This window comes from Crotalus tigris, unplaced genomic scaffold (assembly GCF_016545835.1).
Source record: "Crotalus tigris isolate CLP2741 ecotype Arizona unplaced genomic scaffold, ASM1654583v1 scf7180000018856.1329670, whole genome shotgun sequence".
Taxonomy (NCBI): Eukaryota; Metazoa; Chordata; class Lepidosauria; order Squamata; family Viperidae; genus Crotalus; species Crotalus tigris.
Window position 1 is genome coordinate 616,323 of NW_024097237.1, and position 144,179 is coordinate 760,501.

The window sequence follows — 144,179 nt, forward strand, 5'->3', positions numbered from 1 at the left end:
AGTTACTCAATTTCTATGGACGCCCATCCAAATCAATGACTCTGGGTCGCTTACAATTCTCAAAATATATAAACAATAAAAAGCACTTTAAAAACAGTAAAAACAATTAAAACAGAATTTATTTTATTTAAAGACCCCAAATAAACTTGATTTTGTCAAAAAAAATACGAGAAGCCCCAAAAATTCAGTAAAGAGAAAATTGGAGATTTATCATCCATTTCATTTAATACATACTGTTTTGCTTTATTAAAATCTGCAGGCAGGTACTGCTAGTATCAGTCAAAATAGGAGATAATATGATTAAAGCAATCTTTTTCTGGGAATCAAAACACACACAATCCATGTCTTCTGAAGGCAAGAAGATTAACTTTCCAATAGGTTCTATATTTTCTTAATATTTTGTTGTGATTCCAAACTCAAAACATCTATCAAAATATACATTTGAATGCAAAATTAGATGGGAGATGCTTTTATAATTGCAGATGACTGCAGAGAAAGACAAAACAAACAGATGGCTGAATAATTGACCACAAATAGAGTTTCAGTTTTCACGATCTTCTCATAAAACTGATTTGTCATTTATTTACTAAGATATTATTCTCAGTCACTGTGAATCACTTCTACCTTCTGAATCGTTATGTGATAGATGGTGATTATAAAATTTCTCCATATAAGATTTTCAAATAAAAACATGCTAATATCTGTTACTACTGAAACCAGAGATTAAGATCCAGTGATCTGTTTCCTTTAAAAATATAATCACAAAAAGCAGTTAAAGCTGTGAGAAAAAATTGTTTGAATTTTCTGGTCATATGCAATAGATCAGAAATATTTTAGATTGTTAATACATATTTGAGATTATCAAAAATAAGCAGCAATTTCTCTCATTTCATCAATAAATCAATTCAAAGTGAATAGTAAAATGAAGGTTTCTGTAAGAAATATAGTTGCAAATCTGTTTCCAGGTTAATTGTGAAAACCCTAATAATGCCTTGAGGGAATTGAGATTAATTTAGTCTCAATGTGATATATTTATATTTCAATATTCAGTACTCAGATTTATTCTGCTTAATGTTAAACTATTAGATTAGGGCAGTTTATTTACATTGTTTTATTTGATGCTGCATGGATTTTTTTCTGAATATGTATTTATTGACACTGTCTAATTAACAATATTATGCTTTTTAAATTATTTTTATTGCTAGTTTTGTCAAGAGCTTTGTTGCATAATATAATACAAATAAGCCATTGATGGAAAAAGGGTGAATTTAATTAAATAATTATTAAATAGTATACTGAAGTATTTTTTAAAAAATTATATAATACTTATGTGGCTGGGGAGATATCTTGATTATATAATATAGATGCTTGTGTAAAGAAAGAAACAAAGTCCAGAATAATTGAGAAAAAGAAGAAATAAGATGAGTACGCTATCAAGACAAATAAGAGGCAGGATGTAACCTGCTTCATATATCTAGTATACATTCCATTACTAACCAAGCATATTTAGAAATGGTAACTTGCACATGTGAATAATCAGCAATTACAGATAGAATATTATTCATACATGTTTCATACATACATGTCCAATAGATTCAGTTCACATAATTATCTCAATTAAAATGTGATATAACCAAGTGAAAGAGTTTCAACTTGCATTCTTCTGAACATATTTCTAAGTCTTCTTCAGCTTGTGAATGCTGTTTTATTATATTTTCTGAGGAAGGTGTAAAGAAGACTCTGACTATAGAATACAGCAATGTGAAAACAGCATTCCTTAAAGTTTGCTCAAAGAAGCAGATTGGTAGTGATCTCATTTAGCTTACTATGAGTGAAAGTAGCACTAATATATCAATAAAATAGTACCACCACGTGGAAATTTGCAGACTCATAACAATTTTATGCTGTATTTTTCATAGAAAACATTTTGGAGATGAGAGATTTAAAGCTTTAAAGAGAACTGTCACACTTCTATAAGAAATAATCTATAAAGTCAAGCCAATTTGAATTCAAAATAAATTCAGAGGGAAAACAATCCGTTTATATCAAAATAATATAAGATAAAGGAGTGAGGGGTGGGAGAAGCAACTGGATTTCAGCAAACAACTACGAAAGGGGAAAAAATCAATTTAAGAGGATGTGTCTGCCGTTGTCTTACCAGGTTTTTAATTATGTGTTTGTTTGCCATGGTGGCCTAATTTAGTCAAGTAGATGAGGCAACATTAAAAGCTAGTAGGAGAGGTAAGTAATCCCTTGGGCGGCCAGCTTGTGCATATAGTTTAAAAGGTACATGCACAGTAGCAGAAAGCTCCAGCAAATTTGAGATGGGGGCCTGCATGATGAACAGCAAAAAGCTAGCAAATCAAATTTTTCACAATTAGTTGAACAACAACTGTGACAGGTTTGGCGCTTAGCATTTTCATTTGTGCACTCAAATTTGGTTATCTGTCCTCTTTTATGCAAATGTGATGTGACAGGAGAAGCTGAGAGCACTCAAGCAGGCCGATCACTCACAACAGGAGCTGGAGTCATACAGCTGAGAAGCTTGGATTAAATGGACTGAGAGCTGATGGAGAAGTGACAAGAAACAGTCCTGGAAATCTTATGAACTCATTTAAAACTTCTTCTTCTTTAAAAAAAAAAGAAGAAGAAGAAGATATATAACTTACAGTTACAATCTTTCACATTCGTACATCAAAAACACAAAGGTAAGAAACAAGTGAAAATCAGTTCAAGTGTGTTCTTCATTAAACTCAGTACATTGTATTAAAAATTATAATAATGAGTTACGCTTTGCTTTAAGAATGGCATTATGTATCAATGTTTAAAGAAACAGATGAATGAAAGAGAAAGGTTGCAAACAAAGAAAAACGTGTTAACTCAAAATTTACTATACTGTAACTTGCAGAGCAATTCACCTTAAGATTTAAAACTTTCCTCTATGTATACACAAATAGAATTTGCCAAATAAATCTCAACAGCACTCAAGAGAACACAATTGCTGCAAGTTCCAATTAAGCTGGGAATTATGCTTCCAATCTAAAACCTCTCTACTCAGAAATTTAGCTAAGAACTGCAATGTTATATATTTGTAAAAATTTTACTTAGAAAAGCTGGTGTAATTTTGTTTGAAAACTATAGGCTTATTACTTGTATTCTTTTATTTAATAAAAAAATTCTCTTTGGGAATGCGGAAAAAAGTCTATTTATAAGTATCAATTTACATGACCCTTCTGTGACCTTCTGTGACCAAGTCAAATGGGTTCTAAAGCAAGGAAGTGAGTTTGAGATGGTGCAATTTTACTGGGCAGATACATCTTCAAAAATGGGTGAACAATCATGCCTTTTTCACCAGCTTTGGGAATTCTAGCTGCATCCTGAATCTAACCCAAGACTGCTCTCTGATTCATTGTCAAGATATTGACTTGAATTCCAACAACCATTTTTGTCTTCATTCTCTTTTCAAACATTTTGGTTTGTTGTTCATCAACTCTTGAGAACTTCTGGAGAACAAGACAGTTGTTTTTAACGCCACAATTCAAAACTTTGCACACAGTTTTCTGACCCTGAGCTTGCCTTAAGAGTAATTACAAAATCCAAATTAGGACAACATAACCAAGTTTGGATTTAATTTAATGTTGTTTTTAATAATCCATTGGAAAACAATGTTTGCTATGATAACTTATATAATACCAATGAAGTCTTTCTCTCTTTCTCCAACTGTGGGTGTTGGATTTGTTTGCATATGTCACAAACATTACCAGAAGAGCGGCTTTATAAAATAATATAAAATTAATTTAAACATTTCTGTACTTAAAATTGTTGAGCCATTTCTAGGACTATAAAAATGATACAAATTCCATTTGCTTGCCTCTATAGTGATCCCGACAACTATTCATGCCAGTGAGACCTAGAAGGCATCAGCGAGTATTAACAAAGAACTTGATATCTTCCAACAAAGATGCCTTTGTTGAATCCTAAAGATTCGTTATTTTGACCATGAAGAAGTGCTCCAAAAGAGTTTTTCCTGCAAATTATATAGCATAGTCACATGCAGGAGACTCCAGCTTGCAGGTCGTATACTCCATATGGAGAATTTAATTCCCAAGATGACAGTGAGATGGATGCCCCTGATGCCAAATGACCAAGAGGGTTATACGTTTGAAATGTATGGCGAAGAATATTATAGACAACTTGAGGCATTTGAAACATCACATGGGAAGATGCTGATGTAGTTGCTCCAAACTGAAATTGCTGCCCGATATGCTACATAGCATGGGAGGATCTAATGCATATGCTAAAATTTTTAGGACAGACTCGAGCAGTGTGCGCAGAAAACAAGCAGTCTGTATTATACTTGAGAAATCAACAGTATGACAACTGAAAGACACTGTGGTCTTACTCTTGCTACTGTGAACCTTTTCTTCTTAACTTAAATTTTTCGTTACTGGATATTAAATAATAGATGACCAGTAACCATCTATTAGTAACCATAACTGGAAAAGTAAAGGAAACCAATGGAAATTTTCAGATGAGATGTATTCAGTGATTTTGATAGCCAATTAAGGATCTGAAGCACTGTTTCCATATCTAAGCGAAACAAGGGACAGAGCAATTTTAGGAGCTGGAGAACAGAACAGAAAAGAATAACAAGAGTTGGAAGGGACCTTGGAGGTCTTCTAGTCCAACCGTCTGCTTGAGCAGGAGACCCTATACCATTCCAGATAAGTGGCTGTCCAGTCTCTTCTTAAAAGCCTTCAGTGATGCAACACCCACAGTTTCTGAAGGCAACCTGTCCCACTAGTTAATTGTTCTCACTGTTAGGAAATTTCTTGGTACTGGGTTGCTTCTCTCCTTGGTTAATATGCTTCTTGTTCTGCCTTCTGATGCTTTGGGAAATAGGTTGATCCTCTCTTCTTTATGGCAGCCCCTCAAATATTGGAACACTGCTCTCATGTCACCCCTGGTCTCTCTCTTCACAAAATTAGACATACCCAATTTCTGCAACTGTTTTTCATTTGCTTTAGCCTCCAGCCCCCCTAATCATCTTTTTTTCTCTCTTTTCTACACTCTTTCCAGAGATTCAACATCTTCTTTATAATATGGTGACCAAAACTGAATGCAGTATTCTAAGAGTGATCTTACTAAGGTTTTATAAAGCGGTACTTAACGTGATCTTGATTGTGTCTCTCTGTCAATGCAACCTAGGATTATTGGCAGAAATGAAAATAGGAGGATGCTTGAATCTGCCCATCTTAATTTTTTTAATTACATAAAATATTGTTCTATTGAATGCTTATTAAGTATTCAAAATAATTTGAAGACATAATAGCCCATAAAGCTGGATCAGTAATTTTCCTTCATTGCAACAATCAAACCAAACTACAAATTAAAGTTCTGATGCTTGCTATTTCTTTCACTGGGAGAAAAAGGAGCATGTTTTAATGCATCCCCAAGGAAAATCCAAGACACATTAGAAACAAATATTAAACACACAAAACAACAAATTATTGCATATTTACGGTTATTTTTAGATACTCTGATTAATCTATGTTCTTCTTTAATGAATCTGGGGAAGTTTTCTGCATCTCTGACTTTTTCTCTTATTTTCTACCACAGATACAATTTTTTTTCCCAGTACTGAGATGATAATTTGTCTCATGAGAATGAATGGACAACTTTGCTTTCAGCTAAAGGTTAATTTCTTCTTCTTATAGTAAATGTGCTTTGCAGGACCAGATTAAGTGACAGCTTATCTTTCAGCATCCTGGTTATCAATGGATGCTGATGATAAGAGGAAGAAAAGAAAAAGAACATCTTGAACATCCATAGAGTTTTGGAATGTGCTGAGGGAAAAAAAGTGTTTTTTAGTTGATTAGTAAGGAATAAAAATGTCACCAGTCAAAGATTGTGTTTTAAGAGTTCAAACTTGTCTACAGTGAAGAGGCGGCTGGTGGGTTAAATGGTATTGGTGTCTCCCTCTTACTGGGACAGTTTGAAAGGGGACAGAAGCGGAGTCTCTTATAGATAATTTACTGTAGTCATAACTGGGAGGTGGGAATTCTAGGAACATGGAGAAATGAAGAAAAAAGTCCTGAAGAGGATAACAGAGAAATAAATTGTACAAACTACACGGGGCCATTTATCTTACTATTAGGCAGCAACTGGTAGGCAAAGTCACAGCATTAGAAAGGAGAAGAGAACAGGGAAGGAGGAAAAGAATTACAAGCACAAGCAAATTATTGTGCTGTTAGCAGACGCCTGCTAGTGTGTCAAATTGGAGTTCTCCAATTGCTCCAGTATAAATGTCTAGATATATTGTTTCTCAAATGCAACAGGAATTTGGATATTGAATTGGAACTGGCTGGAAAGAGAGAGAGAGAGAGATGGAGAGAAAATATATCCCAAATAAATACTTGCTTCACTAGGCAAAATTGCTTGTACTGGCCTTATTCTACTTGATCAAGCTAACATTTAGAAATGTACACCTACACCTACACATATAAAATACCCATACAAAATTAATAAGTCTGAAGCAGGAGAAGGCTGCAATTTGGAGATTACATGTCCAAAATCCTGCTACGTCTCACTTTGGGAGAAATGAGTGAAGATCATTGTAACCTCAAATTATCTTAAAGGAAAGCAATGACTAAAGAGTAACAAGTTTAAAGATAAAAATGGAAAAGGTAGTATGATTCTGTACACTAGAGATGGCAACATATATCTTAAAAGATATGTCCTATTTATAAAAACCTGTCATATTAAAAAAATAAGTTTGGTTCAGCACTTTGGTCACTGCCAAACAAGAAAATGCCAGGGATTGATGGAATATCTTAGAATATGGAAAAATTAAAGAAGAATCAGTGAAAGTTCCAACTAAACTTAATTTACACCAGCAAATAATGTTGGAAGTTTGCACACCCATCTTAGCAATACACTATCCCTGGTTCATATCGTGCCATCATTGTTCATTATCAATGATCTTGTTCAAGATCAATCACATTTTTTTCACATGCAATTTCAAGAGAAATAATTGTAATGTATTGGTTGTACTGTTCCTTGCTCTAGCCAGTAATATACTGTATATACATTATATACTCGAAATAGTTTTCCTTTATTTTAAATTGAAACCTACAGCAGAGATTTCTACTTTTTTTAAGAAAGGAAAAGAATAAACTGGAAGTGGAAATATTGAGAAAACAAATAGAATAATGAAGCAAAAATTAGGAAGTATATACAAGACAAGAACTATCCTCAAAATTAATCAAGATATTTTTGTATGAGATTTTAATTATTTAATTAAATAAATTATATTTCAACCTTATCGTCTAAATATGAAAATGTTCTGTTAAAGCTGGATGTTGAAAGCATCAAAAATTCTACAATAACAAGTAGAAAATTTTATAACATTTTTAAAAATATATTTTTATATTAAAATAAAAAATATTTAAAGAGCATTACAATATAAAGAACTAATCTTCATTGCCAAATGTTGGTTAGTAAGGAATTTCTTATGGTTATTTAGAATTAAAAATGCAGATTGTTAAAGAGAATGGTAAGGATAAATAAATCTTTTTAACTAGAAGATAGGTAACCATATTAGTCTATTGCAACCAAACAACAAAACATCTGAGGGTAAATTTAGCCAGTAAATACATGGACTATCATATATCATTTTGCAGATTGGACAACAATACTTTTGATTGTTTAAATCTGAGTCATTTCTCCTCAAAACATGAAAATGCTCATTTTCTGTTTTTCTTATTTTCATTTCAATGACTGCATCACAATTTGATCGTTCTGGGTAGCTCCTATTTTCTAAATGTTAATATGAACATCCAAAAATAGGGAAGAAGTGTCCATTTGGTTTATGTGAAAAAAGCAGGAAAAATATTGGAAGCAGCTGCTAAATAGAAAGTCAGGTTTATTGTAATAGGGAGATTATGAATAATAAAACTGTAACAATTGTATTTTTTTTAAAGAAGGAAAGTAGTTGTGGGCTCTCTCCAGAATGAAATGCTTTTCTACAACTCACTGAAGTGTTCTGAACTTCTTTCATTAACATGCATGTATATCAATGTACACGATATAATACAGGTGAAGCTTGCATTTGCTGTGGGGTATTAGTATGAGTTCCATTAATGATTTCGTGATTATGATCTTAAGCAATGATGGATCCCTGAGAGGAATATACTGGCTTAGATAAAAACAGTTTTTAAATGAGTTCTTTGTAGGAATAAATACAGTGTTTTGCTTAGCAAAACATAAACATTCAATTGTTAAGATTGCAAAGGTCTGATGATAAACTGATACATAAAAGAAAATGAAATTAGTTTTAGTTATGTAGACAGTGCCCTCTAGCCTCCAACGTGCAGAATTTATTTAAAAAAAACACACAGCATTTATAAAGTGTAGGCTTTTTATTTCATTCTCCAATATATGACTAAAAATAATTACTTTTGTTATAACAGAAAGGCTTTTTTTCCTAATTATAAAAGTCATAGAACGATGAAAATTATTGAAATTAAACCTTTTTATCTGCTTTTCTATTTTTGTATAACCTCCATAAAAGGTTATACTAGGTGGTGATTAAAACTTTCATTTAGGAAAAATATTGTTTAATATCAAAAGTCTACTAGATTCATTAATATGACTTCATCATTCAAGTATATTTGAGTTGTTTTTGAAATTGTTTATCATTTGAAAGAGAACTGAAGATGTCAGTTTAAATCAAAAGATTAAGATCTTTCCATTTACTTGTCAATAACATTTAGCAATATTTCTCAGTACAGTGTAAAACCAAGAGAAAAATCATCAATCAATAGTAAAACTCTCAGATTGTAACTGTGCAACAATGCCATACTTTTTTCATATTAGCCTCAACTCTGTAAACAATATACTTATCGTTCTTACACACTTAACCTCAAAATAGACTGGGAGTAAATAATTTTTCTTATGCCTGCAACCCATAAATAGACCAAGAGTAGATAACCCTTCATCTTATATTTGCATTTTTAAAACATTTTGAATATTCTACTAGCTACACAAAATTCTGGCGGCAAGTTAAAAATATAAAAACATCTCTTTAAAAAACTGCTTCAGCAATACAAAAATATATAGTGTTAGATCAATTCCACGCATTTCATTCAATGCATGCATTTTTATATCAAGCTAGTAAAATACAATACAAGATATGCTAGGCTTTAAATTTTATAAAACAACTTCTAATAACTTTATAACTTTACCATTTTCTGGACAAAGATAGTTGCATCTTTTGTGTGTTGAACAAGAATTGGGTAAATTGAAAGAAAAAACACAATAAAAAGTATTAGAATTAAAACAAGCAACTCCTAGTAAGGTATATTAGCATTAAATAAGCAAAATGAAAAATGTAGTTTCCAAGATTCAAAAGAAAAAAAGCAAATTGCCAACAAACACCTTTTCTAATAAACTATAATTGAACTTGATTACTCGTTTTTCTCATCTCTAAAGATGGATCAGAAACCACCTGATTCAAAATGAGAGAGAGAGAGAGAGAGAGAGAGAGAGAGAGAGAGAGAGAGAGAGAGAGGTATATCACTTTATTTTTATTTGTCTGCATGTGTACATATATATGTGTATATCTTTAGGATCTTTCTTCCTCCAATTTAAAAATAAATTAATATCTCTCTCAACATTCATTTTCTTCTTCAAACTATGAAGCATTGCATAGCCCTTATCAGTTGATCAGACTCAGTGCTGTTTTTATTATTGTTGTTGTTGTTGTTAATAATATTACTATTATTCCTCAACCAATAATCATTCGTTCAGCAATAGTTCAAAGTTTTGGTTAATGAGGGTACCAGAGATTCAATTAATGAGGTATGGGAAACATTTCTGAAGTGGATCAAAAAAAAAAAAAAAATCCAATCAGGTTTCACAACTTTTAATAAATTGCTATTTTTAAGGGTGCATATTTGTTTTCATTTGGATGTTAACTTGGCTATCACGAACCTCAGAAGAAAAGGCATTAGAAACATTCTATAAAGCTATTTTATTTCCTGCTCAGTTTTTTTTTTTATGGAATTATTCATTTGTATGGTTATGGCAAAACATCAAACCAAAATTCAGAAATGTATCCAATGCTCTGCTTTGCATCTATTTAAAACAACCAGAGAACAGTCTTTCTAAATAGAGCAAAAGTTATGGGATCAAACAGAGCTAACTGGCCGTATAGAAGGTATCAATGGAGTAGAATATTAGCAAAAAAAACCCGTATAAATAATATTACGACCTTTTGGGAAAGTAACAATTATTAACAAATATTAATGTCAATTGATAATTGACAAGGAATCTTATCGTCTTTCCCTTACTCTTTCATTTCATCCTATTCAGGAACTCCGATTATTTATACTCATATTGGAGAATTCAAGGTTAGGCCTCAATTTTACAATCTATCAATTTACATAGACAACATACCAATTTATCTATTTATACTAATAAACTAGACCTAAATCATACTTATTATAGGCCCATCATAGCAGGTTGCAGAATCAAGCCAATTTTGAATGCTCTTGAAAAAGCCAAGTTAAGTCGTATCCAGTTAACATACACAGTAGGTAGAAGACTATCAAGAAATCCTAGGTCTGTTAGAAAATTAGGGGAAATTAAGAAAAAAATCTGGCTTAAAGCTGCATTAGCACATAAACATCAGAAGCTACAGGTGTTGCTCTTTACCTGTTTCTCTACAGTAGACTTACCTGAAGATTATTGGCTCTGCTTCTACTGCATTTCCTCATTTGTAACTGTGATGCTATAACATTCTATACTCAAACATGGGAAAACTCTAATTTTTTTTTTAAAAAAAATAATGAATGGTTTGAATACCAATACATTTAGAAACTACTTGCTGTGCAAAAAATAGGAGTGGCCATTTTCTTGATTCTCTGTTTGTTCTGCAGTGAAGAGTGCAACCTCTGAAGTAAACAGAAGCTTGTAGAACATAAGAATCAGCATTAATTCCAAGCAATTTATCATGGAAAAAGAAACCCCCATCCTTTCCCCAAAGCAAAAAGTCTTTTTGGGATCAACGTTCCCTCCCAAAACAATTGTAATTATTAATCCAACCCTATATAAATTAATGCTGGCATTATAAATGCCGTGATACTACTCAGCAGTATACAGGATAATTTTTTTTTTAACGAATGCAGTCTCCTATAAGACGGTTATGTGAAATAGTCAGATGCCAACTTATTTTCGCAGAGATCATGCTACACATTTTTCATTGTTTGGATCTAGAACTGCTACAATCTGATTGATCACAGAAGGCTAAACAATGAAAAGAAAGAAAGCTTTGAGTTATGAAATGGGGATTCATCCACTACTCATGCTCTTTGGTTTAGTAGTTCCTAAGAGACCGAACTGAAAGAAAATCATAAAAAATAAAATTTTCTATCCCGTCGTCAAGGATCTTGAAAAATCATGAAATGTCTTTCAGCAAACACCTTTAACCTACTTTGGGATTTAAATCTGATTTTGAGGCATCAGCAATTTGCAATTTCCTGCATGATTTTGAGAATAGTCCTCTAGAAGGATAATGAAGGAAGGAAAAGGGATGAGAAACTTCTATTGGGATCTAAACCAACGATCCACAAAAAGAAATTATGAAATGAACAAATCACCTATGATGCTTGAGCTCTTTTCAAGGCAATGCTGAACATGTGTCATTTGCCCTAGACGTAAATCATCACAATAAATTGTCAAGAAATACTGCTTAGCACCACTGCTCTTTCAAAGTAATCCATTTTCCCCACAAAATATATACAATTATACGTACCTGATTAAAAATGAAGCCTACCTTGATTCAGGTTTCTTTCCAGAAGCAAGGCATTAGATGGCCATCTACTTGTTTAGAAATTTAAAAATATTGTTTGCAGTGTTGAAGCAAATACTTGGTTCAGCACTTCTTAGATAATGCAGCCTAAATTATCCATGGTAATATTGACTACTGATTTTCCCAACATTGCTTAGGGAAGATTCAAATTGTGGGAAATTTTTGCAGTTGAATCTTTCTAGTACTTCTATGCTGAAAGTACCTGAAGAACAAAAAATATCTTATATTGCTGTCTCATTTATTTCAATGTTGTTTGCAATAAAAGGCAACAAATATGGCATCTAAAAGCATTCAGAATTTTAAGAAATAAACAGAGTCATTTCAAGTCCAAGTAGTCATTTATCATGGGTTTTTTTTTCACCTTAGTTATCGGCAATCTATGGATCAGATTCTATTAAAAATCAGTTAAGAGATTCTAGAACCTACTTCTGTTAAGAATGATGTACTGTACTTCAGTCTGCGCTGTAAATCTTGAAATACTGAAGATTACATGGCGTCGTTTTTTTTCCTTTTGCCTAAAAGAAAACAGAAATACATTCTCTTGTAATGCAACAATGTATTCTATGAAATACATGTTTTTGTAATTAGTTATTAATTATGAGCCAACTTTTTTTTAAAGCAGAGGCAGAGGCAATATTCTTAAATCTTAAATTGATGTTCAGACCTGTACTTGTTTAGCTTCAGCAAGGCCACTATATTACAGCACTTTGAAATTCTGATCTCTGGATATACAAAATACTATTCTAGGACAACATTTGATGGCTTGGAATCTAGGTAAAATAATTTAAGGAAATTAATGGAAGTATGTTTTATTCCTTCCAATTGAGTTACTTGTGATCTTTAGAAAAAGTGCTATTGTAAACCAGGAAATGTTCCTGGACTACAGGAAGAGGAAATTGCAACAGAAAAACAGGGTTCTTCAACAAATTTCTATAATCTGTTTTAGGGTCCAATTCAATATTAAATGCTATAATCCCTCCTACTCCTGTATTTTACTCTATATAATTTGGCACCTTCTGAGAAAAAGGTTAAAAAAGGGACAGGAAGTGGCAAGTTTTAAAAAAAGACCAAATAACAAAAAAATCTCAAGTTACTTATCAGGCTCATTATAATATAAAGTACAAATCAAAAAGGCTTAGTAAAGAGCGAAGGAAAGCAACTTCCTGCTTAAACAAATACAACATTTAACAGAATTAGGACACATTTCGCTACTTGGTCTAAACTATACACCGTTTTGATAGAAAACTCTATTTGGATTCTTTGAACTGTTTTCAGTGATTAATAACCAATAAAATACATACCAGTTTTGTAACTCATTTTGTTATGTATCTTTAAGCTCAAGTCTTCACACGAGAAAGTTCTCGATTCCCTGGGCGTTAGAAGATTTGCTTCAATGCAGGAACTCCATCTGACGTTAGGTTGCCAGTTTAGCAGTTTAAAGTGTGTTTCCAAAGATTTTAGCGCACTGTATATGTGTGTGTGTGTGTGTGTGTGTGTGTGTAAACTGAGCATATGGCTTCAATGCCTTGTTTTCGATATTGTTTTATTCATTATAAAGTGAAAAAAATGACAGTGATTCAGCTCTTTTCTTGACAATTGGGGGGTTGGGATTGCCACTTGGAATGGTCTCGTTTTTTTTTTAATCTTTTTAAATTTTTTTCTCCATTATCATGGGCCATGGGTATAATTTCATTATTGCTTTTTTCTTTTTTTCCCAAGACCATTCCATTTCTTTATTTTTTTTTAACATCTTAAGGTGATAAAGAGATATATGCAAAGCAGTCATACACTGTTATCGTTAAAACTCATACGTAAAATACGTTCACAAATCCAACAAAAGGCTAGTACATAGTAAAGCCTAAGCATACTACTATGCAATATTATGAATACATAACTTCAGTTTAGTACTGTTATCTATCATTTCTGAAAACATTCACAAAGATCTTAAATGCAAATGTTCATTCCATACTTGGAATGAAACAAACAAACAAAGAATATTCTATATGTTATAACAACACCTGGTCATTTTGATGTATGACCAATTATTTTAAATTACAAAGAATCCAAATAATTCTGTAATGTTTCCATAGAATAAAAACATTGCATATGTTCCTAATATGATGTCTGTAGCAATCATTTACTGAAATGTAAATGCAACCTGAACATCAATCAATCAATCAAAATACAGGATCAATCAGCTGCTTGTTTCTTATTTGAAATCCATCTCTTTTCATCCAATTGTCTTGTAGTACAAATATTCAAAAGTTCATTAGGAAATGTTAATGCAATGAGGCTAAATCTCTAGCGCTGTCTCTGATCAGTTGAATCATCTTCTCCACGAACGAGATTCATTGTCATCATCATCTTCATCATCGTCTTGAAGCAAAGAGTCATCTACCAAGGATTCTTCCTGAAACTAAAAGAAATATTTAATAAGACTCTGCTGGAAGAAATACATCCATTAGAATCTGAGATCATGCAAATCTGCACCTTGAAAGGATTGGCTAACACAGGATGAAAACCTCTCCCTTTCCCCTCAGCTCAGGAATTCTGGGAGTTGAAGTCCACGAGTCATAAAAGAGCCAAGGTTGCCTACCCCTGGGCTAACACAACAATTTTTTAAAAAAAATCATCATCCATCATTAGTATAGGTTGCCACTGACTTATAATAGTCCATTAAGTCTATTAAGAAGTTACAAGGACACTGAAAAAATGACCATTTTTCACACTTATAACCATTTTCCACTTATGACCGTTGCAGCATCCCCAGGGTCACATGTTGAAAATTCAGACACTTGGCAACTGACTCATATTTATGATGGTTGTAGTGTTCCCCAGGGGTCTTCTGACAAGCAAGGTCAATGGGGAAGTCAGATGCAATTAACAACCGTGTTACTAACAACTACAGTGATTCACTTAACAGCGGTGACAAGAAAGGTTGTAAAATGGGGCAAAACTCATTTAACAACTGTCTCACTTAGCAACACAAAATTTGGACTCAATTGTGCTCACAAGTCAAGGGCTACCTGTATTTACTTCATTCAATATAAAGATACCGAGCTGGAAAAGGATCTTTGAAAACCAAAGAATATTTGGTGGGAGTTCAATTATTTCTGTCATGCCCTTATGCTGGGGTAAGTGGAATAATGAAATGTGAAGAAGAATTCCGTTGCTAGCACTGAATTTACCCAAATGACCAAATTATTTAGGTTTTCGCAGGCAAATGTTTGATATCTAAAATATGATGCAAAATAGAAGGGCACATCAGGCAAAATATATACAAGCATATGTAAAGCTTCAAGACTACTCTACCTACTGCTTTACCTGTAATTTTAGTTAGTAAATCCCAGGTCTTCCCTTGTATATGAATCATGACCTGATGTTTTAAATGACTAGCAAACAACCCAAGGTTTATTTATGGGTTGTTTAGCAAACGGTTAGATATATTTAGATTTCTGTTAAGGAAGCAAAAAGCATAAAACCTGCCTTAAATCCCAGCATTGTCTATAAGCATAGCCAATGGCTGTATTAGTCATCATGTGTCTTTAATTTACTTCAAACTTACGTTAACAATCCTGGCTTGTTCAGAAAACCCAGTTAATATTTATCATAATTCCAACTTAATATGTAAGAAACCATAGTTGGACAAGGGATTAAAACTTCCAATTTCTTCTGTATGGTGCACCAAAGAACGAAACTTGGTTATAGAACTAAATTATATAAATCCAATGAGGTCTCACCTGTGTTTATTTATCTGTAGCATAAAGCAATATAGCATTCCTAAACTACTATTTTTTTTTTCTTTTTAGAATACAGAATAGCAGATTTGGATGGGAACTTGGAAGGTCTTCTACTCCAACCGTCTGCTCAAACAGAAGACCCAATACTATTCCAGACAAATGGAATAGTAAAATCTCTTAAAAACCTCCAGTGATGGAACACCATAACTTCTGGAGCCATTCCACTGGTTAATTATTCTCACTGTTAGGAATTTCTGCTTAGCTCTTTGATGTCTCCTTGATAAGTTTCTATCATGTCACTCTAGTTCTCCTCTTCCTTAGGCTGGTCATACCCAGTTCCTGCAATCGTTCATGTTTTAGCCTCCAGTCCCCTAATCATCTTTGCTCCTCTTCTTTGCACCCTTTTTGCACTCTTTTTTGTATCATGGTGACTATTTGCAAGTGTGGTATATGGAAACATGAATGAGAAATGGGGAAAACAATTCCCCACATTTATATCTTCCTATTCATATTGCTGCATCTCTTTGAACGTCACGCTGCCTAATAATCTCTTTGTTTTATTACTATACATTTGAGATACAAAGATTGATCTATGAAAATAAATTCACACTCTATGGCATGGGTGTCAAGCTCGCCACATCACGTGACATGTCGTGATGTGTAGCAACTTTTTTTGCATTGCTGGAGCTGGGGTGGACGCAGCCTCTGCATGATGCAATCAGTTTGACACCCTTGCTCTATGGAAAAGGCAGAAAAAAACCTAAATTGACTGAGAACTGCATTTTGTATGGTATGTTAATGCACCAAAATTTCCTGTATCAGAAAAAAAATTGAGAAAAAATATTTAAATAAATACATGTCGAGTTTCTGCAATTCATTTGAAATACTCTAGTTTGGAAATAGTTCATTTTAAAGAAAAAAATTACAAAAGTAATTTCCCAGAGATGAAATATGCATCTTTTAGAAGGTGCTTATACACAGGCCAGAGATTAAGACCATAAATAATAAAATAAATGACCTGACAACGGAACAGCAACTCTGATAAAATTTATGGTGAAGTCAGTGTAATTTCTGCACTCATAATTTATCCTACAACTGATATTTCTAGGATCTGACTGTTACATATATTTTAATAGCTCGTATGTATCTTTATTGGCAGTAGGGGTGAATTTTTATCTTTGTAAAAACTTGCAATAAAACTATGCTAAATGCTTGAAGAAACTTTGATTGGAAATTATTATGTGAATTTATTGAAAAGAAAAAAATACTATTTTCACACAACTTGTTAACTAGACTGTAAGGAACCACAATGCAGGTAGTCTTTGACTTAGGACAGTTCATTTAACGACTGTTCAAAGTTACAACGGTACTGAAAAATGTGACTTAGGACCGTTTTTCACAGTTATGACCTTTGCAGCACACCCGTGGTCATGTAATCAAAATTTGGATGCTTGGCAATTGGTTCATACTTATGACCGTTGCAACGTCCGGGGTCATGTGATCACCTTTTGTGACTTTCTCACAAGCAAAATCAATGGGAAATCCAGATTCATTTAGCAACCAGGTTGCTAACTTATCAACTGCAGTGATTCACTTAACAACTGTGGCGAGAAAGATCGTAACATGGGGCAAAACTCACTTAACAAATGTCCCACTTAACAACAGAAATTGTGGTTGTAAGTTGGGGACCCCCTGTATATATACATAGCGTTAAGAATATGCAGGACAGAGGTTTGATTATTAATGTGAAGTCGTTAACGTCAATAAATGCTATGTACACACCACCATGAACAATTCTTGTAGTAAGGTCGTACTACAATTTTAAAAAGTATGTTCACGTTATACAAAGACAAATATCATGCATTTCAGAGACTTCAATTTTGTTCTGTTATCTATCATTTCTGAAAACAAGTGTCTGGAGTTACAATGGCCACCGAGACTGCTTGGGATTGCGGTCTCTAAGTCAGACATGTCAAACACAAGGCCTGGGGGCTGGATGCGGCCCACGACGTGGTTTCATATGGCCCGCGAAGCCATCCTGGAAACAGTGAGGGAATGGCCCCCGCTGCCTTAGCCCCGGCCGCCCGGGAGCCAATGTACAATTTTGTGGTGGCCATCTATGCTGAAACGCATTCAGTCTTAGCTCCACAAGGTCGTCTAGAAACAGCAAGGGACTGGCCCGCCGCATTGGCCCCGCTCCCTTGGCGCACACTGGGGAGGTGTCACCCTTTGTGAGGAATGAAGAAATGCACTATCACCTGGAAGTGGCCAGCAAATGGCCCTCGCCTACTTCACATATCCGGCTTGATGGGCTCCGGGGGAGGGGTTTCAGCAGGCTCTTCCAGTGGACCATGCCTTGGCGCTTGCCCTGGTCCCACCCCCTTCTGCCAGAGACCCTCAGATCTGTCTCACTCCTGCCCAGGCACCCACAGGCACCCTTGATGCGAACGATGTAGAGCTGGCCGTGCCCACCCAGTGGGTCACACCCACCCAGTAGGCCATGCCCACCCTGGCCACACCTACCCAGCCCCCTGAGGACAACCGCAATGCTGATGCGGCCCTCAATGAAACTGAGTTTGACATCCCTGCTCTAAGTGACAAGGTCATGTAACATCGCACCTTATGACAGCATCTCTTAGTGGTGAAAATTCCAGTCCAAATTGTGGTTTTGTATGGCGAGCGCTACCTGTATAACGCCATGTTTTCATCGTTTCCTATATCTATTTGTTATCAAGATAGCATTTCCTTTAAGAGATCCTGCATTCTTAAATGTCAAATGGTGAGCGCCTCTCTTAAATTAATCAGTCGTATGCCTTCCCCAAAAATTTATTATTGAGAAAAGAGGTAGGCTGTCCCAGAACAAACGAAGTGATAAAAGTTCATTCTTCTTTATCTTCTTGTACACTTACTTCTTCTTCATCTGGCTCAGTCTCTTCTGTTTCCACGGCTGACATATTTGTTACTGGCTTGTTCCATGCTAACTTCAGGTCTTGCCCTTTAAATCGAGATCCGTGGATAGCGGCCTAGAGGCAAAAACATTTTTTAAAAAATACACATGCCTGCAGGAACAGCTCACAAATATCCCTATATGCCTAAAAGACTTCATTTAGCACACTACGCAGCAAGGCATTTTAAACAAAGTGAAATATCAAGAGCCCTATGATACCTCACAGGGTGATGTTGTTCCAAGGAAAAATAGTAAAAAAGCCAAGAGAGCAAATGCAGTTCTTTGGCATACTTCTACTTAACTTTGTGATTTCTATTTCTAGCTTTTAATAGAATAAAATAAGCCCGTCTCTGATTACAGAGATTCATCAAATGCAACATAGGCTTAATGTTCCATTAAATAATTTCAGCGTTTATAATCAAGCATATGAAAGTATTTACATTTTTACAACCCTCCCTTATCTTGCAATGCTGTATGTGTTAAAAAAAGAACTTCAAATTAAAGTTCTCAGACTTGCATCGTACAATATTAGACAGCCAACTGTTACTGAATAATTTCCTTATTTGTGTTTTTCTCCAAAATACCGATATTTATTAATATCAATGACTGCAATCCAAAACATGGCATCTTGATAACACAATGGGTTGATAAATAAATAAAAAATAAGCTTCATGAATCTAATTTATCTTGCAGTAAAACATTCTATTTTCGGCAAAAGCCTGGCAACTGAATTGTTAAAAAAAAAAAATAAACCTATGGGATATTCATGCCTTCAACTATCAGATACATTAAGTGCTTGCTTTGGAAATAGTACCTCCAAATTAAAGTAACATGAACTAGCATAAATCAGTGTTAGCATCATTCTGAAATAATAACTGCCATGGTCAAAAAAAGATTTATGGTATAATCTGAAAGTACAGCATAATGTGAAATGTGGAAACAATTACATGTCCAATGACATCTGAACATGAATTGTGTGATATTAAAGTCCCTAGGCATAAATTTTAAATCTGTACATATAAATTTATGATAAATTTTAAAAGATACCACAAACCTATTAAAATGCAACTCGGAAGACTTTTTTGTACATGGTCTTGTCACAACATCACAAAGTGGGATTTTAAAAACTGAGTACATATGACATTTGAGCTTTAAAAAAACATGGTAATCTCTGAAAAAAATTACAGCAACATAAAAATGTAACATTTCATGACTCGGGAATCATCCCAAATGTATGTGATCATAAAATTCAACCTTTTTTTCATTCAAGGCAGTAAAATGTTCGCTATCGTTCCTTCAAAGAAATCGTATGAAGCTGAAACCTATTGAGAAATGAATTTCTATCATCTTGTTTTTCCATAGATTCAAATCCAGAATCATAAGGCTGGAAGGAACCTTGGAAATTTTCCAGTCCAACCTCCCAAGATAGGAGTCCTCATACAATCCGAGACAAATGGTTGCCCAATCTTTTCTTGAAAACCTCCAGTGATGGAACATCCACAACTCCAAGAGACAAGCAGTTCCACTGCTTAATAATTCACAATATCAGGAAATTCCTTATTTCCAGGCTGGATCTCCCTCTGACAAGCTTCTACCCATTGCTTCTTGTCCTACCCTCAGGTGCTATGGAGAATAAGTCAACACCCTTTCCCCTATGACAGCCCTTTTAAGTATTGGAAGAGTAATATCAACTGTCTTCTCAGTCTTTGTTAAGCTAAATATACTTGTTCCTTTAACTGTTCATCATATTACGTGAAGTATTAATACCACTTTACAATGCCTTGGTAAGGCCACACTTGGAATACTGCATCCAGTTTTGGTCACCACGATGTAAAGAAGATGTTGAGACTCTAGAAAGAGTACAGAGAAGAGCAACAAAGATGATTAGGGGACTGGAGGCTAAAACATATAAGGAACGGTTGCTAGAATTGGGTATGTCTAGTTTAACGAAGAGAAGGACAAGGGGGGACATGATAGCAGTATTCCAATATCTCAGGGGCTGCCACAAAGAAGAAGGAGTCAAGCTATTTTCCAAGGCGCCTGAAGGCAGGACAAGAAGCAACAGATGGAAACTAATCAAGGAGAGAAGCAAGAAACTTCCTGACAGTGAGAACAATTAATCAGTGGAACAACCTGCCTCCAGAAGCAGTAAATGCTCCAACACTGGAAGTTTTTAAGAAGAGACTGGACAGCCATTTGTCCGAAATGGTGTAGGGTTTCCTGCTTGAGCAGGGGGTTGGACTAGATGACCTCCAAGGTCCCTTCCAACTTTACTATTATTATTATACAATTTACCCTCTAGACTCCTTACAATTTTCATTGCTCTTCTCTGCACATTTTCTAGGGCCTTAGCACCTTTTTGGTATCATGGAAATGGAGAGAATATTCCAAATGTGGCCTCACTAGTGTGGTATAGTGTGGTACTACAACTTCACTTGATCTTGATAGTATCCCTCTCCTGATACAGCCCAGGGCTGTGTTGGCAGCTGCAGCACACTGCTAACTCATATTTAAGCAATGGTCTACCAATACACCTAGATCTCTCATAGGCAATATTGTTGCACCAGGTGCTGCCTATCTTATACCTATTCATCTGGTTTTTCGGGTCTAGGTGCAAGATTTTACTTTACCTTCAAATTATATTTTCAAAAAATATACTGTACAGTATTCAGTTTATTGACAAGTAGAGGCTGTATATATTGACAAGTAGAATTGTATATATTGTATTTATACATATTATCTTTCATTTTTAATCGTGTCCATAGGATTATATCTGAGGCATAATAAACTTGCACACGTTCAACATTTGAGCAAACTGTGACTTGGCACTAGTAAAAAAATTATTAAATTCATATGAACATATGCTGTGCTTTTATAGCTCCAACTTTAGGGCACAAATCTTTCTAAGTTAAATTTTTCCCCCAAAATATTTTTAATTTTTTGAAGATAAGTAATTAAATACAATTAAAATCAATAACATTTTAATATATTCTAATTTTAGAATATTCACAAATGGTGAAGAATGCAACAAAAATATCTGACATAACTTGACTTAGAACTATTAAGTTTCATATTGAATATTCCTGATTCTTGATTTTCAATTAAAATAAAAAAAAATGAAAGATATTCTTCATAGATGTTGTTTCCCTCTGCCATTGCTCTAGGAAACAGCTAAATGAATGCTAGAAATATATTCAGAAAATATTCTTAGCCAACATTCATTATACCCTCTTTTCTGGTATCACAGATTATGATGCAAACTCTGAGGTTGTTTCCCAGAAATACTGTGTTATTTGATTTATTGTATTTAATTAAATAATTTAAGCTAGAATAATAGAACACATATTGCAAGTACAACTGCCCAAAATGAAGACTTTAATTTTATCCCTCCCTCCAGCGCTTAGTATAAAACACCCATGATAATTGAGATAAAGCAGATATATTTGCAGAACTCTCTTGAAAAGTTATAACTGTCCTAAAACTGAAAAGGATAGGAGTTAATAAGATTTTGGGAGATTGCAATGCTCCAAAGACAGGACATTTGAAAATACTTTACTTTCAAATATAAATATAAGAAAAAAAAGAGGGGGGTATATACTTACTGCTTCTGCTTCTGCTCGTGTCTTGAAAGTAATCACTGCATGGAGAGAAGAATCGTCTATCTGGTAGTCTTCAATTTCACCATATTGCTTTGAAGAGGAAAAAAATTCAATTCTAGGCAACATATTTATTCCCTGCTAACTTTAAGCAGCATTTAGATACAGTTTTAATAGTTTGCACTGGCAATGACTCCCAAATATAAAACTGTAGAACTGTGCTTTAAAAATAGTATTAAAATGGTCTGAAAGGAAACTGAACATCAGAGAAGTTTAAGCATTTTTTTTTAAAAAAAAAAACTGACAAGATAACGTTATCTGATGTTCATTATCTACCTATTTGGGTAATGAAATTTCTGAAAGCAAGCAACCAAGCTCAGAGAGCACCAAAAGCTCAACCCTAAAGTATATATACACTCTTTTATCAGAATAATCAAACAAGCAAGATGCAAGGTCCACTTCTCAGATTTATGACGTCATGATGTATGTATCAAAGCCACAGACTTTCATATCATGGAGTATGAATCTGCTCCAATCCAATCCTTTATTACAAATCAGTAACCCAGATGTTTCCTTATTTTCACCCCTTCCTTCACTGTTGACAACCATGCAAACCTGCCAATTTCTATCCTGTCTTGCACTTTCTCCACACCTGCAGGAAAATACTGCAACAGTTGTCTGATCTAAGGAACATCTGAAGAAGTTCAACCAATTTTTAACTTGGCCTGAGTATTTCATCAGTCACAATGAAAATGTCAGAGAGGTAAGAAGACACCTACCCATCCACCCACACCCAAACCAACCCGCAGACAAAATTAAAAATAGCAGAACAATCAGACAGGTACATACCGCAAAATGAGGGAGGAGATCTTCCCTGTCATTCTCTGTAAAAGCTGAGATTTCAAGGGCCCGAGGACGATGATCCACCACTGCGTGAACAGAAAGACTTCTTCCTCGACCCCGGCTTCGAACTCCCCTCCCTCTTCCACGAGATACACCTCGACCTCGTGTGTGCATCCCTCTCCCACGGCCAGTGGAAAGAATCCCTCGCTTAGCTGCCTGGCGATAATAAAAAAAAGATTCATAGAGACCCAAGTGCGATATATGCTCTATCTGCATTTTCAACTTTAGAACAATGCTCTGCACTGTATAATTTGTAACGATACATGTAGCAGTATCTTCTTTGAACTGTTCTTACAGAAAGATGCCGCAAAGCTGGCTCGTGAAATTAAAGCAATTGAAGTGACTCCGTTTGCTGGGTGACTTTAGGTCACTCATTCTCTCTCGGCTGAACTTTCCAGAGGTTGCTTGATGTGAGAAAAATTAGAGAAGGGAAGGCTAATTATGCCACACTGGAGGAAAAGGAGGATTCAAATCTACGCTTTGTCATTAATAGTTTAGTTCCTCGATGATAACGTTAAGTTTTCTTAAAAGAAAATGAAACTAAAGCAAACATATTCAAAATACCCATGCCCAAATATATATGCCATAGGCTGAGCCAAAATTCAACTGAACGAACTGAAAGGTATGTCTCTATGTATGTGTTAGGTTTTTTTTTAACACTTGCCTGCTGCACAAGTTAATGATTCCCTTTATAAATCACATCAAGCTACATTTAACATTTAACAAAGAACTATTACTGTTAATATATTAGTAGTAAGAAAAAGGGGCGGTGAGTCGTTAAAGGCAAGGGAAATAGGTTAGAGACATTTCAATACTTTTAGTTCTAAACACCAATAGCGCCATCTATGGGTACATTGTAAAAATACCTGCTGTTGATAGTAACTTAGGTTAAAGACAAAATTGCTGAAAGACAAGTGAACAGAAATATCTACATTCAAGACCACCGTTAAAAACAATTTTAAGATGATTTCCGTTTAAAACAATTTTTGCATTATGTGGACAAGAAGTGAAACATCTGCACTGTTAACCATCAGTGGTGAAATATATTTACTTCAAGTTGCAATTCTGTATACTTTCTCCTTAATTCAGTAACTTCTTCTCCAGCCTGCATTTTCTTATATAGGTCCAACTCTGTATCCAGTAGTTCTTTCTGCATCTAAAAAGTTACGAAAGCAATTTAGTTTGCATTTTCTAACTCGTGTAGAAATACCAGATCTACTAGATCTCATGGGGTGTAACAAGGATGCTAGATAGAAAAGGAAGATCCCAACAGAGATTACACACATTAGCAGAACACTAATCATAATTTGCTTTTTAATCAGTTTTACATGAACTACTTTTATTTTTCCAGATTAATTTTCAGCATAAAATCGTAAGTCAGAAACTGGAAAAAATAAAATTAGTTCATTTAAAACTGGTTAAAAAGCAAATTATGGCAATCTTATGATACAAAACTATTCAATAATCTATCAAGTTATAAAGCCCTCGACCAGTATGGGAAAAACTAGTGGACTAAAACCCCATTCAAATATTTGCACTGAAAAAAGGGGGGATATTTTTTCCATTGTTTTTCTGAAGGCAAGAAGAAATTGTAAACAGTCACAAATATATTCATGCAATCATAGATATTAAAAACAAAACTAATTAAATAACAAAAAGAGATAAAAGAGTTCTGAAGAGAATAAAATGGGAGCCAGTTTGGTCTAGAGCAGGAGTAGGCAACCTTGGCTCTTTTATGACTCGTGGACGTCAACTCCCAGAATTCCTGAGCCAGCCATGCTGAGGGAAAGGGAGTAGTTTCCAAGCTGAGCCTTGCCGGCTCAGGAATTCTGGGGGTTGAAGTCCACGAGTCATAAAAGAGCCAAGGTTGCCTCCCCCTGGTCTAGTGATTAAGGCACCAGGATAGAAAGAAAGAGACTGTGAGTTCAAGTCCCGTCTTAGCTGTAAAAACCAGCTGGGTGACTTTGGGACTCTTTCTCTCTCAGTCCAACCCGCCTCACTGAGTTGTTGTTGTGAGGAAAATCAAAGAAGGAAGGTATGTTGGATATGTTCACCACCTTGAGTTATTTGTAAAAATAATAAAGGCTGGATACAAATAACTAAATTTAAAAAAAAATTTAAAAAATCTGTATACCTGTGTCCTTGTTTTCAAGTTTTTTACCGGCGTGCTTGTTGAGGAAACTCCTTTTAATTCATCCTTTAACTTGGTGATACTGTTGGTTAATGTCTCCAGAGTTTTCATGATTTCAGCTTTGTCTTCTAACTTCATATTTTTATTTTTCTCCAGTTTTGAAATCAGCATCTAGTGGAATTATCATTTTAGTAACAGGAATACTTTCCCACACACAAAACATAGAAAGATATTTATTCTAATACCAATGTGCTGTAAGTTTTTCACACTGAAACCCTGTATCCAATTATGTGTTTCAATTTTTAAAAATGTGTAAAATTCACACTGATCAACAATAAAAAGAGAGAGAAAAATCCATTTACTACCAAGATCTATTTTACTGGTTTACTTTCTTAAAAAAAAAATCTGTTTGAAAAATTCATTCACAAGAAACAAAATGAAACAAAAATTCTTCCAAACTTATAAAGCTTATTTTTATTTATTTATTTATTACTGAATATAGGTAGTCCTTGGACAACTGCTTCATCAATGACATTTTGCAGTTACGACAGAGATGAAAAATAACTTTGCAACTAAAGCCCACATTTACAATCCTCGTGATAACTTTCTCTCATGTATTTGTCAATACAATCTCCAATGTTCTCCTGTATCTGACCTATTTTTCTTTTCTTTTTCCTTCACAGATAGGAGAGATTTGCCTAAATAAGCTAGCTCTTCTTGAGTTGCTTTTCTCTTCAGCACAGTGTGTCCCTAAAAAGCGGTAAGTGCAAGTTAACAGACTTGATTCTAGGACGTTGGTTATTAGAATCATCCAGCTGGGCTGCTGCCTGACACTGACAAGACTCTAATCAATTTTATACTGAAGGCTTTTTTGCCTTTTCGGCAGTTGGTGGTTTGTAGCTACTAGCATGCTAGGCAAAGAACTGGCACTAATGCATTACTTTAGATCTGTATTTCCCATTGTATGCCTGCTTACTCTCTTGTAATCCCTTCTTCTCCAATACATGTAAATATAAAGATCACATTTTTTTGCTAATAAACGCAGTGTTGGGGTAAGCATTCCAAAGGGCAGGAGAGTGAGGGGAAAGGGCTATAAGATTCGCCCTTTTATCCTGCTTCCTTGTGTCAAGTTCCAGAAATCTTTCATACTGTTTGGGCTCACTCAGTTGTTTGGGGCTGTATCCTTCTAACGCTGTGAAGCAAAGGAAAGCTGAAGTAAAATAGTAAGCATATGATTTTTCACTTAGTAACTGCTTTGCTTGATGATTGAGTTGCCATCCCAATTACAGTTGCTAAAGAGGGACTGATTCTATTTGTTCTCTATTTTCCCATTTAACTGCTTTTATAATAGATTTTTTTCTACATAAATCTACCCTTTTATCTTAAAGCTTCATATTTGACTATTATCGTTCTATTACCTTTTGTGTTTCAATATGTTTTTCCAGGATCTCTTGTTTTTTCTTCCTCACATCTTGCTGAAGTTTTAATGCCTCCTAAAAATATAAAAATCCCAGTGTCTCAATACTTATAAAAACTAAAATGCTTCCAACTATGTATGTATGTGTGTGAATATCCATGTATATGTGTGTGTGCATATGTATAGGTACACATGCACACACATATAAAGTTAAAATTGTAATTCATTAAAGATTTTTTTAATTTAAAAGAATCTTTATACATGGAAAAAGGCCCAAAGCAGCCTATTATATTTTCACTAAATTAATACACATTATAATTATCTAACAATCGCCATATCCGAAGAAAGCATCTGTGTTAGACATTCTCTTCTGGCCACTGTATGGAATATTTGTTCAACTTATATGCAAAAACACATTCATTTAAAGTTGTCATCGGAGGAATATACACATATAATCACACGAGGAAAAAAACAAACAGAAAGCTGTGTGTGTGTGTGTGTGTGTGTGTGTGTGTGTGTGTGTGTGTGTGTGTAAGGAAAAAATAAACAGCAAGCAACACCAGGATTTTTATTCTATGTGATAACTGAAACCAGTTTGTAAATTATTTGTAGCCATGATTGCATGCTGCCATTAGAAGACCACACAAATACACACATATATATATATAAAGTTTCACATAAATATATTTCAAATAAGCATATATTTATATAAAAGGAAAGTCACAGGAAGAAAATATTCAAGTGCTCCCAATCTCCTAATCATAGTTAAAGATTATGCTCCAATAAGAAAAATGTCCTTTACCCACAATCACATTAAATATACCTGTTTTTTCTTCTGTGCTTCACTGGAATCTATCGGAGCAGTATTAACAACAGGCAAAGTTTTCTGAGCTGCCTTCAAAGCAGCTGGATTATACACTGTTTTTGTCAAGCCGGTAGAAGTAGACAACACCTGTAGTGGAAAAATATTACTTTAGCATCTAATGAAGTAAAAATTCTCAAATAAAACTCATGTTACATAGACTCATTTAAGTGGTTTTTTTTTTTTTTTTTTTTTTTGCAATAAGACAAAAGAGATTGCTACTACCTTCTAGGATATTTGGGATCACTCTACAGTCCAGGAGTTTCTTAATGGTCTTCCATCTTAATACAGACTAGAACTGCCTTCTTAAAATTGATTGATATGATTGATGATTTATCACTATTGCTTGTGTGTACGCAAAGCTTATACACCAGAGACAAATTCCTTGTATGTCCACCCACATTTGGCCAATAAAGAATTCAATTCAATTCAATTCTGCATTCTATATTCTATTCTATTCTATTGCCATGGTCTCAATATACATTGAGAAGTCAAAGGGTGTTTACTATAATTACTATTTTGAATTCAAAAATTGTAAGACTGGGAATTAAAGGCAGTTTAACTGTCTTTAGGATAATTTTAAAACTGTAAAATCAGCAGTTACAGAGTGCTATGGAGTCAAGATAGATATGATCTTCATAGATTCAGAACATCTGCTATCCTCAACATAAAAAAAATGGAAATTTAGAAAAAAGGGGTTGTCTTATTTATTTATCAAATGTACATAGATACACATCTCACCAATTTTCCTTACAGCTCCTTCCGCATTATAATACACAAATAAGAAAGAGCTAATGAATTTTGTACATTAAAAGCTATATTGAAATTATGAATTGTGGCTTGTTAAGGGAGTTAAAAGAAGTTTTCAAAATAATCTGTAAGACTTTCAAGATCCTAAACGCCTGCTTTGATTAGGCTTTGGTTTATTTGTCCTATGCTAATTCTCTCTTACCTGCTTCTTTTTTCCCAAAAGCCTTTTGACATTTTATCCAACTTAAATTATCCTGGATCACTATTTGCATATTGGACTCATCAAGAAAAAAACAATCTAAACTTACGAATAAAAGGCAGCAAGTTTTTAATTTGTCATTTATAACTAACTATACACCCACACTGTTCAGTATCTACAATAGTAGTAACTGTGAGAGGGATCTCACAATAGTAGTAACTGTGAGAGGGATCTCGGTGTCCTAGTGGACAATCACTTAAATATGAGCCAGCAGTGTGCTGCAGCTGCCAAAAAAGCCAACACAGTGCTGGGCTGCATTAACAGAGGGATAGAATCAAGATCACGTGAAGTATTAATACCACTTTACAATGCCTTGGTAAGGCCACACTTGGAATACTGCATCCAGTTTGGTCACCATGATGTAAAAAAGATGTTGAGACTCTAGAAAGAGTACAGAGAAGAGCAACAAAGATGATTAGGGGACTGGAGGCTAAAACATATAAGGAACGGTTGCTGGAATTGGGTATGTCTAGTTTAATGAAGAGAAGGATGAGGGGGGACATGATAGCCGTGTTCCAATATCCCAGGGGCTGCCACAAAGAAGAGGGAATCAAGCTATTCTCCAAGGCACCTGAAGGCAGGACAAGAAGCAACGGATGGAAACTGATCAAGGAGAGAAGCAACTTAGAACTAAGGAGAAACTTCCTGACAGTTAGAACAATTAACCAATGGAACAACCTGCCTCCAGAAACGGTGAATGCTCCAACACTGGAAGTTTTTAAGAAGAGACTGGACATCCATTTGTCCAAAATCGTGTAGGGTTCCTGCCTGAGCAGGGGGTTGGACATCTTCCAACTTATTATCATCATCATCATCATCATTATCTCCCCTATTATCCAATATGCAAATCCCACTGGGTAAAATAAAACTGTACCGAGTAGGAGTATCATCTCAATACTGAAAGTGACATAACCCCAGATGCCAAGCAAAGAGCCGGAACCATTAAAGCAAAATATAGCATAGCCTAGCAGACATCATCCGGGTGCTTTGGGCTAGAACTCCCATAATGTCTTCCTACCAGCAGTGCTGACAGAGGCTTATTAAAATGTTAATCCAATGAGCTGCTCTTGCCAAAAGCTTTAGGAATGTGACAATACACTACAGCAATTGCCTGCCACTAACATTACCACACTAATGTCAAGCAATTTTCTTTGCTCTGCACTAACAAATGCTGCACCAAATCTAGTACTGTTAACCATGCAAATCCATGCCTAAACAGCAACAATTTAGGTTTCACTGACGATGCCTATGTGAAAACAAGCATAGTTAGTAGCATTTCAACTGCCTTCATTTCAAGAGCTGTTATGGTTTTTTAAAAAACTGACAACTATTTTGCAGTTGTAATGTGTGAGCATCCGCTTTGAAGGTGACTCAGGTTAATTAGATAACAGTTTGCTGAGCATTATGGTTTTCTTACCTTTTCTGTAGTTGGAGTTGGTGGTTTAGGCACAAACCCAAGTCTATCCTTTACAGATAGTTTGGTTACATTCTAGGTGAAGAGAAAAAGGATCTATTTAACGTTTGCAATCTGTGTTTTTATATAAATTTTGTCTCACTTCTAAGGTAGCTATCTAAACCCCAACCAATTCTACAAGATAAATAGAAGACCGTAGAAGAGTTTTGCAAAATACAGGTAGTCCTCGACTTACAGAAGTTCATTTAGTGACCATATGAAGTTACAACGGCACTGAAAAAGGTGACTTATGACTGTTTTTCACACTTACGACCGTTTCAGCATCCTTGTGGTCACGTGGTCAAAATTCAGAGGCTTGGCAACTGACTCATGTTTATGACGGTTGTAGTGTCCCGAAGGTCATGTGATCACCTTCTGCATCCTTCTTACACAGTCAATGAGGAAACTAGATCCACTTAACAACTTAACAATTGCAGTGATTCACTTAACCACGGTGGCAAGAAAATTGGGCAACATTCACTTAACAACTGTCTTGCTTAGCGACAGAAATTTTGAGCCCAATTGTGGTCGTAAAGTCGAGGACTACCTGCACCTTATTCCCTTTGACTACAGGATTTGGGGGCATAATTTCAAAATGTCTGTTGGACCAAATACCAACTTGGGAAAAAAAAAATCGGCTGCAAGCCGATTTAAAAACTAGTGAGCATACTACGTAATAAATAATGGGACAAGGCCTATTTGGACATACCTTTTCCATGTAGAAAAGAGGAGATGAGCAAAAAGCAGTGGTTCATTAAGTCTCAAGACTGCTGCTCAAAGCAAAGTTTTGGAAGTCTATCATCTCACAAGAGCTTTGGCAATACTGAATGCAATATTTTATGCCTTTTAACGTCAATAAATATGATATACCAAAAGATCTTGTTTCGGCTAAGGTGCTAAGGTTTATAGACTGCTCTCTTTTATGATATGGCATATCCCAAACTGAAATGTTTTTAAGTGTCTTTTACATTTCCAACTTTCTGGATTGGCCTTCCCCTGCCACAAATTCATGTAACATACTAATGAAGTGGTTTTAATTAGGGTCTCATTGAGTTTGTAAGCCATTACACTGTTTTTTTTTGTAATGGGAAACAATGTAATAATACCTTTTAATAGATAATTTTTTAAAAAATGTTACCTATTACAACCTATTACCTATTACAACCTTCTTCAGAGGCAGAAGAATTAATTTACTTTTAAACATTCTTGGCTATTAATTAGAAAGAACTGTAGTGAATCTGTAATGTGGCCTTATAAATTCAAAGGTGGCATTTTACTAAACATGCAAATTAAAGGTGAAAACCATTTCAAAAGGTTCCATTGATCATTTATATTGAATGTCTGCCTCTGACAAAAAAGAAACCATGGTTTGGCTTTAGAGACTAAGAAAGTTCAGAAAAATGACCTGAGTCGCAGTCACCTGAACGGCTTCTGTGCTGGCACCCTGGGCTTCAGCAGGTTCAATGTTACTGGTAGGAACTGGACCTAATCGTTCCTTGACTGACTGCTTCACAGCTGGCAAAACGGGCTGCTGGGTTAAAGGCTGTATTACCTTAAAAAGAAATACAATCTTCGTAATAGTTCATAAATATTTCAGTTCAGAGTATGCCTGCCTTCTAGACATTTTACCATTATTCCTTTTTTTCATGATGCTTTCTAATCTGAATACTATTTTGGCATAATGATAGTTTCAGTAAGATTGATAAGGCCATAGTCCCGAAACTACCAGATTATTTACATCTAAAAACAAGCTACTTGAACAGTTTAAGAATAAGTGTTCTTTAAGCTTTCCTATTTATGCTAACAATTTTTGTATGAATTTATTAATATCCTCAGATTATCTTTCCAATAAGTAATTATATAATTCTACGTAACACTTCAGAGAGGGGTCAGGTGATAAGTGTTGCAGATTACCATAAAAAACATACTCAGAGCTTAAAAGTACTATTTTTAGAGCCACGCATGCTTAAAAATGTATTCTACCGAGGTAGTTGAACTTCATGAAACATCTTTCTAACATTCATTAAATAAAGCAATCCCATCATCTTTTTCAGGCTCATATATAAGCCTGCAGGGGTGGGGAATACTTTAATAGCAAAGATGTTTTCGGTATAAGACTGGAAGAACTCTGAATTACTTTTGGAATGTGCACAGTATTATTTTTTAAAATGAAACTAGGAAGATAAAGAACATCTTACAAAGAGAAGAATCAAGTACTATCAGCTCTGACTCACTCATTTCCGTTCAGCAAAAAAACCAAATACGTCAAATGAAAGGTTTAACTGATCTATATTGATATAAGCAAAATAATTAAAATAAAAAGATCTTGATTTCTTAGTACTGATTTGGAAAATTCAAGATTCAAACTTCTTCCTTAAACCCCCGCTAAAGTAGATATTTAGCTTAAAAGAGCCTCCAAATTAACCAAATTTTATTCTTTACCTTCTGCACTGAAGTTGTAATTGGGGGAGTACTGCCTTCTCTATGCCAATAGACTTTGATAAATCGGTTATTTAAGACTGCTTCTGTACTCGATATGGCTTTTTTAGCCTCCTCGTGGGTAGCAAACTGGATGAGGGCACCTTCTGGATCTCCTTGGTAGGCAACCTATGATTTTCAAGGAAAGGCAAACACAAATGTAGAGGAATGCAGAGTCTTCTCAAAGCAGCATAAGACTCTTTAGGAACGTCATTCAGAAAAAAAATAAACAACAACCCAGTCCTGAAAATTAGAAAGAGACTCAGGATTATCCCACCTTGATTCTGTTTGGAATAAGGTGTGGCAAAAGGAATTCTGTTATTAATTCCTATAGCAATAAAGGAGAGTTCCAGCAGTTGTTGCATTGCCTATTTCCTGACCAGGCCTATCTCAAAGGATTGACATAGAACTATAATCATATCTGTGGAAAATGATAACCTACACCAGGGGTAGGCAACCTTGGCTCTTTTATGACTCGTGGACTTCAATTCCCAGAATTCCGAGCCAGCCATGCTGAGGGGAAAGGGAGAGGTTTCCATGCTTAGCCATGCTGGCTCAGGAATTCTGGGAGTTGAAATCCAAGAGTCATAAAAGAGCCAAGGTTGCCTACGCCTGACCTCCAAGGTCCCTTCCAACTCTATCATCATCATCATTTATTATTATTATTATTATTATCGATCATCGCACAGTCAGCCAGATGTTCAGACTACATTTGGCATTTTGTCTACCTATCGAATCCTTACCCAGGACCTGGGATAGGCAGATGTGGATGTTTGATGGTATTACAGATATCGTCGCAGGATGGAAGCAGTTCCTAATAAGGCCGCCTTTTGCAATTGACTAATAGCGAATTTGTCAATGCCAATGGTGTTCAAGTGGTGCTCCAGTTGTTTTGGGATTGCACCCAAGGAGCCTATGACTATTGGTACTACCCTTGCTTGCTTTTGCCACAGTCTTTCTATTTCTATTTGTAGGTCTTTGTATTTTGTTATCTTCTCCAGTTCTTTCTCGTCTATTCTGCTGTCTCCAGGCACTGCCACGTCCACTATCCAGACTTTTTTGTCTTTCTTATCGACAATTGTTAAGTCTGGGGTGTTATGTTGCAGGTGCTTGTCTGTTTGAATTCTGAAGTCCCAGAGCAGTTTAATTTTATCATTTTCTATGACTTTCTCTATTTTATGATCCCACCAGTTTTTGCTTACAGGCAAATGATATTTTTTGCAGATCTTCCAATGCACCATTGTTGCTACTTTGTCATGCTGCTGCTTGTAGTCAGTCTGTGCAATCTTCTTGCAGCAGCTTACCAGGTGGTCCACTGTTTCTTCAGCTTCTTTGCATAGGCGGCACTTACTGTCTGTTGCTGTCTTCTCAATTTTGACTTTATATGCATTTGTCCTTAAGGCTTGGTCTTGTGCAGCCAGAATTAGTCCCTCGGTCTCTTTCTTCAATTTTCCTGCTCTTAGCCATTGCCAGGTCTTGTTATTATCTGCTTTCCCAGCTATTTTTTAATGTATTGGCCATGTAGTGCTTTGTCTTCCCATGCCTCTATTCTGTTCTTCATTTGGTCTTTCTTGTAGGCCAGTTTGGTCTCTCCAGTAGTTAGTAAGCCTTCCTGATATACTAATTTCAGTGCATCTTCATCATTGTTCTTCAGATATTCTTCCAAAGCCATTTTTAATTCTTCAACCATCTGATGTACTTGTAGCATTCCACGCCCACCTATTTGCCTTGGTAGATAAAGTCTATCAATGTCACTGCGTGGATGAAGGGCATGATTCATTGTCATTATTTTTCTGGTCTGCCTATCCATTGCTTTTAGTTCTGCTTGAGTCCAGTCCACTATTCCAGCTGTGTACCTAATGACTGGGATTGCCCAGGTGTTGATTGCCTTTATGGTATTTCCTCCATTGAGTTTGGATTTTAAGATCTTCTTCACTCTCTTGATGTATTCACCTCTAATCTTTTTCTTGACTTCAGTGTGCTTGATGTTGTCAGCTTGAAGGATACCCAAGTATTTGTAGTACTCTTCCTCATCCAGACTCTTAATGTTATTTTCGTGGGGCATCTTGATTCCTTCAGTTTTCACTATTTTTCCTTGTTTGATAGTAAGTGTGGCACATTTGTCCAAGCCAAACTCCATTACAATATCTTGGCTATATATACGGACAGTGTTGAGCAGCGATTCTATTTCAGATGATGTTTTTCCATACAGCTTCAGATCATCCATATAAAGGAGGTGGAATAGTCTGGCAAATGTTTTTGATGTTTGATAGCCATGTCCTGAGTTATTCAGTATTGTTGACAGAGGAAACAGTGCAATAACAAATAGTAATGGTGATAATGAATCTCCTTGAAATATTCCTCTCTTGATATTAACCTCTCCCAGCCTCTCACCATTGATCTGCAACTGTGTCTTCCATTGTGCTTATTATTATTATTATTATTATTATTATTATTATTATTATTATTATTATTATTATTATTTTCATTAGACGTGAACCTCAGTCAATTGAACATTCAAATTGATTGGTGGCTATTATTATTATGGATCATTGCACAGTCAGCCAGATGTTCAGACTGGATTTGGCATTTTGTCTACCTATCGAATCCTTACCCAGGACCTGGGATAGGCAGATGTGGATGTTTGATGGTATTACAGATATCGTCGCAGGATGGAAGCAGTTCCTAATAAAGCCGCCTTTTGCAATTGACTAATAGCGAATTTGTCAATGCCAATTGTATTCAAGTGGTGCTCCAGTTGTTTTGGGATTGCACCCAAGGAGCCTATGACTATTGGTACTACCCTTGCTTGCTTTTGCCACAGTCTTTCTATTTCTATTTGTAGGTCTTTGTATTTTGTTATCTTCTCCAGTTCTTTCTCATCTATTCTGCTGTTTCCAGGCACTGCCACGTCCACTATCCAGACTTTTTTGTCTTTCTTATCGACAATTGTTAAGTCTGGGGTGTTATGTTGCAGGTGCTTGTCTGTTTGAATTCTGAAGTCCCAGAGCAGTTTAATTTTATCATTTTCTATGACTTTCTCTATTTTATGATCCCACCAGTTTTTGCTTACAGGCAAATGATATTTTTTGCAGATCTTCCAATGCACCATTGTTGCTGCTGCTGCTATTATTATTATTATTTGAGAAATAGTATCTGTGCCACTTTACAAACATAGAGATAGGCAATTTAATGCCTTTCAAATGTTTGGAATTCAAATTCCCATTAATCCCATGCAATTGTAGCGACAATTGCAAAGAAATGTGGAATACATAGGCCAAAATACCTGGAAGGAACAATGTTGCTTATTCTTGCCTTAAAGCAGGGATAGGCAACCTTGGCTCTTTTATGACTCATGGAGTTCAACTCCCAGAGTTCCTGAGCCAGCATGGCTCAGCTTGGAAACCTCTCCCTTTCCCCTCAGCATGGCTGGCTCAGGAATTCTGGGAGTTGAAGTCCACGAGTCATAAAAGAGCCAAGGTTGCCTACACCTGCCTTAGGGTAACTCCATGCCAATATTTAACTTGTGATTAAAGCTCTCTGTTTAAACAGATGATACATCCATGCTAAATTTTCAGGGCATCGTCATGATCCCTGTTCCGACTGGCAGATAATTTCTAATATATTATTTTAATTATACAGTAAAAGGTTTACAATATTGCCTACCTGCAAATTCACTAAATTTCCAAATTTGCTGAAGTGTTCATTTAGTTTGCTAATATTATTAAGTTCTGGAGGAACTCTCCTCAGTTCAAGTTTTGTGTTTTCATTCCCAAATTGCATCTTCTTCTGGAAAGCCGGACTGTTTGTTCTATTAAAATTTTGTCTGGGGAAAAAAAAAAAGAATCAAACGCTTCAAGTTACTAATAGAAATCAATTCACAAGGGAATAGTTAAAATCCTGAATTAAATGATAATCTAAAACTAAATTTCAGGAAGCATCTATTTTTAACACTGTTGTGGAACAAGAAAATCTTCAATATTACCAGTATTGGCAGCTACCCAAGTAGGGAAAACCAAAGATCAATTCATCATTACATGCCAACCTCTATAATATATGCCTATATATCATATATTCATGATCGTAAATGAGTAACATTCCTCTAGATTCCCATATTTTCCTCTACAGAAACCTGTACAGTGCTTCTTTAAAAATCTTGTTAAAGATTTAACCTTGTAATATATTAATGTATATTGCAAATTGAATAACTAATATTAATTCCACATGCAATGAGGAAGTTGTTGACATGTATATTAAAACTGGATAGAAACTAATCAAGGATAGAAGCAACTAGAACAGAAGTCATCCTGGAAACAGTGAGGGAACAGCCCCCTCTGTCTTGGCCCTGGCCCAGGCCAGCCGGGAGCCAATGTACAATTTTGTGGTGGCCATCTATGCTGAAACACATTCAGTCTTAGCTCCATAAGCCCCCCTCCACCACATGGCCTGAGAGGAACAGTGAGGCTCCTCCAGTAGACCATGCCTCGGCACTTGCCCTGGTCCCACCCTCTTCTGTCAGGGACCCTCAGATTTATCCACTCCTGCCCAGGCCCCCACAGGCACCCTTGACACGAACGGTGTAGAGCTGGCCCCACCCACCTAGTAGGCCACATCCATTCCATCCACGCCCACCAGTAGGCTGCACCCACCCGGCCCCGAGGGCAACCGCAATGCTGATACAGCCCTCAATGAACTGTTCAGTCATTATTTAGCTTCCTCTACAGGGGTGTCAAACTCAATTTCATTGAGGGCCGTATCAGCATTGCGGTTGCCCTATAAAACTTGTGGGTGCTCCCAACACTGGAGGTTTTCAAGAAGAGATTGGACAACCATTTGTCTGAAATGGTGTAGGGTTTCCTACTTGAGGAGGGGGTTGGACTAGAATACCTCCAAGGTTCCTTCCAAGTCTGTTATTGTTAAAACTGTTCCTAATTTGGAAAGCAGTATTTTTACATGCTTTCATGCAACGGAAATGCCTATATTACTCAAGTGATGCTTACATGGTAATGTGATTATCTTTTAATACAGGTATACAGACAAGTGTTCTTACAGGGCCCATATAAAAATAATTCAAAGTGTCGCTTATTTGATCTGAATCTACAGTGTCCACAGTATCCATCAAAAAAAAGGCCAAGATAATGGTTGCAAAGCCTGGCTGTTTTACACGAACACATATTAGAAACACATACAAAAGGGTAGATTTTGATTACGTTGTTGCTGCAGCTATTTTCACCTTTTTTTGACCGTCAAACTTTAAATCAGGCATAGACAATATCTAAATTCCATTTTTAAATCAAACTATGTGGGAAAGAGATTAAGAGGAAAGATCAACAGAGCTAACAACTGCTTACTTGTCAAACCAATTCTTCTTTGCTGCAAGTCCATCACCTGCACCAATAGTTCTCTTCCGGGATTCTGAATCCACTACAATCCTCATACTGTTTTTATTGGGAGGTTTTTCTGGAGGAAGAAAAGAGTACACAGATTAATTTTTAAAGGGTGTTTGTGCATTTTATAGTTGAGTTTTCTCTCCCAATTACCATCAACCGACTTACTACATTTTCGCAGTATATTAAAATGCAGGACTTCTTTAGATCCAGGTTCCTTTGATTCGGTGTTGGTCCAAGATATACTAAAACCTCATGCTTCAAAAGGAAATGCAAGTAACCCCAAAGGACAACTGCAGACTACACTGCTTAGAAAATATAATTTCTTTTCAACTGTAGATGTTTAGCAAATGACTTGCGACCTGAAGCCCAAAAGAGGAATTTCTTTGGGAAAAGGGCATCTCATAAAGAAGTAGCGAAGAGTTAATATAAGATCAGGAGAGTCTCCCAGGGCATAACATTCTGTCTGAATTATTTGAAATGCATGGGCATTTCCTTTCCTTCCCCCCCCCCTTTGAATCTTGATTTAGACTCACCAAAGAAATTGAAACAAGTTTCTGCTAATCTCTTTTTCACACTTATCCTAATCCCCATGTATTCCTGATCATCAAGCAAGAAAAGACAAATAGCTTCCCACTTCTGGGAAGAACTGCAGCTAAAAAATTCTAACTTATCAGTAGCAGCATTAGCTTTTGGGAATAGCCATCCAGTGGAAATTAGATTTAGGAAAGTGTTAAAAACTAGGTTCCTTCATCAAGTATTTCTAACTTAAGTGGTCATCAATGCACACACATGATTTAACATGTTGGCATATGTTTCTGATCCATTATGTTTGCTTTTCTCTTCTATTGGACAATAGGTGTTTTTAATTGGATTTATTGTAGCTATTTTAATCGTTTTCTAGACAGCCTGAAAACTCTTGGGAGTAGCACAGTTAAGTTGTAATAATTTACAGAGAAGAGCAACAAAGATGATTAGGGAACTGGAGGCTAAAGCATATAAGGAAAGGCTGCTGGAATTGGGTATGTCTAGTTTAACGAAGAGAAGGACAAGGGGGGACATGATTGCAGTATTCCAATATCTCAGGGGCTGCCACAAAGAAGAAGGAGTCAAGCTATTTTCCAAGGCGCCTGAAGGCAGGACAAGAAGCAACAGATGGAAACTAATCAAGGAGAGAAGCAACCTAGAACTAAGAAGAAACTTCCTGACAGCTAGAACAATTAACCAGTGGAACAACCTGCCTCCAGAAGTGGTGAATGCTCCAACACTGAAAGTTTTTAAGAAGAGACTGGACAGCCATTTGTCTGAAATGGTATAGGGTTTCCTGCCTGAGCAGGGGGTTGGACTAGATGACCTTCAAGGTCCCTTCCAACATCATCATCATCATCATCATCATCATCATTATTATGTAACACAGAGAAAAAATGCCTAGCAGGTGGGTATTCATGAAACCACTGTGCCTGTTAGTCTGAATTTGTTTTAAACAAGGCAAAAAATATCTATTATTTCAAATGTTTTATGATAAAGTGACGAGAAATGGGGAAAAAATATTAAATAATAAGACCTGAATTAAACCTAAGGCAAACACATTACTTTTTACCCACTCTTACAGCTAATTACAAATCGGTGGTGCGTTGTATCATTTCCCCCCACTGTTCAATTGATTGGGAGCTTCCAACACCAACTGATTAAAAAGGTACACGCTTCCAATAGAGTAGAGGATAAATGGATTATTATTTTTTTATTAACTCTTTACGCCTTGCAAACATATGCTTGACTGGGAAAAATATAATTATAAGGAGGAGGATGGCAGCACTAGAAAATGTCCACTGCAAACTTCCGTTCCTACCATGATTCCCAATGCATTTGGTAGGAGGTACAAGCCTTGAATAGAATAAATCATATGATACTACCCATTTACATTTTAAAGCAAGACATTTTTCAAATTACCTCTTGGTGGCAGGTCCATATCACCTGAGGTAAGTCCTATCAAATTTGGTCTTTGGGCATGGACTCTGTGTCTATACATGGGTCTTGAAGTGCTGGTTATACTTGGTGCTTCAGGATTGTAACCATCTGTGTCGTATGTTTCTGGCAAAAATATATATATTATCTAATTATACAAGTATAGAGAAATTTAAACCATATACTACAGGAATGCAAATCAACCTTTAAATGATTCATATCAACAATGTGAGTTAGAGGGGGAAACGTTATTTCTCACATAGGCAAAAGTAGCTGGATTTCTAAGCTGAATAATTCTGAATTAAACTGAATTAATTTTGAAAGAGTGAATTATGATCCTACTAAACAGAAGTATGGTAAAAGCTGTGCGCAAATCAACTTTTCAAACCTCAATCATAGATATAAGTTTAATATAATTCATACTGAATCAAATCAGAATTAGAATTCAAAATAACGTTTTTTAAACCCCCCAAATTTTTGAAAACATTTGTTGTTTAAATTTTGTAATATATATAATAAACTCATTTGGGAGCTTTCTTAATTTCAAAAGCTTCTGACCTTTTGAGGGAAAAATACATTTAATGCTCCAATAAGTCTGGAATTCTTTTGATTTTGTGTTTGACTATAAAACTACATCCCACACACAGCCTTATTAAAAACATAAAGTGCGCACTATTTTGGCTAGCTAGAATTATCCTTTTTGCCACTCACAAATGCCTTTTTTTTTTTTAAGTAAACTATCTGATGGCATTCAATGAAGGTACAACAATCAGTCCCAAACGTTTTACCTCCCTCCATAAATTGGGATCAAATAACAGGGAAAACATTGTGGAAGAGAGGGACCACTGAGGAAGTCCCATCCAATGAGGGCGGAATACTCCTCACATGACTTTGTTTTTTCCCAATATTCTAATACTCCACTACACATCATGTGTAGAAATAACTTTTCTCCTTTTATTGGTAAAAAAAATATACATCCAGTACTACACCTGGGAAGAGAGGGGGTGGGACAGGTGGTGGTTGGTGATGAATACCCGTTGTTACAACTGTAGGAACAGAGCTGGTAGCAGAATTTGGGGGGGCATCCATTCCAGAGGGCTGCAAAGGTGGTAGTGGAGGTGGTGGTCCTACCAAAAAGAAAAAAAACAATGGAGTTATAAAAATGGGGGAAAAAAAGCAACCACATATCTCACAGAATAAAAGATCTGTACATCTTGTCTTTGAAAATCTTCTGCATCTTCAGAAATAGGCTAAAATAACCCATGCTGGGTCTTCATTTCAAGGCTATTTCCTTACCTACACAAAGAAACCAAATGAACCAGGAATGGACTCAACAACAGTGGGAATGGGAACAATTTCTGAATTCCCTGTCAACCTTCCCACTGGCTTGCCTTGCGGGAAGCTGGCAGGGAGCATTGTTAATAACCACTATCCAAACACAACTGGCCAAACATGACAGCACTGAAGCAACCAGAGGTCTGATGAATTTCAATTCCACAAATATCGTAGGTCCTAGGTTTTGGATGCATTTTGTAAGTTAGCCCATTTGAAGTATCTTGATTGTTGCCCTATGATGTTGATTATTGCCAAATTAAAGGTTACAAACAATCAGAAATGGAAGTTTTAACAGTATATAGGTAGCAGTATGAAGTAAGTAATGGCTAACATGTTTTGTTTCTTTGGGATGGCAATAGTTTCAGGAGAGATATAAATCATTTATCAAGAAAACTTGTCTGCAATCACTAGAGGAAATAATCTGTTGTATCATGTTAGTGCACCATAAAACAATTATTTTTTAATGTAAAATGTGGAAAAGAAAAAAAATAGTTGCAGCAGTTCTGACTACAAATTATTCTCATTGCAAATTCCAACTTGTTGCCAGCTGTACAACTATTTCATAATACAAGTGTTAGAACTGTAACTAAAGGAAACATCACTGAAGTGTGCTTTGCAATCAGTCAAATTTTAATTCTTTAAAGCTTCATCTGGATCTTGCATATCTAAAAAGACATCTCCTTCTATATATCATCATAATGAAAATGTGCGTGATTTGGAGAAAATGGTTATATAATGTAGAGTAGGAGTATTTATTTATCTATTTATTTCACACCTTTTATAGACTGCCAAATTCTGTGCAAATAAGGCAATTTAAAAAAAGAAAAATACATTCATAAAACTAGGAGCAATTATACTAAATAATCTTCCGTGAAGTAGCTGAAACATCATTAGGTTCCAAAAGGATAATAAACAGGGAACGGTAGAGAAATTTCCAAAAGCCTGGGACACTCAAGGCATTCTATTACTCAGGAGGCAAAGCGTCAACTTAAAATGTTCTATGGATGCCCCACCACAGGTGTTACAGGGCTGAATTTAGCTGTTCTTGACCAACTAAGTATTTCCAAATTGTCTTCAAACACGATCCACGAAAAAATCCATTGTAGAAATCTAACCACAAGGTGACATGGGGATGGTTCGCTGTTGTTAAGGTTTCCTGAACCAGGTTGACCTGCAATATTAAGAGGACTGGAGAAACAGGCTACCTTCAATTCAGGTCCTGATGAAAGTGATTCAGCGGAACAATATTATTTCAGTCTCATGACCTGGCCTGAACCCTATAGGATTCTCTAAAAATGAAGACCTACAACTTCCCTGAAAAGTAAAGTTTAAAGCAGCGGTTCTCAACCTATGGGTCGCGACCCCATTTGGGGTCGATCGACCATTTTTCGGGGGTCGCCAAAGGTGGCGATCCGCCATTTTTCGCGGTGCCGTGCACGCGCGCCGCGCATGGGGGCAGCGCCACGCACGCGTGTCACGCATGGGGGCGCCGCCGCACACGTGCGCCGCGTATGGGGAGCCGCCGCGCACGCGTGTCACGCATGGGGGCACCGCGCACGCACGTCGCGCATGGGGGCACCGCGCACGCACGTCGTGCATGGGGGCGACGCCGCGCATGCGCATCACGCATCATGCGCGCGGCACCGCGCATGCGCAGAACGTTTGTGTGACGGGGGTCGCCGTCACACAAACGTTGAGAAGCACTGGTTTAAAGGCTGGTACCTGGGATTAATGTTAATTAGTCCCTTGCCTCTATAGCAGTCCAGCACCAATGAAACACACATAAATCAGAAAATGAACTGATCCGACTCATCCTCTCCTTAAGGCACAATGTAAGATATAGACCCTCTCACCCATCCATGTGCAAACACATCTGGTCTCAGGGGAAAAAAAATAACTATTATATTTCCTTTCTAACCATGGCATTAGGAAAGCTGGGCATCCAGAAATCCGATGGGTAAATTTCAGAAGTGCTACGCTAGCTTTGGCAAGTCTCCATTAACCCAAGTGAGATCCATGCTTCTCCACTACCATATTTTAGAGAAAGCAGATCTTATTGCACATATTTTGGAACTGGCTAGGAATCATTTCAACCAAAACTCAACCTTGACTGGTAAACTCTATCTGGACACATAGTGTCTGATGTTTGCAGTCAGTCATCGAGTTACAATTAAGAGAACCTACCTGTAACAGGTGGAAGACTAGGTGGTAAAGGGCCTGGAGGTGGGACAGGCGGTCTAAGATTTACAGGAGGAGGAGTAAGAATAGGTGGTGGAGGTGGAAGTCCTGGAGGAGGTGGTCCTTCAACAACTGGAGGCTGCGCTGGAAAAGGCAGTATGCCTGGAAGGTTCACATCTTCTACAACTACAGGGTCACTTCCATGATCAAAGGGACACATATCTCCTCTCATACAAAAGCCTTTCTCTGAAAAGCCAATGCAAGATAAAATTAGGAAAGCGTGCAGCATTCTGAAACTGTGTAGCATTCTAAATAAGCATTAAGAGTGTAGCTATGCAAGAGCTGAATACATTACAATGAAATGAACTTTTATTCCCTTGAAGCCGTGAGGGTCTGGATGGGGGTTAACAGACTCAGGCTCAATCCTGACAAGACCGAGTGGCTTTGGATGTTGCCTCCCAAGGATCATGTTAACTGTCCAGGGTTGACTCTAGCAGGGGAAAATATATCCCCTTCGGAGCTGGTTCGCAACTTGGGTGTCCTCCTTGATCCACAGCGGAATTTGGAACATCATTTGATGGCTGTGGCTAGGAGGACCTTTGCACAAGTTCGTCTGTTGCACAAGTTGCGACCCTACCTGGACCGGGAGATTCTCCTTACAGTCACTCATGCCCTCGTCACCTCACATCTGGACTACTGCAACGCGCTCTACATGGGGCTACCCTTGAAAAGTATTCGGAGACTACAGTTGGTCCAGAATGCAGCCACGCGAGTGATAGTGGGTGCTCCTCGGTACACCCACGTTACACCTATCCTCCGTGAGCTGCACTGGTTGCCTATTGGTCTCCAGGTCCAATTTAAGGTGTTGGTTATTACCTTTAAAGCTCTATATGGCTCAGGGCCAGGCTATTTGCAAGACCGCCTACTACCTCATAGTTCCCTTCGTCCGGTTAGATCCCACAGGCTGGGCCTCCTTCAGGTCCCGTCGGCCAAGCAGTGCCATTTGGCGGGGCCGCGGGGGAGGGCTTTCTCTGTGATGGCGCCCACATCCTGGAACCAGCTCCCCCCGGAGATTAGGACCGTTCCCACCCTGTTGGTTTTCCGCAAGCTGCTTAAGACCTGGCTTTTCCGGCGGGCCTGGGGTTTACAAAATCTGACCCCTGGATGACTGTTATTGTATTGTTTGTTTTGTCATGTTATATGGTGTTTTTATTGTTAGCCGCCCGAAGTCCTGCGGGAGTGGGGCGGTTTATAAATTTTAAAAATAAATAAATAAATAAATAAATTCTTTGATACCGTTACACAATAGTATATAAAATACTAAAGACAAAATCATCTAATGGGAATATTTAAGATCTTTGATCATTAATTTCTATGGGGTTCAAGTACAAAAAAAGAAGTATAAATATAAAAGTAATACAGGTAGTCCTCAACTTACAACAGTCTACTGATCGTTCGAAGCTACAACGGCACTGAAAAAAGTGACCTATGACCGTTTCTCACACTTACGACAGTTGCAGCCTCCCTGTGGTCACGTGATCAAAATTCAGATGCTTGGCAATTGACTCATATTTATGACGGTTGCTGTGACGATCAACTTTTTAAATCTTCTGACAAGCAAAGTCCATGGGCAAGTCAGATTCACTTAACAATGGTGTTACTAACTTAACAACTGCAGTAATTCACTTAACAACTGTGGCAAGAAAGGTCGTAAAATGGGACAAAACTCACTTAACAAATGTTGGGCTCAATTTTGGTTGTAAGTCGAGAACTACAACCTGTACATGCATTATTATCTTATCTTTAATATTTGGGTCAAATTTTCTGGCCTTACCATCATAGTCTCTGCACCGTTTCTTTGGCATTGGAGGCCTTCCATAGGAATTGTGGTCCAACTGTTCTTCATGAAATTCTGACCAACTTTCAGTAGTACTATTTCCATGATGAGCAGGAGCAATGACAGTTATAGTGCTACTTAGCGTAGGGACAGGATAGTGAGCGGATGAAATGTTTGTTACAGAAGAAACCGGTGTGTAATTATTCTCTAATGGTTCTGTTCTGTCCATGTCATACTTTGGCTTCACCAGATCTCTTTCTATAAAAGAATATTTGAGAACTGTGGAAAGTGACAGGATAACATAAGCAAGACATCAATCACTATGCAGGCTAATCAACTCTCACAAAAGAAACCCTTCAAAATCTAATTTATGTAATAAAAAAAGACAATAAGCCAGTGAACTTTTCCAATAATATAATAAATTCTAAAATCTGTATAAATTCTTTTCCGTGGGCATCCATAGCTTTGAATTAATTTGAAAACTGCACATTTTGTCCTGAGATAGACCGATGTTTTTAATTACGGTAACAGAATGCTTATGATGGAATGTTATCTGCTTTTCCTGGGAAGGAGTGACTGTGGCAATCCAAAATGTTGTCTGAATTCCCGGGACAGAGTGCATCCAGACAACATTTCATCACAGTGCTCTGGACAATGGAGCCAGAAGACAGGGCAGTCAAATACATGTTGGGCTTTCAGAAAATTACATTGTATTTTTAACTTGCAGGATACAGAAAAAGCATGTAAGGCAGACATGGTCAAACACAAGGCCCGGGGGGCCGGATGCAGCCTGAGAAGTGGTTTCATGTGGCCCACAAAGCCATCCTGGAAACAGTGAGGGAACAGCCCCCGCTGCCTTGGCCCTGGCCGGCTGGGAGCCAATGTACAATTTTATGGTGGCCATCTATCCTGAAACACATTCAGCATAGATGGCCACAAGGCCGTCTAGAAACAGCGAGGAACCAGCCCGTGTCGGCCCCGCTGGGGAAGTGTCACCCTTTGTGAAGAATGAAGAAATGGACCATGTCTTGGCGCTTGCCCCGGTCCCACCCCCTTTGCCAAAGACCCTCAGATCTGTCCCACTCCTGCCCAGGCCCCAACAGGCACCCTTGACACGAACGATGTAGAGCTAGCCATGCCCACCCAGTAGGCCACACCCACTCCACCCACGCCCACCCAGTAGGTTGCACCCACCGTGGCCACACCCACCCGGCCCCGAGAGCAACCGTAATGCTGATGCGGCCCTCAATGAAATTGAGTTTGACACCCCTGATGTAAAGGAAAGCTAAAAAGCAAAAACGTGGTCCATTTGTCAAAAAAGGGCAAAGAATGTCTGAATGAACCTTCCTACATGCTACCTCTATAATTATATTTATTTAAATGAAGCACACTCTGTGCACATTAATACTTAGGGTTATTGGTTACCTCTGCTTCTTGTTCTACTTCTAGTGCGACTCCTACTTCTATCTCTATCTCTGTCCCGCAACCTTTCTTTACTCCAGCTTCGACTACGGCTCCTACTGTAGCTTCGGCTCCTTCCCCTTCTTCTATTGTAGCGGTCTCTATAGGACTCTCTTCGTGGAGGATTCCGATCATAATCTCTCTTGCGAGAACGCTCGTCTTTCTTCCTTTCATCCCTGCTTCTAAATATTGTGGACAAGAAAACTTTATAAGAATATATTTTATATTCTAAATGGAAAATTCATATATAAAAAGGCTGTTTATATCAACAATAGCAGAAATATTTAACCAAAACTGGTAGAAATGCAAAATTCATCAATTTGACAGATAGACAAAACACTATATATTGTCTATGACAAAATAATGAAAGGAACAATGTTACTTTCTTTACTTATTTTGCAATTTTAGTGCAAATTTAGTGCCTGAATGGCTCTTAACATATACAGTACTGGCCAATTTTGTTAACTATACAAAAACAAAAGAGGAAAATCCAGATATTGGCAGTTTTCTAAAATCAATTGTGAATAAGTTATATTTCATGAAATGCACTTGCTTGTATGTCTATTAAGAAAGTAACTTCAAAACATTCTGATTTTTAAATGTTGTTTAAAATACATTCTGCACAGACACCTGTTCATTTGTACCTCTGTAAACCTTGTGATAGTGACACAACCAATGTCTCAGCATTTGTACGAGTGTCCTAAAAATCAGAAACATTTATCAACTTCAAGAATGAAAAAAAATAGGTGTTACCTGGTGTCTCGGTATCGTGAACTTGACTGAGGAGGACTATGATTAAGCCTTCTAGAGAATTTTTTCTCTCGTTCTTCTTCCTTAATTACCTTGATAAAAAATATAAAACAGATTGTTTTTCTAACAACCAAATGAAAGAAAGTTAAAATGAAAGTACCAGAGATAAATTCCTTGTGTGTCTAACCACACTTGGCCAAATAAATAAAGTATAAATAAGTATAAATACGAGTGAACTTTACAAAGTTCTCCAAGATTTACCCACAAACTTTGCACATCCAATCTTATTTATCCTAAAGAAAATACCATTATCATAATAGTAACTTAAAAATAAAGTATGATATTTTGTGCTACTGTGCTCTATTAAGAATCCCTTACCACCTGTTTCTCATAGTATTACATAATCTGATATATTTTAAGTTTTATATCACTACCATATATGTTGTCAGAACTAACTATGATCGAAGTCTAGAAGACATTCATCAGAAATATCATACTTTTAACAAACTGTCATTCATATGTGCTAAAGTAAGAACAGCAATGAAATATGTAGATCAGGTTACAAGACACAGATAGACCTTTTACAACCATTCTTTAGTGATCATTTGAAGTTACAATGGCACTGGAAAAAAATAATTAATGGCCGTTTTTCACTCACCGTTGCAGCATCCCTTGGTTATGTGATCAAAATTTGGACATCTGGCAACTAGCATATATTTATGAGAGTTGCAGTGTCCCGGGATAACCTTTTGCAACCTTCTGACAAACCAGGTTCACTTAACAACTGTGTTACTAACTTAACAACTGCAGTGATTCGCTTAGCAACTGTGGCAACAAAGGTCATAAAATGGGGCAAAACTCACTTAACGTCTATCTTGCTTAGCAACAGAAATTCTGGGTTCAATTGGGGTCAGACGTTGAGGACTACCTGTAGGACATAAACTTAAGATATGGCTGATTATTACCTCTTCTTTTTTTGCTTCTTTTTCTTGATGCTGAAAGAAGTCTGATTTCAGGCTTCCTGAAGACGGCAGCTCGGGGGGAGGTAGATAGCTCTTGCTATTTACGGCATCAAATAATTTTTCTACAAATATCTGTGTCTCTGAAATGAAACCCAAGCAGTATACAGTACATAACTCGCAACTTAAGAACCATTCTTAAGGGCTATTATTATTGGAATATTAACATTTTTGTACTTTATCATTATTTGGACAATTCTATTTCCATAGAACCAATTCTAGGATTTCCAGCTTTGGAAACATATATACATAATTTTATGTTGGTTCTGCAATGAGACACTAGATGCTTGTGATAATTTAGCTACTTAGGCAATAATGTTTTCAAGCCAAAGCTACCTTTTAGAATACTCAGAGGTGGAAGGAGGGAGGGAAGGAACACATACTAATTGCCTGAAAGTTCTCTGATTATTTTATTTTAGGTAGTTATCTATAACTTTTCAAAACATATTATTTGGAGAATCCAAAAGAAAACCTTATGGTGAACTTATTTGCAAGAGCAGCATTCAAACATCAGTCAGTCAAAGTTTATGTTACAGGTCATACTATAGTTTTATATTTTTATGGGGAATGGAGGCATTGGTAAAATCATTTCCAAATTATAATTAAAATCAAATAGATTAAATCTAAATGAGATTAGAATTTGAAATTAGGTCCTGAAGCTTTAAATTTACAAGAACTTACCCTTCTGAAGAAATACATCCAGTTGATCCACACATAGTGCTTTAAGTTCTTTCTCACTTTTATCTTTTTTCACCAAGGCAAGAACATACTTAGCAAGGGCTGATGGATCTGCATCACATCTATAAATGAAGAACACAATTAATTCATAAAGGAATTTTTAAACCGCGTTTTGAGGTAATAGATTATGTCTAACATACCCCACACATGTAATGTTTTATTTTATGCATACAATATCTACCAAATCAGATTTAATTTATAGTCATAACATAATTCCTAGCTATTCCCTACTTGTGTTGACTTTTATTCCAAATATATACAGAGACAGGTTACTTTTTCCTATCCCTAACACTTTTCTAAAAAATGAATTCTTTTCAACTGAACACCATTATAGAATTTATTCTACCAATATCTATTATCATTATATATCTAGCAATTATTTCTGTAGCTACAGTGAGTAAACATTTAAAGGAGCAGAAAGAAAAATAGCATTAGTTCTAAAAATAAAAGATTTCATCAAAAGTGCCCCTCCCCAGAAATACACCCCAAAGAACAATTCAGTTATAGAGAGGGGTTTTTTTTTAATCCAAGTAATGTAAATTTGAAAGGCAGCACAGAATTTCTATAATCATGATGAAAAGGAGTTTAGCCTTCTGAGAATATAGTATCTCCAGATATTTTTCCTAATCAAAAACTTCTTCAAATGTTGATAGAATAATACTTAGTTTAGGTTCAACAATCTTGTTTTATATTAATGCTTCAATCTACATTACAAGGATTTCATCAACCCACTAACATTAACATCATGAGAAAGCAAACTTCAAAGGTGATTTCTAAAAAATGGAAGCATTTTCAAATATATCAGAGAGATTTGGAAGACTGCATGTTCTTCTAAATTAAAAATTAACTTTACAATACTTTAATGATATCTCCTGAAGCATATCCTTTCAACAAAAAGCAGTTATAACAAAGAAGCAATATTTAACACAAGATTTATGTTAAACATTTAACACAGGGTTTTAGTATAAATTCCTTCTATATCTAAGTGATATAAATATGCTTCAGGGCTTTTTCTCCTTTAATCTGGAGCTGAATTAAGAACCACAGAACAGAAGCTTATAGATCTTAAAGTTTTTATGTTAATTTTTTTTAAAGCAAGTAAAAGCTTTTATTGGTGTGGGTCCAATTTTCTGATATATATTTTGCACATTATAATGCAAATAAATTATTAATACATTCTTTATTTTCAGACTGAATTTTAAATGAAATGAGTCAGACAAAGCTATAAGTACAGCTAACCATAGCATGGAATACAAGATTGATTTCAGCTGAAAATAAAGGAAAATATCAGGTAAGATTTACTTTTAGTTTGTAAATGACTTCATTTTCTGACGTCATACTATCTACTCCTTAAAACTAATACCTGCAATTTATTTCATTTCTAATATGAACTCTGTCAAAAGTAAGAAAGTTAGTGTCTGATAAATTCCAACGTGTGTAATTAGACTGTAGGGATAATTTTGAAAGGCAATTTTCTTTTTTCAAACCTAAACTCTTACACTATTTGAAAAAGCCTTATAAAATAACTTGAAATTTAAGTGTCTTTCAATTACAGATATAATTTTAACTAATCATATTGATAAAACTTACAGTCCTTTAAGTCTTGCTGAACTACAGCTTCCAACATTTTCTATCACTAGCTCCCCCCCCCCCCTTTCATTCAATCATGTCCAATTCTCACAAACTACTTGGACAAGTCCTGCAGTTTTCTAAGCAAGGTTTTTCAGAAGTGGCTTGCCACTGCCTCCTTAAGTCTGAGCAAAAGTCACTACCCCAAGGTCTCCCAGTTGGCTTTGTGCCTAAGGTGGGACTAGAACTCATAGTCTCCCAAGTCTCCCTGTTTCTAGCCTGATGCCTTAACCCAGCGGTTCTCAACCTATGGGTCACGACCCCATTTGGGGTCGATCAACCATTTCACGGGGGTCGCCAAGCAAGGCTGTCCGCCATTTTTTTCTCCTTTTCCAGCGGGTGTCTTACCTCCCTTGCCCTGCCGGTGGTCGGCCTGCTCCCTCTCTGCCACTTGCCAGTTACGCCTCGGCCAGAGCAGGGGGCAGCACCACGCATGCACGGCGCTCCCGGGCAGGGAAAGTTGACTTACGACCGGTTGGTTAGTCCTCAACTTATGACCGATTTAGTCCTCGACTTATGATCGGTTTAGTCCTCAATTTATGACTGGTTGGGGGTCACGGCATTAAAAAGGTTGAGAACCACTGCCTTAACTGCTATAGAGGTAGACAACCTTGGCTCTTTTATGACTCGTGGACTTCAACTCCCAGAATTCCTGAGCCAGCATGGCTCAGCTTGGAAACTCTCCCTTTCCCCTCAGCATGGCTGGCTCAGGAATTCTGGGAGTTGAAGTCCACGAGTCATAAAAGAGCCAAGGTTGCCTACCCCTGCACTACACCAAACTTGGATATACTGGATATCGTAATTCACAGGATCTGGAGGTCCATCATCTAAGCTGCAACCAATTGGGGCTTAGCAATCACAGGATACTGTTCTATTAAGTTCTGAAGTTTATGAATTAATGTGTATGAATGAACCTGTATGAAACGTTTAAAAACAAAACAAGTTCTGATGTTTATGAACCGAGATGTATGAAAATATCTTTTCTCCTAATATAAGAAATAAATCCATATCCAAAAATTCATTTACATGAAAAGTTTCCTCACTTCTTCATTGACAACTTGTTAATCTTAACAAAATGAACAAAGAACTGCAGAAAGAAACAAAATAGGTAATAGCTGCACACTTCAATTCCTGGCTCTACGGTAATTGCCATAGTTGTACCCAATTTTCTGGCCTGCACACTGGTTATATTTCTGATAATATTAAGTATAAATTTGGCAATATCAAGGAATCAATCCAGTTAGTAATGATTGGTTATTCTTCTTATTTCAGGGATCCCAAAGCATCCAAGAATTCTTCTGAATGGATCAGCCGTACAATCTCCTCATAAATAAATGTAAAAGCTGTTATAAGACTATCTGGCAGCAACATTTTTCACCCCACTGATTCCTATGGTTGATCTGACTATTTTTTTCCCTCACTGCTCCATGAAGCTGCAATAGTATACCAATTTTCAGTCAACAATAGCTGTGCTCCACTGCTAAAACCTCCAAATAACTAAAAGCTAAAAGGATTTGATCTTAACAGCAATCTTGGGAGTGAGTATATAAAATATTTTCTAAAAATGGGAATTTCATTTAGAAACCTTGCCTCTCATTCTCAATTTCAATTCTCTTACTGATACTTTGGGAGACCTCTAGATATTATTTGTAAGTACTTTTTTGTGGTGCTATACTCTCATCTTTGATGTTTCCCTGTTTTTTTCTTAATTGTTCTCACATTTTCAGCAAAATTTTGATTCCAAGGTTGCTGACTTTTCCTTTCTTTGTTATAATTTCACTTATAATGTACCACTCTTATTTGCCAAAGAAGATACAAGGAGTTACAATTAAAGCATCGTCTTACTCATATTCCCTTTATAATGGTTTACAAAATCCCAGGGTATGTAACAAGAATAAAGAACACTGTATTTTAATGAGCTTATGTTTCCACAATGTCAATATATGATAAAATATTCAATTGTCCAGTATTATTAAATGATGTGTAAAGAACACAATGCGGAAATAAGTAGTTACTTTAAAATCCTAAAAAAATAATTTGAGGAAAGGCAAAGCAACAAGTTCAAATCAGATATAAATGAAACACCCCCAAAGGAGCAGTGCAGTAAATCAACACTTGTAACAACGCTAAAACTGTTTGCCCAATCTGCATGGATAATATCTCCAGGGACATTTCCAACTTGGGAGAACGATAGAAAACAATAGGAAAGGTTATTCAGAATGATACATCAAAACTTATTTTTGCAGTAAGTGTAGCTGATTTACTGCTGTATGAAGAAATCCTCCAGCCTACTGAAAAGATAAATGGGATTAGGGCAGCCATTGTTCTTCACAAAGAGTTGTGAAGAAAGATTAGTAACCAAAAAAGTCATCTCAACATGTGTGGTACATAAAAGTCACCTTAATATACATAGACATGCATGCACAGAGAGTATATTATAAGCAAATTAAAGCTTAAATAAATTCACTTTTTTGCACCCCCACCCCAAGTCTAATCAAGTCATGTACTAAAATGAGTTCTGAAGAAGACGCAACTGCTGTACAGATAGTCCACGACTTACAACCATTATTTAGTGACTATTTGAAGTTACAACAGCATTGAAAAAAGTGACTTATGACTGTTTTTTACACTTATGACCACTGCAGCATCCCAATGGTTATTTGATTCAAATTCGTACGTTTGGCAACCACATATATCTAGCAGTGTCCTAGGGTTAAATGATCAGGTTTTGTGAGCTTCTGCCAAGCAAAGTCAATGGGGAAGCCAGATTCACTTAGCAACTGTATTATTATCTTAACAACTGCAGTGATTCATTTAACAACTGTGGCAAGAAAGGTCGTAAAAATGAGGCAAAACTCGTTTAACAACTATCTTGCTTTGCAACACAAATTTTGGGCTCAATTGTGGCCAGAAGTCAAAAATTACGTATATATCAAAATATTAATGCAGGGAGGAGGAGAAGTCATGTTTCGAATGTTCCTCTATCAAGAAAATATATACTAACATTACACTAATGCAAACTTCCAATGAAATAAAAAATAGGCTGGATTAGAACTCATTCTGCATATGCAACTCCATTGCTTGAAGTTCCATTATATGCGAATTCTACTACACATAAGGCCTGTGGCTCTTGAAAGGAAACATAATGTGTGTACATGTGTGTACACTTGCCAAAATTTATGCATTACCCTATTCTAGTATCTTGCTACTGCAATAATGGGTAAAATGGTAGGCGTTCTAGTACCCTCATAATCTAATATTGATTCCAACTTCAATATCACTTTTACAAGCTCAACTAAGACATATATAACTTCTATTTATGTAAAATTATGGTTTTCTCCAAAAAAATACCCCATCCCTAGTATTACGTTTTATTTGTGATAGCTACTCTCTGGTGCTGAAACAAGATTTTTGGGAATGGAGGAAAAATCAGTTCACAAGTTGAGCAGAATATTAAGTCTTCTAAACTTCACTGATGAGTTTGCATAAACTGTATCCATATAAAGTATAAAAGCATATCGAAAAGCTTCTATAGTTCAGTTTCCCAAAACAGTAGAATGAACATTAATCCAACAATTTTTCTTTCACCTAGCTTTTGTGCAGCAGTTAAATTAAAATGGGAGACATATCCATTAACATAACAAAAGTTTGCACCATCCTTTACTGCATATTACACCTTGTATTCTTGCATATAAGTTTCTGAATGCTGTAAAAATATTTTCAATGAAATGAATTTTAGATTTTGATCTCACAATTGTATAGAGTAATTGTCTTCAAGGTTAAAAAAGTCCCTCATTATTCAAGATAATAGTAACTTCAGTTAAACGCTGCTGTTGAAAACTATGCCAAACAATTGTACAAAATCAGATTTTGCTCTGAATCTTATTAATTAAAGAACCAAAGGAAGAAGTAAATAATTGAATTAATTATCTACTTAAGCTGGTTCTTTAAAAATCCTACCTGGAACCATATATCAATCCAGATTCCACTTTAACAATAAGAACCAGTTTTCAACACATTATGTTTCCTAGTTATATAGAAAGAAATCTCTACAACTGGTAGTTCAGTATGTTTGTCATGGAGTGGTTTTATGAGGCTCTGAAATTATCAGGGAACCAGTAATTCTGCAGGATATACCAAAATAGAATAAAAGGAACACTAAGAAAACTAGGTGAAAAAGCAAAACATGAAGACTGACTTATGCTTTATCTCAAACTTTTTCCTTATTATCACAATGCCAGCAAAAACCCAAAAGGATGACACAGTTGCTTCACTCCTGGATCATCTAAGTGTCAGAAGCATGCTTGATCAAAGGAATTGTATCAGGCAAAAAGTCATTTATTGCTATTTTGAAGATTATTTCTATGTATTGATAGCAACATGGATCTTTGCAAACTAACTCAGTTGCACAACTGAGAAGCAGCAGAAACCTAGTTGTAATGGAAATCAAACAAGACCACGGTGTCAAAACTATAGAGAACACTGGGTAACTGCACGCTTTGAAATAGCAATAAATGATATAATTCCTTTGACCAAGCCTGCTTCTGACACTTAGATGATCCAGGAGTGAAGCAATTGGATTATCTAAGCGTCAGAAGCAGGCTTGGTCAAAGGAATTATATCATTTATTGTTATTTCAAAGCGATTACCCAATGTTTTCTATAGTTTTGAAACCATGGTCCTGCTTGATTTCCATTACAACTAGGTTTTTGCTGCTTTTCGTTTGTTAAACTGAATTAGTTTTGGGTTTTTGCTGGCACTGTGGTAACAGGGGAAGAGTTTGAGATAAAACCTAAGTCAATCTGCATGTTTTGTTTTTTTCATCTGGCTTTCCCAGTGTTCCTTTTATTCCATTTTGGCGTATCCTGCAGAGTTACTGGCTCCCTGGTCACTTCAGAGCCTCATAAAAATGACTCAATGACAAACATACTGAAGTAGCAGCGCTAGAGATTTCTTTTGCACGGTTCCAATCCATGCATTAATCTGGCAGTTTAATTTCGACATAGGCAGGTTAAGCTTTGAATGAACTGAATAATGTTGTCACAGATGACCGAGCGGTGGGTTATCTAAAACCTCCCTGCATAGCATCCCCCTTCCCACTCTCCTTTACACGTATAGCAGCATCCCCATGAAACACGATCTCAAAGGAGAGCTGGGGGGGGGGTGGGAAGAGTTACACATCGCCATGTTTTAATACAAAGTGGGGGAACTTCCTCAATTGGAAAGCAGGGGCCATTTAGGGCTGTAGGAGCAGCTCTCCAGAGGCAGAGATTGCCACACTGCGTGTATGGAAACCCCCCCCCCCAAACACACACACAGTGTCCGGGTGCACACGCGAGCCCTTATAAGGGGCTCAAGGGGAGTGGCTGGCTCGGTTACTCACATGGGCTCCAAGGTTTTGCTGAGCCAGGATTTCAGCGCCTCGAAGTTTTCTATGATCATTTTAACCACCATCCAGAGCGGCCCCAGCCCCGCCTCCCCGAGCAGCAGCAGCAGCAATGGCCGAGGTGGCCGCGAGGGCCCCGGGCCCCAGCCAAGAAAGGGGGCGGGGCCAGCAACGACAGTTGACGCGACACTCCGCTCCGCAAGCGGGGCCGGCCGCAGGGAAGGGGCAGCTGGTCGCCCCCAACAACCCGGCCGGGGCAGCGAGAAAAACTCCGCTCTCGCAGCTCGGCCCGTTGCAGCTCGGCCCGCGCAACCTGGCTTGCCAAGGCCGCTGCTTGCGCCTTTTTTTTTTTTTTCTGCTTCTTCTTCTCCTTCCCCCGGCGGCGCTGACGGCAGCGACTACGGAGACCACCGCGCCAGAATAACTAAGATGGCGACGCGGGGCTGTCGCGAGAGTTGGGGGAAACCTCGCGAGAAAGAGGCGAAGGGGGAGGAGGAGGAGAGGCCGGCGGGAGGAGGAAACGGGGAAGACGCGTAGGGCGGGCGAGCGGGGGGGGGGGGGGGAGAGAGAGAGAGATAGAGGCAGAGAGGGCTGCCTGAGCAACGGTCCCTTCTGGTGGCTGCTCTTGTAGGGAGGGTGCAGCCGCATAAAGAGTCCCCCCTACCGGGCTGCTCCGGAAGAGCGAACAGTGGCCTTTTAGAAATCCTACTGTTCTTGACTAACCAAGAAGAGCGAAGGGGAAACTGAACCCGTGAAAAGCCCTATATTTGCTTTAAGACCTTTTTCCCCCCCGTGTGTAACTTAACGCATAAATAAATACGCACAGGCTTCACGAATCTGCAGGAAGAGCACTAATTATCCTGTTTCCTGATTTTCAATTGCTTGACTTCTCATAACTACGATAGATAAATAGATGGATAGATAGATAGATTTGTCAAGTGCTGTTGGACACATCTATTTCCTGGCAAGTAGATGAGGAAGAAATGGAGGTAGTGACAGATTTTATTTTTCTGGGCTCCAAGATCACCTCAGATGGGGACTGCAGCCAAGAAATTAAAAGACGCTTGCTCCTGGAGAGGAAAGCTATGGCAAATCTAGACAGCATACTAAAAAGCAGAGACATCACCCTGCCAACAAAAGTGCGTATAGTCCAGGCCATGGCTTTCCCAGTTGCATGTATGGCTGTGAAATTTGGACCATAAGAAAGGCTGAGCGCCAAAGAATTGAGGCCTTTGAACTATGGTGCTGGAGAAGACTCCTGCGAGTCCCTTGGACTACAAGGCGATCAAAACGGTCAGTCCTAGAGGAGATCAACCCTGATTGCTCTTTAGAAGGCCAGATCCTGAAGTTGAAACTCAAGTACTTTGGTCACCTAATGAGAAGGAACGACTCATTGGAGAAGAGCCTAATGTTGGGATAGATTGAGGGCAATAGAAGAATGGGACGACAGAGAATGAGATGGCTGGATGGAGTCACTGAAGCAGTAGGTGTGAACTTAAATGGACTCCAGAAGATGGTAGAGGACAGGAAGGCCTGGAGGAACATTGTCCATGGGGTCGCGATGGGTCGGACATGACTTCGCAATTAACAACAACAACAATTGGACACACAAGGAATTTGTCTCCAGTGCATAAGCTCTCTGTACATACAAGCAACAGGTGATAATCGTAATCATAAAATCGTAAATCACAGATACAACATTCAGTGATAGTCATAGGATACTAAAGCAATCAACATAAATCATAGGATACTAAACAAAAGCAATCAACATAAATTATAATAGGATACTAAACAAAAGCAATATAAATCGTGAGACACAACAAGAAGTTACAGGTATAAGAATCTAAGGAAATAGGTAATAGGACAGATGAGGATAATAAATAATACAGCCCTATTAAGTGGTCTAACATCCCAGGGCATAGACATTGTTGTGAGAAATAGTTATTTAACAGAGTGATGGCATGGGGAGAAAAACTTTCTGCCTGGTTGTTTTTGTGTAGGATGCTTTATAGCAGTGATGGCGAACCTTTTAGAGACCAAGTGCCCAAAAACTGGCACTGCCCCTGTTCCACCCCCCTGCCCTGCCCCCACTCTGCCACCCCATCCCTTGCCCCGCCTGGCCACAGGACCAATCATTGCCTCCAGGGCCTGCTGCAGATCGGCCAGGCATCCCAGCAGCACTATGGCGGCCACACCCTCTGCCTGTGCCCTGCAGCATCAACTACATGATGGGGTGTCAGGGCAGAGTCTTGTCTACACTGCCTGGCTGCCATGTCCTTGGCTACGCTGCTCTGTGTGGGCCATGCTCGGGGCGACTCTCCTTCAGGGGGGCTGCTGGAGAGGGGGTCGTGGGGGGAGGCAAGGCTGGGGCAATGACACGTGTGCCCACAGAGAGGGCTCCCCGAGTGCCACCTCTGGCATCTGTGCCATAGGTTTGCCACCACTGCTTTATAGCATCTTCTTGAGAGAAGAAGTTGAAACAGTTTATGTCCAGGATGTGAAGGATCTCTAAATATTTTCACAGCCTTTGTTTCATTCTAGAATATAAGATACATGATATTATATATGAGAGAGAGATTGAGAGAGATATATAATAGACAGTAATTATTAATTAGTGAAAAATTAATTACTGAAATTATTTCTTTATAATTTAGGAACATAACACTGTAGCAGGCCAAGACTCTACTCATCATTTTTGACCGCTTCCACTTTTCTTCTTATACATCTAATGTATAAAAGTTGTCCTCGACTTACAACAGTTCATTTAGTGACCATTTTCATTTACAACGTCATTGAAAAAAGTGACTTATGACCATTTTTCACAGTTACGACCTTTGCAGCATCCCCGTTATGTGATCAAAATTCAGATGCTTGGCAACTGACATGTATTTAGGACGGTTGCAGTGTCCCAGCATCATGTGATCCCCTTTTGTGACCTTCTGACAAGCAAAATCAAATAGGGAAGCCAGATTCACTTAACAACCAGGTGACTAACTTATCCCCTGCAGTGATTCACTTTACAACTGTGGCAAGAAAAATCATAAAATGAAGCAAAACTCACTTAACAAATGTCTCACTTAACAACAGAAATTCTGAGCTCAATTGTGGTCTTAAATTGAGGACTACCTATATATCTAATATTTAAAAGATTATTTTTTTTATTCTGGAGATTCTCTCTAGAATACTAATACTAATATCCTCTCTGTATTTATCTTGTATTTAAATCACATAGAAAAGTAACATCCTTCAAGATAATGGAAAAATCCACTCAAATGCTAATTTTTGTCTACCCTATAACTAGATATAATAGATTGTAAAGAGTTCAATAACTCATTTGTTCTTTGTTTTTAAATATTTTAATGATTGCAAGCAGCCCAGAGCAGTTGAGAGTTGGGCAGCATATAAATGCAATAAATTATTATTAATAATAATAATAGTTATTCTGTTAGGCATCAGGGAAAAATGGAGTTCTGATAAGCAACAAAATATTTCTAGCTGTTTTTTTAATCATCATCTTGTAGCGGTAATGCTATCAAGCTGGGGTATAGATGAAACAAGTGTATTCAATTGCTCCTACTGTATTGAGATCAGCTACTTTTGACTGCACCATTCTCCTGTCACAGGGCATATCCATTCTATAGGTACCATAGTCCTCAACTTGGGACCAGAATTGAGCCTAAAATTTGTGTTGCTAACTGAAACAGTTAAGTGATTTTTTTTCTCTGTTTTATGACCTTTCTTGCCACAATTGTTAAGTGAATCATTGCAGTTGTTAAGTTAGTAACACAGTTGTTAAATGAATCTGGCTCTTCCCCCTTGACTTTGCTTGTCAGAAGATCGCAAAAGGTGATCCATGATCCTGGAACATAAATATGAGTCAGTTGCCAAGCATCTGAATTTGGATCACATGACCACAGGGATGCTGCAAGTGTTGTAAGTGTGAAAAAATGGTTACAAGTCACTTTTTTCAGTGCCGTTGTAACTTCAAACAAAATGAACTGTTGTAAGTTGAGGACTAGCTGTACTGAATTATCCACATTTTTCTTCTCTTACCTGCTAAAACAGGCATGTCAAACTGCCACCCCACAGGCCAGATGTGTCACACTGAAACCGCACCCACCCCATTGCCAGCAATGGGGAAAAAGTCATGATACATCCCGTGATGTCACGAGTTTGACATGCCTGTGCTAAAACAATTGTGACATTAAGAACTAGTATCTGAGTTGGCTTTTCTGTTGCTTTCCCTCCACTTCCTTTTTTGTGATGCAATTTTAAATTAGAAAATAGGTTTATAAACAGCTTGAAGGTCTCTTAACCTGATGAATGGGATAATAAAGTAGTAAAAGCAATTATGTTAAGTGGTAATGGATATTCTAATAATCTCTACTAAATAACACTCATCAGAGTTATAGAAGGAATTATCAACTTCCTGATCGTAACACTAAAGGGAGACAAGTAAAGGATGTGTCATACTAGCAAGTAACTTGCTTTTAGCTAAACTAGCATAAATACTCATGATGGGTACAGTACCAAAAAATATTGGTTCTCAGTGGTTTTGCATGTATACCTGCTTACAAGCTGTGATTTGTGTTTTTTCCAAAATATATAATATGGAGAGTTCTTGAGTTTGTTGGTCTTTGTCTGGGGTGTCGTTAAATCTTTGTTCTTAATTAAAAACAACAACAGCTCTCTCTGTAGGGAGGTATTTAAGAAGAGAACTGTTGGTGGTGCTTGATCATTTGCAATTTGGCTCTTGTCGGCTTCCTATATGCCAACTTCTTCATGGCTTTCTAGACACATTTATGAGGCATTATTACTATAATCAATATAATAAATTGGTCAAGTGGAATAAAAAGAATCCCGTTGGGTAGTATGTGAAACGAGTAAAATCAGGTGAAGCAAGTCCTCGGAGAGTTAAACACATACCGGGAATGGACCTGAGCTGAAGATCTCGGGCTGAAATTCTCCATGTTTCTGGAATGCGTCAATATCCTTGGCAACAAAGAACTGCTAGACAATTGTTTAGAATACCATGACAGAACTTAGAATTTGGTGACATCAGGCTCAAGCTATGGATCTGATGGGGTGGCTGGGGTTAAAGACTAAGATTTAATACACTATATTAGCCAGATATTTTTATGCTCATGAAGCATGGAAATGGAGATAAGAACATCAACATCTGGCATAACATACAGGCGGAGTGGATGGCAGGTAAGGCATATCCCATTACTCCCAAAATTGTAAGAAAAGGTAGAAAAGATCCTGTATAAACTACAGGTATTAGGAGAAAATGCAAGTCAAAAGATCTCTTTGCCACAGATTTTAATAGGAATATGTAAGAATATATATATTAACATTTATTCAATAAAGTTTAACGATTTGGGGGAATTGGAAAACAAGTATTTCAGTGTTTAAATTTCAAATCCTTAATTTTTATTTTCTAAATTGGTAATCAGGTTGATGTGTTTGAAATCCAGAAATTGGAAACAGCTCTTCACTAGCAGTTTATGTATTAACATGAAATTGCTTATTTTCAAATACTAAATGTTAATTTAAGTTTTTATAATTTAGCAAGTTATCCTTTGACAAAATTCCTTTTATTTCAGCACTTCTAGACTGAATGTTTGTTTAGAAAAAGAGAGTAAACTGGTTTTCTTCTGTCCTAGAATTTTTGTAGGCTACTTCTGATTCACTTCTGTTTCCTTCTTATAGCACAATGACATCCTTAACTAGGTCTGTGAATCTGTGGTATGATTTGGTGAATCACTGCTAACATAAGCAAAGAAGGTATTGGGAAGATAATTGCAGTGGTCCGCAATGCAATACTGTTGTATAATTTCAGCAGCAAAAATATATTTAAATACTTGAATCTTGATTTGTTTAATTAAATACTTAAAGTATTCACTTAGATACACTAAATATAATTCAGTACAAGAACATCCTGTAGCAAAATATTGCAGTAGATCATAATCTATTCTATGAGAACAGAAGTCAGATGCTAATTCAGAATTTCTTTTTAATTTTAATGTATAACAAGATTTAAAAAAAACAATTACAAAAGATAAACAGTGAATGCAAAAAACTAATAAAATATGAGAAACAAAAATACTGAACATCTAAATACATCATCATACATTAGATAGAAATCAGTGGTTCCCAAAAAATACCTTATAATTGTTATACAATAGGGAAAAAATGATAATACTGCTGTATAGTGTGTAAAATATCATGAAATCTATGTCAGAGAGAAACTTAACTGCTTCATTTTATTCAATATCCCGTTTTTGAGAGTGCCTGAATATATAAAAAAGCCCTATACCAGTTGTGGCGAAACTATGGCACGGGTGCCAGAGATGGCACTCAGAGCCCTCTCTGTGGGCACATGCGCCGTCACCCCTGTCCTAGGCCTTCAGCTGGGTTTTATAAAACCTTTTTGCTTTAGGCCTCTGCCGCCATGTGCAAAAAAAAAAAAAAAAAGGTTCAATCAGTCAATTTCAACTTCTCATGGGAAAAAAAAAGATCTTGCAAACTTGGAATTGATTGATCGAACTTTTTAGTCCCACCCAGTCTCCTGTTATTAACGCAGCCATGCCTAGCCAAGGGGCCACGCCCAGCAATTGGCCACGCCCAGCCAACTGGCCACACCCACCCGGCACTCAACATGCATAAGTGGGTTTTGGGTTGCAGTTTGGGCACTCGGTCTCTAAAAGGTTCGCCATCACTGCCCTATACATAAGAGTAATCACTTTGTCATTTTTGTTTCCCTGTGAGTAATATCCATACCATCCTGATTCACACAACATGCTAAGCCATAATATAGCGGCTGGATTGGAGTTTGGATTAAATCACATCTTGGTTTAATAGGTGAACTCAGTTGTTTCTTTGAGTGCAACCGAATCACTGTGATTAATAATCAGTGATGGTCTGCACTCTGTTGATGTATCCTTTAGCACCTTTGATTCTTTTCCTAATTAATGTGCTGAATATTGTGCAACATGCTAAGCCATAAATGTGATTTACAGACAACAATGGCTGGGTTTGCAAAATATTCTAACTTGTTTTTTTTTTATTATTATGCAATGTGTAATCTCTTATCTTTGAACAGGTAACATAGGCTCTGATTGGCAGGAGGGCAGGTGATTTTAATTCTCATTGTGTGCTAGAAGTAATATATATCTTTAGCAAGCTAATTTTATTGGGGAATGCGAGGTAATTTATTTTGCTGATTACAACAGTTCATTTAGTGACCGTTCAAAGTTACAACGGCACTGAAAAAAGTGAATTATGACGATCATTTTTCACACTTATGACCTTTGTAGCACCCCCCCATGATCGTGTGCTCAAAATTCAGAAGCTTGGCAACTGGTTCATACTTATGACCATTGCTGTGCCTCCAGGTCATGTGTTCACTTTCTGACAAGCAAAATCAATGGGGAGAGCCAGATTCACTTAACAATCATGTTAGTAAACAATTGCAGTGATTCACTTAACAACTGTGGCAAGAAAGGTCGTAAAATGTCACTTAACAAATGTCTCACTTAACAACAGAAATGTTGGGCTCAGTTGTGGTCGTAAACTGAGGACTACCTGTACATGGTATGCTTTTGAGGGCCTCAGGATTTATAACCTTCAACCATCCTCAGTTGCATTGTTTGCATAGAGTGACAATTTTTAATATTAATGACTGAATTACACTTTGATTATGAAAGGAAACAAATCTAGAAATGTATATACATAAATTTGTTCTTGGATTTAATCAGTTAAGGCACTAGACTAAAAACCAGGAGAGTGTGAGTTCTAGTCTTGTCTCAGGCATGAAAACTAGCTGGGTGACCTTGGACCGGTCACTTCCTCTCAGCCCAACCCATTTCAGAGTGGTTGTTATAGGAAAAATAGGAGGAGAAAGAGTGTTAAATATTATATATATGTTTGCTGTCTAGAACAGTGGTTCTCAACCTTTTTAATGCCACGACCCCCAACTGGTCGTAAGTCGAGGACTACTCAACTGGTCGTAAGTCGAGGACTACTCAACTGGTGCAGCACCGTTTGCAGAATGGGACTTTTGGTGGGCTCAGCAGGGCAGAGACAGCCTGGACCATTCCTATTGGCTTTTGAAAGCCAATAGAATTAGACTCTATTCAAGAGAGTCTATTCTAATGGCTTTCAAAAGCCAATAGAATAAAAGGGAGTAGCACAGCTAAGGAAAAGGGGGGGAAAATGGCGGACTGCGTTGTTTGGCGACCCCCGTGAAATGGTCGTTCGACCCCAAATGGGGTCCCAACCCACAGGTTGAGAACCACTGGTCTAGAAGAATGAAAAAAAAAATCTAAACAAAAACTCCTTAAGTCTAGATATAGTCTGTAGAAACTGAGGTGGTTTTTACATTCTTATAGTCAGTCCCACAAGAGGGAGCTCAAATATTGTTTCTTACATAGTTTAAGGTAAGCCTTAACTATGATTGGCCTACATTTTTGATAGGTTCATAATAATATAGTTTAAAATGACTGAGCCAACAAGGAAATAGGGCAACTACTCAGGAGATGCGGTAATATTATATTTGCCTTAGTCATTAAACATAAGGAAGAAATAGGGCCAGGCTGGATATGTAGGTAAATTTTCCCCTGCCTTTACAGGAACATAATGAAGACTGGGTTACAGGAAGAGTGGTAAAGAGGAGGAGCCAAAGGTTGTCTCAGAAAATTAAGGCTTCTTTATTTTAAAATAAGGAAAATTGTATGTGTCGTGCATGACTAATGACTTCTACATGAAAAATGTACCAAAGCCAGTTCATCTTAATTCTTTCAAGAATCTGTGAAGAAATACCAACTCTGAAATGATGATTGTAAAGCAATAACAATAACAAATCAAAATGTTGTTGTCAACGCTGCTAACATCGGATGTTCTTGCTTTGACAATATATGAAGATGCAGCCATTTTCTCTTTAACTTGTGTGTTACTTTTAGAGTTAGCATTAGATGGTGCTGGAGGGGGGAGGGGGAAGAATGTGTATGGGGATTAGTTAGACATAACAATATTGTAGTAGAGTATTCTTCAAGGTTGTCTGAAATAAGAGAAGATAAGAAATAGCCGGGTTATGAAACTGGAGGGAAGGTTTGCATTTCAAACTAATTGGGAGAATGTGATTTATGACTGTTAATTGGAGGAGGGAATTGTGCTTTGATATTATGTGCCCAGGGGAGGGGAATCCAGTTTTTGGCTTCGACCATGTACATACCGATGCCATGTTATTTTGAATAAAGATTCTTTAAGGTAAACAATGCCTCGAAGTTCTTTGAAGAGTAACATCTGTCAGAACCATGATAGTTGTACCTTGGGGGGGGAGTCTTCCACCTTTTCGAAATAAAGATTTGGGACTGGAACTCTGCTCTGTACAGCTGTTATCATATTGTTTTTCATCAATTTTTTTTAATCAAGCAGGGAATTGATTTTCTTGTGTCAAAAGAACTGTCGGGAGATATATAGGTATCTGTAGGGTGATGCATTGGAGACTAAGCTGTAAGGATTTCACCATAAAATGTTTGAATAATTCAAATATACAATACAAAGATCAAAATATATTTCTCTATCACAACTGGGGCAACAATAGATACCTTGCTTTGTGCTCATCATTATGAACACTTAATTCTAATTTCAGGTCTTCTGGTCTTTTTTGTTTGTTTGTTTGTTCATCTCAATCAATGGTATGCAGGAACTTGTGAGAGGCAATTGTTTGATATTCTGGAATTTGTTTACAAACTGGTTGAGAGAACTGAGCCACTACACCCCGTGCACTGATATAGAAACAGAGCTGGTTCTTAAATGTTTGCCAGCACACTTCTGATCTCAATCCTTTGTTTCATATTCAGATGTGACCAGTTTCTCATTAGGCAATCATTTGATTAAAGATTAGGTGGAAATGTTGCATTGATATTTATGAAAAAAAAATCCCAATTCTATTGCTTAGGAGATTTTAACTTTCATTCAGAATTTATCAGATTCTGAGACAACAGTAAGGCCCCTCTCTGTACCCCTCACCTGTCCCATGCCCCCCCCCCCAACCCCAATAGCTATCCTACCACTTTCCTTTCTGACTACCACTTTTAAAGTCTCTGGATACTCTGTAATATTCAGTTCTTCAACAACCTTTTTGATTTGCAAACTAAATATTGTTTCAGTATCTGCACAATTCAAGGATGACCTGTATCTGTTAGCATCTCTTTCCTGTGGTTGTATCCTGTGTTTATATTTAGATGACACAAACGTGAAGACAGGGTGTGTTTAATTATCATAAGAAGCCGATGATTGCCAGTTTCAACAGTTAATGCTTATTGAAAAATTTTATGCACTGCATATCTGAAATAAGAACTCTGGGATTACAGTGAACTAAATATGAAGTTCAGCTAATTATAGAACTGCATTTACTTTCTATGAGGCAATAATATTACATTTAGATGTACTCCATGGTTCCAAGACAAATACACCTATCAAAAAATGTCCCAAAGTAGCTAGCCAAATCAAACTGCCACTTTTTAGATAAAGTGAATTCAATATTTCTTTGCTAGCTGAAAATAATAATGAATTTAGGTATAAATTTACAGATTTTTTTAGCATTCAAAATATCTTGAAAGTTATGTCTCATGTTGGTATATGTACACTTTTAACAGAAAAAGGCATTATCCAGCTGTAATGTGTAGGTAGAGCTGCGAAAATGGCAGTTCCCCTTCTGTTTATTAAGCTACAGCTCTACCCAATTATTGCTTGCATTAGCTTCCTTTTATATATCATAAACACAAGATTTTAAATATGGAAGCCAGAACTGTCCAAAGTTACTTCTTCAGCAAAGATCATTGCTACTTCCTTTTCCTGTTAATCCAGTTTAAAGTAAAGGGCATAGTTAATTATTCATGTTTTGAAGGTTTTTAGATCTGATTGGCAAAAGAAAAGGAAAGTCTAACAAAAGTTTCCTTCTCCTAATTACGGTCTTAGCAAATCCTTGACCAAATGTTGTGTGCTGTTTTTTGGAGGGAGGCCAAGATGGGGGGAGAACTAGAATGTGAATGGCCTTCAACTTCTTCCCTCATCCTTGTATTTTCAAGTCATACTCTTTTATTTGTCTTCCTCCTTTGGTTTAAGAAAAGCCCTCAAGAAAATAGAAAAAGTCGGGTAGATTAAAGAATAAAAGTTTGAAATCCCAGTAAATCAGTTCACTAGAGATTAATAATAATATAGCTTTATACAGATACTGCATTGTACAGTGTGAGGTGATGCTGACATCTTTGGAAATATATAGATAAGTATGCTTTTTAAGCAATGTCTTATCTATCCACTATAATTTATACTTCTGCTAATATCAGCTCTAGGTTCCTGGGGTTTGTTTAAATGCTAAAGGTTAAGGTTTATGAAAATCCTTGTTGTACTGATTTTAATCCTGAAAAAAAAAAAAACTTCACATACAGCTTTGCTCATAAACTTCTTTTAACCTTTTCTAAATGAACAGAATTAGATATTTAAAATTGCATTCTGGAGATAATGGCATTAGTTTCCCAACAGAACTTGGAATAATTTATTGATTTATTAATTCAGCCCATTTATATAGCTACAAACATACAAATGCAAACTTGGATGGCTAAAATTAATTAAAAACAACACACAAAAATATTAAAACAAAAATGTTCAAAACACACCACTCATCCAAGGCCATTTACATACAAATATGCAAAATAATATAAAAGCCCCTAATGATGGGCTCACCTGGTCATCCTAAGGACGAAAGGACCAGCCACATCATCAATTCTTTGTGAAAGGCCCATGGGACATACAGCATACGTTCTTGGTTATAGCTTATTTCACTTACAATTTCTTTCTCTAGCAGTTAAGATTTCTCAAACCTATAAAATGTCACCCAATGTACACAGTCTTTCTTCCTCCTATTTCCTCTGTCTCCCAAGATTATTCCATTTCTGAGGTTATGCTGAAATTCTTCAAAATCAAGACCCTTCTAGAGTTGGGGCCTGCTGCTACTCAAGATCTCGTTGATTCAATAGATCATAATGGCTCATTTAGTATTCAGTTTTTCCTAGTGATAGATCATTTTCTCAGATGTCTTTCATTAATATTTCTCCAGTAAAATTCACCAGTAACTTAATAGTAATTCTCAATATCATTTTTGACGTGTCCATGTCATTTTCAATAAATACTTTTTTACAGCAGATGTTGGTTACCAAGACAATAACAATCATAACAGGCCCAATTTACTCAGTTTTACAATATGTCAGGATTCTCAAAATATAAACTGATTTCTATCTCAGAGAAGGCCAAAATAAAGGAAGAAAAATGCAACAATGCAATAAGAATTGATATATTCAGTGCTCTTGTAATTGGAACATGAAATAAAACAGCATACACACACACACACACACACACACACACACACAGAAAAGAGCACGTTGAAGGCTGGTTGTGCTTTTTATAGAGGAATCCTTTCTCTGATGATCTGAGTAATAAATATGTCTTTATTACAACTGCCCTTTTTATTTTAAGATTTTGGAAGTGAACGTCACCTATTTTCTTCATAGGTGAGAGAATTCAGTCCAGCATTGATTTGAGAAACTTTTCAGCAGCAGAACCTGATCTACAATATCCCAAGGAACTTTAAACAACTCGCAAAATAGCCCTTTGATTTTTGGGGGAACTTTTTATAACTTTAGAATCAGAAAGAGAAGTAGGAATCCACCTTATACCTGTACTGGCTTGTTTAATTTCATAATTCTTGTTTGCACACAGTTCCCACAATTCTTGTTTGCACACAGTTTCATAATTCTTGTTTGCACACAGTTATAGGTAAGAGATTTCCCAGCTGCCCTTGGAGGCATCAGAAATTGAACTTGATTTTGGAAATGTGAACTCCATGTAAAATACATGCTATTACAAAGATGCTGCTCTTCAGTTAGTCAGTTGATTTATTATCTAATACAGGAGTCCCCAATCCCCAGTCCATGGACTGGCACTGGGCTGCGGCATGCCAGAAATCGGTCCATGCAAACAAGCGAAGACCTATCTGTGGGATGCAGACAGTACATGAAACCACGCCCCCTCCAGTCCACGGAAAAACCTCTCTCCACGGAACTGTTCCCTGGTGCCCAAAAGGTTGGGGACCTCTGATCTAATAGAATGCCTGCCATAACTGACAGTTTAATATCATCTTTTTGTTTTGAAATGTGCAAAATATATCCCACAAAAAGGCTAGCATTTTTTTTTAATTCCAAGAAAGGAGAGTTAGATTTCAAAATTTCTATCTCAATGACTGTTTCATCCCTTCTTTTTTTAAAAAAAAAAAAACCTCATATTTTTGAGTATTCACGAATTCTAAAATTTTCAGAAGACTGTTGCATTTTTCTGTACTTTAATATTGCAATGCATTTATTCCCCCGTCCCCCGAATATATGTAAATTTCTGGTGCTTTCTCCATTAACAGTGATACTGATGTGATGAAGTTTGTTTCAGAAACAACATTAGACTGCCTTCAGTACTTACAAGAGAAAGAACCCTGAACGTACTGTAAACAAGGCACAATTCAGAACAAATATTTAATCTTCTTGGGGAAGGAGTTGAGCATTAACAGACAAAATATGAATGTTTGCAAGAGAACTGCATCCTAGCTGGGAAAAAAGTCCACACATAAATGATTTTCAATAGTGCTGCTGAAGACCTCTCTTTTCTGTTTATATGCAAACAGATATACAGGCTTCAAGGACAGAGCTGCTTGGTAATTAGATGCCTACCCAGCTGTCCACTGTCAACCATAAAGTTTTGCTATATCCAAGGGTGTCTGATTTGTCCTATCACATGATCCTCCTGTGCATATACTTCAAAACAAATATTCTTAAGTGTTTGGTTCAAGTACTATATCGAAGAGACTCTATGAAATCCATATTTTAAACTCTGATTTCATTGTTTTAAAAATCACAGTGAATATGCAAATTGCAGAAGTAATATAAACATGCAGTAAGAGATTCTCATTTAAACCAATGTAATATACTGTTCATAGTATCATCAACGTAATGTATCCTTACTTGGGTAACATCTTTAGTAGTTTTGGTATTAGCAGCAAAGGAAGTAAGGTTTCATCCAGCAGAATGGTTTAGTGCTATTATCTGAGCCAGAAAGATGTGATGTAGTCAAAATATAAGAGCATGGACTTACTCATGAGTATTTAATTAAAAAAAAAATAACATGTTTACTAGTATGCTAAAACATTTACCTATATATTACCAAAATCATTTGTTTTGTAGCCTTGAACTGAATACCAAAATAACAGAGTTGGAAGAAACCTTGGAGGTCTTCTAGTCCAACCTCTTGCTCAAGCTGGAGACCGTTTACCATTTCGACAAATGGTTGTCCAGTCCCTTCTTAAAAGCCTCCAGTGTTGGAGCACCCACAACTTCCAAAAGCAAGTTGTTCCACTGGCTGATTGTTCTTACTGTGAGGGAAGTTTCTCCTTAATTTTGAGTTGCTTCTCTCTTTGCTTAGTTTCCATCCATTACTTCTTGTCTTGCCTTCTGGTACTTTGGAAAATAGGTTGACCCTCTCTTCTTTATGGCAGTCCCTCAAATATTGGAAGTCTGCTATTATGTCACCCACCCACACCGTCCTTCTTTTCATTAGACCCAATTCCTGCAAATGTTCTTCGTATGTTTTAGCCTTCAGCCCCCTAATCATTCTTGTGGGTCTTCTCTGCACTCGTTCCAGAGTCTCAACATCTTTTTTATATTGTGGTGATCAAAACTGAATGCAACTGGAGGCAAAATTGGATCCCAAACTGGGCAAACTTAACTTGGTAACTCATAGGGTAACCTTTTCATTATATATTATGACATAATACAAAATGTCATAAAACGTTTCCTGTGATCAGTTCCTGATATTTGACTGCTCCTTTCAACATGGCCTACTTTCAGTTGTAGCTACATCTCTGGATAGCTCCCTGAATTTTTAAGTGAACCTGATATTTGAGAAGCTCTATTTTAGTTTTTCTTACATGTCTAATTGTATTCAGTCCTGTGGGAAGCTAGCAGGATTTGGAGGAATCTGGTAAAGAAATCTCTCTGAAACGGTGACCCAACATGTCACCGGATGTCTAGTTCATTATATAGAAAAATGAGAACTGTAGGAAGCCAAATCTGAAAACTTCCTTCCCTATCTGATCATTATGATGTTTCTCATTACATTTCAGAATATGCTTTGGTTTCAGCTATCTTTACCTCATCTATCAAAAAATGTCTTCTCTTAAATACAGACACAAACTACAGCAACCCCAATAAAGCACCTTTTATCAGTTAATGAAAGCTCAGGGAACAAATTCAGATTAATACAAGTGTCAACCACTCCTTTTTCTGTTGTTCAAGGATATTTACCAATTACTTAATGCCACACACTGTGTTGCTTTCCTGTGGGGGAAGGGGTTAGAGTGAGAAAAGCCTGTCACAATGCAACTTTCACCTCATGTGTAGATGATATGTGCACAAGGAAAAACCTGAGCTTGAATTGTGCGTGAGTCATTACATGGATGTGTAACAATGTAGATTTCATTATTTTGGCATCGTGGTTCAGAAAAGATCCTTCCATAACCAATGGAACACACACACACACACACACACACACACACACACACACACACACACACGTGGGAGTATGTGTGTGTGTGTGTGAGAGAGAGAGAGAGAGAGACAAAGAGAACTTGAGGGTGGGGCAGGAAGTGGGCAGTAAAGCCGTTGTCATTTCTTCTAGATATTTCTATACTTTCGAGTCAGAGACACATCCCTCTGTCTTACTTTCTGGCTGTGAGGACTGACTGGTTCACCTAGCCCTTTTTTGCTCAACTTGTTGTAGGTCATTGAGATTGAGAAAGAGTAACTATGCAATAAGGCCAAGCTACCCAATCCTAGAGGCACCACATCAAAGCCTGTATTGCTTTGGTAATTTGCGTTGGTTTCTGACACAGAGAGAACATCAGTGAAAGATGTTGTAAAGTAATGAACAAATGGTATGGTCATTTTTTTGAATTCAGGTGCATCAAGTAAGTGGCCTTGTTGAAGTGCAATCTGCCCATTTGATCAGAATCTGCAGCCCCCATGGTCATGGGGTCAACATTCAGATGCTCGGCAACTGACTCATATTTATGACAGTTGCAGTGTCTTGGGATCATGTGATCACCCTTTGTAACCTTCTGAGACGCAAAGTCAATGGGGAAATCAGATTTACTTAACAACCACGTGACTAACTTTAACAACTGCAGTGATTCGCTTAACAACTGTGGCAAGAAAGGTCATAAAATCGGGGCCAAGCTCACTTAACAACTGCTTTGCTTAGCAACAGAAATTTGGGGCTCAGTTGTGGTCGTAAGATGAGGACTACCTGCATGTCAAATGGCTGTGGGGAAAGGCGAGGAACATGTGTTTAGTTTTGGCTTAGCAGGTGGTCACTAATAATTACCAATTTACCAATTATCAAATGATAGCTTAGTATGAGTCGCCCATCTAATTACAGAATGTGTTTGCATGCCAAGCCATATAGCTTCACTTTTCTATTTTTTTGCTGAGTGGTTCAGCATTACCTGTTTTGTTTTTGTTTTTTCTCATCACAGGTCAGTGGAGATAAGAGAGATGCAACTATAGGAACGAATGCTTTGCAATCTCATTTTTGTTTCCCCTCTTTCTCTGTGTGCATTAGAGCCATTAGTACAGATTCAGATAGCCTGTTGGATAATAGTTAACTTAAAAACAAATCATGCGTACAAAGTTGAATAACTTAACCTATGTTCTATTGCACTCTATTCCAGTCATCATGACATAATACATTATGTGAACAGGTCTCTGCTTGTAAAAGGAAGAAAACTGTTCTCAACTAAAAACTTATACAGTCCTGTTTAGAAATGTCAGGGAGCAAACCTTGTGCCTTCTGATGGAAGTCATAAACTTCAATTAGTAATCGGTAGTCTTTATACCAGTGGTTCTCAACCTTTTTAATGCCGCGACTCCCAACCGGTTGTAAGTCGAGGACTACTCAACCAGTCGTAAGTCGAGGACTACTCAACTGGTGCAGCACCGTTTGCAGAATGGGACTTTTGGCGGGCTCAGCAGGGCAGAGACAGCCTGGACAATTCCTATTGGCTTTTGAAAGCCAATAGAATTAGACTCTATTCAAGAGAGTCTATTCTATTGGCTTTCAAAAGCCAATAGAATAAAAGGGAGTAGCACAGCTAAGGAAAAGGGGGAAAAAAATGGCGGACTGCGTTGTTTGGCGACCCCCGTGAAATGGTCGTTTGACCCCAAATGGGGTCCCGACCCACAGGTTGAGAACCACTGCTTTATACCAAGATTACCATGGCAGACTGTTAATTTCTGAATTAGTTTTATAATATTCTATGTCCTTTATAAAGCTAGACAACCACAACTGAGCCCCAAATTTCTGTTGCTTATCTAGACAGTTGTTAAGGAATTTGGACTCATTTTACAACTTTACTTGCCACAGTTGTTAAGTGAAACACTATAGCTAAGTTAGCAACACGGTTGTTAAATCCATTGACTTGGCTTATCGTGACCTGGGACACTGCAACCATCATAAATACATGCCAGTTGCCAAGCCTCTGAATTTTGATCACGTGACCAGGGGGGATGTGGTAACGGTCGCACATGTGAAGAATGGTCCTAAGTAACTTTTTCCAGTGCCGTTCTAACTTTGAATAGTCATGAAACAAATGGTTGTAAGTCGAGGACTACCTGTATATGGTTGAAAATTTCATTTGCACTGTGAAGGAGCTAGAAACATAATTAATTAATAACCCCATACAGCTATCTAGTAAAAATAGCCCTCCCCTCTTTTTCAGCTTTGAACACCATTATCTGCTTAACTAATTAAAAGGAGTGACATTGTTTCCTACAATAACAAACTTTTAATCAGTTCATTCTAGCAATATAGTTTTTTTTTTTTTTTTTTTAGCATCTCAGGTCTTGTGATTCAAATGTCACAAACAAGTAGAGGTAATGGCCATTGCAAAGAAAGAACTAAATATGCTTTGTGACTCTGAACAAAGCAAACGTGTAGGATAGTGGAGTGGGTGGCAAAAAAAAAAAACCTTTTCTCTGCCAGATGACCTAATTATCATCTCCTACCTCAAGTAGTTACTTATAAGAGACTGTAATGAGTACAGGCCTTTGAAACTATGGTAAACAGGATGTTGCTAAGTGTAAATAAGGATTTCTGAAGTTAGATGGAGAAGCAGATCAGCTCCATTAGACTCACAGATATGAGAGAGAGCGAGAGAGAGCAGATGATATAAACAATTATTCACAGCACAGCACAATAGCAGCATTAAGAATAACTAATCTTTGGACTTCTGGGAAAATAATGGCAGAATGAAGAGAGCTTTATGGCAATAGCCCCAGTAAAAAGAGGAACTGGTGAAGGGGACATCAGTTCATCAGACACCTGCTCTAGATCAAGGAGAAGGCTAGGCTGATTCATAAGTTTGCTCCATATAGAGCAGTGTTTCTCAACCTTGACAATTTTAAGGCATGTGGACTTCAACTCCCAGAATTCTACAGCTGTGGAATTCTGGGAGTTGAAGTCCACATGCCATAAAATTGTCAAGGTTGAGAAACACTGATATAGAGCCACCCCAAAAGAGGCTGTAAAATAGCAATATCCAGTGAGTTTTAGAACTTTGGAAACCATTGAGATAAGATAAACCCAGTTGCCTACCTCCTCTCTTAACCACCTCAGGAAATTGCTTGTTAATTGATTTTTTGGGATGTTAATAACCTTCTGAAGGGCAAGGTTTACTGTGCCGGGAGAGTTTTCTTCTACCCTTGATGAAAGAAGTTCCGTATAAATTTAAGGATTATAAAGGGTAAAAAAAAAATACTTTTGGAAATTAGCAAAAGGGGGACTAGAATGTTGACTCTGGAAAGATAAGGGGCCAGATGGACTTGAAATACATCTTGTGGATTGTTTAGAATTTTATTATATGTAATAATGGTAATAAAGGTCACTTTTACTTGATTTATAATCTTTAATTGAATTATAATCTTTGTGCTCCCTGATTTTCCCCTAATCAATCTTCAGAATCCTCCCTTATATTTATTTTCAATCAATAACATTTTCTGATGGGATGATTTTTTTACAGTGATATTTCAATATATAGATATAGATATATAGATAAAGATAGATAGATAGATAGATAGATAGATAGATAGATAGATAGATAGATATAGATGTATAGATATGGATAGAGATATATATAGATATATACAGATATAGATATAGATATACATAGATATACATATACATATAGAGATAGATAGATAGACAGATAGATAGATAGATAGATATAGAAATTGATGAGAAACTTTTATTGATTAAAAATAAATAAAAGGGAGGATTCTGAAGATTGACTAGGGGGAAATCAGAGCATAAAGATTATAATTCAAATAAAAGTGACCATTAATGGAGCACTATTATTTGACTATATAAGAAATCAAGGATATTTAGGAACAATGTATTCAGAAATTACTTCTACAATTGATTGTCATTATAGGTAGATCTCACCTAATGACCATTCATTCAGTGATCATTTGAAATTACACAGGAGCTAAACAAAGGGAATTAAGACCTTGCAGACTTTGAACTTGTCCAGGGTCATGATTGCAATCTGGGTCCTTGGCAACCCATTCCCATGACAGCTTCCCAAGCGCCCATGCAATTATGTGATGGCCATTTAGGTTGCAACCATCCCAGAGTTACCTTGTGATGAGATGGGCAGCAAATGAATTTAACCAACAAGCAAACAAAGAAAGAAAAGCCACCTGAATATAAACGGAGCTCAAACCCCACTCCTTACTAGCCTTGAGGATGTTACCTAGTTTGGGTAACAAAATGTCTGCAAGAGAACAGCCAAATTCAGAGAGCACCAAAGGACCCCTCGCTGCTCCATACGAGGAGCAACTTAGGGCTGCATTCAAACTCCTTATCCCAATGGTGCTTTTTCAGGAGGCAACTGGACTTTTTTTCCTCTTTGAAGATATTTTGCTTCTCATCCAAGAAGGTTCTTCAGCTCTGACTGGATGGTGGGGAATGGAAGGATTTACATTCCTTGCAGACAGCTGGTCATTTGCCTTCTTTTAGAGTCGCTGAGGCCATAAAAGAATGCAAATGGCCAGCTGTCTGCAAGGAATATTCCCCACCATTCCTCCCCTCAGTCAGAACTGAAGAAGCTTCTTGGATAAGAAGTGAAACATCTTCAGAGAAAAAAAAAGTCCAGTTGCTTCCTGAAAAAGCACCTTTGGGACAACCATGACCTGGATGGCTAAGAATCTTTCTAGCCTAGACATTTACATTTTAATCTTTTGAATAATGGAAGGGATGGCATTTTTTTCTGTTCAATCACAGAATAAAAGGGATGTACACATGTGTTTACTGCTTAAGATGCAGTAAACACATGTGGACAGATAGAATTGCTGCCTGGGTGAATTTGAGCCGGTCACTCTCAGCCCCATACACCTCACAGGGTTGTGGTTGTGGGGAAAATAGGAAGAAAGAGGGTTGGTTATGTTTACCACCTAGAGTTATTTGTAAACTGAACAAGCTTCTTGGTGGAGAAGCGAAACGTCTTCAAGGGAAAAAAACAAAGAAAAGGCCAGTTGCCCCCTGAAAAAGGGAGGAAGGGGGGACTATCATGACGGAGAATCTCCACAGACATTCAGATCCTTTCCCCCATTCCAGAGTCTGCAGTGGGGTCGACCTGCACTTCCTCTTCTCCGGGATTGCCCAGGAGAAAGAGTCGTGTGGACGCGGCCAGGGCTGTGAAGGAAGAGGAGGCGAATGAAAAGGCCGCCTCCCTTTCCTTCCATTCACGCCTCAACCCCTCTGAGCTCTCAGGACGCCTCTTCGCCTCCCAGGCGCGCCCAGCCCGCCTCATTCGCTGCCTGCTCCTCCTCCTCCTCCTCCTGAGGCGGCCAGACGGGGAAGCGAGCGCCCAGGTTCCCCCGAGAAGAAGGCGGTGGCGCAGCCGTCAGGGGAGGAGCCAGCCGCACCGCCGGAGCCAGGCAGCCGGAGAAAGACGGGGCCGGGAGGAGCGAAGCAGGCCCGGAGCTGAAGGAGGAGGCGAGCGCTGAGGCGGCCAGGTCTGACGCGCCCCCTCCCCCCCCCGCTGCCGGCATGGAAGAGCAGCAGCAGCAGCCCGTCAGTCGGTACCAAGTGGTGAGCGACGCCCTCCGGGGTGGACGGTGGCTGGGCCGGGGCTCAGGCCTTGTGCGCGGCCGAGGCCTGCTGGACACGGGGAGGGGAAAGGAGCCGCGAGGAGCGCTTCTTCTCCTTTCATTTCCTTTCCCCCCCTCTCCTTCCTTCCCTTCTTCCCTCTGTCCCCTCCCTCCCTCCCTTCACTCCTTTCCTTTCCTTCCTCTCTCCCTTCACTCCCCTTCCTTCCTCTCTTCCTTCCTCCTTTTCTTTCCTTTCTCCCTCCCTCCCTTCACTCCTTTTCTTTCTTTCCCCCTTCACTCTCCTTCCTTCCTTCCTTCCTTCCTTCCTTCCTTCCTTCCTTCCTTCCTTCCTTCCTTTTCTTCCTTCCTCCTTTTCTTTCCTTTCTCCCTCCCTCCCTTCACTCTTTTCCTTTCTCCCTCCCTTCACTCTCCTTCCTTCCTTCCTTCCTCCTTTTCTTTCCTTTCTCCCTCCCTCCCTTCACTCTCCTTCCTTCCTTTTCTTCCTTACTCCTTTTCTTTCCTTTCTCCCTCCCTCCCTTCACTCCTTTCCTTTCTCCCTCCCTTCACTCTCCTTCCTTCCTTTTCTTCCTTACTCCTTTTCTTTCCTTCCTCCCTCCCTTCACTCCCTTTCCTTTCACTCTCCTTCCTTCTTCCTTCCTCCTTTTCTTTCCTTTCTCCCTCCCTCCCTTCACTCTCCTTCCTTCCTTCCTTCTCCTTTTCTTTCCTTTCTCCCTCCCTCCCTTCACTCCTTTCCTTCTCTCCCTCCTCTCCTTCTTCCCTTCCCTCCTCTTTCCTTCCTCCCTCCCTTCACTCCTTTCCTTTCTCCCTCCCTTCACTCTCCTTCCTTCCTTCCTTCTTTTCTTTCCTTTCTCCCTCCCTCCCTCTTCCTTCTCTCCCTCCCTCCCTCCCTCCCTTCCTAACCTCAAAATGCCCAGGGCAGGCTGTTAAATCCTCCCTCTCTCTCCCCCCCCACCAGGTCTGTCTCTCTGTTACTGCTGTGTTTTGCTTTCCCTTCTCAATTGCAGGGTTGTTAATTGCAGCTCCAATCCATTCTCTCTGTCTCTGTCTCTCTCTCTCTCTCTCTCTCTTTTTTGGGGGGAGGGAACGATTTCAGCAGAGGAGGTAGTCCAGAGTGAATATTCCCTCTAGGGCTTTACATCAGCTTACGACCAAAGTGGAGCCCCAAAAGTTAGGTTGTCAAGCGAGACGATTGTCAAGGCCCCAATTTTACGACCCTTTCTTGCCCTCCTTGTTAAGCGAACCCCTGTAATTGTGAAGCTGACAACACAGTTGTAAAGTGAATTATTTATATAATTCTGTGTCCTTTATAAAGCTAGACCTCAACCTTACGACCACAATTGAGCCCAAAATTTCTGTTGCTTATCGGGACAGTTGTTAAGGAATTTGGACCCACAGTGATTAAGTGAATCACTAGAGTTAAGTTAGCAATACGGTTGTTAAGTGAATCTGGGTTCCCCATTGACTTTGCTCGTCAGAAGGTCGCAAAAGGAGATCAACCTGAATCCAGGACATGGCAGCTGTCATAAATATGAGTCAGTTGCCAAGCATCTGTGAATTTTGATCATGTGACTATGAAGAAGCTGCAACGGTTGTAAGGGTGAAAATTGGTCATCAGTTGCTTTTTTTCAGTGCCATTGTAACTTCAAACAGTCACTAAATGAACTGTTGTAAGTTGAGGACTATCAGTATTAACTTTCCGAGTTTCCAGCCTGGGGAGGTATTGTGCAAGCCTACTTGGTGTTGCTAATATATATATATATATATATATATATATATATATATATATATATATATATATATATATATATTATTAAAAACAAAACAGTGATTCCTGGGTAGACTCATATTAAACAATAAAATATACGAACACCAGGAAGTTATAAAACTATAAAAAGTTTTAATAAAACCAGAATAAAACCAAGCTTTCGCTGGCATCTGCCAGCATCATCAGGGTAGTCTCCAGTCGATGGGAGAAGCTATTTATAAGTGTGGCGTTCTTTGCGCCCGGCTTCTTGACCTCGTCATGGGTCCCAGCCAATCCACCTGCGTTTTGATCGTAGTTTCTGTGTTGCAAGCTGTAATTTCCTCACTTTCCTTACTTGTGCTGGTACCGCAGCTCTTCCTCCCTTCTTTGCATAACTGTAAGTGTGGGGGGGGGGGATTCCTGTTTCCCAATCCTTAAAATTGTCAAGGTTGAGAAACACTGTGGTAGACTCACACCAATATAACTTTATGAGAAAAGTAGAAGGTTTATTTTAATTTCAAAATTTGGTTTGTTGATTTCAACAATATTTTGGGTAGTGTTTCTGAGATATACACTGCAACTTGAGCCTTGTGGATGTTCTCTGTTTCAAGGAATATCCCCTGTTGTTCTAGAGCAGTAGTTCTCAACCTTCCTAATGCCACGACCCCCAACCATGTGGTCGTAAGTCGAGGACTACCTGTATTTCCCTGCGGGCGGGGCAGGAGGAGGCGCGCACGCTCCACCTCCTGTCCTGCGGCTGGAGCGCACGCTGGGCAGGCCGAGGGTGCACGCAAGCCATCGCCAGCAACTGCCTCGGCCCGGGAATGCCACGCATGCGTGGTGCCGCCCCCTGCGCCGTCCGAGGCGTAGCTGGCAAGCGGCAGCGACGGTGCAGGCCGATCACTGGCTGGGCCACCAGCTGCCCCAGCCCAAGGAAGGTAAGGCACCTGCCGGGCCCCATGCGCGCCAACAACCCTCCCTGCGCCCGCTGCTGCCCCACTAGCCTTACCTTGGCCACTGCACGTTCGATGCGGCGGTAGGCAGGCCCAGGCGCTCCTGGGCGGCCATGGCATGTGGCAGCGAGGGCGTAGGGTGACCACCGGCTGGGCCACCAGCTGGCCCAGCCCAAGGGAGGTAAGCCACCCGCCGGGCCCATGCGCGCCAGCAACCCTCCCTGCGCCCGCCGGCCTCCCACCTCCCACCCCTGGCCCTCTTTTACTTACATTTAGTAGTTGCTCAGCAGGGAGGGGTGGAAACGTCCAGAAAGCTCGCCTTAGCTGCAGACAACTTGCAGCACCGTTTGCAGACTGGGACTTTTAGCGGGCTCAGCAGGGCAGAGACAGCCTGGACAATTCCTATTGGCTTTTGAAGGCCAATAGAATTAGACTCTATTCAAGAGAGTCTATTCTATTGGCTTTCGAAAGCCAATAGATTCTATTGGCTTTCGAACGCCAATAGAATAGAGTCTCTTGAATAGAGTCTATTCTATTGGCTTTCAAAAGCCAATAGAATAAGAGGGAGTAACACAGGTAAGGAAAAGGGGGGAAAAATGGTGGACTGCGTTGTTTGGTGACCCCCGTGAAATGGTCGTTCGACTCCAAATGGGGTCGCGACCCACAGGTTGAGAACCGCTGTTCTAGAGAATATCCCAAGCTTATATATCATTTGGTAAAACAACTCCACAGCTGTATTGATGTCCTCTTAAAAGGATCCAGGTAGCCCAATACTAGTCAGGAAGAATGTCCATAAATAATTTATATAAGATTCTGGCTAAACTTCTTAAGGGACAAAAGTTTTTTTTCCTCTACATATTTTTTTTTAAGAAAAATCTGCAAACTGGCATAAATGCTTAGTATAAAAGTTGTATGGGGTGTGGGTTTGAGTTGCCCCCTCTTCCTAAACAACAACCTAATATTTTATTAGTCTCACTCTTTGAAATGATAAGCTATGTGGTCCCCTTTAATTCTTAACAATGTGTATTTGCTGCCTTACTTTGTGGCTATGTTAGCATGTTAATTATGGTTTGCTGTGCAAGTTATAGGAGTTTCATTATGTTAAACCATATTTCACATATTTGGCTAAGCCAGAATCAAACTAAATTATTTTTAGGATCTTTTTTGAATCCAATGATCCTGCTTAGAAATAAAATGTTCTTTAAGCATACCATGTAAATGCCTGCTGATGCTTTCCTTATAAGTTTCTTTCTTTTAAACGTTCACATATGTAACAGATATATGGTCTGGGACAATGAAAGTAAATGCTATAGATACATTTCAGTATATGTGAAATATAAATATATTTGTTTACACATATTAAAAATACATGCATATAATATAAGATGCGTAATGCAGATCCTCTGTTTATATAGATTTGTAAGTTGAACAACTCTTACATATTTCTCTTTTATAAATAGAATCATTTCAGTGCTTGTTGAAATACATAATTTCCTGCCCAATGAACTGCTGCTTTGAATAGATAATACTTGTTTTTCCTGGGAAAATGTAGGTGGTAATTTCCTGATTCAGCTGGGACCTTGTAGTGCAGTGGTTCTCAACCTTCCTAATGCCGCGACTCTTTAATATAGTTCCTCATGTTGTGGTGACCCCCAACCATAAAATTATTTTCGTTGCTACTTCATAACTGTAATTTTGCTACTGTTATGAACAGTAATGTAAATATCTGATATGCAGGATGTATTTTCATTGTTACGAATTGAACATAATTAAAGCATAGTGATTAATCACAAAAACAATATAGCAATGCTGGCTGGAGAAGCTTACTCTTCCTTGCTCAAAAATGTTGGGAGGGAGGAAAGGGGAAGGAAGGAAGGAAGATTGAAGGGGAAAGGAAGGAGATGGAGAAGGAAGGAGATTGAAGGGGGAAGGAAGGAAGGAAGGAAGGAAGGAAGGAAGGAAGGAAGGAGAAAGAGATTGACATGGAAGGGATGGAGATGGAGATGGAAGGAAGGAAGGAAGATTGAAGGGGAAAGGAAGGAGATGGAGAAGGAAGGAGATTGAGGGGGAAAGGAAGGAAGGAAGGAAGGAAGGAAGGAAGGAAGGAAGGAAGGAAGGAAGGAAGGAGAGATTGAAAGGGAAGGGAAGGAGATGGATGGATGGATGGAAGGAAGGAAGGAAGGATTGATCTTTGGAGAGTCTTGTTTTTCCAGATGGTGATGAACTGCAACTCTCAGCATACCCCACTCTTCCACAGTGCTTTTTAGGGCTGCTGGGGATGGTAGTCCAGTAAGGTCTGGAGAGACACACACAGATGCTCTCTGATGGCGAGGGAGGCAGGCTGGGCGGCGCGGGGGAGGCTCTGGGCAGAGCGTGGCCGGGCAACCTGGAGGCGTGGGGACCGGCTCGGCGCCGCAGCTTAGTTCAGCTCAGCAGCAGCAGCAGCAGCAGCAGCGGGAAGAGAGGGGGCGGTAGTGGCAAGTCATGAAAGCAGCGTCTACACGTTCAAGGTGCAAACACCTTGGATGGTTTGGCTCCCCCACCCCTTTATTTACTGATCTGCCACAAGCTCGTGCAAACAAGTCCCGAGGACCTCTGAACGAGCGGTCGTTTAAAAAAAAAAAGCTGTAAGCAACGAGGCAGAAAGGAACTCACTCAGGCTCTTTTTTTCCCCTTTCTCGGCGACTGGGAAGGCAGCAACCAGAGATGCCACTGCACAAAGGGAGGCGGAGAGAGGGGCGAGGGGGAAAACCTCACTCAACTTTCGTCCTTATCAGACCCGGTTCCCTTCTGGTCGACCCCCTCCCACCCACTCGTCCCCTTCACCTCCCGCTACAGATTGACGCTACCCCTCTGGAGTATTTCACCAGGCTTTTTTTTTTTTTTTTTACCTTGGCCCTGCGCTTCTCCCAGACAGAAGCCAGGCAAGAGGACCTGAAAGACGGCAAGCAGGAGGTTCATAGCCATGGCGACGCGGCAGTAGCTGTGCGATGGATAGCGCAGCCCCGCCATGCTGCTGAGGCGGCTGCTTTCCTGTCTGGCCAAGCTGGCTGGCGGAGCTACCCTTGAGCAGAAATTCTCACTAGTGTCTCGGTTCCTAAAACCATCGGAAATATGTGTTTTCCGATGGTCTTAGGCGACCCCTGTGAAAGTGTCGTTCGACCCCCAAAAGGGTCACGACCCACAGGTTGAGAACCGCTGTTGTAATGCTTCCATAGGGACTCATGTCTACCTCCCGTAAAGGATTTGTAATGCTGATTTCAAAAGGAAATAGAGAAAGGAAATTTGAATGTTTCTTCATGTCTGATTTTAGATGTCATATTTGCATTTCAGTTGCTTCAGTGTGTACTTCACTGAAAATAAAGAAGTTGGTAATATGCTGACATGGTTTAAAATTCAATGGATAATGCACAGTACATAGTAAAGATCATTTATAAAGAGAAAATGCTGTATTTAAAAATCATGGCTCTCCATAGTTTGGAGGATGAAATTCTGTCTGCTAATATTCCATTTTTCAAATTTAATTTTTTTGTCAAAAATCCCAGGTAGGATCATTTAAATCTTGTAGGGTCAGCTTATGTACAGCACTGATGGAACTGACTCTTAATAAAGCTATCAAGCTGTTTAAGCCCTAAATTTACCTTCATTTGTGTTTAAGTCCTATTCAGTCTGCAGCTTTACTTTGAGGTAAAAGAACCCTAAACAGTTTAACATTTAAATGCTACATCCTGTTTTTAAGGTAACCAGATGAACATTTCAGAAGTTATTACATTCTTAATGGAAAAACTTTCAGCAGTTGTGATTGTGTTGGGCAGTTGTGATTGTCTTGGGAGGTGAAAGCTAAATATGAGATTCAAAATCACCATTGGAGGAACAGAGGAAAATGATTTGACTTACTTCTCTCACACAAATTTTAAATTGAGGACATACTGTACCAGAGGGCTTTGAGTGAATATGAATTAAGACTTCCACTGCTTCCAGCTTGTACTGGATAAAATATATTTGTGAAGGATCAGTCAATATTGTGCTACCAACAATTTTAGTCTTACTGCTGTATTAAGAATTTGTATAAGCTTTACCCTCAAATTTCTATTTCTTATTGCTGTACACTGTTGTGATGAGAAAGCATTGAGATTAGCAGCTGGTTTCCTAGAAAAGATAATCAGTTTGTTTACTTTTGACTTAAGACTGTTTATACCAGGCAGATTGGATTTGTAACTTACAGTTTATATATCATTTAACAACAACATACCAACTGGGGCCACGTTGTTCATATCACATTATTATAGTGTCTAAAAAGCAATCTTTATTATGGTTAGTGATTAGAGCCCCATTTGCGTAAATATTAAAAGTGGCTAGAATCTAAAAATATTTAAGTTCTTGTTTAAGGCCTTATGATAGTTATGGGGTTCCATTAAAGATCTTACGAGATTTCAGCAGTTATGGTGAGGAGGATGCTAGGCCAGTGTACAAATGCTCACCATTCTTGACTTGCCCTTAGTACAGTAATAACTATCCAAGGTCTTCCAATAATTTCTTTGATCCAATTCAGCTGGCTGACTAAATGACTTCTATTTATCTCAGTGTTGCAAAGTATTATGTCTTCTAGTCTGTTATCTTCTTGCATTATATCACTATTTACCACTTTCCCTTCATTGTCCACTCCAGGTTCACTAAGCTTGCAGGTTGACACTATCTTGGTATTTACCATTGTCCTGGCTTTTTTCTTTCCATTTCACTTTTACTAGCTGTTCTAAGTCTTCTTCAATTAACAACTTACTTCCTGTTCATTTGGCATGTTTCTCTTCGGCAGTTTCCGTAAGCAGCCCTTTCTACTCTTCAAACTGATAAATCGCAAATTCATTTTTCTCTTTTTTTATTAAGAGTTTCCAATCATTAATAAATGTAGTTACTGATCTTTCCATAATCAAACAAGTAAATTTTGCCATCTCTGTGAGTTCTGTTATCTTCATCACCAATCCTCTGATGTGAACAAGGATGTCATCTATGATAACTGTTCAGATTCTACCTAGCTGTGAATTGTGACATTGCTCTGACCTTATTTAATTTTTTTTTTTCATTTTCATTATCTGCTTATATTCCTGCATTTGAAAATACCTGCAAATGAGATCTTTTCTTGCTTGATTAGTGGTGGAGTCATGTATCTGCTTATCTCATGTCAGTGTTGCTTAAGGCTTTCATCCTTGCTCTTTCTCTCCCTGTGAGGATAATTTATTCTGAAAAATCACTTGAATCTTTTCATCTTTGCCATGTTGATATCATGCTGGCTCTCCTGATTTCCTTAATTTTCTAAATTTAACCTGCATTTTTGAATATGGTACTTCACTAACTTTCAAAGTATGTGCCTGGAAGTGCAGTGACTGATTAGAATAGAATAGGAAATAGAAAACGGTTGGAAGGGACCTTGGAGGTCTTCTAGTCTAACCCTCTGCTCGACAGGAGATCCTATACCATTTCAGACAAATGAGTTGTCCAATCTTTTTTTGAAAACATCCTGTGATAGAGCACCCCAGCTTCCAGAGGAAAGCCATTCCATTGATTAATTGTTCTCACTGTCAGCAAATTTCTCCTTAATTCTAACTTGGAGCTCTCTTAATAATTTTCTACCCCATTACATCTTATCCTGCCCTCAAGTGCTTTAGAGAAGAGGCTGACCTCTTTCTGTCTGTGGCAGCCCACAAATATTTGAAGAGTGCTGGTCCTTGTCTCCATTAGATTAGACATAACCTGATTCCTCAGCTATTCATAATATGCCTTAGCCTCCAGTCTCCTTATTATCTTTGTTGCTCTTCTGTCCCCTTTCTAGAGTCTCAACATTTTTTTTTGTATCATGTTGACAAAAATTGGATGCAGTATTTCAAATGTGATCTTACCAGTCTAGTATTAAGTGATGCTATCACTTCATGTGATCTTGATACTATCCCTCTGTTGATGCAGCCCAGGACTGTATTGGCTTCTTTGGCAGCTGCAATCCGCTTCTGGCTCATACTTACATGGTTAACCCTAGGACTCTTATATCCCTGTCACAATAATTACTATTTAGCCAGGAACCACCTATTTTATACCTGTGCATTTGGTGTAAGACCTTGCTTTTCCCACCTCCTGTTATTAAATAGTACTTTTCCATCTTCCGTTTAGACAACATCAGAATAACAAATAATTAATTGTTGATTTTTATGCAGTCTATATTTATGTAGGTTGAATTAGGTTTTCAAAAGAAACAAGAACTTTCTACACATGACTGTTTTAAAGTACCCTTGGCATTACTAATCCAGATATTCCTGTCATTCTAAGATCTTCCATTTCTCCAACTTTGGTATCCCAGTTTCTTTTTGTTGTTGTGCATATTATGCCTGTTGAAATTTTCCACATAAGTAGTATCATTTTCTTTTTGATCCATCACTGGCAGTTATAGTTGTCTAATGTTGACATTTAATGGATATCCGTTATTTCCAACAGATTTAATCTGCTTATTGAATTTTAATCAAGTAAATATTTAGTTTTTAGTGTCATTATAACTCTGTCCCTTTATATTCTTTTGTAGTTGGACAGTTTCATCTTATCATTAGAGATTTAGATTTATGTGATTTATTCTTGTCCAGGTGTCCCCAATCCCCGGTCCATGGACCGACACTGGTCCATGGCATGCCAAAAAAACCTGGACACGCAAAGAAGCGAAGCCCCATCCGTGGGATGCAGGCAGCATGTGAAACCACATCCCCTCCGGTCCGTGGAAAAACCTCTCTCCATGGAACAGGTCCCTGGTGCCCCAAAAGATGGGGGCCACTGTTCTAGTCCACCCAATTCCCCCCCCTAAAATATGCAGTTTGATAACCTTTATACCCATGCTGCTTAAATTAAGTTTTATTTCATTCACACTTATTCATGTTTTAATTGGATATATTGTAACCGGGTGAACTGTTTTTAAATGTACTATCAGTGACCAGACTTCCTTAAGTCTGTTTTATTTCTGTTTGCAAGCAAACATCTTAATCTCAAATATTAACATTGCTATGGGAAAGAAGCAAATTGTCAGCCCAAAAATGACACAACGAAATCCAATTGAGTTCAGTTCTTTATTTGCTTATATCTCATGTACAGAATCTTCCTATAGTAAAGCTACAATCTTATAACCTAATAGATATACTCTTGAGTGATTATAGGGTATGGTTACCCTGAAGATCTTCCTCCCTCCCCTACCAGTTCAAGATTGCACAGACCCTTACTTTGAACTTTTCTCTGGAATGTGCTGTCTCCTCTCCACAAAACCACAGTGTTCCTGCTGAAATCCCTCCTTCTCCAGGTGCGTATTTCATAACACAAATGCCCTGTTCTGCATCTCCATCCTATCAGCTATATTTTTAAACTTTTGATCGGTTTCTATCGCTACAGGAAAAGAATTGTCATAGTGTAGAAAGCAATCTGTGTTGACTTTCCCTTTTATTATATCATTCTAGATACATTGTAGAATGTAGCTCCACAAAGAAAGGAACATTTGAGATAGCCAGATACATTGTAGAATATGTTTGGACAAAGTAAGGGGAGTTGAAGATAACTCGGTAATTATTCCAGCAGATAGCCAGATACATTGTAGAATATGTTTGGACAAAGTAAGGGCAGTTGAAGATAACTGGGTAATTATTCCAGCAATGTCTTGTTTTTATTATGACTGCTTCTGAGTCAGATTTTGAACAGAATTCAATTGTCAAGTGATATTAAGTGGAAAATGTAAAATGTTAAAACTGTTTAAAAAAACAGAAAAATATTCGGCAAAATCTGCAGTGGAAAATAAACAAAAAAGTAGAAGCAATTAAAAATAACTTAAAAACCCATAAGAGACATATAAAGTTACAAAATTATATCTTCAGGATCTCTGGCCATTAGTGAGGATGCTGGGAGTTGTACATATCTCTAGAGAAATTGTAGTCATTTATTATTGCTCTTAGCAAAGGGTCGATAGAATCAGCACATTGAAATGTATATTGAAATAAATTAGCAGCCTCTACAGAGACGAAATTGATGTAACATTGTGAGTTTTAAAAAATACCAAAAAGACATCCGGATAGTCCATTCTTCCACAACTGCAGGTTCCAAGCAATATTCAAAAATAACCTCATAACCTCAAAGCAAATTAAAATATTCCAAATTTGAAAAATAGACATGGTAAACTTTGTCAACAGCATAATTTAAATAGTATTGTTTGCATTATCAAGCTTCTTCAAGTTTCAGATAATCCAAGCAGCTTTCTACTGTACTGTCTTCCGCTGAAAAACTAATGTTAAGATAACTGACCGGAATGCTAATGGAAGCTCTTCAGAAGATTTTCCTTTTCATTTATAGAAGAATATTTTATGTTTTTTGTTTAAATTCAATATTACTTAGTTAGATGACTCATTGTAAAGTATAAACATTAAGTATTTGAGTTTATGGAAGACTATGATGCTGTAGTGCAAGCTGTAGGCTCCAACATAGAATACATACGTCCTCATTTCAACTACAGTTCAAAATTTCAGAAGAGGAAAAAACCCACTTTGGCATGCACACAGAGAATTTGATACTCCAGCCCTTGCTTCTTCTCCTAGATAAAAGGAAAAAAATAATTGGGTCCTTTTAAAGCAAAAACTTCTCCTTTTAAATTGCAGTCCGATGGGAAGAATATTCATTTACCTGAACTAATGTTGACAGCTTGCATTTTATTCTATGAAGTTAAAGAGGAGCGTATTTTTAACTGTTTTTTTTTTTTTTAAAAGCCCGATTTACTCTTTCATGAATTAGTGTCTATCCCCCAAAACAGAGGTGAATCCTCTTGGAACATCCTATCCAGCTAGGAGGCTGAGTTATAGAAATCTTCCTCCCCCCCCAATTTTAATTTACAGAAAGAAATTTCAAGGTATAAGAATCCTGTCCCCCTCAAGCACTTTGGAATTTGGGGGGCTTTCAGAGTAAGGCATCCCGGAAGGAGGCAACAGGGAAGATAGGTGGTAGCAACAGGGATTTCCAAACTGCTGTCCCAATACTGAAGGCAAGGCCAGGATATAAAAATCCAGATGGTTTGAGGAAAAGAGGTTTGAGGCCCACACCTACTATTCAATATATAGACTCAGTCATACCACTACAAGCAGCTTTTGTTTTATACAGCAGGGGTGAAAGGTGAATTTAAGTACAGCAGGTTTGGGTTTTTCTGGCTGGGCTTGCAAGTCCTGTTCATAATAATCTTGTCTCTTAGTTGTTGCAGAATAAGATATCATGAAAATCATCTTAGGCCTTATTAACTAGCTTGACAAAATGATTCTGGTTAAAATAGTTTTGATTTCTGATGTTGGGTGGGTGGGGAATCAAGTTCAGGGCTGATACAGTAACTCTTAGACTTCTGCTCTGCAATGTTTCTGGAGGACAGTTTGGAATAAGTTTTTAAGAATCACAAATGACGGTTTGAAAATCTCTGACTCCGGAACATGTTTCTGTTCTGTTTCTTAAATCTTTTTAATTGCAGTTTGTTGGTAAGAATGCTGACCTCTCAAGTTACATCAATGCTTTATTCTGAATTTTATATTCTCTGCCCTGTCTCTTTCTAATCAACCTTACTGATAGTCTTGTCCAACTAGGTTTAATTGCAAGGAACTCGTATTTAAAGAACATTGCATCTTCTGTGTCTATTCTTTTTAAAGATTCATTTTATATTTCGTTAAATTTTTGTATTTGATATCTGTAGCCTTAACAAAAGGTCATAATTTGAGGTATTTTGCATTTGCTTGTGATATAGAGAATAATCAAATAGAAGGGGTTACCCATCCCTCTGGTTCTTTTTTTCCCAACCCAGTAGAATATTGGAAAGAATCTTTTAAAAGAGGTTTGAGAATCTGTCTATCTGCCTTTGCCAGTGTAACTCACCTGAAAATAATGCAGTGGACACAGTTTTGTGTGCAGAGACAATTTTACGAAAGAAAAAATAAAGTTTAAAACTGGTCTGGATCAGCTTGACAGCTGTAGTGGAGATATGGTAGAAGCAGTTGGTCTGCAGTTCATCAGGTTGCTGACTGCTCCTTGTTAAGGTCTCCTTTCTCTCTTCTAGTCAAATTGCCCAGAATATTGGACTGCTCTGATACACAAATGTACACACAAAAAGATATAATACATTATTTTGTTGCACAGAGGAAAATGTGGACATGTTCCCTGGTACTAGTGGTACAGTGGTAAAGAGTTCCACAACATGTACTTTGCTTGCTATTTCTATCTTGTTTGTTTCATTCTGTGTGTTTTGAAGTTTCTCCAGATCTATTACCAGAATCTGATCTCATGTGTTGTGAGGACTTCATAGGAAAAGAGGAAGAAAATATGTGAACTTAAAAACAGCTCCTTAGGTCTGTAACATGATCATTTGAATGGTGAAAATCATAGTCTCCTACTATGTGTGTTACATGGCCTTGCTCATTTTGTGGAATCAACCTGCTCATTTTGCCTTGCAAATATATTTAATGTGGTCCCCAGCTGCCCCAAAAAAGCTTGCCCACCTTTTAGCATAGCTGTTTAATCCTTGCCCTATTATCTTTTGCTGTCATGTGAAATCTGTTCTGAATTTAATTAAATTTGCTTTACGTGTATCTAATTAGATTTTTCTTAAGCAAACATATCTTGGCAAGCTTTAGAGTCAAGTTTCTATTCTCCCTTAATCACCTCAGAAACCCTTGTAGATTTCTTCTTGCCTGTCATGAGACTTTTATTTGGGAAGTGTTAAAATACGTGTTTCTATTTAATTGTGCAACTGTGGGCAATAACTTACCTTTGTGAGTGGAGAGAGAATTGGTAACTGTCCAATTACTGGCAGGGCTTATGAATTTTGTATATTTGTGTCCAGTTTCAGTCTAGTATAGATAGATAACTATGATAATGTAGATAACTTACCATAATATGGTAAGTAAAAGTAAAGATTTCACTAGAGTTATCTGTTTACCTTCCTGGATTCGCTATCCCTTCAGGCAACCCCTCATGCCCTGGTCACCTCATGGCTTGATTACTGCAATGCATGCTACAAGGGCTTGCTCTTGAATACCACCTGGAATTTTCAGCTGGATCAAAATGCAGCAGTATGAGAGGTATTGGGCATTCTTCAATATGCCCATGTAAAACCCCTGCTGCATGAGCAGCACTGATTGCCTGCCACTTGCTTTTGAGTGCAATTCAAGTATTGGTTGCTACCTATAAAATCTTTCATGACATAGGTGGCACTCAGAGTCCTCTCTATGGGCAGGCGCTGTTGTTCTCCCCATGGCCCCCTTCTCACCAGCAGCCCCCCCAGAGAGCCCGGGTGGGGCTCGTGCAGAGCAGTGCAGCCAAGGATATGGCAGCCAGGCAACGGGGTAAAGACTCTGCTCTCAACGCTCTGTCGCGGGCAGATGATGCGGGTGGAGGGCATGGCCACCATGGTGCTGCTGGGCTGCCTGGGTGATCTGTGGCGGGCCGTGGAGGTGGTGGGTGGCCCTGCGGGTGGGCGGGGGTGATGCAGGCGGTGGGGCGGTGGTAGGGCAGGGGGGTGGGTTGGTTTTGGGGCACTCGGTCTCTAAAAGGGCCTTGTTTATTTGAGGGATGGCCCATCTCCCATTGTATCTGATTGGCCAGTTTGATGTGGTAGAGTTGATGTGCTCTGGATTCCACTGATTAAACAATGGCATCCACTGATTAAACAAGCTTAGTCATTCAGTCCCTAGTCATCTCAGGACTGGACTATTGTAATGTGCTCTACTTTGGGCTACCTTTGAAGAGCATTCGGAAGCCATAGCTGGTGCAGAATGCAGCAGCAGGGGTAGTTTGGGGGCCCCCCAAGTATGGTCTGTAACAGCACCACTCTGCGAGCTGCATTAGTTACCAATCTGCTTCCAGGTAAAATTCAAGGTGTTGGGATCCCCTTTAAAGCCCTTCATGGCAGGGGTCCAGATTACTTGTGGGACCATCTCACCCCCCGGGATTGGCCTGTACCACTCATGTCAACAGAGGGGGCATGCTGTGAGTCCCGTCAGCCCAATTATTCTGGCTGGTGGGATCCAGGAGGAAGAGGGCCTTCTCTGCAATTGCTCCTGCCCACTGGAACATCTTGTCCCCCCCCATGTGAGATTGGCCCCAACCATCCTATCTAAAAATGTGGCTTTGCCAGTCTGCTTGGGGCCCCAGTGGAGGAACAGCACAGTGGAGATGACTGATTTGAGTAATAACAGATCCTACCTCACCCCTACTCTGCCCGTGCCCTCCCCACGTGTCTTTAATTTTAATATTTGATTTTAACTTTTCATGTTTTAGCTTAGATGAAACTATAAGCCACCTAGAGTTACTCTATGGTAAAATGGGCAGCCAATACATTTTATAAATAAATAAATAAATAAAATTAAATACATTAAATAAACCAGGATCTCTGGAAACATGCCTTGAGTTCTAGAAACATGCCTTCACCATTTTAGCATCTGCCTTATTTAAGGAATGGTTCCTCAAAAATTGGAGTGGCCCCCCACCCTACTGATATTTTAAAGGACTCTGAAGATGTGGCTCTTTGACCAGGATTTATGGGGAACCATTGATAATCCTTTGCTTCCTTTTCCTTCTTCCCATCGAGATTTTTTTCCCCCTGCCATCTCTGTTTTGTGTATTTTTGAATTGTTACTCGTTTCTAAATGTTTTAACAATTTGTAAACCACCAAGAATCAGCCAGCATTTATTACATTTAATAAATTAAATTATTATCTCAGTGGCAGTGAAAGGATCGGAAAACTGCATAACACATTTTAATTTGTAGCACCACTAAGAATGTAAATATGCTCTATTGAACTTCTAGAGAGTTCAACAGAGAAATCATTTTCTCCTTTGGAGAAGCATGACTCTTACTACACATATGGAATAGTTTGCTAATATTTCAATATTTTTTTTTATTAGAAAACAGTATAACTAAAAACATAATGAATAGAGGAATATGTTCATCCTTAGTGTGCATTGTTTACATTTTTCAGGTGTTCTGCTTTATGTACATATTATGAATTATCCTTAAAAGTTATCAGAACTGAATATTTTTAGTTTGAATTTTGTGTTTTACCTTGCATTGTTTAGATCAGTGGTGGCGAACCTATGGCACAGGTGCCAGAGGCAGCACTTGGAGCCCTCTCTGTGGGCACATGTGCTGTTGCCCCAGACTTGCCTCCGCCCACAACCCCCTCCTCACCAGCAGCCTCCCTGGAGGAGAGTCGCTCCTGAGCGTGGCCCGCACGGAGCAGCGCAGCCAAGGACATAGCAGCCTGGCAAGACTCTGCCCTAATGCCCCAATGTGCACAGTTGATGCTGCGGGGCGTGGGCAGAGGGTGTGGCCACCATGGCTCTGCTGGGCTGCCTGGGTGATCTGTGGCGGGTGCTGGAGGCAGTGAGTGGCTCTTCGGGCAGGCAGGGTGAGGCGGAGCAGGGGCAGGGCAGAGGGTGGAGCAGGGGTGGGGCAGGGGGTGGACCAGGGACAGAGCCAATTTTGGGGCACTCGGTCTCTAAAAGGTTTGCCATCACTGGTTTAGATCATTTGCTACCCAGGAGTTTGTTTGTTTTGACATAGTAACAAAATTTGTACGCAATGTTAAATCTGTATGGTAGTAAATCTTGGCTTACTGTAAATGAACTGCATATAATCTGCCAATTCTTCCAATGAGTACAAGAGATTAAGTTGGTAATAATGTAAAAGTAAACCTTTGATCATAATTTAAAACAAGCAAACAATCCAAGAGTAAACTTATTTAACAGCTTAATTTTCCTGGGGGCATCAAAATGAAAGTCTTGGTTTGGACATTATATTAAGCAGCTGTATACAGGCGGTCTTCGACTTACGACCACAATTGAGCCCAACATTTCTGTTGCCAAGCAAGACAATTGTTAAGTGAGTTTTGACCCCTTTTATGACCTTCCTTACCACCATTGTTAAATGAATCATTGAAGTTGTTAAGTTAGTAACACGGTTGTTAAGTGAGTCTGGCTTCTCACTTACTTTGCTTGTCAGAAGGTTGCTAAGGAAGATCACACAACTCCAGGATACCACAATCATCGTAAATATGAGTCAGTTACTAAGCGTCCAAATTTTGATCACGTGACCACGGGCCTGCTGCTATGGTCGTACGTGTGAAAATAGGTCAGAAGTCACTTTTTTCATTGCTGTTGTAACTTTTGTTGAAGGAAAAGTCTTCTCATGGTTCAGTCCAAGCCGGGAATAAACAACATGGCAACTGCTTTAGGAAGAAAGTTGTAGTTTATTGAAGATGAGAGCCAAACAGAAAGATGGCTCTGGAAGAAAAGAGAGCGAGCACATGTAGGGAGTGGGTTTTTATACCCTCTGGAGCCTTTTGTTTGGAGTTGTTCCCCTAGCATGAACTTTGACCTGAGTCTGAGTGTGCCTTTCTGGTATTCTGATGGTGGTGGGTTAATCTTATTATGTCGCAAGGTCATATCCTGCTTCCCTGGGGCTGTGGCTGATGACTCTTAGATTTTTGGTGTGAGGAGTTGTTGATTCTAGGGATCTTTCTTCCTAATCTCGGTTTTCTGACTCCAGTCTGACAAGATTATCACATCTGCAATTCTGCAGAATTGGTTTCTTTTAGGGACAAAGAGACCTGTGTGTGTGTTTTGGTTTCTGCCTTTAAATCCTTTAGGGAAATATATTCTGTCTTAAATATTTCCAAAAATATTTCTTTCTCTGGGAGGGACTGACTTCCCACACTTTGTAAGGTCATTAAATGAAAGATCGTAAGTGGAGGACTGCCTGACCTGGTAATGCTGGTAAAAGAAGCAGAGGTGAATGAAACAAAAGAACAAGGAGAGTAAATCTAGCCCTCTCACATCACATCTGGATGTATCCATCATTATTTAGTATTCTGTGTGAATGTCTTTAAATTCAATCCTTTTATCTGGAATGCTATAGGGCAGGGGTCCCCAACCCCCAGTCCGTGGACCAGTACCGGGCCACGGCATGCCAGCAACTGGTCCGTACAAACAAGCAAAGCCCCATCCATGAAATGCAGGCAGCGCACAAAACCACACACCCTCCGATCCGCGGAAAAATTTCCACAGAACTGGTCCCTGGTTCCCAATAGGTTGGGGACCTCTGCTAAAGGGGTCAGACTAGAAGACCTCCAAGGTCCCTTTTATTCTGTATCTGTTGAAAGGTCAGTAGTAAGGTCCTCAGAGATCTAAACTGAAGAAAATTTTTGAGAGTAGATGCCATTTGATGAAAAATCATAAAGAAAATTGGCTTAAAATTCGTACTCATCGGATGAGTATAATCAATCTACTAGAATCTTCTCTAGGATCTTTATCCTCCCGCCCCTTCACTCTGAGTAAAAGATAATATATTTAAGCTACAAGACAGCAGAGTTCTCCAAAAGGCAAGTGTAACTGACATTTTTAAAAATACCAAGTTTCTCATTATTCCAGATACTATCATAGTGTTGACTGCATTAGCATCGTTCTCTCTGTGTAATTTCATGAACACACACATGTGTGAGTGATGAAGGAGGATTCAAATATACAGATATTTTCTGTATATTTTGAAATTCTATTTTGCCTACTTTGTGTTGTGCCTTAATGTCCTGATTGTATCTTGGGGCTCTATACTACGAAATTTAAACAAAAAACAAACAAAATAAAACCTTCCTTGGTAACTTATATCGTTGCCTGTTGTTGGTTAACTATAATAGTTAGGGCATAGGTGCGATGTTAGGGTATAGATCACAGGTCGGCAACCTGCGGCTCTGGAGCCGCATGTGGCTCTTTGAGCCTTCCCCTGTGGCTCCCAGCCTCCTATGCCTTTGCAGAGAGAGAGAGAGACAGAGAGAGGCAATTGCGCTTCCCTGCTTCAATCTCTCTCTCTCTCTCTCTGTGTGTGTGTTTGTGTTTTGTGTGTGTGTGTGTGTGTGTGTGTATGTGTAAAAGAGAGTGTACTCACATGTTCTCCGAGGAGCTGAAAAGCTTACTGGGCGGAGCTCCTCCCTTTGCTGCGTCTCTGCAGGAAGCAGGAAGCAGGAAAGGCAGGAGAGAGCTAGCTAGCCCAGCTAGGCTGACTCAGGAATTCTGGGAGTTGAAGTCCATGAGTCATAAAAGAGACGAGGTTGCCTACCCCTGATCTTGTTGGACAACAGCTTGAAGCTTGCCAGGTGAGCAGCAGATAGGAGAGGGGGGGGAGAAAGAGAGAGAGAGAAAGAGAGAGAGGGAGGGAGAGAGAGAGAGAGGAGAGAGAGAGAGAAAGAAAGAGAGTGGGGGAAGAGGAGTGGTAGACCAAGGGCAGATAGAGAGGGAGGGAGAGAGAGAGAGACCCTTTTGACATCTAAAATGAAGATAACACTGCATATATCCTTTTTTTAACCTGTGTGTGTATGTGTGTGTGTGTGTGTGTGTATGTATGTGTGTATATATATATATATATATATATATATATATATATACACACACACACACACATACATAAATACATACATACATACATATACATATATACACACACACACACATACACACACACAAATACCCCCCACACACAAACACACACACCTATAATAAAGGTAAAAAAGGATATATGCAGTGTTATCTTCATTTTAGATATCAAAAGGGTTTTGCGGCTCCCAGTGTTTTGTTTTTGGTGGGAAACGGGTCCAAGTGGCTCTTTAAGTGTTTTGGGTTGCCTACCCCTGGTATAGATAATGAAATAGTTTTTTTTTAAATTTTATCTCTTCTTACTTCAAATCTTACCGATTGCTAGGCAACTCTGAAATAAAAACAATGGTTAAAGGATCCAATCTGGGTCGATCACCAGCTTTAGTCTTCCGAGCTTTTGGACTTGTGCTGGAGTCTATCCCCAGGGAACGTCTCTCTACCGAAATGTGTCCTTTGGGATTGTTCTATGCATTGTATTTATGTGGTGCCAGGTTGGGCGTGGCTTCTTATTGGATTGATTGGGTGTTGATGTCGTTGGCTGTTGTGTAAGGACCCACTTCAAAATCTCTTCCCAAGAAAGCAGAACTCCTGGAATGATTTCATCCCAAAAGGAACTTTTATTAGGAGAAGCTGACAGCAGGCACAGAAGGCAGGATCTGAGGGCTTCCTGCTCAAATCAATAGATTAAAGGAGCAAAAAGTAAACCCCACCCCAATAGTTCATCCAGTCAGTTCAAATGAGGCAATCCCCAGGTGTTGTCTGCTGTGGGAATGAGGCTGATAAGATTCTGTTCCCAAGGCTGTGAAAACTGTTGTTGAGTCTTCCACACCTTTTTTTCTTCAGAGAGATAAGCCAGATGCTCACCCCAGGTTGGCATCAAGGGGGAATCAGTTCAAAGAGCAAGCAGATAGAGCAGGGGTAGACAACCTTGACTCTTTTATGTGGTGGACTTCAACTCCCAGAATTTCTGAGCCAGCATGGCTCAGCATGGAAACCTCTCTCTTTCTCCTCAACATGGCTGGCTCAGGAATTCTGGGAGTTGAAGTCCACGAGTCATAAAAAAGCCAAGGTTGCCTATCACTGAGATAGAGGAAGCAGGAGAGGATATACAATGTAGCAGCTAAGTGAAAGGAAAAAGATACAAAAAGATTCCCTTGAGCTTCCCCCCTCCCCCAGGAGAATGGCAGAACCCTCAGAAGGGAAAAGAAAAGACTGAACCAGCTAAAGCCCCCCCACTACTAAAGAAACGGATTCTGATAACACTGTTTCCTTGTGCTGCCAAGTTAAAATGGATGGTTAAAATCATCAGGTTGGTGTGAATATTATTTTTTTGCAGTTGCTTTGATAGCAACAGGAGTTGTTTTTCAGACAATTTTACCCCGCTATTCTTTTCCATAGCACTGCTACCATAATTACCAGAAGGAAGATAGAATTTGAGCAATAGTATTTTCAAGGGGAACCATGTTCTACCACTGAGCTGTAATCAGATTCAAGAATCAGTTGCAAGAAGGGAGTTAGATGCTAAACAGAGAAATCATTTTGAAATACTTTCTGCATTTAATTGTGGATTATCCCAGTTTAGAATTAATATTAGGGAGAAAACGTACAACGTGATGAATATAGAAGGGCTGGGAGAAAAACTGTCACCTTAATGCTTTTGATCTCCATCATAGTCAAGATGAAAGCAACACAGAAAACTTAAGAGGAGAAAACACCCATATAATCCTTTTCTACTATGAGTGTCTGAGTGCTTGAAAGATAAAGTATTACTCTCTTGTTTACTTATAGCACAAACACGTTTTAAGTACACATTATCTAGTCAAATGTCATATTGGGGTGCACATATTTAATTCCATTTGTTTTTCTTTAAAGCTTCATAATGAAGATGATCCTGCAGAATCTACAGTTGAACAACCGTCCACTTCTACGCAAACTGCACCAGCTTGTCAAACAGAGGCATCTTCACCTGAAGTGGATACTTCCCCTCCACCTTATTGTAGCATCGCTACAGAAGCAGCTGCACCAACAGGTACTGCCTTTTTCATGATTATATAACCACCCCAGGTATTTTTAGCAAATGCTGAAATAGTGCCACCAGCACTCCTATGCCTGCTTCCGCTGACCTGCTTAAAGATGCTTTGCTCAGTTCTTTCATGCAAAAATCAAATGATTTTGTTTCACCTATTGGTGCAAACAAGTTAAATTGGATTTCATGCAATTAATTTGTCTGATCATGCCTTCCTCTCCATGCATTATGAGATTAAGGGTTTTTATTTAATTATATTACAATAGAATAATCATATGACTTTAAAAAAATCTTTGATTTAATTGATTTAATTTTATATAAGAATAATTGCATAGAAAGCAATGGTGTTTTCTTGGTTTTAGGTGGTGCGTATGTGTACAAGTGTGTACATCCCATTTTGAAAAGACATGGGTTTCTTGCAGGGTAGGAAATAGGAATTGCAACTTGTAGAAAACAGAACAACGCTATCCAGGATTAGTACAATTATTAAACAAATATAATTTGGCAAATAAGAGCAAATAAATCTAGATCCTATAACTCACCAGTGCAAAAGCATGGATATAAATAAATATAAAGCAATAAAGCCAGTCTTATAATAATAAAAATGTAACACATACATTGAAGTAATAAAAAATCTAATGGAATAAATTGAAACATTCCTATGATTTTTCCCATTTGAAGTTAAACTCTTTGAGATCCATTTTGACCTCCATCCAGAAAACCAACCGCATGGGAACAAACTTAGCTGTTCCATAATATTGGGTAGCCTCCTCTCTCTGCCTCCCCCACCCCACCCGTGCAGTTTTATAGTACTGGAGAATTGCACACAGTGTTTCCTAGATAGTCATATTGGATTAGTTGATTCTAGTTGAAAGGGGTAGTTCCACACTCTGCTACATAGGACTTTAAACTGCACGCAGAATTCTACTGTCACCCACTGCAAGGCATACAGCATAGATGTATTGTGTCTACAGCATTTAGTGCTAGGTAATATGTGGGCCACTCTACTTTAAATCAACATTTGTTTCAAACTGGCCTTTAAAGGGAATATGAAGCACCTTACAGTACCATAGCTGGTTATGATAAAAGTGTGAGCTACTGTCACGAAGTCTTCTTTGCCTTCCCACAAAAGACTGTCAAGTATAGCTAGACAAGATTCCTTTAGGCATAGCTTCCAATTGTCCATCGAGGTCATTGTTAATCCAAGACAATCCTAGGTCATAGACTTGCTCGTGACGTCACGTGACATCGCGTGATGTATCAGAGCTTTTCCCCCATTGCTGGCAATGGGGTGGGCATGGTTTCCTTATGACGCGTCCGCCCCCATGGGTTGGCTGTTTGACACCCCTGCTCTAGAGAACTTGAAATTTGAATTTGACATGTATTTATTCGGTCAATGACCAGCAACATCAAACAACAAAACGAGCAATAAAAAACAGGAAACACAACCAGGATCAAGAAAGAGAAGCAGGTGCAGCCACATACCAGCAGCTACAAAACAAATCAAGCATGGTACACTCCAAACACCTCCACCACAATAACACCCTGTCCACCCATCCAAGCTTCCTCTTAGAGACAATGGCTGGCAGAGAACTGTGTTGAACTAACAGCAGCTTTGTCTTATCTGGAGTCAGCCTCGGCTTGTTTATTTCCACCCAGATGAGTCTCTGTTCTTTTACAGAAGTGGAATCACCTAATGAATTTTACCCAGTGCCACCTCCATACAGCGTAGCTACTTCTCTTCCCACTTACGATGAGGCGGAAAAGGCCAAAGCTGCAGCAATGGCAGCTGTTGCAGCAGAAGCATCAGCCCACAGAGTGAGTAAGCAGATCGTGCTACGTAAATGCACCCTTTGGAAACTACACAAGTCTGCCTTTTGTATGTACCGTATTAAGTCAAGTCCCAGTTCTTCTTAATGTTTGCGTAGGTTTTTTTTTTAAAGGATATATATTTCTTATTTAAGTCTGGAGGCTTTTAATTATTTCAACACTTGATTGTCAAAAGGTGGACCTCAGACTTTCCACAACAGTTAACCACCCGAGCAAGTGCAGTATATAGGTAGTCCTTGATTTACGGCCACAATTGAGCCCCAATTCTCTGTTGCAAAGCAAGACAGTTATTAAGTTATATTTGCCCCTTTTTACGACCTTTCTTGCCACAGTTGTTAAGTGAATCACTGCAGTTGTTTAGTTAGCAACATGGTTATTAAGTGAATCTGGCTTCCCCATTGACTTCGATTGTTACAAGGTCACAAAAGGGGATCATGTGACCCCCGGGACACTGCAACCGTCATAAATACGAGCCAGTTGCCAAGCATCTGAATTTTGATCACGTGACCGCGCAGCTGCTGCAATGGCTGTTAAGCGTGAAAAACGTTCCTAAGTGCCATTGTAACTTTGAATGGTCACCAAATGAACTATTGTAAGTTGAGGGCTACCTGTATTTAGAAACTCAGCCAATGTGGTGGCTTTTTCCAGACCTTGACATGCAGCAGTAGCAGCTTTTTTTTCCTGATTCCTGATAGATTTCTGTAGATATTGATGGGTTACGTTTAATCCAGTGGTTCTCAACCTGTGGGTCGGGACCCCATTTGGGGTCGAACAACCATTTCACGGGGGTTGCCGAACAACGCAGTCCGCCATTTTTTTCCCCTTTTCCTTAGCTGTGCTACTCCCTTTTATTCTATTGGCTTTTGAAAGCCAGTAGAATAGACTCTCTTGAATAGAGTCTAATTCTATTGGCTTTCAAAAGCCAATAGGAATTGTCCAGGCTGTCTCTGCCCTGCTGAGCCCGCCAAAAGTCCCATTCTGCAAACGGTGCTGCACCAGTTGAGTAGTCCTTGACTTATGACCGGTTAGGGGTCGCTGCATTAAAAAGGTTGAGAACCACTGGTTTAATCTGATGGTGTCACCAATTAAAGTACCATATAGTTATGCTACCTCTGGTGCTCAGCTTCCTAGGCTGCTAGCAGAAGAATTTATACAGGTTAGCCCCTTTCATTTGAGCTGTGATGACAGTTTCCAGGTTCTAATCTGTAAATACTGTGCACATTGTGTTAACAATAATATTTTTATGATGTATATTGTATACTGTCCAGGCAATCCAAGAAAGCATGTCATAATATAATGTAATCTAGTATGGAGACCAGTAAGCAGGTTTTTTAAAAAAATATTTCATTATTACATTATATTCTGTGTATATTATATGTACATTATTATTACATTATATTCTATTTATGTAACCCTCTTGCACAAAAAAATGCAATGAGTCAGCTACAAAGGCTTGAGCTAAATTCACTGTATGTGTTTATATAGGAAAAATTTACTGTTCTTTTTTTTTCTTCAAAATGTGAATTACTGGATTTCTATGTCCTTGATTTAACTTCATTGTTAAATTTTATTTAAAAATTAATTTACAGAGATAGAATGACTTGTTCAGAATGATTTAACACACGTTTAGCTCTTCTGTCTTATTTTCTTTACATGCTTAGCACGGCCAATTTAGGGAGTCTAGGAGTCTGTTTGATGAAATATTCCTGAGTCCACCAGAGGTATGATTCCATTCTGTGAAGTTTAGATTTTGCAATGAAGTTCATTTATGGCAGACATTTAAAAAAAAAATCTTTTTCTTTTCTAAATAAACTTACCCTCTCAAATGAATTATAATACTTTCATAAAAGAAAGTGACCTACATTGCAAATCTGTTCATTTCTGTTTGGAAGTATCCTATTGCAGGGGCCCCCAACCTTGGCAACTTTAAGATTTGTGGACTTCAACTCCCAGAATCCCTCACCCAGCTTCTGGGAGTTGAAGTCCAGAAGTCTTAAAGTTGCCAAGATTGGAGACCCCTGTCCTATTGCATGCAGTAAGATTATAGTCCTAATAAAACGGAACACAGACACTGATGGATTATAATATCTCTTGGCTGCTATTTGCCTTTAAGGTTTTTTTGTATTGTGTTTTTGACTGTTTTAATGGTTTTTATGATGGCTCACCACCCAGACTCACTGATTTCAGATGGGCAGTTGTAGAAATTGAATAAATCAATGAAATTGAAAATAAATAACAAATGGCAGTCTCACACAGATTTATTTAGAAGTGAGCTGCACAGAGCAAGGTAGGGCATATTTCAACAGGTTATGCATGTGTTAAATTTTTGTTTATAAGGATATTTAGTTCTTTTAATTATGGAGAATAATTATAGAGGCATTTTGCTTAAAAGGCCAGACACCCTGAATGAGGTAGTGCAGGTCATCCACACTCTAGAGCAGGGGTGTCAAACTGCCGGCCCGTGGGCTGGACGTGTCAACACAGAAGCCGCACCCACCCCACTGCTGGCAATGGCAAAACTGTCCCGATACGTTGCACGATGTCACGTGACGTCGCGAGTTTGACATGTCTTCTCTAGCGTGCTCCAAGGCAATCACGTATTTATCATATATGCTTTGCTTTGAATTTGATCTCCCAGAAATCCTTTGGGGCACTCATGCACCAACAACTTAAAGCAGCCATACCTTCTTTCAGAATGACAGGGTTGCCTTCAGCAACTACAAATTGTCCTTGACTTAATGACCACAGTTGAGGCTAAAATTTCCGTTGCTAAGTGAGAAAGTTAAGTGAGCTTTGCCTCATTTTACATTTTTTTTCTTGCCACACTTGTTAAGTCAGGGCTCTTCAAACTTGGCCTTTTTATGACTTGTGGACTTCAACTCCCAGAATTCCTCAGCTAGCGTGCCTGGCTGAGGAATTCTGGGAGTTGAAGTCCACAAGTCATAAAAGGGCCAAATTTGAAGACCCCTGTGTTAAGTGAATCACTGCAGTTGTTAAGTTGGTTACACAGTTCTTAAGTGACTCTGGCTTCCCCTTGACTTGGCTTGTTAGAGGGTCATGCAAGATGATTACATGACCTGGGGACACTGTAACCCTCAGCACCTGAAGTTTGAGCAGGTGGACCAGGGGAATGCTGCAACGATTGTCAGTGAAAAAAACAAATCATGTCACTTTTTTCAATGCTGTTGTAACTTTGAACAGTCACTGAACAAACTGTTGTTAAGTCAATTACCTGTACTCTGTGACTCTTGGGAAGGACACAGGTGCTTTAAGAAGTTTCACACAGATGTTACATGATGCTTGAGCTATCTTTTGGCGATCTAATTGAAAGTACTAAATAGTCCTAGTATTCATTTGTGTAGCATCTAATACCGATTAGAGAGCTTTAAGTTTTAAGAGTTTAGATGCTGTTTCCAGTACAATGAGCAACTGAGCCCTGGATGAAATTGTGGGGGGGGAAACCTATTTGTAAAAGCAAATAAGGTTTCCAATACATTAATTTTCTTCTGGGAGGTAATTTGAAGTATGAACTATACTTTATTTTGTTTTATAATAAACCTTTTTTGTTGTGTTTGTGTGAATAAGCTGTTAGTTGTTTATCAGAATAACAGGTCAGATTCTACCATTCTGAAATACATTAGCTTATTATGTCCCATATTTGTTGGTCTTGGACTCTGCTGACTGGAATATTCAAGGAAAAATAGTGTAATGAAATTAAATTGCATATAAAAATAGTTTAACTGTTGATGGCTTTCCTGATGATGACTCATTACTTAATCTCAGTCATAAATGAATGTGTCCTAGATATCTGAATGTAAAGTTCAGGTGTGTGTTTCTCATTCTTCTCATGTGCTTGTAATATCTGTGCATTATTCATACATTTCTCATGTAATTAGGATCAGCAGATTTAAAGAGTCATCATATATCAGGATGGGACTTTCAGTGATTGGAAATTCAGTGCTTTAACTCATTCTGTGACTACTGTTAAAATAATTTAAAAATACACCCTCGCGAAATCATTATATTTCTTTCTATAGAAGAATTAACATTTGTTGGCATACAATTTTGACTACCTCAGCTTAGAGTAGTCTAACCCAGATTTTGTGAAATCCTGTACATTTATCCCCTTCAAATGTACATAACTTCAGGATTCTAGGGTTATAATTATTTAACAGGGAAATAGCCTGTTTAATTGCCTATATTGGTAATAAACTTTTAATGATGAGGTAGCAAGTTTTAAGCTTTAAATAAGTTTTAGGCTCTAAAGATTTTGTTTGTTTCAATATTTTGGGAGTGTAGAAAGTGACACATGAATTTAATATACCTTAAAGTATACTACTTCAGCTTCTTGAAAGTCTTTTTTTAAAGAAATAAACCTACTGTTTAAAAATAATTCCCACTTAAAAAGAGACATACACTGAGTGGATTTTTTTAAAAAATAGCATAACAACTTACCTTGTTTCAAAGGATAAGTGCATGCTTTGTAAATTAGTTTGCATAATTCTGCTGAGTATTCATCTGCATATTTGTATTTCAAATTTAAAAACAAGCCTCATAGAGATTATTTGGGAACAGGGACAGCTTCCGTGTTGTGCTATAAATTTTAGTTCTTTGAAATTGTATGCAGATAAACTGCTTTACAAACTTTATAATGGTGTAGGCAAAAAAATATATGAGAGTCTGCCTAGACAACTTCATGTAACAATTTTTAGGATGTTAGCTCCCTCTGGCGTTTGAATATCAGCAAAGCATTAATTTTAGAATGCTTTTAGTACTTTGTGGATTGAATATTGTGATAGTTTACTATTTGTTGCATGTTTGGATGGCCATATGCTGCATGTCTCAATAGTTTCAAAATTGGGGGCTATAAAGTGCTAGTGAAATGTCAGTTGTATACGTACTTTATTTTGTAATTTATCAATGTCATGAAATTCTGAAGTATCACATCCTTCCCACATGGATCATTTGCACAGCCCCACTATGGCCAATATATATAAAACATTTGGGTTTCATGGTTAGTTCATTATTGGTTTGCATTATAAATATATTTTCATTAATCAATAATCCTTTGTATCTTTAAGAATAATCTTAGCCTCTCTTTGGATATATTGTTTGAACAATATATACACATCTAGTAATGAATTGAGTATTAAGAATAGAAAGCGTAGATATTCTTATATTCTTACTTGCTTTCCATTAAATATTATAGAAAAATGTTAATTGAATGTATCTGGTGAAATACTCTGCCAGTGGACATAACATTAGGGCAAAATAAAATAAAATAAAAAATAAATAATATATGTGCTGTAAATGGTAGCCAGTCATTGCACCTTATAAATTTACATGCCTTTTTTGAATGGAGTAAATGAAACTCATGATTATACTATGGATTAGTCATTCCTTCCTGCTTTCACATATAAAAAAGATTTCAAGTCACAAAATGACAACAGTTAAAGTGTGTTGTTTTTAAAAGTCTAGTGACTGGTGTACCATTGGATGAGAAAATCAAGAGAATCTTTTATTCCCTATCCCATAATGTTCCTGAAGGGAATGTCCCAAGAAAAGAAACATTATACATAATGAAAGATATTTACCTGCAGAGAATCACACAATATTCTGGAAATAGAATGACTTTCTTAGCTACCAAGAGACACTATCAAATACATAGTCCCAAAGGTGCTTTTTTTCAAAAGGCAACTGGTCTTTGTTTTTCCCTGAAGACATTTCGCTTCTCATCCAAGAAGCTTCTTCAGTTCTGACTGAATGGTGGAGAATGGAATGATTTATATTCCTTGCAGTCATCTGGTCATTAGCACTCTTTCTGAGAGTCGTTGAGGCCATTTGGAGGTTTCTCTGTGTCCTCAGTGTCAAAGCTGGGATTAAATCGAATAACAAAATAACATGCAATTTACCCTCCATGTTTCTCATTTTGCAGTGCCTCAAGGGCTGCTGTCTATTATAACTGTGGCTAGCACAATAACTGGTAATAAGTGATGTGCTCGATAGAAATGATCTTTAGATAAGGACTGATTAAGGAAACTCCTAAACCTTCTATTTTCTTTTTTTTAAAGATAAAATCTCCTTTGAGTTCCACTCCTAGGGACTTCGGGTCGTGGCAACAATACAAAAATAGTTTGTAATTGCCTTTTTCCAAAGTTTTTAAAACCTGGAAAACTGGTATTTTTACCAGTCTCCAATTCAATGACTACTCAGGCCTGATCCTGTATATTATTACATCCAGATTCTGCCAAAGTAAAGTAAAATGTTCTAACAGGCAAGCGTGGGATTTCCACATGCTAGGTAATTTTAGATTAGTCAAGGAGAGGGAAAGGCCACCTAAAGACAGTTTCATTAAAAAAAAATGAATACAAATAAATAAAAATAAATAATTAAAAAAGACATAAATTAGAAAGAAAAAAAACCTCAAAAGGCAAACTCAGTGGGCTGCTAAGTCTCTTTCTGCCTTCAAGTTTTCTGTGTTTTCATCTACGATTTTTACTCACTATAACTTGAAAACTGGGGCATATGGCTGCTGATAAATACAACATAAGATACATTTTGAAGATGTATTGTTGATTTGATTTTAATGAAGGGTTATGACAATTTATATCTTAGCTGGATAGCCGAAATGCATCCCTTTAATAATGCATCCTTGATTTCATACATAGATTCCTACTCTTGCAAAAAGTTGTGGTTTACAAAGTCTTACTCGTTATCGTTCTGCTAAAATGTATTTCTTGTCCTCTGTTAAAATGTGTTTCTTGTCCTCTTAAAGGAAGAAGAATATCCCCCAAGAGATGACTTCAGCGATGCAGACCAACTCCGTGTGGGAAATGATGGCATTTTTATGTTGGCTTTTTTCAGTCAGTAATTTTTCTGTTATTGCTTTTAAGTTATTTTTATTTAAAGCAGAATATTTCTCTGTCGGGGGATACATGTACATGCCTACTGATAGAAAGCAGAAGTGCTGGTTGGATACGGCAGAGGGTTTGAGAAAATGTGATTGTCTTTGCTGTAAATGCTAAAAATGTATATTTTCAGTTGATAATTCCAGTTAAGTTTTTTTTTCCTATTGCAGAATAATTGAATACAATGTACTTAATAACTGTAAATATTTGTCACTTAAGTTCCTGACATTATCTCTGGCTGATGGAGAGAAAACTTTTATTTCTATATGTATGTCTTTGAAATATAATGTCAAAGCAATAATATCCAATATTTGTAATGAAACCGGTTGCAATCCACTTGTGGTATGTGACTGCCACCTTGTGACAAATGTGTTCATTACAACTTTAAAGTTCTAAGACTTGTAGCATTTTATCATAGGTAAGATAAACTAATATGGGAAGAAAATTATATTCTTGCTGATTAATATTTCTATAAATGGCAGTTAACTGGGTACATATCCTGGAGAAAGTGTAAATAGTGTATCAAGATAAAATGGATTCTTAAAAGAAGACCTGGTATATATATTTGCACAATGCAATGCATAAAATATGCTCTTTGAAATATTTAAGATAACTTTTTGAATCTTCTTTTAAATACCTTTTTTGAGCAATGTTCTACTGGGACTGAAGATACAGCAGTTGCCCTGTTTCCCATAACTTATGCATACAAAAACCATGAAGGACATGTTTTTTTTTAAAAAAAAACAGATGCTCTTATTTTAATGCAAATTCCTATATGACATGCTAAAAGCATATTTTAAAAAATAACACCAATTATAAACCATGGCAGCTACAAAGTCATCTAGAGACAGGCCTAAAATTACAGATTGAAATCCTGATGTTAAGGCAATAAACTCAGCAGTATAAAGTTCTCTGCCTACATTATAGAGTTGTACAGTCACTACCTGCCTAACAATATCAAACATTGTTCTTAACACAAAGGTAAACAAATGTAGTATAGACAATCCTTGAGATCCTGTTTCCTACATTTTGCAATGCTGCAGATCTTGGTAAATACTAACATGTTAGAAGAGAATGTGACTGTTAAGTCACAGTAGCAGATGTTCCAATCTTGATGTAAGCAATATAGATTTGATTTTATTCAGCAGTGATACCGGTAGTCCTCCACTTACGACCACGAGCCCAAAATTTATGCTGCTAAGTGAAAAATTTCTTAAGTGAATTTTGCCCCATTTTACGACCTTTCTTGCCACATTTGTTGAGTGAATCACTGCAGTTGTTAAGTTAGTAACACAGTTGTTAAGTGAATCTGGCTCTTACCCCATTGACTTTGCTTGTCACAAGGCCGCAAAAGGGGATCACATGACCCCAGGATGCTGCAATTGTCATAAATATGAGTCAGTTGTCAAGCCTCTGAATGTAAATCACGTGCCCATGGGGATGCTGCAACGGTTGCTAAGTGTGAAAAACGATCATAAGTACCTTTATTCAGTGCTGTTGTAACTTTGAACAGTCACTAAGTGAATTGTTGTATCTCGAGGACTACTTGCATTCAGAAACTCAGAAAAGATGAACAGTCCTTTGCAGATTTGGCATTCACCTCAGAAAGGGGAAAAAGCATATCTTTTAACCTCTCCTCTTTCATATGGGAGAAGGTTGATAAACACCAATATTTTCCAACTATTTCCTCAGTATATTTTGTGGCATCAGGCATCATTCACATATAACTCATCCTCTAATGATATTTTACTGGATATTGAAACCACAAGTCCTATTGCCATCAAGACAATGGCTTCTTGGATAGGTTTCCATGTCCTAATGCAGTGATGCCACTCTCACCAAGATACATCTCAATATGATGCTTCAGTATTGCAGTTCTCATTTAAATCTTTGTTATGATTTCTTATCTGAAATACAGTGTTTCCCCTAAAGTAAGGCCTACACCGAAACTAAGCCCTAGTTTGATTTTTTGGGGGTGGGCCTAATTTAAGCCCTACCCCCAAAATAAGTCCTAGTTTGGGGGTGAGGCACACACCTAAAAATCAAACTAGGGTGGGGGTGGGGGTTGGGGCTGCCTCACCCACCCCGTACCCACTTATCTTGCAGCCAGGCCTCTCCTTGCTGGCCCACTTCTTCTGAGGCCTCTTCTGCAGCCAGGCCTGCATTTCTCAGTCACAGGTCTTTCTGGAAGGTCTGTGCAGCCAAGAACCAAACTATGGATTCAATCCATAGCTCATTACTTGGCTGCTTAGGCCTTCTGGAAAGGCCTGACTGCAAAATGCAGGCCGGAAAGCAGCTGCAGAACTTCGGCCCAGAAGAAGTGGACCAGCTGGGTGGGGCTGTCGGTGCCAGAGGTGAGGTAAGGCCTACCCTGAAAATAAGACCTGATGCCTCTTTTGGAGACAAAAAAAAGACCCATCTTATTTTCAGGGAAACATGGTATCTCATGCAAGAAGACCAAAGGACCCTTTTTTAAAATTATTTCTTTGATTTCACTTTGGGTTTCCATTGGCAAGATCTAGAGGTGTTAAGAGTCTGCCTTTCCATCACTTGATATCAATTCTGTATCCCAAGTCACTGTTAACAATTGCCTTCACTTTGAAAAATATTTAAATTCTGATAAATGCCTTTCTGCGGTTAATTCAAATTTTAACAAAAAGCTGTGTGTGTGTTTTTTTAGTGGCATTCATTTTCAATTGGATTGGATTTTGCTTATCATTCTGTATAACTAACACCATAGCAGGAAGGTATGGTGCAATCTGTGGATTTGGATTGTCTTTGATCAAATGGATTCTTATTGTCCGGGTGAGTTTTTTTTATTTGGGGATTTTGCTTTTGGGTTTCAGTATGGAAGCATATTAAATTAAATACAATAAAAGTCTCTAATTGTACATTCCTTGGTCTGTTATAAAGTTGGTTTTCTATGCTAGTAAAACGTCAACATATGGAAACTAAATTCGATTGTATATTGCAACCAAAATTAAATGGCTGTTTTGTGTGGTGTTATCAGGACTTTTGCATTTAGACATCCTGCTTTTACCATTAGGTAGCAATGAAAGCCTTTTTTTTTTACTGAAATATGAATATTATTTGGCTTGTTATGAATTACTTAGTTTGAGTTCTATGTAAATGAGAGCCAGTTTGGTGTAGTGCAGGGGTAGCCAACCTTGGCTCTTTTATGACTCGTGGACTTCAACTCCCAGAATTCCTGAGCCAGCATGGCTCAGCTTGGAAACCTCTCCCTTTCCCCTCAGCATGGCTGGCTCAGGAATTCTGGGAGTTGAAGTCCACGAGTCATAAAAGAGCCAAAGTTGCCTACCCCTGGTGTAGTGGTTTAGGCACCATGCTAGAAATCTGGGAGACCATCAGTTCTAGTCCTGCCTTGGCCGTGAATGCCAGTTGGGCAAGTCACTCACTCTTTAGCCCAACTTTCCTTACAGGGTTATTGTTGTGGGGAAAAAATAGGAAGAGGAAGATACGTTTGCTACCTTGAGCAAGTTGTAAAAATAATAAAGATGGGATACAAATAAATAAATGTTGTAACTTTATTTCCATAAATCAAAGAAATACATTGATTTTCTGTGCTCAGTGTCCCAGAGTTTAGAGAAGAGCAACAAAGATGATTAAGGGTCTGGAAGCTAAAACACATGAAAAATAATTGCAGGAATTGGTTATGGCTAATCTAGTGACAAGAAGGACTAGGGGTGACACAATAATGGTGTTTCAATATTTGAGCGGCTGCCACAAAGAAGGGGGGGGGGTCAACCTATTTTCCAAAGCACTAGAAAACAAGACAAGAAACAATGGATGGAAATTACTTTAGGAGAGAAGCAACCTGGAACTAAGGAGAAATTTCCTAACAGTGAGAATCAATTAACCCGTGGAACGACTTGCCTTCATAGTTGTGGGTGCTCCCTCAGACCAGTTAAAATTTTTTACAGGGTTTTCAACATTTGTGTACACGTGCCTTGTACTCAGATTAGCATCTTGGGGACTTCTGGTTTGATATAAACAAAATTATTATATTATTTTGGCTGGAAGGTACTGGGAAGGATTTTATGTACCAATGGAACTATTACAGTGGTGAACTAACACTAAAGAGACTCATGTTTAATATTTTCTCCACAAATGGCTTACGTTTCTTTGTTTGCAACTACACATAGCAAAATGCATAAGTTTTCTCTTCTGTTCTAATAACAGTATTAGAACATTTTTTTCTTCCTTAAAATTTATTAACTGTACATCCTTTTAGCATTACTGTATATCCAAGCTACATCTTTGTTGCATCAGTAATCTTTCATATATCACAGTGATAACTTTAACTTATATCTTGGCTTTTTTTTCTTATCAGTTCTCAGATTACTTTACCGGCTATTTCAATGGACAGTACTGGCTTTGGTGGATATTTCTTGTACTTGGTAAGTGCTGATCAAAAGGTTTAATTTTTCTGATTTTAACTCCATATAAAATCTAAATTTAAGAAAGAACATATATATTATGAATGGGCGCAGGTGTCCCTGGGAGTGTATTTATCTGTATCAAGAATAGATCTGACTGGTCAATCACAAACCAATGCTATAAGCAGAATTTTCATAGGGTAATTAGATGCTTGAGGATAGTAAAGTTATGACTTTTGGTGACTTGATTGCAATAAAACGGATGACTCAAGATTTTTTTAGTCTCTATGGTAGTTACAGAATGATCTGAAGTTGTCTTTACCTAGGGTACAACACATTTTTTACTTCATTTTTGTTTACTTTGTCAGTGCACTGCAGCTCTTCTTAGAAGAAACATTATTTTGAACTGCTCTAATTCAAATTCAAGCTTGGAAGATCTTATTTCTCTGCTTGTTGTCACAGCATTCTTCTGAATATCTCCATGAGATGTTGATCGGAAGCACTATTTTATAATGGTTCTATTCCTACTTAAAAGTATAATTTCAGAATGTAGCACTGGGTAAACTACCTTAGCATCCCATACTGTAGGTATATACCGGGGATGCTGTGTATTAATGTCTTATAGCAGATACTTTTTAGCATTTATATGAAGAAAGTGTGAGCTGTCATTAGGAGTTGAGATTAGCTGTCATCAATATGCTGTCATCAATAAAGCTGGAATCTGGAAAAAGGCTTTGCATGTCTAGGGTGAGTGCCTATAGATGCGATAATGGATTGAGGACCAATATAGATTGATGCTGAATCCCCCAAAGATGGAGATCTTACGAGTGCATGCTCCTCACATATAGAACTTGGGAAATTTGACTGTTTTGAATAGGATTACAATTCCTCAGAAGAAACATTAAGTAGTTTGGGGGTATTCCTAAAGTTATCTCTGGCTAGAAAAGGCTGTTAGTAGTTTAGTTAGGTTTACTAGCTACATTCTTTCCTAGAGAAGGATACTGTAGCCACCATTGTCCATATACTAGTAGCTTCATATTTGGATTACTGCAATGTACAATATGCAGGGCTATCCTTATTATTTGATTTGGGAGCTGCAGCTGGCAGAAAACACAATGTTGACATTCCTTAGAAGGTCATTGGCCCTGTTAATATACATGTGTTGAAGGAACTACACTTGTTGCTAATAAGTTACTGGCCCAGCTCAAGGTTTTATAACTGGGGTGGAAGGTCATAAACACTTTGGAATCAGTTTGTTTGGCTTCTCATGGCCAGTCATCTCCCTGATGGTCTAGCTCAGGGGTAGGCAACCTTGGCTTTTTTATGACTTGTGGACTTCAACTCCCAGAATTCCTGAGCCAGCATGGCTCAGCATGGAAACCTCTCCCTTTCCTCTCAGCATGGCTGGCTCAGGAATTCTGGGAGTTGAAATCCAAAAGTCATAAAAGAGCCAAGGTTGCCTACCCCTGGTCTAGCTGATTTCAAGCAGTGGACATTAATTTAGAGCTGCAGTTTTACCTAGAAACATCTTATTAAGCTACTTTTCACATATCTTATTAAGGTACTTCTTCAACTAACTTAGGTACTTTACTTACATAATGATTCCAAAATTCAGAGGGGCTTTATCCTGGTAAAGGATATAGATGTTAAAGTGAGGCAAAACTTACTTAACATATGTCTTGCTTAACAACAGAAATTTGAGGCCCAATTGTAGTCACAAGCCGAGGACTACCTATATTGATTCCAATTTTGCAATAGAAGTTAGGTTTTTGTCCTGTCATTTGTTTTCTAAGAGGGCCATGGTTGGGATGAAAAATTCTTGTTCCTGAAATTAAATCTTTAATTGTAAAGTAAAATACAGTGAAGAAATATTCTACACATAGGCAAGAACAAACAAAGGCTAAAAGACACAAGGAACGGTTGCTGGAATTGGGTATGTCTAGTTTAATGAAGAGAAGGGCAAGGGGGGACATGATAGCAGTGTTCCAATATCCCACAAAGAAGAGGGAGTCAAGCTATTCTCCAAAGCACCTGAAAGCAAGACAAGAAGCAATAGATGGAAACTAACCAAAGAGAGAAGCAATCTAGAACTAAGGAGAAACTTCCTGATAGTTAGAACAATTAACCAGTGGAACAACCTGCCTACAGAAGCGGTGAATGCTCCAAAACTGGAAGTTTTTAAGAAGAGACTGGACAGCCATTTGTCTGAAATGGTATAGGGCCATGGTGGCGAACCTATGGCACGCAGAACCTTCTCTGTGGGCACGCGCACCGTCACCACAGTCCTAGGCCTTCAGCTGGGTTTTATAAAACCTTTTCGCTTTAGGCCTCAGCCGCCATGTGCAAAAAAAAAAAAAAAAGGTTCAGTCAATTTCAACTTCTCGTGGGAAAAAAAAAGATCTCGTAAAGTTGGAATTGATTGATTGAAATTTTTTATCCCACCCAGTCTGCTGTTACCACAGAAACTACGCCCACCCAATGGGCCATGTCCACCCAATGGACCACATCCACCCAGCACCCGATGATACATAAGTGGTCTTTGGCTTGCAGTTTGGGCACTCGGTCTCTAAAAGGTTCGCCATCACTTGTATAGGGTTTCCTGCCTGAGCAGGTGGTTGGACTAGATGACCTCCAAGGTCCCTTCCAACATTATTATTATTATTAAACAAACAAATGCACAGATGATGGTACCTGGCTCAATATTAGAAGAGGGATCTAGAGATTCTAGTAGATCACCACTTAAATATGAGCCTGCAGTGTGCTGCAGCTGCCAGAATATTTAATGTGTTTAAATATTTCATACTCTGTTTCTGGTTTTAGGCCTCCTCCTATTTTTCCGAGGTTTTGTTAATTATCTGAAAGTTAGAAATATGTCTGAAAGTATGGCGGCAGCTCATAGAACAAGATTTTTCTTCTTGTATTAGAGGTAAGCCATGTCTCTCCCTTTATAAGTAAATACTTAAATTGCATCTGAAGGAAAACATCAGCTAACAATGAATGGAAAGAAATGTTTTCATGCTGAATACCAGAAAACATGCTATTGATATATGATACATAGATTGGATATCCTTAAACTTAAAAAATTCTTATCCTTGATTTTTCAAGCTTATTTTGTCAAAAAAAATTCCTCTACAAATGTTCATCACAAGTAGTACTAAACTTGGGTTTATGTAAAATTAATTTATTTTCCTATCAGTTATTAGCTAAGACGACTTTGGTGATAAAAGTTGTAGCCCACCAATTTATTATGGCTCCACATTAATTAACTCTAGTGAACTTTTTAGAAATTATTGCCATAGCCAGCCCTGTGACAACAGCCTTCAAAATACTTCATGGTCTAAATCAAAATGAAAATTGCAATACAAATGTATTACAAACAATTTAAAAGCATGCATATAATTCTAGATGTCTAAAGAGAGAGCTCTTAGCATTTTAATAGTAGATACTGGTTTAAGCAGAGGGATTTATAGTACTCTGGAAAAGTCTGCAAAATTCAGCATGCCTGATAGATGGATATTCCAGCTGAATGGCTGCTGAAAACTCTAATGCAGTGGTACTAACCGATCAAGCATTTGATGGCGTTGATGCTTCCAAAAGAGATTTAAAAGAAAAATAAAACCATTTTGACACTCACCCAAGTAGAGGATGAAAAACACATCGCTGGTAGACTTAGTGAAGTAGTCTTGATTTCCCGAAGCTTCTTTGTATGTACTTGGCCATTTTTGAGTAATCAAGTAGCATCTTCAATTGCAATATATGACAAGATGAATGGATTAAGAGCTTCTTGTTCGTCCACTCAATCCAGTGCACGTATATTGAAATATAACTCTTGCTTTTTTTCATTCACAGACTGCAGCAACCAGGCATTCCTTTCTCTTATCAATGTGAACTTCCAACCAACCAGTTACCTTCCGATGAATAGGGAAAGATGACTACTGTTATTGCCGCTTAGTGAATGACAGAATGGTTCAGGCTTAAGTGCCAGTTCTGTTCATTCTAGTAAATATTTATATTAAGCATTGCCTTTTGTCTTGCACATATATACATATACAATATATATATGTGCTAATCATCAAGAACTTTAAAAAAAAATAAAATCCATGCATATAGTCTGCTAAGCAGCTGAATACAGTAAGACTTAACTAAATCATGTTTGAATCTGGAATATTTTTTTAAGAGGTAACAGTTCTTCACAGTATTATGTACTATCCATTTGTTGGTCTAATGATTTTTTGGGGGGTGCAGACAACTTGTACCAATTCTTTGGGACTCTGCTGGGATGTATATTACATTATCCAATTATGCACATAGAACATTTTTAATCGTACAATTTGTAGCTCTATAAATATGTGTTGAAAAGCTTTCTATTGAGGGCTGGACAAGGTTGTCCCAGTGTACTTTTTTTTTTTTTTTTTGGTCGTGGTTTAATTGTGTAAAATTAGCCTCTTCATAGATGTTGGCAATATAATGCCGTAAAGTTTAATGGAGTTTTTAATCACTGCCATTTTGAAATCTGGTAGGAGCTGATTTCATGAAGAAAGTATTAAGCTGCGGATATTGTACAGCTTAATATGTTCAGTTTGATTTTTAGGTTAAGAGAATAACAGTGATTGCTGCTGTCCTGCTACCATCTTACATAATTGCAGGAAAGCAGAGAAGAAATTCAAATAAAATCACAAGAGGAGATTGCATCTGATTAGTTGTCAAAATCTGAGAAGGAGTTCTGTTCTTTCAGTTCTTCCCACATTATTTATGCAATTTTGCTTTTACAGAGAAACATTGGGCTGTTTCAGGTTATTCAGATATTTGGGGGGAAAGAAGTATGCAAATTAAAAGCTCTCCTCATCAGTTGAACTGCACATGGCTAATTCAGCTGGACAATTTGATTAACATAAGCCCCCACAAGAAAGCTTTAAGCATACATCTATAATGCCAAAAGAATTAATATGTGGAACTGAACAAGTGCATATTCCAGCGCATAACTGAAGGATGAATTTGGATCCCATTTCTGTGGGGAAAGAAAATCTAAATTCATTCTTGCGTTTATCATCTCATTAAGGTTTAGCAAAAGGAGTTGCTAACCTGATACTGCCTTTTTCTTGTTAAGCATATCCCTGCCTCACTGTTCCCCTATCTGCCTGCAGTCATAATGTGCAATTGAAGACTCGGAATTTATGTTCTCTGTGCATTCCAGCCAGTCTTCTTTTGATGAAGGGAAGATTCATAGTAAGGGAGATGTGCAGTACTACCCAGTTGAAAGGAGTTTTTCAATGTGGGATATCACTTTACATTGTTGTTAGGCTAGGGGAAGACCTTTACACAAGGATTTAAATAATAACCCAGCTTTTTAAAAAAAGGTTGTTCTGTTTTTCATGACAATGAAGCCCAGTTTAGATTAATTCTCAATAGGTGCTTTTTTCTTTTTTTTTTCTGATTGCAAAAATGTAAGCAATGTAGTGCTTATGATATTCATATACAGTGATTATGTTTATTTTGAGTTAACAGATATATCTAGGGCTTCATGGGAAGGCAGCAGGAGTAAATGTATTTATACCTTCCTTAAGCATCTCTGGCGCTAAGCACCCTAGGTAGGGAGAGAGAGGTGGACTCTCATATGGTTGCTAACAAGCCTCATCTCTCTTTCCTGCCAATCACCAGCTGCTCTGTATTTTTGGAGAGGAAAAATGCACCTTTATTTCTTAATTTGCATTCTTGCACTCTTACATTTTCATATAACATTTAGGGGAAATGCGTGTTTTCTCCTTGAGTTCTGTATCAACTTGTATCCATTGTATGCATAAGGTTGGTGATTTATAGTCTTGAATATTTAAGAATTATTTTATGCTAAAACTTAGAGAACAAATGCCCATTCCTGGTTTGAATGAAAACAAAATTATTTTTCCCCTCACCCCCAAAGTTTCTATGTATTTTGTCCTTGAATTCGTCAGTATCTGTTCTCCCTTTCTTCCCACGCCCTCCTCTACATAATTTTGTTTTCTGATTTTTATTTTATTTTATTTAGGCTTTGAAATAAAGGCTTCCGGTTTTTACATTAAAAAAAAAACAACCTTTCAACACCTCTTTTGTAAACAAAATGATGAATTAGCTGAACATGCTATCTTTGGACTTTTTTTTGCAGTTTCATGTTTAATGTTACTTCAGTTTGAAGCAGTTACTGCAGCAATGCATTGGCGAAGAATAATTAACGTTCTCTTCTATGCCATGTTTTCATACTAAATGATGCATGCACCCTAGTTAGCAAAAGATGCAGGTAGTAGATGAAAGAAGGCTACAGTCATTGCCTGTATGCAGAGAAAAATACATCATTTTGTTTTAAACCTTTAGGTTATATGTACAGCAGGAGAAAAAAACAACAACACAAACCCCAGTAGGAATATGAACAGTGACAAGAGGCTATTTTCTGTCACTGCAGTCATGTCTTCCTCTAGGCAACTATAATGCAAATTTACGTTCATATCAACTTTCAATCCCTGAAATTGAAATCATTTTTTTTATTGGTAAAATATCTTTAGCTACTTTTTTAAAGCCTATGAATCATGCTTTAATCATTACAGGACTCTGTAATATAGCTGGAGTTCTGAATCTTCAGTCTGGGAATGAATTTATTTTAAGGCAAATTATATTCAATTTCTCAGAAAGCAAAGCAAACTAATAAGAAAATACGAACTGCTAAGGCTAAGGCAGTATGGTTTCTTTGCAAGAAACAACATATAAATAATAATTTGCCACAAGAATGCATGATATATGTCAAATTTATAATGACTGGATATTATTTCCAAACATTATGTGTCTTATGACCGGGGTCCCCAACTCCCGGGCCGTGGACCTGTACCAGGCCGCGGCATGCCAGCAACTGGTCTTCACAAACAAGGAAAGCCCCATCCACAGGATGCAGGCAACACACAAAACCACACCCCCTCTGGTCCGTGGTCCCTGGTGCCCAAAAGATTGGGGACCTATCTTATGAAGGCAATGGACTTGGTTTTAGGATATTTTAAGTGTAGATTTTAACATGTTTATTTAAATCAGTGGTTCTCAACCTGTGGGTCGGGACCCCATTTGGGGTCGAACGACCATTTCACAGGGGTCGCCAAACAACGCAGTCCGCCATTTCCCCCCCCCCCCCCTTTCCTTAGCTGTGCTACTCCTTTTATTCTATTGGCTTTTGAAAGCCAATAGAATAGACTCTCTTGAATAGAGTCTAATTCTATTGGCTTTCAAAAGCCAATAGGAATTGTCCAGGCTGTCTCTGCCCTGCTGAGCCCGCCAAAAGTCCCATTCTGCAAACGGTGCTGCACCAGTTGAGTAGTCCTCGACTTACAACCGGTTGAGTAGTCCTCGACTTACCACTGGTTGGGGGTCGCAGCATTAAAAAGGTTGAGAACCACTGATTTAAATTAAATTGGATTAAATTTAAAATGCATTTAATAGGATAGTGACAATACACAATTATCTAAACCTGATCTTTCTCTACTTTTCACAACTTTCATCCATTTCTACAAGTGGATGGACCAAAATGCCTTTAAGATGCTTTATCATAACTACAGGCGGGGCCTTAATGCATAAACCTGAGTTCTTCATCCAAACTTCTCAGCTGTATTGGAGATTGCAGCACCCATCTTAAATAGCCCACTGGTAAAATTGTTCTTTGCAAATTAAAATTCAGTTTCAGCTCAACCCAGTCAAATGTGAAAACCAAATTGTTTAGTTATCTTGCAAACAGTTGGAGAAGAAAGTTAACAATGTTGACATCAAATGTTACAAACTTTGGAAGATTTCTGGCTATATAAAATTGTTCTAGCCATGATGCAAAAAGTTATGTTTTTACTTACAGGTTACGCTATTACAATAAACATTTAATTTTGTCTTCACCTTTGTATTGATCTTACTTAAATTGAGGTTTGCGGACATGTAACTACATATAAATTATAATTTCTAGATATTTGTACTTTTTTGTATGTCTTTGAAAACTGTAAAAAATAACAGTCACAATTTTCCAGAAATTACATGGATCTCTCTCTCTCTCTCTCTCTCTCTCTCCCTCTCCCTCTCTCTCCCTCCCTCCCTCTCTCTCTCCCTCCCTCCCTCCCTCTCTCTCCCCCCTCCCCCTCTCCCTCTTCCTTTCTCTCTCTTCCTCCCTCTCTTTTCCCTCTGGGTCTGGAGCATGTAGTGATTGAAAGGAAATGTAATAATTATTTAAGAGTGGCTAATATAGAGCAGAATATTGATTAAATAAGTAAAATTAAGGGCATGTGACTATTTTCGAGTATAATATAGCTACAAAATACATAAATTCCAATGTGTCATTCATATCAGGAGATACAGCTTTGTAATGAAGTTTAGACTATAACGGTCTTAAAAAATAAGTGAAAATAAACAGCAAAGGAAAACCTGCAATGACTTTCAATATTCTCACATTAATACATTTATGTTCGGAGGCAAGCTTTTTCTGAAAAGTCTGGGTCTTTTCTTGATGACAACAGAAGTAAAACTGTGAAGGAGAGGAAATGAGTAGATATTCTACTCCCAATATATTGCTGTGTTGGGGAACAAGTTATAATTTAACATTTTCAGTGTGAACATGTCTATATCATTTTTGTGCATATTAGTGATAACTATGCAAATATGGGTTCCGTTTTCCATGTAAGAAGTAACATTGGTCCCTTGTCTCTATATTGAGAAGATAGAGGGGCCAAATCTTGATGTTTTTGTGTAAGCAATAGTATATTTTGTTGTTCCCCATCCTCCTTGCTTCCCCACCAACAGCTCCTCCTTTGTCCATTTGAGATTAGGTTAATTGGCCTGTGAAAAATGTTTTCCAGAACTTAGTTTGTATCATATCCTTGATGTTAAATCTTCAAAGTAGACCAGGTCAGAAAACAGATACTGCTTGATCTACTGGAGCTCAATCCCTGTAATAGCAATCTTGGAAGCTTCCCAGAGATTCACTTGCTCGCCTTTTATTCTAAAGAGAATCAAGGCAGCACAATCTTAAATTTCTTACTCTAGCCAGGCTAAGCTGATGTTTGCTTTAAGAATCATTGAAATTCTTGAAAGGCTATCTGCATGCACCTCTACATTTGCTTTCCACTGCTAAGCTTTGCCTCTAAAATTAAGCGTTTCTGGTGAAATGTAGGTTGTGATAGTTTGAAAATCATCTCCTGGTGATGTCTATTCACAAGAATGGGCAAGCAAATAGTTAAAAACAAAGAGGAAAAAATCATTTAGGTTCTTTCAGTGTTAACAATAGTTTCACTGTGGTTTTAATAAATCACAATTGGTTTAATTCTTAATTAAGCTGCACGTAGATAAGCCAAAACCATAACTTAAATGCCACATAAGTAGGAAAAGTCAAAATCAATAAATTGGTACTATAATGAACTCTTTGTCCAATAACATTATTGTTTCATTAATAACTACTGTTATTCGAATGGCTAAGTTCTTAGGAAGTCACTTTGGAGATTTTCATGCTTTGTCTTCTTCCGCCAGTCCAGAACAATTCATTCACACTTCTTTGTAGAAGTGCTAATGGTGACGATAATAAGAAAAGTGACTTCAGAATTTATCCAGAGAATCACTGTACAACAGGGTTGGGCAACTACAGCCACTTTATGACCTGTGGACTTCAACTCCCAGAATTCCTGAGGCAGCCAGCCATAGTTGCCCACCTCTGCTCTATATAATAATAATAATAATAGTAAAGTTGGAAGGGACCTTGGAGGTCATCTAGTCCAACCCCCTGCTCGGGCAGGAAACCCTACACCATTTCAGACAAATGGCTGTCCAGTCTCTTCTTAAAAACTTCCAGTGTTGGAGCATTTACTGCTTCTGGAGGCAAGCTGTTCCACTGATTAATTGTTCTCACTGTCAGGAAGTTTCTCCTTAGTTCTAGGTTGCTTCTCTCCTTGATTAGTTTCCACCCGTTGCTTCTTGTCCTGCCTTCAGGTGCTTTGGAAAATAGCTTAATTCCCTCTTCTTTATGGCAGCCCCTGAGATATTGGAATACTGCTATCATGTCCCCCTTGTCCTTCTCTTCGTTAAACTAGACATACCCAATTCTCGCAACCGTTCCTTATATGTTTTAGCCTCCAGTCCCCTAATCATCTTTGTTGCTCTTCTCTGTACTCTTTCTAGAGTCTCAACATCTTTTTTACATCGTGGTGACCAAAACTGGATGCAGTATTCCAAGTGTGGCCTTACCAAGGCATTGAAGAGTGGTATTAATACTTCACGTGATCTTGATTCTATCCCTCTGTTAATGCAGCCTAGCACTGTGTTGGCCTTTTTGGCAGCTGCAGCACACTGCTGGCTCATATTTAGGTGATTGTCTACTAGGACTCCGAGGTCCCTCTCACAGTTACTACTATTGAGCATGGTGCCACCTATGCTGTACTTGTGCATTTGGTTTTTCTTGCCTAAATGTAGAACCTTGCTTTTTTCACCATTGAATTTCATTTTGTTAGTTAGTGCCCAGTGTTCAAGTCTGTCCAGATCCTTCTGTATCTGAAGCCTGTCTTCTGGAGTGTTGGCTATTCCTGCCAGCTTGGTGTCATCTGCAAATTTGATGAGTTCCCCATCTATCCCTTCATCCAAATCGTTGATGAAGATGTTGAAGAGTACTGGGCCCAGAACAGAGCCCTGGGGCACCCCACTACACACTTCCCTCCATATAGATGCAGTTCCATTGAGGACCACTCGCTGAGTACGGCCGGTCAGCCAGCTACGGATCCATCTGGTGGTGGTTCTGTCTACCCCACATTTTTCTATCTGGTCAAGTAGTAAGTTGTGATCTACTTTATCAAATGCCTTACTGAAGTCCAAGTAAATTATGTCCACAGCATATAAGAGCACACACTCTACCAGTTTCCAGGTCCACCTATGTTTCAAACAGTGAAGGGAGGAGGAAGGTAAGGATGATGGAGGGACATAAGTAAAGAGGACAAAAATCAGCAATCTTGTCAAAAAGGGTCCCTTTGGGCAGGTAGATAAAAAGTTTGTGTTTGTATATGAGAAAAAGCAAATGTAACATGTAACCAGTAAAGTTTTGCTGATAACTTTAAATTCATTGGGTCTCTGTGTATTCCAAATCAACCTGATGCGCCTTGGTTGGAAGCGATTTGTGTTGTGTTTAATTATTTCCTGGTGGTTGTTCAGGGAAGTGTGTCTTGCCTGCTCTAGCTGCACCTATTTTAAAAAAAACAGGTAGAAAGCAATTATAAGATATTTGGGTGGGAAAGAAACACACTTATCATATATTTACACAAGATAAACAATGACCAGTTGTTTACCGACTATCCAGGTAACAATCTAATGGATAATGAGTTTATTAAGCTTTAGTCAACTTATCTATAAAGAACAAGCCTTCATTTAATCAGCTATATAAGTGTTTAATGAATGACTTATCGATGAAACAGCTTTCCTAATTGGTAACTGTAAATATGAAGTTTTATTTCCTTTTGTAATCAATCTACTTCTATTTCTCTAGATGGAAGGAACATGACTAATGCAGAAATAGCATCAAGTTCATAGTATTATACTGGTTAAAATTGCAAGCATCAGTGGTCAAGGAAAGGGAAGGGAAGGGAAAGGAAGGGAAGGAAAGAAGAAAGGAAGGAAGGATGGATGGGTAACAGTTGGAAGGAACCTTGGAGGTTGTCTAATCCAGGGCTTTTCAACCTTTTCACCCATTGTACCACTTTAAGGATATGGCAACATCCGAGTACCACCAGTCGCCTAGCAAGGGGTCAAAAACTTGATGACCAAAAAAAAAAAAAAGTAATGAAGTACAGGTAGTCCTTGACTTACAACAGTTCACTTAGTGACTGTTTGAAGTTACAATGGCACTGAAAAACATGCCCCCCCCCCAAGGCACAGGCGAGCAAGACGCCTGCCTGCCTACTGGCAGTGCTGTTCCTCCTGTCCGAGGTTTTCATTGTTGTGAGCATTTCTGTTGAGGATTGGCAGTGGGGATGGGGTGGGGGGTGTTTGGTTTTTATTCCCCCCCCCCCGTCTGCTGAGTGGTTGCAGCAGGTTTTGGTCACTTCACATGACCCTGCTACACTGTGACCATCATAAATATGAATCAGTTGCCAAGCATCTGAATGTAAATCACAAGACCCTGGAGATGCTGCAACATTCCAGCTGATCGGCGCTTCTTCTGGGCTCAGCAGAAGCGTCAGGATCAGCACCTGGCTCCAGTTTGATCCTGGCGCTGATCCTGGTGCTTCCGCTGAGCCCTGACAGCCCTGCAGCTCCAGCCATCTCTCACTCAGGCTTGTGCGGTGCTACCACCGGTTCAGCTCATCCCCCTTTCCCACTACTACTTTTCTAGAATGGTCGCGTACCACCTGCCAGGTGCCAATGTACCACAAATGGTACCCATACCACTGGTTGAAAAGCCCTGGTCTAATCTAACCCCAGCTCAAGCAAGAAACTCTATACCACTTCAAACAAATGGTTGTCCAATCTCTTCTTGAAAACCTCCAGTGTTGCAGCACCCACAACTTGGGAAGGGAAGGGAAGGAAAGGAAAGGAAAGAAGCTTTTGGATTTAATTTTAAAACAAACTCCCGATTTCAATATTGCATATTTGTGCTTAATAACTGTTTAACGGTCTAAACCCTATCTCACTAAACTGCCTAAGTAACCACTTGGGAACTTATTGACTTTTTAAAGCTGTGAGCCAGAAGAATATTTAATTTTAACAACTTGATCTCTCCCAATTTTGAACTTTAAACAAACTATGTTTTAATTTAATATTTAATTTAATATTTAATTTAATATTTAATTATTTGCTTCTCATAGATTTTCTGCAATAATTTTTAACTTGATGCAGTAGGAGAGCTAGATATATTTCCTCAAGCAATTGTTACTGTGTGTGTGTGTCAATGATGTATTCTCAGCCCTCAAAAAGTGTATGAATGTCAAAACAGATGCCTCAAAAATCCACATTTCTATTCCAATATGTCAGCCGTTCCTTCGGTTATATTAATTAGCATAATGTGGCATGTGGTTGAGTGGGTGTCATTTGCAACCATTTAATGGTGAAAATAACATTTTCCCTCCTGTTCATACCAGTTCCATATGTGCATTTAATTTAATTACATTCTGGGACAAACCACACAGTTATATTAACTACATTATTGTGTCTCAAAGCTGTCTGGGTTTGATTAGGACTTTAGCACAGGATGAAGGTGATTTTAGTTTTTATCATGCACACTACTCTGATGGAAATAATTTTTGACTGCAATTGTCCTTATCTCCCCCCACCCCCCAAAAAAATGATATTGGAAAATAGAAGGATTTTTCTCTGAGCATAAAAAGGAAACAATATTTTTGAAAGAAAAAAGTATGACCTTCCATTTCCCATTTATTACAATCCAGATCTCATATCCATGCTCACATAAATGCTGTGTCACAACCTGTCACAGACACCAATGTGCTTGATGCAAAAAGAACCTTAATTGAACAGCTTGCATTTCTAAACCTTTTTAGAGGCAAATCTGCAAACAAAGATTCTGTTCCAAAGAAATGTTCAACTAAAAAAAATCAAGGCATAATCCTGAATTATATACCTTAAAAGCTCACCACAATTGGATTGAATAGGGTGGAAACAAAACCGAATGGAACTGAAAACTCACAAAATAAGCAGATTCAATTTCTAGCTTTATTCTCAACAAAGAATATTATAGACTTCTCATACCACAGAAAAGCATGCCAACCAAGCTGTAGGTCATGCCCCTCTAGGTATAATAGTCTTTTATCGCTGAGCATTATCTACTCTTTAAGCCATGTTAATATAGTTGCTCGGTAGTATAACGTCCAGTCCGGCAATCCAAATCCTCCACTTTCTTTCACTTCTTGTAACATTTTCAGTCTGATTCTGGCTTTTTTTCCTTGCCAGACAAATTTCAGTATTATTGTATTTAGTTCATAAAAAAGAGGCTTTTTTCCAGTCTTAACAGGTATTGTTTGGAATAGAAAGAATATTTTCGGTAAGATACTCATTTTCACTGTTGCTGTTCTCCCCGGCATTGAAAGTTGTAAATTTATCCACTTTTACAAATCCAATTTTATTTGCTTTAGCAATCTTGCATAATTGTCTTCTTTTATTGTTGCACATCATCAGCATGCAAGTGCGTGGTTTATCATTTTTCACTGGTGAAATGCTTCAGTTTCCTCAGCTGCTAGCAAGAGGTGATTTGGCAAAGCTCCGTAGAAAAGTGGTCCCTATTTTCATTCTTTGGAGACAATAAAATAATAAGAAGCCTTGAAGAACATTAAGAACTAATACAAAGATGCCATTCATCTCTCTGGATAGGTAAGAACAGTGGAGAAGCAAGAAGTTAGTATGAGAAAAAAAAAACAATATGAGAAACAACATGGAAATTTATCTATCTATATCTGTATCTATCTATCTATCTATCTATCTATCTATCTATCTATCTATCTATCTATCTATCTATCTATCTACCTACCTACCTACCTACCTACCTACCTACCTACCTACCTACCTACCTACCTACCTACCTACCTACCTATCTTGGTCTGGAAAAATATGATGGACTATAATTCACATGACTGTAGTCAACATATAAGACGATGCAAATTGCAATCCAGATCTTTGAGAGGAGATTAATTTAATAAAAGCTGTTCTAGCAACCCATACCTTTTACTTTAAATGCTCTTTCTAAACAAATAATTGTGATTTATATGCTCATGTTTAAGAAAAGGACAACCAATGGAGCAGTTCCCTATGAGACAAGACAAGGGAACACAGAGCTTTTTTTTAGCTTAGAAAGGAAACAGGTAATAAAGTCAGGCATGTGGAAAATGGGGAAATATACTTCTCTTTCACAATCTAAACCAGAATCATCAACTGAAACTAAATACAGAAAAATTGGGATCTGTACAAGAAAATATTATTGTTAGTTCTTAGCTTTATATTGCATCTTTCCTTCAAATGCTTTTAAAACAAAACTGGACAAATTCAAGCAGGAAAGGGGTTAGGATCAAAGATAGATTTTAGGAAGTAACATTCCTTGAGCGCTAATTATTGGGGACCAGTTAGGATAACGAGTAATACAATGCTATTACCTTGGTGTTTCTAGCCACTATGAGAACTAGCTCTGGGATGAGATTTGAGTGATTTTTATGGAATCTGAAATGCTTTTTTAAAATCTGTTTTGTATGTTGAGTGAACCCTCAAGCAGAGGGTGTGTGACGGCAAATGTTCGAAGTTCAGTATTTCAAAATCTGCACCCATGTGTGAAGGCTTTTCTGAACATCTGTGTTTAAGGAAATTGATTGTCTCTGCTTCTGTAGTTCTGCCTAGAACTGCAGCATGATTGTTTATTGTGGAGGTATTGCATATTGTGTAATGTTTATTAAATTTATATGCTGCCCATTTCACTATCGAAGCAACTTGAGATCACTTGAGCTTTTAGAAAAAGTGTAATATAAATGCTGGTTATTTCTAAACAAAGAACAGCAAATGTAATTGCAGAAGACAAATCACTTTGTGTTTGCAACCTTAATGAAATAATATTTTATCAATCATAATTCTGTCTTGTTTCTCCAATTCATACATTGCAAGGAAATTTTGGCAACAGACTCATCCTTTTTTTAAAATGAAAACTTTCTTTCCTGATACATTGTCTGAAGCATTAATTTCAACCTTGCCAGAGGAAATCTACTGAAGTCTGTGAACATGTATTTATTTTTATTTATTTATTTCTCTCAAAACCACCACACAACCTGCCCATAGATACAAGCGGCAGCAGAATTACAGGTCAAGAATGAGGTAAATTGACAGCATTTAGAAAGAAGCTCGCATTTCTAGTTGTAATTCTTCTTATGTTCCATCTTCTACCTTTGCGCCACTGTCAGCCAGATCAAACATGGCATTAACCGAGTTTAATACACATGCTTTTGACCATATAAATAAAAGCTTGGGAATGAGTTAATAATTATGAGGACTGCTGCAGCATGGAAGGAACTAAAGTTTAATCTCGTGTTCTTTACTAGAGTCCCGGAGAAACTCATTCCTTTCATGCTGCTATTTGCACTGGGAATAAATCATCCATTAATGCAAGCCAGGGAAATTCCATCCAATACAACCTGACTTTTAACATTTGCTGTTTCCATATTTCCTGATGTATGACAGATTAGAATTTTATAGATTCTGACCTTGATGCTTGTCAAAATAAGTTGAATTCTACAATCTGTAGAGGCTGTACACAATACACACAAACACACTTTGATCTGTTTCTGCAAATCCTCTATGGAAGTCTTTTAAGGCAGCAGTGACGTAGATTTAAGCATGGCTTTATATTTATTTTTTTAGAAATAAGCTCTGGTATGTTCACTGTAACTTATCCCAGTGTTTCTCAGCCTCATCAAGTTCAAGATGGATGGACTTAAACTCCCATAATTCCCCAGCCAGCTGGGAGTTTAAGTCCGTCTATCTTGAACCTGATGAGGTTGAGAAACAGTGGCTTATCCTACAGCAAATTTGCACTGGGGTACAACAATACTAAGAACTAAGTCCCACTAAAATCAGATAGGATCTGCAGCCCAGTCTTTCCCATACTTCCCTTGAAGGAACTCCTATTTCTATCAATTGGTATTTTATGTTAGCCACCTATGTTTTTCTGTCACATTTATACCCACAACACACAGAGACCTGCTTTAAGCACATAGAAGTTGTAACACCACCAACAAGGGATTTCCCAAAAGGTGGAATGTGATAGATTTTCCTGCAGTTGTAAAGATCTGTACCATCTACCATTCATAGTGCTTCCTGGTTTTCTGTTAACCTCACCTTTGATAGAGATCTAAGGATATCTTGAGGTCTAAGGGAAACTGGCACCCTTTTTAAAAACAATCCTAAAGAAGTTTATTTTGAACTCCACTGATATTTAGATATTCCTTTTTTGGTCTTGAACATTCCCTGTTAGGGTTTTTTTTTTTTTTGGGATATATCTCTATGTTCATAACCGCAAATTGCCAGATCCAGCAGTGAATTATTGCTGTTATCAAGTTCTCTGACAGCTTGGTTTCAACAAATGAAGCTTCTTTTCAACCTGCAATTTTAAGCTGGCAGAATAGAAACCTCTACCTGCCAGAACAAAACTCTTTCACGTTCATTAGGAAGAACATTTCATTACTTTTAGAATAAAATTATGTCAATAAAAGGCAACAAAGAACTTCTTGGAACTCCAGGATATAAAGACTGCTATTCTAATGTAAGAACATTTATATCATGCTAGAGATGTTAGGGCTAGTGCTGATACTAAATTAATACCAACATTCTAATAGTAATTATAAAGTATAGCTCTGTCAGTTGTTCTTGCAAGCCGTCAACTTTTCTGAAATACGTTTTTACCACAGAAGTGCATAAGCCTGTATGAATAATCATTTTACCAACCTCAGAAGGATGGAAGCTGAGTCAACCTTGAGCCAGTCAGGATCAAACTCCTGTCAGCCAGCAGTGAATTAATCTGAAAAACTGCATTCTAACCACTGCACCACCATGGCTCCTTACAAGACAGAAGAAATGGTTGGGCAATTTCAGTGTTTCAAGCACACTAGCCCACAGTTTGTTTATAATTGGGCCAAGTTTGTTGTGTACTTTTAGTGATTCTAGATAAGGTTAGTTAAAGGTGAGCAAACTTTCCTTGAGGATGTTTGGTTGATCATATCACTGAGGAGCCCTTCAAGAGTTTCCAAGGAATATCGTAATACAGCTACAGTTCTAATGTCTGGAAGTTGAGTCATGGCAACTGAATTTCTTTTCTTTTAGCTACTTGGATAAACAGTGAAATGTTTCAAACCCCCCCCCCCCCAATGTCCAGTTGCCATGACTCAACTTTCAGGACAACTCTAACCTGGGTGATTGAGAATCCTCATAGTCCCACGGTTGTACTATTTTTGCTTTCTTAGTGTCCATACTGCTCAAGACACCTTTGGATTTTTATGATCAGAGTAGGAAGATTCCATAACCTTTCGTCTCACCTGATCCTATTTAGTTACTTGTGATCTTTCCAAAATCTATTCTGGGGGACAAATGGGAAGACTTTTGCAATTACTGAGTCACAGAATGCTGACAGTGGATGTAAACTATGTGTGTGTGTGTGTGTGAAAAGCCTATTATTTATGCTAGGAAACTATCAACTTTTCTCTAAGTTGAATGAAGACAAATACATGTACCAAGATAAAGTTGAGGGATCCAATCTGGGTTGATCACTGGGACCAGAGGTTTATTCTTCTGAGCTTTTGGACTAGGAATGTGTTAGAGAGAAGTTCTCTGAGGACGGGCTCCAGCACAAATCCAAAAGCTCAGAAGACTAAACCTCTGGTCCCAGTGACCTACCCAGATTGGATCCTTTTCTCTAAGTCCCTTCTAACGTTGCTCAGGAGGCTGACACAGAAGAGGCTGTAGAGGAGTGATTGGAAAAAAATAATCTTTCCTTCTCTTAACCTTCTTAAATTAAAGAAGGGGAAGTTATGGGAAGCTAAAACAAAAGCAAAAACAGGGCAAGCAGTGGCAAAACTATTTCAACCACTCTGCCAAAAAACCTGAATGGAAGCACTTATTAAGAATCAAGGTCTTCTAAACTTTATAATTCAGAGCCAAGCCATTATCTCCAATAGTTGTTATCACAGCAATTTAACCTACTGTTTTTTTCTCTTCCACTGAAATATCTGAGGAATTCTGAGCGAAGTTGAACAATTAAATAAAGCTAATAATATTTCTCGGTGGGCTAGAAGAAATTTCCCCAAATGATTTTTTCAAATCATTTTTTTTAACCATCCTGAAGGTTCAAAACAAAACAAGGGAGGCAGCTGGCAGTAAAAACCCAGTGAATATAAACTTATCATGCAGCGGAAGTACAGTTTATTGAGAATCTTCAATTGGTGAGCTATTAATCAATAATAAAAACAAAATATGTAATTAGGGCTACCAGATCTGGGCTGCAAAATTAGGAACAAGTCTTTAGATGGCAGCAGGGAGTTTGTTTGTTTGTTTGTTTTAAAAAACAACTCTTCGATGCCATCTTGTGGTCACTTGGGTTTTTGTATATGGCAATAACAACAAAAATATGCTATCTGCTCACTGTATCAACTTCCAGTATTCTGTAAGTTATATATCCTGAAAGAAATGGGAAGGGGAGATTTTGATGGATTCTGCCAAGGGTTATAAAATCAAATGCTTGAAAGGTGTAACAAGGAGCGGCACCTCCTACCATCATATTGTAATAATGTCTAATTTCTAGACAAAAGTTAGGTGGAAGGATAGCATGCCTGCTGGCAAAATACATTGAAGGCAAACATGGACAGTGGCCAGACTTTCAATTGACTTTGCCTGCCCAGTCCTGCAGAAAGGAATCACATGCCACCCCCCTTGGCCCCCCAGGCCCTGATTGCTAACAGGGTATAATTACACTGTTCAATCCAAGGCTGTAAATTGCCCGGCTCGTAAATCTTCATTTGCAATATTCATAAATGAGAAAAGATTTGGAGTACTTCAAAGAAAAGTTTCATTCCCCCAGAAAGAATGCTGAAATTGTCCTGTGTTTTTTGTGTTTTCCCAAACACAAAGAAAAGAGAAGAGTGAACTGTGTGTGTTGCAACACACTTTTTTGATTCCTTACAATGGTCGGTAATAATTTACAAGAAGAGAGATTGTGCACAACTGGAATTTCAGCATCAAATATATTCTTGACAGTCTAATTTCTGTTCCACACCTGATTTCCACTAGGCCACATCCTGACATTCTGGAGATAAATTGCTTCTTTCTGCATCTCTTCATGGCCCCTTTTTCTTTTTTTAAAAATGGGCACATGCAGCTTCACCACTATCCCATTTTCCAATCAGTTTTCCGTATTAAGAATATCCCTTAGCAGCTGGTACAGGTATTGATTGCTAAATACTGCTTATATCTTTCTCTTGGGCAGGTGAGGAGATGAAGTGAATGTTATGGAGATACGACAAAACACAGATGATATCAGAATGTGGTTCATTGTGCTTAGATACAATGAGGAAAGATTCTCTGAGAAGGTGGTGCTTTAGAAGTCTTTGGGATTGCAATTCTGGCAATTAAAATCCACAGCCTCTAAAGGCACAAAGTTAGGAAACACTACCATAAGCCATATCTATATCAAGAACCCTGAGAGTCATCTGAATAAAGAACAATATGGGTTAATCTACATGTATTTACATTATTATCCATTATCTTCCTTATGCAGTAAGAACTCAAGGCACTGTAGCATACATAGCACTTCCCCCTATTTTTCCCCCCTCTACAGCAACATTGCTTTGAGAGAAGAGGGGCTGAGTAAGAGTGAGTAGTCCGAAGTTACTCCATGAGCTTCCATAGATGGTGCTGGGTTTGAAACTGAATCACGGTCTACCTCACATTGGCTCTCTAGGTCACCGATGCTTCCTCCATAATAATATATATGAGCTGTGGTAGCACAGTGGTTAGAATGCAGTACCGCAGGCTACTTCTGCTGGTTCAGCAGCAGTTGCCAGCAATTTGGCAGTTTGATCCTGACTGGCTCAAGGTTGATTCTTCTGAGGTTGTTAAAATGAGAACCCAGACTGAGAGAGTAGTCTTTTTTTTCATCTTGAGGGTTACTGCTCCACAGAATGTTTTACTAACTGCTTCGTGTCATGGAAGGCCACTGGCTGAGGGCTGTATTGATATATCTTAATATATATTAGATTGACTTGGGAATGTGAAGTTTACTCAGGCTGAAAATTTACGAGAAAATTTTTATAAAATGTTTTATAGGTGGCATTTGGATCCACAAAAGTTGTCTCGCGTGTATCCCAATTTATAGCCTAAGTGTTGGAGATGTGGATGCTTGGATGCAACTTATTATCATATTTGGTGGATGTGTAGAAATATAAAAGCCTTTTGGATTAAGATTTGGTGGAACATTCAGAAGATTTTTAATAGTTCTAAGATAAATTTTTCACCACAATTATTTTTGTTAGGTATTATTGTAGATTGTGATGTTAAAGAAACTATTTTAATGTTGAATCTTATTACGGCAGCAAGGTTATTGGTTGGGCAATATTGGAAGAAAGACTCCTTGCGTACTATAGAAGATTGGTTGCTTAAAGTTTCTAATTTAGCAGAAATGGCTAAAATTTCTGCTTATTTGAAGGATCATTCACAAGAAAGATACATCTCGGTGTAGAGAAGATGGATAAATTTTGTACAGAACAAATATGGGATTAGAAAGTATCATTTAGCTTTTGAATAATTTAAAGTTTAAAGTTAAAATTATTTATATCGTTATTTATGTTTTTGCTTGGATTTTTTTTGTTTTTGTATTAGAGTTAAAGTATTTTAAGTTAGGGATTTAGGGATTTTATTATTTGTATAGTTGGATAAGTTTAGAATTTGTTTATTTTTTTTTTAACCCTGTAATCAGCTCTGGGAAGCGAGGGGGGGAGGGTTGGGGTGGGGGGTGGGATGGGGGGATATTGTATTAAAAAACTTGTATAAAACTTTTCAATATTTATTTATTGAATAAATTCAATCATTTATCACAAAAAATGATACCAGACCCACACTCACAAAAACCACACAGGATGTCACCACCACACATCCACGCAAAAAACAAACCCAAAGCCACACCGATAATGAGGCACAACCACAAACCAGAAGCCAGACCACAGCTGCATCATTAGCCACTTTAAACCCCTCCAATCCATACATGAAGCAAACTGACACCCTCCATGAAGAGGAGGCACGACCACGAACACGAAGCCAAAAAAAAAAAAAAAAAAATTAGCAAGGCAGCCCAAAATCTTAAACCCCTCTGCAACTCAGACTAACCTGAGCACAACCAAACAGAACACTCCCCCAGCCAATCAGAGAACAGCCAATCCCCCAGCCAATCAGAGCACAGCCAAGCCCCTAACCAATCAGAACACACCTCCACCCAATCAGAACACAGCCAAGCTCCCACCCAATCAGTTCATACCCCCACTGGCAGTTAAAAGGAAGAAACAGCTAAGACCACACATTGCTGCTCAAAGCACGAAGCTGAAAACACCAGCCTGAAGATGACAAATGGGACTTCGTCGAAACGTCGCCAAGACACTTCCAATTTTACGCGGGAGAAAACCTGAACAACCAAAGACCTACATAAAACACCCGCGAAAACCTCAGAAAACACACACACACACACACACACACACACACACACACACACACACACATATATATATATATATATATATATATATATATATATATATATATATATTAGATTTATAAGGGTAACAGGTGGTCTAGGTCAGAGATCCCCAACCTTTTCAGCACCAGGGACCAGTTACATGGAGAGAGGTTTTTCCGCGGACTGGAGGGGGCATGGTTTTGTGTGCTGCCTGCATCCCACGGATAGGGCTTTCCTTGTTTGTGTGGACCGGTTAGTGGCATGCCGTGGCCCGGTACTGGTCCACGGACCGGGGGTTGGGGACCCCTGGTCTAGGCAGCATGTTTAACCCTGTGATTTGGGTGAAGTTTGGTGGAGAGAAAGGAAGTGGCCCAAAGTCATTCGGTGAGATTCAGGGACTGAAGGCTGCCTTGTATCAGATCTCCTAGAATATCTGCAAATCAGAAGCATAAACACACCCTGACAAAGTGTTCCCAACTTTATGTACTCTAAGAAGAGCATTCTTGCCTTATTTCATATATTTATTTTTCCTCATCATGCTTGACCCTGATTAGGTTAAAAACAGGTCACTTTTTTTAAAAAAAAAACACTTCTATACCAAGGTAGGCTTGTTTTGCAAGAACAATAGGTCTTTTGTTCTTTAGAACACATTCCACCACACCCAACTTCCTGGGATTTATTTCTCCTCATGTGCATTTTCTTTTACTCATAGCTTTACCGGTGTTCCTTAGGCTTTAGGACTATTTGTTTGATTTGTTCTTAGAAAAGGAAAAAGAGCATTAAAATTGGAACTCTTCTCTTATTTCCCTTATCCTATTATTGTACACAGCTGAATACAGTAGCATAACCATAATACAAATTGGCTGGAGTATGTTTTGCTCCAAATAATTTAACTACCGGCCCCTGTTTCTCTTCTTCCTTTTCTCCCCACTCACTCACCTGCCCAGCCATCCTTATTTATATCTTACAGTTCTGTACAGATCAAAGCAAAAGACACCTCAACCCTTTTTGGTATCTATTTCCAAGTGCCTTCCTCCAATTGGTGTCTTTATGATGTGTTGGGCCAAATTTATAGCATTCTAGACAGAATCTTGTGTAGGGATGTTGGGAGTTGTGTCCCAACACAATTGGTAGGCACTCAATTGTTCCTTTGGGTATTAATATGGGTATGGTAGAGATTGTTATCCTAGTCCTTGAAACAATTTCTTTCTTACTTCATTTTCTTTAATTTGAGTCCCTATTATTACCTTGCTCACGTATCTCCTTCCTTTTCTCCAGTTTTTATTTTTCTTCCATACTTTATTATTGAGCTGTTTTTCTATTCCTCATATCCGTAACAGACTCAGATGTTCTAGAGCACCCGTTGGCTTGCTTTTCTTCATATTTTACTGCAGAGTCTATGGGGTAAGCACACGTCTGGAACCCTCCTGAAAGAAAGACATCTCAGCGAGAGTGATTTTTGAATTCATCATGACTTCTCTAACTACTACCATTTTTCAATGAAACCAAGTTACCTTAGGTTGATTTATATGTTGATTTTAATATGCTCCCAAGCATCAGTCACTTTTACTTAGAATACAGTTGGGCAAATGCCAGCTTTCCAGATGTTGTTCTTCCTCATCTTCCATCAGCCTAATGATCAGCTCTGGTGGATGCTATAGCCCAGGGCTTTTCAACTTTTTCACCGATTGTATCACTTTTAGAATACAGCAACATTTGAGTACCACCAGTCACCTAGCAAGGTGTCAAAAACGTGATGACCAAAAAACCCTGGAAAAATGTGATAAAGTACAGGTAGTCCTTGACTTACAACAGTTTGCTTAGTGACTGTTCAAAGTTACAATGGCACTGAAAAAAGTGACTTATGTCCATTTTTCACATTTATGACTGTTGCAGCATCCCCAGGGTCATGTGATTTACATTCGGATGCTTGGCAATCAATTCATATTTATGATGGTCACATTGTTCTAGGGTTATGTGATTGCCTTTTGCAACCTTCTGACAAGCAAAGTTAGTGGGGAAACTAGATTCACTTAACCGCCATGTTACTAATTTTACAACTGCAGTGATTCACTTAACAACTGTGGCAAGAAAAGTCATAAAATGGGGCGAAGCTCATTTAACAAATTTCTCTCCCCTCCTTTTATATCCAAGTTTTCTCTCTCCTTCCCTGACTTTCCTTCCTTCCTTCCTTCCTCCTTCCCTCCCTCCCTCCCCTGCTTTTTTTTTAAACTGCTAGAGGCTCCGGGAAGAGGTGATAACAGGCAGGCAGTGGTGGGCAAAGGCTTCCCCTTCCCCCTGTCATTGCCTCTGCGTGGCTTGGCTCAGCTCACCTCTCCCAGACCTGCTCACGTGTTTGTGTATGTGCGAGCGCACGCGCCGGGATCAGTGCTGCTTTCCAGCTGATCGACGCTTCTTTGGGGCTGTCAGGGCTCAGCAGAAGTGCAAAGATCAGAACCGTTTTCCAGCTGGAGCCTGGCACTGATCCTGGTGCTTCCACTGAGCCCTAACAGCCCCGAAGAAGCGCCGATCAGCTGGAAAGTGGTGCTGATCCTGGTGCTTCCGCTGAGTCCTGACAGCCCTGCAGCTCCAGCCGTCTCTCACTGAGGCTTGTGCGGTACTGCGCCAGTTCAGCTCATTCCCCCTCCCCCGCTACCACTTTTCTAGGATGGTCGCGTACCACCTGCCAGATGCCAATGTACCACAGATGGTACACTGGTTGAAAAGCCCTGCTATAGCCTATCAACATCTGGAGGATTTCAAGAATCATATCCTGGACAGCCTAAATTTTGGTTATGACAGTGTTTTGACCAAATATGGCCAATCTGCTGTCACGAAATGCCATTTCTTGTCCTTCTTCCCAACAAAATAAAGAACAGAATAACAGAGTTGGAAGGGACCTTGGAAGTCTTCTAGTCCAACTTCCTGCTCAGGCAGGAAACCCTATATCATTTCATGCACATGGTTGTCCAGTCTCCTAAAAGCCTCCAGTGTTTGAAACACCCACCATTTCTGGAGCCAAGTCATACCATTGATTAATTGTTTTAACTGTCATGAAATTTCTCCTTAGTTCTAGGGTGGTTCTCTTCTTGATTAATTTCCATCCATTGCTTCTTGTTCTGCCTTCAGGTGCTTTGGAAAATAGCTTCACTCCCTCTTCTTTGTGACAGCCCCTCAAATATTGGAATACTACTATCATGTCACCCCTAGTCCTTCTTTTCACTAAACTAAACATACCCAATTCTAGCAATTGTTCTTCATATGTTTTAGCCTCCACAGCACTTCCAGAATCTTGTTCCTACTGCTGTCTTTCTTAGGACAAAGTGGCTGTTTTAGCTAAGGTGCCAGAATTATGCCAACAAAAACATAAACTACAAGTATGTAGAAACCTTATCCTGTATCCTGAATTTCTGTGTAAGAAACAGAATGAACCTACTTTCTCCTTTGCTATCTTCTCTGCATCCGTTTCTGCCCTAGAGTTCTATCCATGTTTCAATTATGACATTAATAGAACCCCTTTTATGTTACCTATCTGTGAGATTATTTGATCTTTGCCATAACCCTTTTGCAAATAGTATTTCTGGAAAGGTGTTTTTTTTTTTTTTTAAATGTATCTGGAACAGCTCCATCTTCTCAGATGTCTACCAACATTGTCAGTTTCCTGTAATCTGTGTTATGACAGGCTTTTGCCTGAACCTTCTTCCTGTGTTCCAGCTGATTGTCTAGGATCTCTTCTCCACAGCATGTTTCCTTCATCCATTTGTGTATCTGCCAGTCAGTGTCACAAGGCATTTCCTGTTTCATTGCTCCTTGACAAGGTTAAGCCAGACTGATGATCTGCAGTTGTGCTTCACTTCATTCCTTCCTCACTCCCTCCTCCAGTTTTTGGTGGGTGTTTCCCCCCCCCCCCTGAGCATATGTGAACTCTGAGTTATGTGTCAAGAGCTGAACACAGGCCAAGTGTCATGAGTTAGCTTCTGGAAAGTCACATTCACTAGTTCACTCAGGAGAGAGAGAGGGAATGGAATGGAATCTCTAAGAAAAAAAGGAGAGGGAAAGGGAAGGAAACCTACTTTCCTACTTTTCCCTCTTCCCAATTGTCCTTAGGCTGCTCTAGATTCAAAGCAGGTAAGAGAGGAAACAGAATTCCACCAATCACTTTACTTTCTGCACAAGCGCAGAATAGGTGGAACCTGGCTCCATAGCAGCAACTTGAGAGGAATCTAGGAGTCCTAGTGGACAACCACTTAAATATGAGCCAGCAGTTTGCTGCAGATGTTAAAAAAGCCAATGCAGTCCTAGGCTGCTTTAACAGAGGGATAGTATCAAGATCACACGAAGTATTAACATTTAAATTTCCTGATAGTTCGATTAGTGAAATGATTTGCCTCCAGAAGTTATGGGTGCTCAAACAGTGGAAGCTTTTAAGAAGAGATTAGATAGCCATTTGTCTGAAATGGTATAGGGTTTCCTCCTTGAAGGTGTTTGTGTGTGTGTGACTTCCAACTCTGTTATTCTGTTAGTAATGCTATATAATACTTTGAGAAGACCACACTTGAAATACTGCATTCAGTTTTGGTTGCCACGATATCAAAAAGACGCTGAGACTCTAGAAAGAGTGCAAAGAAGAGCAACAAAGATGATTAGCGGGCTGGAGGCTAAAACACATGAAGAACAGTTGTAGGAATTGGGTATGTCTAGTCTAGTGAAAAGAAGGATTATAAGTGACATGGTAGCCATGGGGTCAACCTAACACCTGAAGGTAGGACAAGAAGCAATGGAAGGAAACTAATCAAGTAGCGAACCTACCTAAAATTTCCTGAAAGTGAGAACAATTAATCAGTGGAATGACTTGTCTCCAGAAGTTATGGGCGCTCCATTAGCAGAGATTTGTTAGAAGAGATTGAAGAGTAATTCATATGAAATGATATAAGATCTCCTGCTTGAGCAGGGTATCACTAGAAGACCTCCAAAGTTCATTCCAATTCTATTATTCTGTTACTTATCTTGGGCTACAAGAGATAGATATGGACAGCATCCTTTCCTACCATTATTAATGTTACAAAGTAGGGATTGGCGATGGAGATAGCACAATTTAGGCTAGTATACTTTGCTGGCGGGCGAAGGACAGAGGCTAGCAATTCAGTGCACAAATCCAGAAGAGCCCAGAATTGAGAAACTGGGCATACTGTGTTTTCCTTGAACAAATGATTCTGAATGTTTAGGTCCATTTATAATCTTGGGATGTGTAACTCTATAGTAGCAAATATAAAATAGTATTGTTTTGTTGAAAGCATTGCTGTGGTGTTTCTGAGATTGACAAGCTACAGCTGCCTGCCTGAAGAATTTCTTGCTAATCTCATCTCTGTGTCTCATTCTTTTACTCTCTCTCTCTCTCTCTCTCTCCCTCTCTCCCCCCCCCCTCTCTCTCTTGCTTGTTTCTTCCTGTTGAAATGGAAGTTGCTTACACTGATTGCAACAGATCAAAAACTTGCCTAAATAACCTGCTGAGAAGATCTGAAATGAGACTGGGAACTTCCAAGCTTAACGGGAAATCTTGGCTCCTAGATCTGAGAATAAACCTTTCCTCTTATTTACATAATAGGGAAAACTGCCTTGCTCATCGTCCTTTTATCTTTTTCTTACCCAAATTTCAGAGCTGATTCAAATATTCTGAAATAGGATGGGCAGTATTCTCAAATTGTAGGTAGAAGGCTACAGATGCAAATCCTATTCAAATGTATCTGGAAATAGAGTCCAATGAGTTCAGTAGGGTTTACAGCTGAGTAAAAATATGTGTGTCATCAAAACTTTCCCAATAAAGCAGGGGTTCTCAACCTTGGCAACTTTAAGACTTGTGGACTTCAACTCCCAGAATTCCTCAGCCAGCTTTGCTGGCTGAGGAATTCTGGGAGTTGAAGTCCACAAGTCTTAAAGTTGCCAAAGTTGAGAACCCCTGCAATAAAGCAACCATCATGACCTAGCTTTATGCAGAGTATTAAAAAATTTGATGGTAGCAGCTGATAACCAATGTGGATGGTGGGTAGGGCAAAACAATTGCAAGGAGCATCAAACTTGGTTAGTTATATCTCTAATTCAGCTCAACCTAAGTAAGATTGAATGGTTTTGGATGTTTGGAACTTCCAGGGCTGGAGATTTTCTAGATGGAGTGGAATTGGATCAGACACACCTAATGTGAAAGATGGGGGTCCTTTTGGACTCATGGCACCTGCTGGAAGAGCAGGTGGCAGCCATGGCTAGGAGGCCATTCACACACATTCAGATTGGGCTTCAGTTGGTCTCATTCCTGGACTGGGAGCCTGCTCACACTCATGACTTCACGATCTCCAATCTAGACTACTGCCATGACTCAACATGGGGCCACTTTTGAAGAGCATTGGGAAATTTCAACTGTAAATGGGGCTGGTTACTTGGCATATGTCACAATACTACACCATCAGCTGCATTGGTGGCTAGTGTGCTTCTAAGTGCAATTTAAAGGTGCTTATTGTTACTTTTAAAGCCTTTCACATCATGGGACTGGGTTATTGAGGGATCATCTTTTTCTGATTGTTTCTACCCATCCAATATGTTCCAACAGTATGGATATGCTCCGAGTCCCATTGGACAGAGAATACTGACTGGTGGGATGCAGAAGACATGCCTTTCCTGCCATAGTGCCAACTCTATGGAACATTCTCCCTCCAGAAACCAGAATAGTCCCAATCTTTTGACCTTTTGCAAGGCACTAAAGACCTGGTTTTATGCTTAAACTTGGGGACCTGAGGGTATAAATGACCCCATCTCATGGTTGTGTTAACAACCATTAATAGTGATAACTTCCTTGGTTGCATATTTTAATTTTTGTATCTCTGATGAGAATTAGTTTTTAATTTATTTTAAGATTATTTACATCTACTTCCTAATATGGGCAGCCATTGAGCAAACAAACAGAAACTGAGTGTTATTTTGTGTAGGCTTAGGTTACCCAGCCTTCTGCTTAGGCCTACCAATTCTTGAATAAGAACATTGATCTTTTGGGGGTGGAATAGACAAAGGTATTTACCATCAGTCAGTCAGTCAATATCTATCTATCTATCTATCTATCTATCTATCTATCCATCCATCCATCCATCCATCCATCCAAACATTTCTGTTTTTATATCCTGCATATAAAGAATAAATAATAGCAGCTTGCCAATAAAAGCTGTTAAAATTTACTTTATCATCCATACATTTATGTGTGTGAATGGCCTCCTAGCCATGGCTGCCACCTGCTCTTTCAGCAGGAGCCATGAGTCCAAAAGGACCCCCAAAGTTCACATTAGGTGTGTTTGAGGCATCTAGAACTCCATCTGGAAAATCTCTTAGTTAAGAAGGCTATCTTTTCACAGAAATAGAGCTGTGATAAGCTTTGGAGCTAGCAAACATCATGCAAATTAGACAAATTTAGGTAAAATATATAATTTTATTGACAAATTAGGTAATTTGCACTCTTTCTGCAATGCTGTGAGGATGAATGCAATATCATCATGGCTTGTGGTGGAAACCTAGGACCGAGGCATATTTCCAACTTCTCCAACTATTATTCTGTACTTTATTAGCTTATATTTCAAATTTCTTAATCACCCATCTCCCTTGGAGAGGAACTCTGACTGGTACATGTCCTCAAGACAGCAGATGATTGCTGGATTTGGGTATGGCTGGTCTAGAAAAAAGAAAGACCAGGGGTGACATGATAGCAGTGTTCCAATATTTGAAGGGCTGCCAATTTTCCAAAGCACCAGAGGGCAGGATGAGAAACAGTGGTTGGAAATTGATCAAGGAGAGAAGCAACCTGGAATTAAGGAAAAACTTCCTAACAGTGAGAACAATTAACCAGTGGAACTAGTTTGCCTTCCGACATTGTGGTTGCTCCATCACTGGAGATTGTTAAGAAGAGACTAGACAGTCACTTGTCTGAAATAGTATAGGGTCTCCTGTTTGAGCAAGAGGTTGGACTAGAAGACCTCTAAGGTCCTTTCCAGTTCTATTCTGAATTATTCTGAATTATTAAATATATATATATTTCCTAGCAACATATCAAACACAATGTTCTTTTTTTTTTAAAAAAAGGTTATTATACCTCTGCAGCACAAACAGGCTGCATTGAGCTCTATGTCTAATGAGGCTATCAGCTGCTGCTGCCACCAGCAAAATGGTTTGCTATATTATAGCAAACACCTCAGTATATAAAAAAATTAGGATATGCCAACCTAGAAAAATGGCAAGAGGACAATAATTTTCTTTTGATGGGTGGGGGAAGGCAGTTGGGGATGGGGGGGAAGGGAATTGAAATCAGAAAAGTTATCTTGACTTATAGCTTGCAAATTGTCTTGTAAAAGTCATATTGCCTTTCTGCTTTTCTTGCTAAGGCCAGACCCTTGTGAATGCTGTATATTTAAAATAAATTAATTACAATTTGTCCGATTGAAAATTTTGTTTGCTGGGGGGGGGGAGGGAACATGCCAAAAACATAATGTGCTTTAAGTCTTGCAGTCATTTTGAGACGGTTCTTTGCACATTCCTCTCATTGTTAGCTTCTCTTTGGTCTCAGTGCAAACTAGTTTAATTAAACAGTTGTTGCACTCTGTACACTACACTTATTGTAGACTCTTGATTGCCTTAATTTCCTCCTCCTCTACCATGGAGTTGGAAACAGAGAATGCGTTATTAGTTTCAGCACATATGTATCTGAACAATTGCCTATCTAATACAGTCCCATCTGACTTGAAAAAAAAAAAACTCTTAGAAAATGGTTAGGGGGAAAAAAAGCAGAAAAAAAAATCAGAAACTTAAATCACTTCAGAAAACCTTCTGAGGTAGGGAGACTATCCTTCAAAACTACAATAACTGAAGTTCATATAAAATTATGAAACATATCACCCCACTCCAAGTGAACAACAGTATAATGAATGAATCATGTTGTTGTGGGTGGCTTTATAAATTAGATGTGATAGATAGATAGATAGATAGATAGATAGATAGATAGATAGATAGATAGATAGATAGATAGATAGATAGATAGATAGAGTCGATCTCAATAATTATACAAGCCAAAATGTTTTCTTTAGCAAGCAGGAAGTATGCCAAATGAATAAAAGTCAACGCAAAGTTTCAAACATACAAAAATGCAATAATGGATAAGATAAATCATCCAATTGAAGAACATGTCAGTAAAAAGCAAAATAGTTGGCCCTTCAAGAATAAGAGAGATAAAAATTGTCTTAAAAGAGTATAATTAGATCACAAAGATTAAACATTTATTTCTGAGCTCATTGAAAAGTTGTAAAACCCAGGTATTAGAACTCAATCAAAAGACATGAATCAACATTTGGAAAAAAAATTCAGAGCAGAGCATCTAAGAAGATGAGAGGCCTGGAGACTAAAACATAGGAAGAACAGCTACAGGATTTGGGTTTGGCTAGTCTAAAGAAAAGAAGAAATAGGGGAGACTTGATAGCAGTATTCTGGTATCTGAGGGGCTGCCACAAGGCAGAGGGGGGTCAGGTTGTTCACCAGAGCACCAAGAAACAATGGTTGGAAGCTGATCAAAGAGAGAAGCAACCTGGAATTAAGGAGAAACTTCCTGACAGTGAAGACAATTAACCAGTGGAATAGCTTGCCCCCAGAAATTGTGGGCGCTCCATCACTGGAGATTTTTAAGAAGAGGCTAGACAGTCACCTGACTGAGATGGTATAGGTCAGGGGTGTCAAACTCAATTTCATTGAGGGCTGCATCAGCATTGCGATTGCCCTTGGGGGGGCAGGTGAGTGTGGCCAGGGTGGGTGTAGCCTACGGGGTGAGCATGGATGGAGTGGGTGTGGCCTACTGGGTGGGCATGGCCAGCTCTACATTGTTCGCATCAAGAGTGCCTGTGGGGGCCTGGGCAGGAGTGGATCAGATCTGAGGGTCTCTGGCAGAAGGCATGGTCCATTTCTTCATTCCTCACAAAGGGTGACACCTCCCCAGCATCCACCCAGGGGGCGGGGCCGACATGGCAGGGGCTAGTTCCTCGCTGTTTCTAGACGGCCTTGTGGAGCTAAGACTGAATGTGTTTCAGCATAGATGGCCACCACAAAATTGTACATTGGCTTCCGGCCGGCCTGGGCCAGGGCCAAGGCAGTGGGGGCCATTCCCTCACTGTTTCCAGGATGGCTTCGAGGGCCACATGAAACCACTTCGCAGACCGCATCCAGCCCCTGGGCCTTGTGTTTGACATGTCTGGTATAGGTTCTCCTG

General features: G+C 38.3%; 2 protein-coding genes across 6 annotated transcripts; one reads left to right on the plus strand and one right to left on the minus strand.

The window, feature by feature from the left end:
• Window positions 1-11,168: 11,168 nt before the first annotated feature.
• Window positions 11,169-56,530, minus strand: RBM26 (RNA binding motif protein 26). 3 transcript variants are annotated; one of them, XM_039356978.1, is made up of 24 exons: window positions 56,091-56,530; window positions 49,022-49,140; window positions 48,287-48,423; window positions 47,325-47,413; window positions 46,536-46,753; window positions 45,108-45,368; window positions 43,280-43,519; window positions 40,750-40,887; window positions 39,746-39,886; window positions 37,760-37,868; window positions 36,075-36,234; window positions 32,373-32,537; window positions 31,351-31,482; window positions 29,895-29,966; window positions 27,430-27,558; window positions 26,608-26,682; window positions 25,193-25,360; window positions 24,110-24,214; window positions 23,005-23,214; window positions 22,162-22,248; window positions 18,522-18,635; window positions 13,174-14,288; window positions 12,299-12,387; window positions 11,169-12,074 (listed from the first exon to the last, which is right to left on the minus strand). In XM_039356978.1, exons 1-22 carry the CDS (start codon window positions 56,159-56,161, stop codon window positions 14,199-14,201), a joined length of 3,030 nt encoding a protein of 1,009 aa, XP_039212912.1. In that variant the 5' UTR covers window positions 56,162-56,530; the 3' UTR covers window positions 11,169-12,074; window positions 12,299-12,387; window positions 13,174-14,198. The 3 variants fall into 3 exon arrangements, with proteins under 3 accessions (XP_039212912.1, XP_039212910.1, XP_039212911.1); XM_039356976.1 differs by having other exon boundaries at window positions 31,336-31,482; XM_039356977.1 differs by having other exon boundaries at window positions 12,299-14,288; window positions 31,336-31,482.
• Window positions 56,531-61,168: 4,638 nt separating this feature from the next.
• NDFIP2 (Nedd4 family interacting protein 2) lies at window positions 61,169-118,732 on the plus strand. Of its 3 annotated transcripts, none has more exons than XM_039356980.1 (9): window positions 61,169-61,304; window positions 98,393-98,549; window positions 100,228-100,364; window positions 102,038-102,097; window positions 107,152-107,239; window positions 109,965-110,089; window positions 111,636-111,702; window positions 114,502-114,607; window positions 115,531-118,732. In XM_039356980.1, exons 1-8 carry the CDS (start codon window positions 61,245-61,247, stop codon window positions 114,603-114,605), a joined length of 798 nt encoding a protein of 265 aa, XP_039212914.1. In that variant the 5' UTR covers window positions 61,169-61,244; the 3' UTR covers window positions 114,606-114,607; window positions 115,531-118,732. The 3 variants fall into 3 exon arrangements, with proteins under 3 accessions (XP_039212914.1, XP_039212916.1, XP_039212915.1); XM_039356981.1 differs by lacking the exon at window positions 61,169-61,304 and adding an exon at window positions 77,075-77,345; XM_039356982.1 differs by lacking the exon at window positions 102,038-102,097 and having other exon boundaries at window positions 61,173-61,304.
• Window positions 118,733-144,179: the final 25,447 nt, after the last annotated feature.

Coding starts and splice junctions, on each gene's coding strand:
- RBM26 (XM_039356976.1), bottom strand. CDS start 56,161: ATGGTGGTTAAAATGATCATAGAAAACTTCGAGGCGCTGAAATCCTGG. Junction 48,424..49,021: donor GGATGTATTTCTTCAGAAGG/GTAAGTTCTTGT, acceptor GTTTCATTTCAG/AGACACAGATATTTGTAGAA. Junction 37,869..39,745: donor TATGGACCTGCCACCAAGAG/GTAATTTGAAAA, acceptor TTCTTCCTCCAG/AAAAACCTCCCAATAAAAAC.
- NDFIP2 (XM_039356980.1), top strand. CDS start 61,245: ATGGAAATGGAGATAAGAACATCAACATCTGGCATAACATACAGGCGG. Junction 102,098..107,151: donor TATTCCTGAGTCCACCAGAG/GTATGATTCCAT, acceptor GTCCTCTTAAAG/GAAGAAGAATATCCCCCAAG. Junction 111,703..114,501: donor GTGGATATTTCTTGTACTTG/GTAAGTGCTGAT, acceptor TTCTGGTTTTAG/GCCTCCTCCTATTTTTCCGA.